Consider the following 142,786-nt stretch of genomic DNA (forward strand, 5'->3'; position numbering starts at 1 on the left):
AGAAGGCTTCTGAAAGGACACCTCTCAGGCTCTTTTTAGCCTCACCAGCAACCTTCCTGTTTCTACCAAAAATAAACACAGCAAGGCTTTTCTTCTCCAGCACTTCAGCCGCCCCTGGCTTTGTCACTAGTTGTGTGACAGGATGTCCCACATCACCACAAAGCCCCACATCACCATGGCACGAGACAGGCTGAGATCACCTCAGGCATCTCATGTGGGGGAAATGGCTGGGCCCTCTCCGGCCCACAGTACCTCATCCTCTCCTCCCCATGGATCAAGCGTGGCCAGGAAGGCTGGGTGTAGGGCCAGCACCAGCATGTCCACCCTCTGCAGGCTAACAGGGAGGATCCTATCACATCGCTTTGGCCTTCTTGTTTAGCAGTGGTGCCTTACGCCTCTGAAGGTGCCAGGGCAAAACTTCTGAAACCTCCATAATTGCAGGGGACAATGGCACAGGCCCCCAGGGACTTCACCACATCCAGGCCACCGGTCTTTAGGGGGAGCAAACTGATCATTCCCATCATAAAAACATTGTAGGCTCACATCTCATCTAGATTTGGTGCCTGCACAGTCCCTTCTGTGCTCCTTCTCCATGCGTAGCAATCTGGTCAGAGACTCTGAGGCACAGATCTGTAAGGAGAGAGGGTCTATCAAGCATGGCATGGTGGTGGCCTGCTTCTGTACAGGGAGTGGAGACTCAACTTGCAGCTAACAGCCCAAGAGCTGCTGAAGCCCTTTGTTCAGACCCATAGTATTACCTGAAAGCCCATGGCAGGTCCTCTTTGACAGTCCTGCATTTGTGCATGGGGCAGGACCCTCTGAGAGAAGGGTCTCCCAAGCCCAACCGGCTGCCGAATAAGCACGTTCAGAAATGCTGCTGGTTACCCATCCCCACAGCTGTCTTGTCAGTCAAAAAATTCAGTCTTGGCATGAGGATGACCTCATTGCAAGTGTGATCTACCAAGACCAGGGAAGAAAGGGCCTTGTGCCAACAAATACAGTCCAAAACTACGCAAGCAGAACACCAGCATTTTTAAAAATATCTCTGGGTCCCTATACATCCCACTTCTCCTGGCTTCCTTTCCAGCCTGCTTCTCAGTGCGAAGAAGGACTCAGTTGCTAGCTTGGGCTTGGGATGTGGTGAGACGTTTCTGTGGTCAGAGGGTGGAGTTCCCTTGCTTTCTTTTTTTCCCCTGAAATGCTCTGGCTGTTGGTCAGTGCCTCTTCAAAGAAACTGTCACTATTCCTCTCCACCCCCTGCCTCTTTTTCCCTCACTAGAAAGGTAAATTAAGGAGCTCAGGGACAGCAGGAGCCTGCAGCAAACCTGTGCTTTCCACCAACCCTCTCATTATGGCAAGGTGGGGCCAGCACACAAGCCAGCAGGGCAGCCAAGCCAAACATATCCCTTCAAAGGGCTTCCTTCATACGTACAACTTTGGGACTCCCATTTTGTGGTGCTTAGAGCAAGTATGGCTTTGTTTTTTCCTGTGCCACTACCTGTCCTTTTTGCCTTCAGAGTTGTCTCCTGCTGCCAGACAACAAATTTGGAGGGACTGGAATGAGAATGTGGGAAACACCGGGATGCCCCAGAACAGCAATGTAATGAAGTGGCTGTTGGCAGCTTGGCAGTATCATTTGTCAGTCATCATTTCTTCCTCTGAAATCGGTTGTTCTCTATTCTGTTCTGAATATAATGGAAAAGTTATCTCCCTTCAATGATATACACCCCTCTATGTGAATGATTCTCCCTTCAGCGTCCTCCTCTCGCATTCACTTTCTTTAAGTGAAAGATGCAGGTGTAAAAATCAGTTACAACTTAAAGTAATAATGATGACAGTTTTGTAGTGAAGGACTGGCATGTGACTGTGCACTGGATTTTTCTCAGGCCACGCATTCTATTCACAATTGGTTAATGTGTCTCAAAACACAACTAGCCAAACATTCCCTTCAATGTCCACAGTCAATCCAGAGATGAGAGGAAGAAACTGCAGAAGACTTGCCAGATAGCATAAGATAATAAAGAACCTAAGGAAACTGCAATCTTCTCTGGGACAGTCCACAAATTGAAAAAGAAGCTAGATTTGCAGAATCGGTAATTCACTGCAAAGTTATTCACTGTGCTATTGGAATCAAATAAAGGGAGGGAGAAGCTCCCAGAACATGCTAAGGTAATAGAAGTTATGATGTTATTGGCACATGAGAAATACACTTCCTAGGAAGGATGACAAAGAGGATCTGGCTCTTTAGTGGCATTTTTCAGAAGCAGAGCAAGAAGGAAGAAGCTAGAAGAAAAATAGAAGCAGTTTTTATCCACAGCCCATAGATCCTGGGGCCCCAGAGCTGAGCTGTCACTTCTTATTTTTATATCCTACTCCCTGTGTGTGTTTTACCATGATGTTTTCTTTTCTCCTATTTCATATTTTCAGCAATTGCTATTGTTCTGCAGCCTACACACTGGCTCTGGGAACCCAAGGACGGCATGAAAAGCTGAAGTACAGGAAGCATTGTACCCGGAAAGGGCAGAGCAAAAGGGCTGATAGGGGTGACATAGACTCCAAGGTCTTCTGGAAATGCGGCGCCTAACCGTGTCTGGTGCAAGTGCTGTGCTCAGATGCACTTCAAAGCTTAGGTAGCAAGTTTAAAAAAATTTATAACCCTCACATATTGAGTGCCTGTGGTTTCACAAGACTGTAGTAAGTGGTGCTAGACTATAGTGAAGAGGGAAGAGTCGTTTTGTTTTTTAATTTTTTTTTGAAGGCTCCTGAATACAAAGTGTTGAGCTTTTCCACTGCTGTTCACTCCTACTCTGGCCATAAAGAGACAGGGATACCAGTAAGCATAAGCAACTGTATTACCTATTGCAAAGATTAACTTGAAAAGAGGAGATGATCAAGGTCACATTCACCTGTGGGTACCCCAGACAGCTTAAGAAGAAGGCAACAGTAAATTGGAATGAATTGTGGTGTCTTGGAAAAGTGTCCGTAAAGTTTCCATGAGAATGACATGTGATAAAGTCTGCTCAAGATGGTGTGATATAAAAATATCAGGTAGCAAAATGTGATGATTGGAGCAATCTATTTTAATTGTGTTTCAGATTTGTAGTTATTTCCAAAACCCAATAATAATTACCAGAAAACAAAACAAAACAAAACTAAAAAGGTTGCTTCCTGTCAGCTGGTAATTAAAGCATCCTGATTTGAAACTAAATATAACCTTTCCACTAAATTTAGTAACTTTTTGCTAGTCAGAGCTCTGTGCACATGCAAATAGAACAATCTAATCACTCCCATTTATTCAGATCCATAATTTGCATTTAGTTATGTTAGAAAATAGTGAATGGCTTTGCTTATTTACATGATAATTATTTTTTTACTTTTGATTTGTGTCAGTCTATCTCTGGTTGAGAGTAGGGATTCAGTTAATGAGCAGAAAACCAGTGTTTTAATTCTGCTTTTTACTAGATAATGAAGCTGTACGGGAAGTGTGCAGGATATGCAAGACAAGTTGATCAAAACTGATTAAGTAACAAAAAGACATGTTATTCATAGGTAGTGAATTCAGTGGTTTATTTTTGGTCAGTATGTCCCACAAGATTTTAGAGCTAGAATAATTTTAAGAAAGTCTTCTCTAGAACTTCCAGAAGAGTCTACAAATTAAAGGGAAAGGAATTTTTACGACTTCAGCAAACTTCTCTCAGACATTGCACTGATGCCTCAATTCAGTGGTGAGAGATTAGGCCTTAAAAAATACCAAAATTTCACATTCATTTTTCAAACATCTTCACTTTCTGAAAGGAATATTCACTTCATTTAAAGTCCAAAAGCACAGCTGAAAGAAAAGTGAGGCAGCTATGATTCCTCCCTAGCAGCCCCCCCATTGCTCCTACTCCATTTCACATCCAAACTATGGTTCCTGCAAGACGCTCCTCCTGGAGCAGAGTCCACCATACAGCCACTCAATGCAGGGCCAATTGCCAGTGGCCCCTCAGATAATTAGTTTCATCTCAGCAGGCCTCTTCTTGCCATCCTTGAGCTTCTCAGAATGTCATTACTTCATCTTCTTCCCCCGATCCTCCTGGCTGGTAAGTTTTTCAGCTTCCCATCCAGTTGGAGTTCAGAAGTTCCTCCACCTGGCCTTCCTGCCACAGAAAGTCATGAGAAGTAGCGTGAAATCTTCTTGATTTCAACCAATTCCTCTCTGGCTTGCTTGTAGGTAAGGGGCTGCAGCACTATCTTAGAGAAGTCCGAATTGGGAAGTGGCTGTAGGCCAATCCCTCTCGCATCTCCTAAGCAACCACTAAAATAGACGAACAGTCTTTTCATAGTGGCATTATGATAAAGTGATTTGGCAAAATGAGAATATAATTTCCTGTTGACTATTAAGGCTCCACAAATGATCTTTAGTCATCGAGCACAGTGGATCTGTGTTCTGCAATAAATAGCAAGTATGAAATAAACTGCTTTATTGCTGCAGCTTGAACTGAGAGGATCCCAGATTTCTCGACCAGACTGTGTGTACCAAATAAGGAGCTGCTATAGAGACAGGCCTTTGTTTTTTAGCTCGCCGTCCAAAATCTTCCAAGCTTGTTAAGTCTGAGCCTTCAAAATTTCCCCGTGCACTAATGAAGACTGTAGCTTTTTTGATTCTGGTTTCACTGGAAAGTGGAAGTTGTTGCAAGGAGTCCCAGGACTCCAGGAGCTGGTACTTTAACACAATTGCTATGTTTGAAAACAAAATTGCCAACCAGAAAACTCAACACATATAAAATTTCATTTCCCTCTGAAAAGGGCATCCCCAAATGATGCCTTCAGTCAATTTTACTAGTGATGTTTGAGTTATTCAAGTGGTCTGCAATACTATGAAGTGCAGCAGTGCCAGATCTTGCTTACTTCATCCTGTAGACCCTATCTGCTAAGGATCTGTTTAAATGTAGCCTTTCCTTGCCACATTAGTTCCTCCCTCTTACCTGACTTGCTGCTATAATGCTTGAATTGCTTTCTTTCCATTTCCTTTCCACTCACAGTTTCTGCCTTAGACTACTGACCTACAATACGTGTTAATTGGTGCTGGGCGCCCGTAGTGTTAAAATATTATTACCTACTTATTTTCTCCCCCAGCTGCATTTTTCCTGCCAGCATGCGTTCTCCTAGGCAGCTCTTAGCGCTGGTTCCATTTTCAACTTGCAAATACTTGGCATGATTGCAAGAAAGATGCTACATAACTAGAACTCATACCACTGGATTTGTCCCAGTGTCACTTCAATTTTCCAGAGAAGAGTACATACATGGTGACCAGTGGAGTGAAAGCACAACACTCTGGCACTGGGGACACATGTGCTCCCTCTGTCCCTCTTTTCAGGCAGGAGCACCAGATGCTTGTGTGGTTTGGGCAGATACCTTTTCAGCTGATCACTCCCTTGCCCTAAATTTTGCTCCGATACTCAGCAACTTTCTTCCCCTTCTGGAAATGTTGATTCTTGCTGGCATCTATTTTTTGCAAGCTCTGACCTCTCTGAGGCTTTATGGGCCTAAAGGAAAACCCAAACCGCATCCAGCTGAAGGATGTTCCTGGAATTTCCCTCTGGGATACACATCCATTTCTGGTGTGAGAGGATTTGGCTTAGGAGGACAAAAGAAGCAACAAAATTGGAACCTACAATAATGGAACAAAATCCACTTTGGATGGATATCTGCCATTTCCAAGCTCTCATCATTTACGCTGCTGAGGACCAGGCAGACCCCTTGTCTTCTTAAAGAAATCTCTGCTCATTCTCTTTTCTCCCTGCCTGGGTATTTTTTCTTTCTGTTCCTCCCCATGCTCCCCCCCCTGTTTTTCCTTTGGCTCCACTTGCTCAAAGCGAGCTGGAGGAATCTTAGCATGGTTCTTGCTCTGCTTACCAGTGGGGCTGGGGCTGCTTTTTCCCTCACCACCCCATGCTAAGGTTGCAGAAAATGATAGCCAAGCCCCACAAGAGCACAGAAAAGAAAGACGGGGTGGTGAGTGAGAATGACATCTGACTGCACCTGTAACCCTATATGTACATGAGCAGCTTCTGCTACAATCAAGGCAGATAGCGAAGGCTTTCCAGGAACAACCTGCTGCTAAACCATGCACTGGCAGGAGTACAGGATTAGGGGTGAGGGAGAACAGAGAGCAGATCTTCCGTTGCCCCTTGCCACCTGGTTTTGTTCTCTCTTTGCCTTCACCCTCCCCGGCCTTCTAACACCTCTCAGAGATATGCTTGGGGCTGGACCATATCACAGAGCTCATAAGCCCGTGCTAGACCTTGGAGCTAGGGGACAATCGCTTCCCATTTCCCAGTACAGTATGTTACAAAGGGCCGCTGCAAAGCTTGGCCGCCTGACAGTTTCGTTTGCAAGAGTGCTGGCCCCTTTCCAAGCAATTCTTTCAGGTCTCATTGTTTGGTAGGAAACAAACAAGGGGAACAGCACTGGGTGGGCACGCTAGAAGAGGGTCTAAAAATAGCAGGGCAGCATTATGGAGCCAGGCTTCTTAGCCAAAGCTTGTTCTAGAGATAACAAAGCCCCTCTGCTCTTCTGCAGAAAATACAGCAGTCTTGCCACAGCTGCCCCAGTTACATGGGAGATGGCTCCCCAGATGTCCTGGACATAATGGCCTGCTACCGTGATGCTCAACTAGCCCTGAAAGTTGAAAGCAGTCGATTAAGCTCTGTAAGTAATTGCAAAGTACCCAAAGCATGTTATTGGTTCCAGCCTGAAGTCTTCTGAGCACTTTCTGCTGTAACTCACATCCAATATAACTTCAATGTGAGTCAGGAAATAATCCGAACCACAGATTTAGACAATGTGAGGTGTCAGAACTGCAGCAAGCCAAGCACGTTTGGCCTGTGATAGAAAGAAGGTAACTGTGCCATCTTTTTCTGGAGGTGTTGAGGTTCTGTAGGATTCAAGCAACACAACATTGCTGACAGCATGGCAGGTCTGGTGACATTTCCAACAGCAGAGAAAAAGAAAAACGCAAGTGGGCTAAAGAAGTTTAATAAAACCAGCACAGCCTGGCAGGTCACCCCAGAAAAAAACACGTGCTACAATGGCCAGTTAAGGAAATGTTAAAGGAGAGATGTGGCTTTCCTTAAGGAAGAATATGGGGAACTTTAACATTGTGTACATTCTGAGAGGAGGGCACTCAAATGTCAGGAGTCTCCCCACATAGCTGATTTCCCTGCTTAGTACCATCAGCATCGGAGAGCAAAACAGAAAGGCAAGTTGTTTTTCCACTTAACTTAGGCACATGCCTGACCATACAGAGGGATGTGGTGCAGGGCAGGAAGGGAAAGCCTGGAAGGGAGAGAGGATATGGTCAGCTTTGTGGAGAAGACAATAGGAGATCACTTGTGCAGACCCACCACTACGCTCCCTGCAGGGACTTAGCCCAGCACATAGAAACAAGAAACAATAACTGTGCCAGAGGCACTCACTGCAGGAACACCTGGCCTTGCTGGCCACAGCTGCTAGCACTCTGCCCATCACAGCTGACATCAGTCTTGCAGAGGTGTTTGCAGAGGGCACAGGTGGCTTTTGCAAACTTGTATTTCCTCTCTTCCCTCTTCCTGTCATCAAACCCTATTTTGCCTTGCTAGAGATGGAAGGAAGGGGTGAAGTAGCAGTCTGCCCTAGCTGGAGACCATCATCATAGGAACACTTCCCTGGTGTGCTAGACATTCAAAGACAAAAGAGGAATCATAGTTGAAAGCTTGTGCTGAAACAAGACGTAGCTCTTTCATGGAAAAGGTGTTTCTTGTATGTGATCAAGAGAAGACCCCAAAATAAAAGAAATCAGATTTTAAGTGATTTCTAAAAAAAGCACATAACAGGCTAGCTTTTATCCCTAAAATAATGAGCATCTCTTGAGCTATTTTTTTTTCCCAACAAATAAGATTATTATAAAATGGCCCTTTTTTTCCTAGGAAAAGTGATCAGAACAGATTATTGCTTGAGTGAACAACTTGATAAACCCATTTATTTCATCCCTTCTGGCCTAGCTCTTACAATAGGGACTATTTCTCAGTCCTTAGCCTAGCGTGGCCGTTAAAATAAAGGAACTGTAATGAACTGCTGTTTTTGTGGTTAACCCACAACTTCTTTCTCTCAGTGCAACCAGATTGGCAGACCTGTTAATAAGAGAGTGGGGATGCAGGCAGTGGAGAGGATGCTGGTGTCAGTGTTCTCTGAGTGGCTGTAGCTGCACTAACCAGAAGTTACATGTATTGGGACCTCTGTTGTGTACCAGCAGTGCTGTTGATTGTCTGAACTGAAAGGAGGAGAGACTAAAAGTTTATCTTTTAGTGGTATAGACCTCTAGTTCTACAGATTTCTCATTTCTGCTAGAATGGGGCCTATATGGTAAACACTGGTGAAATTCCTAGAACCAGTGAGATGCAAATGTGAAGGAAAAGATACTGAAAGTTGTCTACTTTCTTTTAGACTGTGGTATGTATAGCAGCTGGACACAGTGATTAAGCAAAGGATGTCCGAAGTGATAAACAGACCTTCAGGATTTTCTTCCTGTGTTAAGTTTTCTCAGCTCCTAGAGATGCTGGCTATGCTTGAGATCCTGGTTACCACCTGTGCTCACAGGCTAGTAGCACATGAGGAGTGATGGGATTACAGTTAAAGCATTTCCCACATTCATAAGTGTTGTCAATTGGCTTTTTGCTTTGCTATAGCCTTACACAGTAGCTTTAAGGAAGTTGTTTAGTTACTGTAGGCCTCTTTGGTTACCCAACTGGGGGAAAAAGGGAGGCCAAAAAATTCCAGTTTTGGTGGGAGTGCTTATTCCTATGATTTGCATTGAGGCAACGTCTTGAGGAATCACCTCTCTCCATGACATGCTGCCTTGCTTGTACTCAGCACAGGGCTGCCTCTTCCATGTTATCCAAAAACTGCTGGCAAGATGCTCATGTGAGGGAATATGTGAGTTTGGAATGGCTCCATGGAATGAGGTTTGTGGCCTTCCTGCCTCACTGAACAGGCCATCTCTTTTGGTAAGATGCTTGGAGAAGGCTCAGAGCACACCTCTGAGAAGGAAACCTTCACTAGCTGTGTGGCTGGTCTGGTAGAGTTTTTCTCTGAATGTTTTCTTTATAATACTTTTGCATATTATTGCACTATCAATGGAGTTTTGCACTGGGAAACATAAAGCCTTTCTGTAATGGTTTTTATATTGTTTAAATAAAGAACAATTAGAGTCCCCTGTCAAGAATTAGAGTTCCTCTGTGCTAGATACTGTACAAACACAGAATTAAGCAACCATAACTGTGTAGACAAGTTTATGGTCTGAGCAAGGGACTGAAAAAAGGCAATGAGAACTGAGAGAATGGGAGGAGCTAGGAATCAGAAGTGGTAGGTGCCCTGTGACAAGGGGAGCCCAAAAACTGTGCTCTGATGGACGCCCAAAGTAACAAAAGCCTCTACACCAGCCTTTAGGCTTCACAATGCGATGGGAGTAGGCAGGAAACAGGGACGGAGAGGGGCAGGGGAGGAAAGAGAGCATGCAGAGGGGTGGGGAGGGAGGTTGAACTGGCGTGTCAGGGTCTAACAATGACCCGTCTGTGTCAGGAAAACAGTCGTACTCAGCAGGGCTATTTTTAGGGCAACCCACCCCCTGGTCCTTCCATTCTCCCCCACCCCCAGCCGCCCTTTTGTGCTGTGCGGCGCCTGGAAGGTCAGTGGAGATTTCAAAGCCATGGGTAGGGAAGAGCTCCACACCATTAAGGAAACGTGGCTGGGAGGGGAGAGGTGGGTGCCCAGAAATAGCATGCGTGAGGCCTCCGCCGCAGGCCGGGCCTGGAGGAGGAGAAGCCTCATGGCCAAGGCTGCTCCCCAGGCTCTCTGGCTGCTTCTGGGATTATGATCACCCTACCTGTGCAGCTGAGGAGGAGCACATAGTCATGACCTATGCCATGTTAATTCATACACACTTGTGGGCTCGCAGGCTGAAGGGTGAGCACTCTGTTGGTGGGAAGGCAGCCTACTGGCCCACCTTCATGCCATCACGCAGTTTGTAAGGCAGTGGGCACTGGGATGTATTTGCTGCAGAGTGCTCGTTCCTGTGCGAGCTCCTGCTTGGCTTGGTGTTGTTTTTACTTGCAGACTCACTTTTTTTCCCCCCCTTTTTTTAAAGAGGGATAAAAATTCCCCAATTTTTTTGCCAGCTGCCTTAGCTTTGGACTCCTTTTTATCTTTCCATACATCTGGCCCAAGCTCTTTCCCTCTCTGGCTTTACCATGTTTTCATCTGAGAAAGCTTTACCAGGAGGGACAATGGATTACTTCTTAACCCCACTGCTCACCTCAGCTATTGCAGACTTCCCTGCCTCCCAGGCTACACAAATCCAGGCTTCTTATTTTTTTCTCTGTGGAGGAGAACATCGCCCCTTTCCCTCAGAAAAAAATCCCCTGGCTCAGCACTGATTTCAGGCTGTGATATGAAGCGCTTAGTTTGTAAAGCCTCCCTTGTTTGGTTCCCACTCACCTTGCCTGACCTCCTCCTCCTAGTCTGGGCTCCCCAGGCAATCCCTTCTGTCCTCATGCTGAACCTTGTCCTGCTGCAACACAAGCCACCCCCATGGCCCAGCCTCTTCTGGAGCTCCTTACATCATGGCATGACTCTTCTTTCACATTGCTCACCCCACAATGTTTTGGACTTGGAAGAAAATGGCATGGTGATTCCCAGTGGTGAAGCCGCTTTGGGTCTCAGCATCACGTGAGGTGTGAGTGGGAGGACATGCTTCCCACCCAAAGGGCAAGGAGGTGGGTTCCTTTTTCTACAGAAGACAGCCAGGCGAGACACCCAGCTCTGAGCGTCCTGTTGTCCGTCTGACCCGTTTGAAGCCTTGGCAGGCAGGCAGGATGTCCTGTGGCACGCGATGGGTTTGGCAGCACGCTGTTATGGGGAGGGATCCTGATGTGACATTGAGGTGCTGGGAGAATCCCAGGATAGATTCAAGGCATTTTGAAGTGTTGTGTGGGCATGGAGGGTTCCTGAGAACAGCTGGTGGAAAATGCTCAGGAACAGGAGGGTGGGAGCTGACAGACAAGATACCTTCTCTCCGATATCCTTCTGCAAATCATCTTTCCGTCAGCCAGCTATAAAACAGGGATAATGGTGATAATTACAATGATAAGCTGCACAATAGGATTTATAATTGCTCAAGGTCCTTCACTAGGGCTCGTGGTGTTTTTCCTCATATGCAATGTGATAATATTCAGCCCCTTTGAGGAAAAATTTTTTAAAAATTCACCACATAAAGGGACAGAAACTGAAAGGATTTTGGCAGCAGAAGGATTGCAGTGGAACTTGGTTTATCAGAGAAACTTTGTCAAAAGCTTGTCAGAAGGGGTGTGGGTCTGTGGGAGGGGGCCAGATTTGTGGGGGGTTGAGGCAGGAGGGAGTCCTTTGGCCTGCTTCCTGGCCAATTTCCTTCAAAAAAAAGCTTTTTGGCCTGATTATGACTGTTTTTTAGTGAAAAGCTGCAAGGTCCTGTTGTCATTTGTTCATTTTCCACCGAGACCCACAGAGTGTTCTGTGGCATGGAGCAAGAGAGGGCAGTGAAGCCCTTGGAGAGCAAAGCTTGCCTCCCTTTATGGAACATGGAGCCCATTGGCATCCCCAGCCCTGGAAGGAGCTCTGAGTTTCTGGGACAGAAAATACAGCGAAAGCATAAGGGTCTGTTCTCACGAGCAGAGACATGTGTAATGCAGAGAGGTGCTGGAGGGGTGCAGGAGCTGGTGCTGATGGAAGAGCCGTCCAGTTTTCCTTCTTGTCACTCCTGGGTGATTGCATTCCCTTGCCTCTGAATCTCTTCTTCAGCAAAGGGCAGCTTTCTCTGGGAGCTGACTGTACAGCACAGGAACAGCATCTGTTTCTGCTTGCTGAAAGCCAGGGAGGAGGGAGGAGGGACCTCACTGTCTTTCGTTTCCCAACTTTCTGCTCCTGTCTTATGCTTTGCCAGCCCCAGCCCATGCCCCTGGAGAGGATGGCATACCCTGAAGGGACAGAGCCACAGTGGAGGGATGCCTTGGGACGAAGGAACTGGCCAGCGGAGGCAGGAATCTCCTGGCCTCCCCTCTTGGCCCTTTTTGGGGCTGAGCCTTGGCAGCACAGGAAGCGCCCGACCGCGGGCTACAGCGGTGCCGAGGGAGCCGTGATTTCCTCCATCAGCCCGTTATCTGCCTATGGCCGGGGCAGGCTTTCCCTCTTCCTCCCCTGTCCTCCAGCCCCTCGCTGCCTTTCCTCAGCCTCTCGCACACAAACGCACTTTCCTGCCAAAAAAACGTCCTCTGCATCCCTCCACCTCCCCCATCCCGCTCCGCTCCTCCTCGGCGAACTTCCTTTCAGCATTTTTTTGAGCTGGATAATCCTAGGATTTGTCAAAGGGGGGAAAGGAGGGAGAGCGAGTGAGGGAGTCAGGACAGGAAGCTGGTTTCTCATTCCTCTCGCTGTCCGACGGCAGGAGGAGGGGAAGGGGGGGAGCCAGCGAGGAGCCTCGCACAGGCTCTTCCCCAGTCCCTTTCCATTAGTCCGCTGGAGCACCCACTCTCCTCCAAAAGCTGGGAGAAGGAAGACCAGAGCGGGACGCTTGCGTCTGGCGGCAGTGACAGCCTGGCTGACGAAACCCAGAAGGGTGACTGCAGAGCGTCCCAGGGCCGCGCTGAGAGATAGAAGTCCCCACTGCCACCACCGCCTGCCCTCATCTCGCCAGCTCAGATGCGGGCACCCATCCACCGGCCGCTTCCCCCCGATGCGAAGCTTTCCGGGCGTGAGCTATGATCGCTGCCAGGCAGCCTCCTTGCACCCTGACCTTCCCCAGCCACCGGAGCAGCCCAACATCTGGTGGGGATTAATGTTGATTTCTCTGTCCGGACGCCGTGTGGGACCCCCAATGCTACCTCCCAGGAGCGAGACGCGGGCGGTGGTCTGAGAAGAGCCAGCTTTTTGTCGGCCCGCACCAGGCCGGGGGGCGGGGGGGAAGGCAGGAGGGGGGCAAACCTCTTTTGGGACTAACCTCATGAAGAACAAGGGAGCCAAGCAGAAACTCAAGAGGAAGGGAGCCGCGAGCGCATTCGGCTGTGACCTGACGGAGCATCTGGAGAGTTCTGGGCAGGATGGTAAATGCCTCTTTATTCTTACTCTGGTTGCAGATGAGCCGAGTGTGAGTCCTGGCTTTTGAGTTTTAGTTTTCATCTTGCGGGACTGGAAACTGAACCTTTCCAAGGGTGAGGGTTAGGCAAACTGGATCTGTTTTATCTGTGGGAAGTGCAGTCACTGCCCAGGCACTCACAATGAATGAACAAGTGGAGGATTGCTTTGGTGACGCACCTTTGCATGGCCCTTGCATGAGAAGCGCGGTGTGTGGGGATGGGGCTGCGTCAGTGAGGGCACAGATGGCCCCATGCACATTGTGATGCTCTCTCCCTTAGCCTTGGAGAAGGGCAGCAGGCATTCAGGAGCTGGGCTTGGAGAGAATAGTGTTGCCTCCACTCAGACTCAGTATTCCTGAAGTCCATGAGACAAGAGCGCAGCAGGGCCTGGAGAGGGGCTGGGGATCTCCCATCTGCCCGTCCTTGGTTCCAGGTCCCGTATTGTCCTTTTCCCAGCGGACTGAGGCAGGACAGAGGCTCGAGGTGGTGCAGGGCTGGGTGTGAGGTGTGGGGGGCAGCTGAGCTAACATTTTCACTGCCCTGTCTGTTATCTTTCCCTCTTCTCCCCCTTCCCCTGACCACCGTGCTCCCAGATATGAAATCAAAACACGGTAGCTCAGATAAGAGGTAACTGTGATAAGATTAGAGGTCCCAAGCTGGAAGCAGTCAGTCTTGGTTGTGGGAGGATGTACAGCGATTTTTCCAAGAGAGGGTTGGAGGACAAGAGAAGACACAGAGAGTTTGACTTATGGAAAAAGGAAAGATAAATACACGCCTGTTCCCATCCCTGATGTTAGTGCTCTGTGCCAGTTGGAGTCAGTTAACTTTTACCGATGTCAGGCTGCTCCGAGCAGGAGAGCTTCCAGCAGCAATGTCAGCGCTGTGCGGGCAGGGCTGTACAATCAGGTCTTTCATTTGCTGATGGGCATGGCTGATGGAGTGCAGGGAGGAATGGCACTGGCAGCGGGATGGACTGTATAGCGGGAGTCCATTCCACGGCACTGGGAAGACAACAGAGCATATGTCACTGAGATAGAATGTTATATCCATGCATTTATTCAGGTATGGGGGAAAGCCAGTCATTCAATTTCATTGTGAGCCGACAGTAACAATTACCGTATCCTTTAACTTATATAGCTCTTAACGGCCACTGAATCGAAGCAGCCAGAATAACAGACTTAATGAACTGATATAGCTTTGGCAGCGCAAGATACAGCTAGATAAACTCCACTCGGTGCTTATTTGAGCTGCAGCAGTGGAGGGACAATTTACAGCTGTTTACAGGAACACTGAAAAACAGCACAGGGAAGGCAGGTACACGCAGTATATTCAGCTGGAGCATCAAGAGGGATTTTTAAGGGAGAGACATAATTACTGCAGCTGAAATTATGCCAGAACAGCAAAATGTATTACCAGAAATCCTGGAGTTCTTTAAAACAGTTTATTTGAGCACAAGAAAGAAGGGCATTGTCTCAAGTCTCATCTGTGGGATGGTTCACAGTGCCAACCTACTTCTCCCTCAGTGCTGAGGAGAACCGGGGAGGACGTGAAGTCCCTTTCCCTTTGTACAGCGCTGCTATTTGCTGAATAGCACATCCCGTGGCCCAGTGCTGTGGGATCCAGAAATGAAAGACTCAGTTGTTAGAAGTTTATTGAGGAGTAAGTTGTGTTGGATCAGTAGGAATGTGTCCAAGAGTGCCAAGGTGGCCTTTTGGGAAGAAGCAAACGTTCAGACGTCGTCATGAATTTGCAACCCGTACTTATGAAACAAAATCAGAAGAGCAACTGAGCATGAGACATAGCAGGTTTGGGGATAGTTCCATTGTCCTGCCTGTTCTCAGTGACAAGGCAGCACTCCTGCAGGCAGAGGCTTTGTCACAGATGCAAAGCACTGAGTTTCTCTCTGCTTGAGATAGCGCTGTGTGTTTAACCGGTGGAAGCAGGCTCTGCCCATTCCCTGCTTGGAAGCAGTGCCGATACCAGGCTGCTCATGGAAGCTGGCAGCACTGAGGAGGGGGAGAGTGTGTCATCTGTTCTCCAGGAAAGGGTTTGCAGTGGATCTTTGTGAGAGCAGGTTCTAGTGCAGGCAATTCAGTTTGGCTTTTTCCCTCGGGATTAATGGCCAGCTGTTACAGATAGGGGGTGCTCTGCGGAGGAAATGCACAGCGCGAGCTCCTACATGCTTGCGGTTGTTGAAGAGCGGCTTGAGCTTTCTGCTAGGACCTTAGTCCCTGTGTCCCTGCCAAATTCCAGTGGAGAGAATTCTGTTCTGCTTAAGGTATCAGCGTTTCCTCTCCTGTCATTTAACTGTTTAATAGCTGGCTGTGGTCCGCATCAGAGATGGCTGCTTTTGTGACGAGATCCTGCTGTCTCCCTGATCAGATGAGCCGAGGCCAAGGTAGTGAGCCTAGTAATGAGCTTTATGATAATAGAGTCAGAGCTGTGTCAGACTTACAAAGTATTTGAGAGCGGTGTAGATGTAGTAGATTTAGAAGGTACAGTGGGGTAGTTCAGGAGATTACAGACTGTTAGCCCTATGTTGATTCTTCAGACCCGACTCAGCTCAGTGATGCAGACAGATGTTGCTGTCTGGCGGCTGGTTTGAAGCTCGGCTGTGTTGAATTTACCACATTTCAAGTCAGTTCCTGTCACTGCCGCGTTTGACCCTACTTGGCCTTTTCCTGCCAGCGATCTAGACACAGAGAGCTGTTGTGCTCCTTATGGGGGCTGGCTGTTATCAGTGCTCCTAAGCATCTGCAGGCATGAGTCAGGCCACGGAAATCATGAGATGAAACAAAAACCGGTGCTGGACTCTTTAACTGCTTTCTGTTTTCTGAAACTTCAGTGCGCATCTGAGTTATGTTTTCAGGTCTTTCTGTTGGCAAGAGGGATAACCCTCTACTGAAACATTTTATCATGTCAGGCTTTGTTAAAGTGTTGTGCTGCTGCAATGGATCTAGCAAGTTATTAGCCCTCAGGTTAATATTAGAGCCTTATTTTGGCCTCCTGATAACCATCCTGGTGTCCAGTAGGGAAAAGCACATAGTGCTTGTGCTGAATTCAGTGGGAGACACGTATAGGGACTCCAGTTCCCGTAATGACAACTATTTTATGGTGATGGGTGGGCCAGCAGAGAAGAGGAGACACAAGGCTGTGCACAAACCATAACTGAGGTGAGACAATCTGATCTGCTTAAGAAAACAGTCAGAAACAATAGTCTTGCTGTTGGTCGTATCACAGAACGTTGTAAGAGGGGGCTGAAAAATTCGAAGCAGTTAAAATGAGAGGAACTAAGAAAAATTGAGTTTAATATTCCCAGAACTTCTAATGTGGAAGACTCAGACCGGGTTATAAGGTACTCAGTCAGGTACAACTTCCATTCTTTTTAAACAGCAACGACCACAGCATCTATAAAAATTGGATTGTGCTGGTAAAAGATGGTCTGTTCTTTTGCATAGGATTCACTACTGACTCAGATCGACCTTTGCTTCATTTGTGTAGAGCCAGGTAGGACTCAGAAAAAGGCTGAATCTTTCCCTTCCATCTTAGTACGATGGACAAGGGTAGGCTATCAGGACAGCAAAAGGCCAAACCTTAGACTAGGCACCTTATTCTCAGCCTGCGGGTCATCTTGGCATGCCCTAGTCTCCCCCTTCAGCCGTTAATTCTGGTGTCACTGTACCCCTCTGTGGTTTGCTGCACATCTGTTTCCTGCCTGATGTTGTCTGGTTGGGATGCAGTGAGCTCAGCTTTTCGCCTTAACCCCCTCCCACACTCCCCACAGCTCCCACAGTGGCACCCAAGCACTTTCTGTCTCTTTGCCCAGCACTGGTTATTGCCCTTGTTTGTTGTTTGCTGCAGAAATAGGGCCGCTTCATTGGAGGAGCTTTGAAACCACCAGCCCTCTCGTACTCTCCCTGCCATGGCAGAGCTTGTGTCCAGTCAGCATCATTCCCTGGAGGCACAGAGGAAAGGGAGCTGTGCTCTGCAAATGTAGCACAGGGAGAAATTATCAGCCTTTGCAGAGACTGCTCCTGCCTTGTCACAGCTGCATTTGAATGAAAGAGTAAGAAAAGTTTTCATTTAGAGCTCATGGTCTCATAAAAATGTAGTAGTTCTGTCTGGCACTAGTTCCCCGAACAAAATTCTAACAGCTTTTGAGAACCGCAGTAGGTCAAGACTTTACTAGAGGATTGGTAAGAGTTTCTGAGGGGAAAGTGTAACAATAATTCAATGGTAATAGTTTTGTCCAAGGAAAGGTGGCCCTGGGTGCTCCCTGACTGGTTTGGGACAGGCTTGCCTGGTTTTGATGCCGTGTATTTCATGGTGAAGCTGCCTTGTCTGAGCTCAGACAGATGAGAGCTGCCATTTGGGAAGAAAGTTTGCTTTGAGGACAGGCTGCCTTTGGAGCCAGCCCTTAAACCTGCTGCCCAGATGTGGAGCAACTTTTCTGGGTCACGGGGCTTTCCTTCCTCACATGTGCAGCTGCATGTGTCTGGGATAGGAGCAAGCAGGACTGAGCATGGGTGTGTGCAAAAACCCGTAGCACATGTCAGTGTGTAGCAACTGGTGTGTGCTTCTGCCTAACGTTGTTGAACATCAAAGATTTACCCCATGTCACAGCATGAATTTCTGGGCTCCAAAGTGGAATTAGATGCTGCAGAATTACGTTGCCAGAAAAGATGCATTTGTGTCTGCTTACTTTATTTCTTTTCAAGCTGCTCTTGTGTTGGCATATTGAAGTGAATGCATGCCCTTGCTTTTGATTAGGTGCTTTTGGTTAGTGATGCATGCAGAAAAGCCTGGGAAAACTGCTGAAGAATCATTAATGGCGACATGAAGGAAAAAGACAAGGCCATTATTTTAAAGTCTCCTTGGTAAAATGAAAACGCCACATGCTCGTTTAATCTGCTGCAGAAGAATGAAGAGCTGCCTTCATCCCGCTCTCGAAATTAGAAACTGTGGCACTGGGGAGTTCTGTCTCAAGGACTGATCTGAAAAGAAACCTTTCTCTCTTTGTGCAGACAGGTTGCTCTCAATCCAGATCAGTTCCCTGACCCACATCGTTCTGGGGCTGTGCAAACGCTTGTCACCTGGCATGGGAAGAAGCAGCAGGGGCTGGAAGGAGAAGGGGACAAGCAAAGTCTTTTTGGGTTGGCTGGAAAGGCATCGGACGTGCTGCTGCAGTCTGCTCTGCATTTCCCACTGCTGATGGAGCAAGCAGCCCCATGACTTGTGCTCTGTGGTGTCTGCTCCAGGCTGGGAATGTGTCGTCTGCATGTGAAGGCTGCATCCCCTCATCTTTGTGATGGGAGCTGGAAGGACAGCCTGGCTTTGAAATTAGGGGCAAAAGAAAGGGACGAGCACATGAATTGGAGTTTGGCTAGGGCCACCATTCCAGGGTGCGAGGCATGTGTAGAGGACAGAGAGGTGAGACACTGTGCTGCCAAAATGGAGAGTGCAGGGGGAAAACTGTTAATAACAGAGTTTGCTTTTCTCCACCCACTCTTACAAGCGGAGCATCATGTTATGGGTCCCAGACATCAGCCTCTATGGCAACAAAGTGAGAGCAGCAAGACATTGGGAACAACGGGAGCAGGAGCCATCTGTCTGCTTCTGCTGCTCCACTGTTCCTCCTTGCTTTGGACGATGTTTGTGTTACTTCCACAATCTGTTTCTGGTTCCTGAGAGCTGGAGATTTGTGTACCCATGGCACGGTGTTGCTGCAGTTAGGCATTCATATCGAGCTCAGCTCCTTGCTCTCTATTGACTTTTCGTTGTTAGCTCTGTGGTTAGCAGAGAGCTCTTCCATGCTGCTTCCTGCTTTCCCTTTCCCTCAGCAAGCACTGCAGGAGACACATGTGTCATCTACATGCGCTGAGCCCGGCTTTGACCCGGCCTTCTCCCCCATGCTTGGTGAACAGCGTGAATCACATGTCTTCCCCTCAGATCCTAGATGAGAAAATGTATTTTGATTCAGCAGATGTTTTCTCTTTGTTGGTGACAGCTGATTTCATCTGGATGTGGGGCAGCAGGGATAGGGACCTCAGTGCCTGTGATCTGACAGCTCACAGTGGCTCAAGCAAATACCCGTGGTGGATGAAACGCTGGCACTGCACGAGGTGGATGTACAACATGGCTGGTGTAGGTGTGAGAACAAGTGGTCTGAATGATCTCAGTGCTCAGTTCTAAAGTTTCAGTGTGGGCCTGGTTCTGCTTTGGAGAGCCTGTTGCACCCATAACTCAGATTTTGCATATATGACACAGTTTTACAGCAGAAGCATTTGCTGGCAGTCAGAGCTGTGCCAAAGACATATGATTCAGTGTTTCTCCTTTAATGGTATCAGGGGAAATGAAAACAGCCCTGTCACCAGCAGCATATCCATCCTGCTGGGTGTGGGGTGAGGTGGCTCTCACATTGGCCACCCATGTCACTTCTTAGACCGCATCTCCAATCTGCGTCGGATGTGGTTTCCCTACGTGTGAAGTACAAATGGAGGATGACTAAAGGAGAGAACTACCGGTGTCTGCCTCCAGTCTTGAACCACCACCAGGGGCTGGGGGCACTTGGGGTTTTGACACAGCAACCTGTGTGCGGATGTGGTGCTCAGGGACGTGGCTTAGTGGTGGGCTTGGTAGTGTTGGGTTGATGGTTGGACCTGATGATCTTAAGGGTCTTTACCATATTATTCTAGGTACCTAGTACAAGATCAAAGTTGCTGACTGGCTCCACTGATAGTTGTTTTAAGGGCAACTTTCCATCCACTCCCAGAGCCTCAAGCCCCAATTACCCATTGTTAATATGCCAGAACCTTCAGCTTCTCTGCTGATAACTTCAGTGGATGTGTTTTGCATTGTCAACAAAAAAAAAAATCTGCAGCATGTTTACAATGGACACAGACAGAACAGAGCAACATAAATTGAATTTACTCTGGAATTAAATAATGTGGGGCAACTGTGCTGACTGTATTATTAACTTTCATATGTAATTCAATAATGTAACCCTCTGTTTTCTATATTTATCTGAAGCCACAAGCAGACTTTCTGGCATTCTGCACCAGTGTGACAGTAGATATGCAAGTGCCTACCATGGGCTTGAGACCTTGTTGTCACACGTGTAGCCCTTGCATATAATGAAGTTAAAGACACTGATACTGAACTTTAGCCTCACTAAAGAGCCAAACCAATGCTATTATGGTGTGTGGGAATGAGCAATTCAGTCCTAACCCTACAGGCCTTTTGGCACACACCACTGAAGCAGATAGTGACGTCCACTTCTGCCTCGCCCTCTTGCCTTAAGCATGATGACAGCTGGATTGGATTCCCAGTTTTCATCCCAGTGGAGACTTCTCTTACTCTTAACAAAAGTGCACCAGAAGAGAAAAAGTAAAACACACACCTGTTGCATTTAGTTGCTGGTCCCCTGTTTGGGAATAGAAGCTTTGCCTAGGTTCAAAGCAGCCTGCCTCCATCCTGGTGCCAGCAGCTGTGACAGTCCCAGTTCCCAGAAATGCTGGGTTGGCTGGATGGCCAATTGGACTTAGGTAAACTTATGTGCATATGGAAAGCAGAAAATGTGACGGTGTCGCTGAGCGGGACTTGCTCCAGTAAGTCCTTGTCTTTCCTCTGCAGGAAGCCCAGGGCTGGACATAGTGCTCCAGACACAGCCTCACCAGTGCTGAGCAGAGGGGAAGGAGCACTTCCATCCACTTATTAATAATGCTTTTCATGATTTTTCTAATGTTCCTCATAATGTACACAGTTTCTGTCAGAAATTGGCCTTGGCCTCCCAACATAGGCTGAAAATTTCAGTGAATAATTAACACGCAATTGGGGCAGTGCTGACCGTCCTTTCTGCTCTGGTTAATGCTAAAAATGAATTACCTTTTCAGAAAGAACCTCTATTCTTTCATGCTTTCTGCAGACTCGCTGCTGGCCAGCTCGAGCAACTTAATGTATGTTTTATATAACAGGCTGATGTGCTGCATCTTATGAAAGCTATGCATGCCTTGGCTTAATAGAATGCCACAAACAATGCTGTGAGGTAGCACGCCATTCTCAGGTGCAGACCCATGGGGGCAGAAAGCTGGGGACTGGTGGCCTTACTTTTTCCTCTGCTAGTGGCTGTGTTATGTGCCCTGCTCCAGCGCAGGGACTGGGCAGGGCTGGGAACGTGTGTGTCCCCATGCAGGATGCTCAGCTGTGGCTGCTGCTCTCTGAAATATGCTCTGAGCAGCTGAGCTGGGTTCACGGCCATTTATCTCCTCCTCCTCTCTGCCCTCTTCTACACTCAAGGCTCAGCTAACTAAATGCCTTTGGAAATGCTATTATCTTCTGTGCTCTCTGGGGCCAGGAGCAGCTTGAAGATTTATCATCTGGAACAGGAGGCTTTGTTTAGTTCCGTAAAGCACAGAACAGTTAAAGAAAGAACAAAAACTAACCCCCAAAGAAAATGCAAACCTCTCTCTGCATCTCAAGTCCTTTCTCTGCTTTCTTCCACCTAGGATGGTGTGTGCATTTACTTTTGTAATGTGATTAAATACTGTCAGGTGGCAAAATGGTTAGAGGAGATGTACCTGCATCTCTAAAATAGGGAATGAGCATCCAAAGGGCCGGGAGACATTCCTGCTCTAACTCTGCTGTGCAACTTGTTTCCCACACATTACAGACAGGAGATTGGCTCGGGATCTCTGGCACAGCCTTCATTTAGAGAATATCACTGTGGTTTTCACCAGACACATCAGTGTCAGTGCTGCCTTTTTTACCTGAAAGGTGCTGAAGTGTTCACAAACTGTCCCTAAATGTGGGATGCAGGGCACAGAAGGTGAGATCCAGGCTAGAGCTCTGCAGTGCTCACTGCCTGTATTCCTCAATTAATCAAAAATGCTGATATAGCAAACCCAGAACACTAGAAGGAAAAGGACAGGTCTGCCATCCTGGATCTGAGTATTTCAGTTGGGATATTCTTGCTGCTGTAAGCGTCCTGCATTTGCCATCTCTAGCAGTCAGTGTGACTGTCTGTCCTGCTGCAGACAAGTGGCTTAGCAGCACAGCAGGGCCAACCGGCATGTGGAAAAACCCTTGCTCCATGTGCACCTCACGCTTGCTTTTCCATTCATCCCTGCAGTCATCCCTTGTGAGGCTCAGTGGTGTGATGGGAAGATGAGCCCTCCTTCTGGACCCCAGCACCACAGTTCATATGAAATAAATAAGCTGTCGGCAGGGCTGAATTGCTTTCTTTCCTTGTGCAAAATGAGAGAGGGGAACAGTTTCACCATTTTGCTCTTTTTATTCTCTCTACTTGCTATTGCGTTTGCCTCACCCTTGCTCTGGTCAGGTAGTCTCAGATCCACAAGAGACTAAATGAGAATGAGCTCTCCTGTGAGATTTATTGCACCTTCTGCTTATAATCAAGCCAGAAAAATAGAGCAGCAGCCTTCCTTACATAATCCTGTTCTCTCCCTTCCCATCCCATTCCAGCTGGAAACCAGAAGTGCAGCAAGGTAGAGGAAAGAAGCAAAGAAAAGATAAAACAAATGGCCCGGATCCTCTGAAGAGATCGTGAAGTTGGCTTGGGCTGACAACTCCAGGTCACAGAGAGGGCATGGGGGATTCTCCCCTGTTGCTAGCACTTTTGGTTCCCCTTCCTTAACTCTTTAGTTTTTGTTTTTTCACCTTCCATTCAAATACGGTCATTGCCAGGCTGGCAGTATGCACACGTTGCCAAAGACAATATATCAAGGGTCTGTGCCTAAGGCAGGCTTAAGAGCAGTAAATGGGAAGGGATGGTTTTGATCTATTGACTCCATTATTCTTCCTTCCTGGCTCGATTGCGAGTGTCAGTCACACGCTGCTGCCTGAGGTCTGCTATGCAAAGCCACAAAAGGGCTCTGAGCCAGGAAATTCAGTTCCAGATCCCAGCAAAGCGTGGATCTGGGGTCCCACCTTGGGCTTGGAGGAACCTGGAGGGGGTCCTTCTGTGGCCTCGGCCCCAGATCAGCCCGGCACAGGGACCTGGGCACTGCTATCAAACCTGCTTCAGAGCCGGAGAAGTGTAACAAATACAAAGCAGGGGTAGGACTTCTAATTAGTCCATATTTCTAGCCTGCTAAAATACCCATCTGTCACTCCACTTCAATAATGGGATTTGAGAAGATTAACTGGATACTGCTTAGGCTCCTAAACATGACAGCTAAATAAGTGTGCTGCTATTCAGCCTCAAGCCGTGCTCACAGCAATTATAGCCTGAGCAGGTTCACATCTGATTAGTGCTTGCATGGGAGTCACCCAAGAAGGTCTGCTGCAGGCAGGGGGTGGTGATTCAGGAGATGGCAAGCTTAGTCTCACTCAGCATCTTCTATGGAAAAGTTGCCATTTGGGCACAGAGTAAAACAAGGGTACCAGTCCTTTGCTTTTGAAAAACTTCCAGTTTATCTTTTTTTTTTTTTCAAGGGGATAGGGACCTTTTCACACACGTACATACTGTACTGCCTCCTTCCTTTTCCAAAAGCAATTTCAGTTGGAGCCATGGTTTGTTTTGACTCAGTGTCCCACACTGTCACGTAGTGGGGCTCTGCCCAGTTCAACGGCTGCTGCCTCCCAGCCCAGAGGTGGGTGGAGTAAATCTTGTTTTTGCAGTTTGTGAAATATTTCAGGATATAAAGCGCTCATTAAATGATTGATGTTAGCTCTCAGCCACTGAAGACAGACCTGAGCTGCAGCTCTGTAGCTTTAGAGGCTCAGCCCTGCCCTAGCAATGGTTCACTACAGGGATTTCTCATGTGCCTCTTATGACAGATGTGAACTCACTGCAGGATGGTGCAAGGACCTAGCAGGTGGACAATGGGTGACAGCAAGGGTTTTCTTTATAAAATTCTGTACCTGTGATGGAAATTTAAGTGAGCATAGGTTAAAAAAAAAACAGCCTAAACAACAGGGAAAAGAGTTATGTGTATTTGCTTCAGAAAAATGGGAAAATATAGGGAAAATGCATTCCTTCCACTTGCTAAAGAATGTTTGCAGAATATGAAAAGATTTTGCGTATTTATGATTCTGTGGACAGCGCAGACACACTTGACCAACCCATATTGCTTCAAAGATACTCTAACTTTTTAGGGCCTGTGGTGACACACATCCCTTCTGTCCATCATGGGGGTGACAGCCACCCCAACGCTCTCCTTCCTGGAGAGCAGGCTGCATGCTAATGAGCCTGTCCAGCCTGCAGCCTGACAGAGCCGTGATTCAGTGGCCGAACAATGTCTGACTGTCCCATTCCAGCAGCATGGGGACAATCCTCAGCATGTGGGCTCTGCATGGATGAAAGCTGAGTTCCCAGGTCAGAGCTGGAACTGCATCGAGCAAGGGAGGAGGCGGAACTCCACTGGTGACATGCCACAGGCTGTGTGCTCCTGCCACTGCTCAAGGCAGTGAGGAACACCATGGTGGCATCACATGCCTAGAGATGAGGGCTGCTGGTGCTTCCTTCTGAGCTAGAGGCAGGCCTCTGCCCCAATAAGGGATGTTTTAGCTTTGAGCAGAGCATGACGTTTACCAACTTCTTCAGCAAGGAAATGGAGAAACAATCCAGCATCTATCTGAGCTAGCAGAATGGATTACCTAAACTGGAATTTGGCCAGGATGCTGTCTTTATTTCTGCTAATGTTGCAAAAAAGTATTGCTACAAAAACTTTCTGCAAGACTGCAACCTTCCTTTTATAGCCACTGATTTAGAAAGGAGACTATGCTTATAGCACAGCTTCCTCTGCATGCTGTGGGACATGGTTCCTTACTGGCTTGTGGAATGGACTGTTCCTACTAGTCACTGGCAGCAATTTTAATTGATTCTGGTTTGGAGATCAGGCCCAGCCTTAGGCTGTTGATAGAAGGTAATGATGATGCATCCAAAGAAACAGCTGGGAGGGGAGGAGTGTGGCAAAGAAATGAAAAATAGACCAGAAGGAATGACTGTGGAGAGGGAGTAAGGGCAAAGATGGAATGGAGAAAGCATGCGAGGAAATCCCAATATGCTTGAGCTGGAGAAGGGCAAGGTTGGAAAGACCAGCCTGGGAGCAAAACTGACCATATGGAGACTGCCAGTGAACAGGATAAGAGAGAGGACCGTAAGTGGGTGCAAAATGCAAAATTTTGGCATCTTTTCAATGGGGGAAGACCAGATGAAGAGAGGCTGTGCTGAGGCACAGACAGCTGGGAATAGTGTTCAGCACCAGCCACGGTCAGTGAAGGAAGATGCTCACAGAACCAACGGTTCTTATCCCAAACTCCTCTTCCAGATTCTTATGCAAGACTGATCCAGTAAGAGAGGTGAGGGAATTATGTCTGGCTCCTTTCAACCCCTGAAACTAGCTTGGTTTTGGAAAGTAGAGATGCCACTGAGTTACTGCATTGCCAGTGATTCGGTTTTTCATCAGCTCACTGCATTTTTTCATTCTCCCTTTGGTGCCTAATTGATTTTAAAATGAGCTTCATTCTCTGAACGGTTCCAGAGTTTATGGGCGTGAGCAACAGCAGCTTTGTCTCGCTTGAATAAGCTTGCAATACTTAATGTTTCAACATGCTCATGCTAGGGGCATGCAGTACATCAGCTTCCTTCGTTTTGGAAGCCTGTGCCATGGCGCTATGAATCAAAACTTCTCCAGTTTTACAGTCTTCAGCAAGCTCCTGCTTTTAGATTGCACAGCCTTGTACCAACATCAGGTCTTGGCCTGACGCCTCAGCCGAGAGCTGCAAAGGCAGAGAGCTGGCTGACTCCTACGGCAGCACCGTAGCTATTAAAATGTAAGGAAGTTTGATTAAGCATGATCTCAATGCCTTTTTCCTGCAACACCCCTTCTTGTGTTCACAGCGTGTTTGTTAGTGTCTCAAAGCCCTTAGTACAGCAAGATCCAGCAGTCAGAAAGACAAAGAAACACTGCTCAGAAAAGCAACTCCTTGGCATTTGCCTTTGAAGAAACATAGAGCATGAAAGGATTTTTTCTTGCTTCCTCTTGCCTCGCTTCCCCCAAACTTTGTTATTCCCAGCAACGACTGCCTTTATTTATTTGCCTCTTCCCCAACCACTGGACAGACCGGGGCTTTGGTGGGGAGTGGTCCAGCCCTGCTGCTAGAGAGGGCGAAACAATGGGGCTTTAAGCGGGGTTTCTCTGGGTTCCCAACACAGAACAGTTGCCTCTTTCATGAAGCGCCTGTGGGATGAGCTCGGGATTGCTACACCCAAAGCGTTTCCATGCTGCAGCGGCTCTCCGCAATGAAATGCTGCTGAGAACACAGCAGTGCCCCAAGCTACTGGGGTGTCCAGTGTGAGAGCCTCTGTCTTCCAAGCCTGGGCTGTGTTTGTTGTCCACATGCAGTCTGGGAACAGCTCAAGTCTGGAAAGTGTTTAAGAAAGCGTCTAACTTTTAAAAGAGAAATGAAAGAGAAAAAAAAAAAGAAGAAGAAAATGTCGGGGTAATAAAATGGAATCCAATGACTTGATGCCGTGTGGCGAAACTGTTTGTAATAATTTCCTTTAAATTCCTTTTATATAGAAAGAATTAATTACGAAATCGTGAAGCAGGAAGCAGTCATCCTGCCAGCCAGTGACATGTACGGAGAGATCAGAGCAATGCGAGAGAGATGCAGAACAGCAGGAGACTTGCAAAAACCTTTTTTAGCTCTCTCTTCTTCTTCCTCTTTTTGTTTAGTGTACACATCCATGTTGCACTAACATTTCTTGCCCAAAAGGAGCTGCGGGAATCTCCTGCTGTTCCTTGACTCTCCCAGGGCAGCACTGAACCTTCCTGCCATGATGCGTCTCATCTGTCTGGGCTTCCTGATGGATTTTGCAGTCCCCAGATGTTTGGATACCCGATTCATCTCAAAGCAGGCTGTGAAACATTAAGTATTTTTAAATACCCAGCTTTATAATTGCTTTGTTTAACTTTGCAGCATTCTGAACTCATATAAGGCAATAATAATCATCACCGCTCTTTTCTTTCAAAGGATTTTGCCGTTGCCACTTCTAAACTTCTGTGCACACGGCGGCTTTTGCCTTTGCACTAGCAAGGTTATAACATTCCTGTTGGCCAGAATCATGTTTTTCCAGTTCTCATTTTCAAAGCTTCCAGACAGGAGTGCTCAGGCTATTGAGTAAAAAAGGATTGGGGTTACCCAAGTGCTACTAGATCCAAAGTACGGGCTCTTGAGATCAATTTGCCTGAAATCTGGGGTGTTGGGCTGCAAGGTTTTTATTTGAGTCTGTCTCTAGCTTGGCTCCAAAGGAAGGCAGAGTGAACACTACTGGCCAGGAGCCTACAGAAGCAAAAAATTAGAGGCTTTAAAATGTCACTAGCTGAGCACATAATGGATATTCTTTGGATTTTATGATTAGCTGTTGTGTTTAGTTAGCCAATGCTGCCTTCCTGATGCAATTTATAAAGTAGTCTCAGGTCATGGCCAGGCAAGCCAGGTTCAGAAGTTGCCTGGATTTGCTTGGGAATCACTGTCTTTTGCAACATTTCCTTTGTGTGTTGGATTTTTTTTTTTCTTTTTTTTGTGAGCAGGACAAGCTTGCTGATACATACCTGTGACTTCCATGTACTTTGCCAACTCCCTTTCCATCCTGAGTCCAAGACATCATCCACCTAAATGTTTGCCTGCATACCGTAAAACCAAGGGGACAGTTATAAACCAGGCTGTGCTGTTAAACTATGGCAATGTGCCCAGCATTTCACATCAAGGGGAGTGTGTTATGTGATTCATACAACCATCTCATGCTTTCCCCAGAGCCATCCTAAATCCTGGGATGTCCTGAATACAGTGTGTGTGTCTAACTCTTCATGGGACTGAGGGCCCTCTGTGCCTGGAGGACCAAGGCATTGGTCTGTACCCCACAATACCTACGTCTGCACTTCTTACATCTGCACTGATGTGTCTCCATGCAGCCTCCTCCTTTCTCTGCCTGGGTGGGCTAGAGGCACAGCTGGCCTGACTGATGTTCCCTAAGGGCTCAGCTGTCCTCTGATGTAAAGCTATGGAGTATAAAGGAATGTGCAAGGCTATGTGGCAAAGCTGGATGGTACAGGGCTGTGCAAGCCAAGGGGCTCAGCTAGGAGCATGATGCTTGGCTGCATGTTGTCCCATGGACCCTCCCTGGCATGTGGCTCTCGATACCCAGCGTGTCCTTTCAAGTGCTCCAACGCTTGGAATCTCTACACTAGAACACTGGGATTAGAAGGGATTCAGGTGCTGGCAGAGAAAGTGTCTTTCATCTTGTTCCTGTGGCTCTGAAAAGTTTTTTCCCCAGCACCTTGCAGTGCTTTAACAGTGTGCCTCCATTTCAGTATGCTGCCTTTTAGCACTGAGTTCCTCCAGAATCACAGGCTGCATGGCACCAGGCCAGCTCCTGACCTCAGTGACACCAGTATAAATCTAGGATGCTGCAGCCAACCCGCGTGGAAGTGCTTCAAATCTGCATATACAGCAAGTGTTCCCAGTTGTAAAGGGGTCATGATTTTGGTTGGCAAAACAGCAAAACAAAAGCGATGGCTACGTGACTTGGATACGTGTGAATCTGTCCTGTGACAAAGTGCTTTGGTGACACCCACACTTTTCTCATTATCACCAGAATGGGGCACTAAATAGCTCCAGGAAAGTCCAAGAGTTGCACCAGAACAAACCCAGCAGGAATCAGAAAAAGAATGAAATTTTAGGTGGGTTTGCGAACAGCAGGTAACACTGTTGTTATTTACTGATGTTGGCATTGAAGATGGTGGTATTGTCATCTCCCAGAGAAGTAGATTGTGTTGGCCTGAATCTCCTGTGGCACAGAGTGCTGAGAAAGCATTGGTGAGATTGGATACGTATCAGAGGAGTGCTCAAGTGGAAAGCCTTAAGGACAGTGCCTGGATGGGACGTTCTGGACACCTGGAGATGAGGTATTGTCTGTTTTGAGAGTGCCTGACCACAGAATGACTTCAAATGAAGCCAAACTACAGACAAGTCTGATCTTTTTTGAGGCTTACTGCAAAATTCGACTTTGACCAGGGCTCTTCTCTACTGTAATCGGAGAAAATGAATTGGTTATAAACAGTGGGAAAAAAGCAACATCGTGGTGGAAGAAGGTCCAATGAACCTAGGTGAGATGCAGAGTAGAGAGCACAAAGAGCCCAAACTTGTTCCTAAACACAACCACGTATATAACATGATAGGTACCAACCAGGGAAGTGTAGCAAAGCTTTGAATCTTCTGTCTTCAGACAGAAGCCAAACATGTTTTGTCAGAAAGATAGAGAGCTCAAAGCTGGTATTTTGCAGCACATTGGCAGGCAAAGCAGAGAGAGCAGCACAAATGTCCAGAAGTCCCATGAAGATCCTCTGTGATAGAGATAGTTCACATGGGCAGGGGAGTGATGCTGAGGCAGTGAAGGTTAAACGTGGATCCTATGATGGGGCAGAGAACTATGGCCTGGGTTTGGTAGCCGACTCACAGAATATCTTTGCTCTCATCTCTCCCATGAGCTGCCCTGCGATGCTGTGACAGCAGACACGTTTTGTGGGTACTCCTTATGGCTGGGCTCTTCATGGGCTGTCCCTTAGCTTTGTATGGAATGACATGAGCCAGGATGGCCGGCAGCGCTGTCTGCCTGTGTCCCACTCTGGAGTGGCCCCAGGGGCCTCAAGGCAAACCAGGGAATATCTGGAGGAGCGAGTGTCCATCCCCACACCCGAGGAGAGACACGAGCTCTCAGCACGGGTCTCTGGCCTCCCGGCATTGCCAGCTGCAGGCCGAGAACAAAGTCTGTATGTCCCGTAGCGAGCCAGGGCAGCTGGAGGTGGATTTGTTTTCTGTTGATTTCATGGCAGCGTTGCTGCTTCAGGGCACTGCCATGGTGTGAGGAACAACAACATCCCAGAGGAGGCACCCAGCGAATTGCTGTCTGCTCCACGGCTACCCAGTGCGCATGCCTGGCATGGGAAGCGGTCAGACCACCCTGGTGGCATCAACAGAACTGTCATGTTTGCTGACATTTCAAGGGAATGCAGAAGGGAACAAAAGCTGGGAACAGATGCCTTTGATCCAGTTTAGAACTGCAGCTGGAAGATACGGGGCTGAATCGGAAATGTCGGACCCAAATCCCTTTTTGCAGGGGAAGTGTTATAAACCTCAGTTCAGATCCCAAAGGTGGGGCTTGAGTTTGTTCTCCAAGGGAAAAAGCCTACGCAGAAAAGTGGGTGCCCTGTGAAACAAAGATCAGAGGTACATAAAGGAAACCATCAGTCAGTTAGGAGAAGAGCACAGGAAAAGCGAGCAGTTTGGGATTACTGATCTGTGAACAGACAGGACATCACATCTTCTCCAGTGAATTCAACCTCCCTTACCACCCTCCACCAGCCTCCATTCCCTGAAATGATCAGAAGTAATACAGTTTCTCCCCAGATGGCCTCTGGGTAGCTTCTTGCCATTATTGTGGTATTTAGTTATGAGAGAACCATTCAAGAGGAAAAAAGAAGAGAACTGGAAAGGAGACCAAGCCACAAGGCTTGGATCCCATTCCAGCATTCCCAGCACAGGGATACTGCTGTCTGGTCTTTTGGTACAAGACTAACTTTTATAGCAACCAACCTAAAACAACAATTCAATAACCTGCTTGGCACTCTCTGACCCAAATCTCCTGCTGTGGTTTAAGTCTGTGCCTTCAGATTTTGGCTGAAGGTTTGGGTAAGGAGGGTCCCTCTGATTTGACAGGAGCCTGGGAAGAGTTGAGCCTCTCCCAGAAAAACACATCTGTGTGAGGTTTTCAGCTTGACCTTTGGGGTCAGTGGTTCTGATAAGTCAGTTGCAACCTGTGTGTGCTTTGCCAGCTTCTGAACTTTCAGAGGTGAGTTCCTATTTACTCAGAATTTGGATGCAAGAAATCTGGCTGTGGTTCAGTTTCAGCGCGGATGTCAAAGCTGCAAGCTCTATCCTTAGCTCTTCCACTAACTCACTGCATGACCCCAGGCTGCCGGCTCATTTCTGTTTCTCATTTTTTGCACCTATGGGATGAGAATGATATTTCTCCTGTGTGAATTTGTGGCTCCTTGCCGAGGGGTTGGATTTTTGCTGATGGAAGCGAAGCGCGTTCTGTAAGGCCATGCTGGGGTTTTATCCTCACAATGGGGGACGTGAGATACAAATAAGATTTCAAGTGTGGGTTTGTTGTAACCTTAGGGCTGAAAAGCAAACCCTAGGACACTTGCCTTCTTTTTCTCATCTTACTGACAGGAAGCACACACAATAGTCTGGACTTTGGCTTGCAAAGAACGATGCTGCCATCCTCATCAGTGCGCAGAGAGCAGCAGATGCCAGCCAGCCTCTGCGGATATCACTTGATATCCATCCATTAGGGCTGGCTCCTGTTTTGCACTGCATTCCACTCCACCACTGAGAGATTACCTTCATCCCTAAAATCAGAATAAAAACACAGAAACTCCCCATAAATAAAGGTTGTCCTAAAGGCGATAGTACATGGGAAATAATGATGTTGAAGCACTTCACCTTCTGAAAACAACATATTTAGATGGATCTTTGGTTGAAAAATTGAACCAAATCCCTGCATTCCTGTGAAACATTTTGATTCTGTGAAATACAGTCTTTCCCACTGGAAAATCATTCTGCTGGAAGATTTTCAAGTAGCCTTTCTTCCTGCGTGCTTCAGTATCCAATTCAAACTCCAGCTGCTGGCTGTGGTCGTCTCTTCTTGTAGCAAGTGCTGGCACTCTACATTTTCCTTTACAATTACCACAGTGTGCTCTTCCAGAAGATCTTGCTGTGGCTTAGGAAGCATTACCTGATAACAACACGGGAAGGACAGTGGGATTATTTTGTCTTTGCTGCAGAGGCCCATGCAGGACCATTCCCTTCAGAGCATCTCCTGCCTGATGCTGAGTATCCAAGCAGCGTAGCTCACGCCCCTTCCCTGGAGGAGGCAATTCTGCAGCATGATCCTATGTCTCACGCCTAGGCTGTTTTTCCTACCGCTCAACCTACAGTTACCCTCATAATTTCATTCCGTCACTCCCAGTTACAGCCCCTTGATCATCCAGAATGGGCCCTTTCCCTCCGTGGTGTTTATACCCTCTGCAGACTGCTATTGCGCGTTCACTTCTCTCCTCCTAATTCAGGCCAGCTGTGCCTATTTACCACCGTCACTTTGTTCTTCCCTGCGAGTCAGTCCCTGTAGATCATTAGTTTCTGTTCCTTTTCTCTTCCTCCTTCCCATATGCAATGTGGTATCCTGTTTTCCTTGTAACTGTAGCCATGCACAGGGCTAAAAGATTCAAGGATTTTTCCATTAATAATCCCCACACCCTTTTCCTGGTCGGTACATTGCTTAAGAGTGATTGAGGTAATTCATTCACGAACGGCAAGCCGTACCGAGAGAGAACATGAAGGGAAAATGTGAGCTTGCTGGGATCCTGGGCTGTGCTCCTTCCTCTGAGCAAGACTTTGCTCAGGGTGCAGACTTGGAAGCAGAACCCAGTCCTGCAGCATGCTTGATGTCCTCAGTGCTCGTGGGGTTGATCTCCACTGGGGTTTAGCTGCATGGGACTGGGCTCCAAGTGTCCAGCATCTACTGCCCTGGCCAGCTTCTGCCACAAGAATGTAGGTGGGTTTTTTGCTTTTGCATCTTGCCCTTTCACCAACGGATTTTGCAACTGCACCTTGAGTAAGAAGCCCCAATTCGCTCTCTTGCAACTCTGCTGGCTCTGCCAGGCTTGGGGTCTGTTGCATAAAGCTGGAGTCATTTTGTCAGCCTCTGTGGCAATTTACATTCAGTGGCTGGAAGAGTAACCCTTTATTTAGTTTCTACACAAGAAGGTGGCCAGGGAACAAATATGAAAGGAAGGAAAAAAACAAGTTATACCAGTTAATTTTATTGAGATATACATCAAACTTCCCCAGAGGACCAGGACTTAAAGGGTCTGGTCCTGCCTTGGTTATTGCAAAGCACTGGGACCCCACAGTAAACCCTCTCCTCACTTTTGGCAGTACTTTTAGGTGCAGTGTAGAAAATGCAGGGGGACCTATTTCCCTGGTCATTCCCTAGCTAAGGGAAACTTCAGTTTGCAGAGGAATGTGTCCTAATGCAAGCCAGCTCCTCGCCCAATGCCGGAGGCTGTGGCAGCCGCGCAGCTGAAACGCTCCGGAGGGCAGGAAATGCCATTGCGAGGGCTGGCTCTGCTATGTGCCCGCGCTGCGGTGAAGCCTGCAAACAGGCGTTTCCAGGCTGCTTCTTGCATAGTGCAGAGCCTCCTAGCAGCCTGGGTGTGTTCATAGCCTGAGTTGGTTGCGATTGGTGCAGTGTGTGCTTCAGAGCCCCGGCCCATCAGCCCTGCTGTGCTAAAGGTGGTGTAAATGCACACACGGGCTCTTCTGCACCTGCATTCTTGCCTGTGCGTGCCACAGTGCTCAGATGGCAGGTTCAGCACGCTCAGCCACTCCTTGTCATCTCAGCAACCTTGTCCTTCGTAACGTCCCGGTGGGATCTGGGGAAAGCCCATTAGCTTCTCCTGGTGGAATAAAGGCAAACTTTGAATGCCGTGGTCCAGCAGAGATCCAAAAAGGTGTTGGGTCATGCTCTTCCTCACCTGCTGGGACATGCAATGGCAGTGTGCCAAGCTGAAGGGCTTCAGCCTGGTGTAAGCCATGTTCTGCAATCACCATCAGCTTCTCTACTGTTGATGAAACAGTGCTGGCAGCAGCAGAGGTTCCTCCATTTGAAAGAATAAAAAGGAAAGCAATGGTCTAGCGTAAAGGTCTTGGCATCTCCTGCAGCTTATGACAGTGCTGCTGGAGCATGGAGGCTGTGGCTATAGCTTTTTCTTTCTGTGAGCCTGTGTTCCTTAGCAGTGGGAAATCGGCAGCTGTAATTAGTCTCTGATGTTCTCTGCTAATACGTGATTTCTCCGGTACTCACAAATACCGGCATAGCTGAGACATAGTTCTATTGCTTTGACCTCTTCTCCCCCTCCTCCACGTGGAGGTGGGCTCCAGATATGTCCTGATGTCAAACATCCCCCTCTGCTCCTCCTCGTTACATCCCTACTTTTGTTTTTATTCTCAGCCTCAGTGGAGGAAAATGGCTCCTGCTGGTCCTGGTGGAAAAGGATACATGTGCGGGCAGGAAGGCCATTTGCTCTGGGAGGAAGAGGGGCCTGACATCAACAGGAAGCACGTCCAGGCAAGAGAGACCTTGAAAACAATGTCAGCCTGGGGTCCAGGGCTCAGTGGCAGGAAATGAAGGCACGCTGGTGTTTGCAGTGCAGAGGAAATGATAAGCACTACCTGGTCTGACTTGGAGCAGAGATAGTGTGGCAAAAAAAAAGAAAAAAAAGGAAAAAAAGAAAAAGGTTGTTTTTCTTCACACTGGTTTAGAGCCTATCCTTTGCCAAATGGAAAACAAAATAAAGAGCAAAATATGGAATGTATCAGGAATCCGTTGGGGGGCTTGGGAACTGAGGAGAGCAGTTGTGAAGTGATGAGATTTACTGCTTTGGTAACAGCTGGATATTGCCTTTTTTTTTTTCCATTGTTAGCACTGAAAATGACCCTCAGCTCGATAACTGTTGCCATGCCTATTTATTGAGAGATGGAGGGAGGGGGAGGCTATATCCCAAGTGGAAATAAGGTTTTTTTTTTGTGAGGAAGGAAAGTCATGGGGACAGCTCTTCCCCCAGAAGGGCCTATAGCCCTATCAGATGGGGGAATAGAAAGTCTTTTCTGGGGAATGAGAAGACAGCATTATGCTGGAAGAGTTAATTCAGCTTGATTTCTTTCCCCTTCTTATTAGGAGCTGTAAAAGCCACACCATGCCTCCTTTCATCATTTTTCCTCTGACAGCACCAGTTTCTGGTTCTGAAACCCTCACCTCTTTGCCCTGCAGCTCAGCTTTGGAGAAACCATGCCTCGTGGTTGGGCTGTGTCTCAGCAGTGCTGACTCCTGGAGTGGAGATAGCCACAAAGAGCATGGCAGGAATACTTTTCTTCTAAACCAGCCTGCCCAGCATCAGCCTCTGGAAGGCTTGGAGGCTGTGTGACTCCATCTGCAAATGATACTCTGCCTCCTGTGCTGCCCTTGATGAATCTTGTGGAGGTCAAAGAGGGAGAGCTGCCCTCTTGCAACACAAGATCTGCCCCAAGGCTGGCAGATGGTGCGATGCTGTTTTCTCGGCTGCCTCTGCTAGAAGCCCTGAAGGTGCAGCATCACATCCAGATGTTGGGGCCAGGCTGCTTAGCAGCTTCCCTTAGGGCTCTTTACTCTCTATGACGGATAGAAAGGAAAATATGATCCCTGAGATTAAGGCTGTAAGGTACACCTTGGAGGGTTGCGGCTTCCAGAGGTGAAAAGGTATAGCCAAAATGTCTCCTTTCCCATGGGCTACTCTTCTTAACTAAGCTGCTGAGTGAAACCAACCCACTGGGACATCCCAATGCAGAAATACATGGATGCTTGAGGAATTAATCCCCAAACAAACAGCTTTCCTTGTCTGAGAGCAAGTACTTAACTCGGAAAGTTCTTCAGTATATAGGAACAATATGCAGGGCAAGGCACTAGCTAAATGAACTTTGTCTGTGGCAGTGGCTTACTCTCTGGCTAGCTGAGCAAGCTGCAACAAACAAGGGAACCAGCCCATCGTGAGGCATCTCCCAGACCTATGACATCAGCCTAGCAAGGCTTTTGTGGCTTTTGACTTGGTAAACATCATCTGTAGGCCTTTGGATTTCAATTGAGAACTGATTAAAGCTTTCTAAGAAGAATTTCCTGGCAATATGTAGGAAATCTCTCTCACATACATGTACGTGCATACATGAATCAATTCGTATGTATATGTAAAAAAACCAAACATATATATATATACATATATGTATGCACACACCCATACATTTACACCTACGTGTTGATATATATGTAGATAGACGTGTATTTATATACATAGGTACATGTGTTTGACCAATTGTTTTTTCTGGCAGAACTTTCTGCATTCTGCTTGGACACAGAGTCCAAGCCCACTGGCTGTGGCACTTGTGTGCCTTGGGCAGCATTACTTACTTAGGATGGATAGAACAGCATATCATTTCACCAGACAAACATCAGTGATTCAAATCACTCACAGCTTAATCCTCTTGAAATAAGGGCTAACTTGTCTTCATTCTCCTCTGAGCAGAGCTGGGAGGAGCATTTATGGGTGGCCTCCAACTGCCAGCAGCAATCTCTACTCTCCATTCTGTGTTGAACGTCACACCATCATTTTATGTTCATGAAAAGCTGCTGAAAATGCTCCTGTCAGTCCTACATTTAGTTTGCTAGGATTTGAATGCCACTGTAAGAAGTAAGAGAGAGTTGGATGTAGAGTTTTTTTCCTCTTGTGGAAAATGCAGCTGAATTCAATGAGATTTTTGTATGAGTGAGGTTCCTTGGGTCAGGCCCAGCCAGCCTTGCAGTGAAAACACTCAGTCTAAATATATGCTTCTGCAACTGTGCAAAGATGGAATGAATTTCATAATGCTTGGCTTTAAACTCTAATGTCTGATTATTGCTAGTGTCTTCACACGTTTGTTTTCAATCACACTGACATCATAAAGCTTTATTTACTTTTTTGGAAAGTCTGTTTTCATTTGCCTTTCACTTCTCATTGGCAACCTTTAAGGGTTTGTTATTTAGGCTCCTCATCTGTCTGTGATATATAATGATTCTCAACAATGTCCCCTGCTCTTTGCCCTAAGTTGTTGACTATCTGTAAAACAGCCCATTTGGAGTAACCACTAGAAATTGCTGTATCCAATCTTCAGCAGTAGAGCCCTAGAGGCAAGATCAGTGAGGAGCCTGAGTGAAAGAACATTGCTGCATAATCTAGTGTCAGTCTGCATCAGTCCATCAGTGTGACAGAGGGCAAAATAAGAAGGAAAGAAAATGATAGAACTGTATATAAATACGTGATGTGAGATTCAGCCATGCAGGTTTTCATCCAGATGAAAGCTTGGTCCAGGACCTGCTTCTCAGTGACTTTTCACCTTGCTATGAAACAAGGACCTGGGCTCTCAGAGGGTTGACTGGTCCCTAGTCTTCTTTTAAAACACCCAAGCTCATTGGCAGTGCCATTCTGCATTAGCTGACACCCCTGGATGTGTGCTTTAAGGCTGGGGAATGGCTGTCATGTATGCATGCAACCGACTCACTGTGCAGAAAGCTTGAAAAGGGAACCACAAGCGTTGATGGACCTCCAGCCTACCCTTGAGTGCTCAAAGTGATGGTAGTGATTTGCTGGGAATGAACAGCAGGGAGAATTGCAGATTGCCTGGCACAATAAAATCTAACTCAGAAAGGACTAAGGAGCGAGCTAACACCGAGAGCCAGGCGTGGAGTGTATGAACTGGAGCTGATCCCCTTGGATTCTCGAGGTTCTGGGTCCTAAGTATCTTTTGTAAGAATTCCCAAGCATCAGTTGAATTGTTTCTATGCTCTTCACAGCCAAGAAATAGTTATAATAGCATACAATTGCTCCTAGCATCATTTTGGTGCTGTAAGAAGCTGAGCAAGCCAGCATCAGCTTGCAGACTCAAGTAGAATGTGGATACTGTGGACTGTTTATTATCTGACTTGCTGCTGAAGCCCTTCTAAATGAAAGCATACAGGTTAAAAGCTGTTGAGAGGAGGAGAAAACTTACGAAATCCATATATTTTCTTCTTTTTGTTACCAGCAATAAAGTGGATTAGCATTGCTTACATAGATGTCTGTGCTTGAGAGTGGAGAAAAGAGCAAAAATAGGATACAGTGTGACAGCTGCAGTCCATAAACTTGTTTATTGATTTGAATGAAAGGCAGTGTGCACTCAAGAGAATGGAGCCTTGAGCACTGTCTGTCCATTCTTTTTGGCATTCTTTTCTTGAAAGCCGCTTCTCCTGGCTCCCCTGAGCTGCAGCATCAATATTGCCCCGCTTGCTCCTGCATCCTCTCAGCCTCTGACACAGCCTTATAATTTGATGTTGTGTTCAGTATGCGTCGTCAGAATTGAGGTTAATGGCAGACACTCTGCCTCACAGCCTGCTCATTCTCATGGTACCAGAATTAAGTACTGTGGTTACCTGTGTTGAACAAAACTGCGTACAATACCAACCCTCACGTGCTGTTAGAATGTGAACTGTAGCTGAGACCGTGCACAGCTCACTGACCTATGCTGAAAAAGCTAAGCCACAAAGCTATAAAAGTTAGGAGTGGAGATATCCTGTTTGGTTATCTGGTCTTTTTTTTTTTGCAGGAAACCCACAGCAGGATGTTTCCCTAACAAAACTATTCTCGTATTTAGTACAGTCTCTTCTCAAAAGTGCCTGCATGACAGAATTTGCCAGCTATGTCAAGATATGAGCTGCATTTCAGAGGGGTATGGCGACTGCTGGGGTTGAGAGTCAGGACTGAATGTTTGCTTACACAGTGCTTTCTCTGAGGTTTTCCTTGGTGGAAATGCCAGGTTTGCTGTGGGCTCTTTCATTTCTGTCTGGAGCATCCTGGTTGTCAGGTCTGCTTTGGAAAATCAGGTGTTCCTACATACGTTATCTTTATATCTTATTTAGATATGTGAGATGTAAGCTAGGTATAATACCAATGGGAAAAAGCCTTGCCAGTGGTGCTGCTGACTTCACTCAAAATCATACTGGGCCTAAAGGCTACATCGAAGAGCATTTGCTTGAAATCCACCTGCCCCAGTCCAAGCAGTGCTTAGTGTTCCCATGTCCCACTCTGGCCTTGGAGGTGCCTGGCTCATAGCATCTGACAGATCCATGTTTTATATGTTTGAGCCCATTCAAGATGGTGCTGTCATTGCAAGGAGTTGTGCTGACCTTCATGACGTTGCAGAGATATTTCCCACAGAAACAGAGGGAAAAAAAATACAAAGAGTGTGACTTAAACAGTGATTCAGTAGTGTTGTCCATCCAGACAGGGCAACCTCAGCGCCAGCTATCCATCCTTTTTTAACAGTGTTTATGGCAGCGAGTGGGGAAAAGAGAAGGAAAGCTCCATCAGGATAATTTGTTTTTTAAGCTTGTTTGGTGTTGTTTAGCGACCTCACTCCGTTCAAACACTGGTGTGTATGTGTGTGCTCAGGGTGGTTCTGGTAGCTCAGTGCTCCCAGCCAAACTAAATGCTGGCAGTTGATGATGAGACCATTTTATTTTTTCTCCTTTTGTAAAATGAATTTATTGCTGGGGAAAAGTATGTACAGACAACCCAGAAAGTGAAGTTGTCTGTTTGTCCTGGTAGGCAGAGCACAGTTTCACCATCCCCAGCTCTGCCAATGTACCCTACCTCTGGGCAGAGGAGGTCCTCTGCAGGGATTCCAGGCAGCACTGTCCCTTCCATCCCTGACTGTGGCTGACCAGGGGACTGTGGAATGCAGAGGAGATGATGCCTGCAGGCAAGGCAGGATTCTTTCCTAGCTTCCATGGGTTGGGACTGTGAACTGGGAGGCAGTCTGGAATCCTGGCTGCTTTGGTGAAACAGGGCTTGAGTGAGCCATGGAGAGGAAAGCATGGTTTGACTTCTGGAATCTGCTTCTCAGCCAACCTTGTGCCTAGTAGAAGTCGGAGGAAATCAGCAAAACAGAAATTAAAACAAAATAAATCTAGTGAATCAGCATTTAAGCTCGTGATTTAAAATAGGAATCACCAGGAAATGAAGAAAAATGTCGCATTTCAGATACTAACTCTCAAGCTTGTTGCCATTTATACAGTGCTGTTCCTTTCCTATGATTAAGTGGCCAAGTTAGTGTATCGGTGTGTTCTAAAATGTGTACTGTTTTGTTATGTTTGTGTGCACAAAGAAACATCTCTTGCTTTGTAAAGACTGAAACACTTCCTTTCTAGAGGGAAACACCTCCTAGTTCAGTAATTTAAATCGAAACAAGAGACTGTTTATATCTTTATAATCTCATGAATTGACAGGATGTGATAGGAAGCGCGCATTATTGTCAAGAGCAATGGACGAAAACTTGAAAAAAAATAATGAAAAATACTTAAATGCTTAAAAAAATACAAAACTGAAATGGTGACGTACAAATGCCAACAACTTTTTTATGGCACAGGATTCGTTCTTTGGGGAAATTTTTGAAAAAGATAAATACTGTTTCTTGCAACTCAAACAACAAAAGTTGATCTTTCAAGTGAAATGAAATGTCTGCGTTTATTCCTCTAGTTCCTTGAACTAAAATTAAAATAAAATTAAACTCCCTCCATGTAGCATAAACAAAGCAGTAAGGAGAATCTGAATAGCTGTAACTAATTTTTATCCATGGCAGGAGACTTCTGAGAGAATAACAAAAGGAGAAAAGAAAAAAATGAAGCCTGCTGCTATTCAGTCCAGTTTGGTACAGTGTGCTCTGGACAAGATGACCCAGTCCAGGTTAGCTAAGTATAAGCACAATCTCTTTGGATGGCATCCACACTGACGAGTTTGTGTGGCTAACTTGACAACCTCCTCCCTAGGGTCCGTCTGTGCTGCATGAAGACCAAGAGTTTCTTCTAGAAGGCACCACTGAAGAGCACAGGCAGCTGTTTGCATCTCCTGCTGGATTAGTATCTTTCTTGCTTTTTGCTGGCTTTGTAAGATGGAGTAACTCCCTCTCTCCTAGTGTCCCTCTTAGGGCTGATAGGTGAGTTAACTGAGTACCTGCTGAAAGGTCTTGCTGGTTTTGATCCTAAAAGATCAGCCCTATGACAGATGAAGCCTTTGTCAGACTGAGTGCTACACCATGGCTTGGAAGAGACAGGAGAAGAGAGGGAACTCTCCTTCCATGCTAGGTGAGAGGCTCAGTGCACATCGCTTGTGCTGGAAGCTTATGGGGACAGGAGAGGGAGAAGTAACACCTGGCTCGGTAGGAGTGGCAGACAAGTAATGCAGCTGGCATGAGCTGCAGTCATGGAAAAGACCCTGTTGAAGATAAGTGTCTGTGTATGCTAAGCTTGGAGGTGATACCTAGTGAGAGTGGAACGAGTTACTGTGACTGCCCTTCTGGTTTATTTTTGTCTAGGGGAAGAGAAGTATTGTCTTTTGTGTGCAGTATGTTTATAACTCAATTTCCCTTCTGACTGATGCTTTGCTCCACACTCTCCTCTCCTCTTCCATCTGGTTTCTATTGTAGTTTTAAAAGAGGACAGTTTGGCTGTCTGGCAGAACAAGCGGGGTCTATGTGACACCAGCTGCCTCTTCCAACTTCTAAGCTTCCAGCACAGTTTTAATTATAGAAGCGTCAAGATTGGAGACCATCCCCCCTCCCTTTCAGTGCCTGCATGCACACACAGCTCCTGATACAAATCCCCATCCCCATCTGATCTTCCTTCAGGAGACACCCACAGCTCTGGGACTGTGTCCCTCTGCACCCATGGTTGCTTTGTGATCATCAGTAGCCAGATCCAAAATGATCCAAACATCTCAAAGATGGCTGGAAGTATGAGGGACAGCCACTCTGACCCCTTATCCCTGAAGTGCACTAAAGACCCAGCTTTGTAGGAGATCAGAGCTGCTTAGGAATTTCAGAGCTGCAGGTTCTGCTCAAAGAAAACACTTACTGTGTTCCAGTTTCATACAAGTGCTGCATTTAGGGACTTGCTTTGCAGGAATCTGATGCAGCTCTTTCACCTCCAAGGATCTGAGGTCAAAGTCTGTAATTTCTGGTTGCAAGTGAAATATGCCGTATGTGGGATTTTATTGACATCACGAAACCGCCACACATTTTGGCATAACTAGCTGTTTCTCTTCCTAACAGTCAAAGACCTGGTATGGCAGGAAGTCATGTACATGATGAGTGAAGGGCACTGGCAGAAATACGTGAGAAGTCCAGGGCTGGAAAAGCAGGGCAGATTGCAGGGCTAGAGATATTGGCAGAGGTTGGTGCACACTGTCCACCTGGAGTCTCTAAGGTTATCTCTACTGGGGAGTCTTCACTCACTTTCAAAAATGATCTGAGTTTTATATATTTGCTGCAGATTATTCTCCTTAGGCCCGTTTTTATCTTACTGGTCCTTAACAGATGGGGCGGGCCTTCTCTGGTCTGTGTATAAGAGGTTTGCTTATGTGCCTGAGGCCTTCTGACCTAATTTATCTCAAAGAAACTTAAACCTCAGCAAAAAAATTGTGATTTAATAGGTCTCACTTGTGAGAGGTTAAATTAGACATAACAGACACCAGTGTATGCATTTTTATTCCGCATGCTTGTTCTTAACACTGGGGTTTTAAAAAGTGTCTAACAAAGGACACTTGGTATGGACTATATTCGTATGGCAGCTAGATACCATGATACAACGTTTATCTACATGAAAGGCTGTTTAATTTTCTAACAGACCTTGTCACATAGCTTTCCACCTCAAGCAGGATTTCTGTACAATTAAGTCTTTTTTATCCAGATAGCACGGAGCGGTTCATCCATTCTTCCACCCCAATGGATCTGAAGGGAACAGGATCAGCCTAGCTTTCATTTTACTGCTTACTTCACATTTGTTCCCTCCAAAGAGACCCCAGCCAAGAAGGCAATCTTAATATGCCACGTACACATAACTTCTGCCACAAAGACAGTACAGACTAACCAGACAAAAATGAAGAAGAAGCCTGATGTCATTTGCCTTTCCTTCTCTTTTTTTCTAGCATGCTCATCATCATATGATATGAGTTCTCTGTTATGATTACAGATAACCAAGACTCATTCTGGGATAGGAAGGTCCTCTTTTTTGATGTGTCACTTGGGCTTTTCTTGGCAAGACATTTAGGAAATTTCATACTTTTGCTTTGCTCTGTATCCTTCCACATCACCCATTTCTCTTAAGAGTTGGGTGCTAGAGGCACTGCCAAGAATGTTTTCCATGTTCCTTTGGGAAGGCACTGGTGTGAAAAAGTCCATACCTGCCTGCTGAAAAGCTTTTCAAAAAAACAAAACAAAACGAAAACCAAAACAAACAAACAAAAACACCCAGTCAAAATTCTCTTTTGCTCTGAAGAGACTTCTTTGGCCTCTTTTGAGAGATCTGGGATCTCTCTTGAGAGAATTAGCCTGTTTGGATCATTCAGATTTCTGAGTAATCACTGGCACTTTGTTTATCCCTCCATTTGGGTTGGCCACACTAAGGGACACACAAGAAGGACCTCTTTGTCTCCCTCAGTGAGAGCCAAGAGGCAGAATGGTAGCACTTCCCTGACTCTGGGCTCAGCAATAGTGTGCCACTGAGGTAGGCCCCGACCTGGGAGCCCTCCTCAGCAGGGCCTGCAGCCTGGTCTGCATGGTAGAGCAACCCCACGCTTCTGAGAAACCATGGGCTAGCTCTGGCCTCAGCGGCACCTCGGAGAAAAACAACAATATGCCAGCTCTTTGTTTTTCAGGCTGTCCTTGTGGTGCTGTGTTTGGATCCTGTGTGATGAAGCGTGTGCTAATATGTCATTACGGTCCTGAACTTGAGCAAGAAAGATCAGGAAAGGTCCAGCCAGAGGCATTATCTCTGTGGTGTCACAAAGATGCAGTAATTGCTATGCCTGGTTTTCCAGTAAAACATGTGGCTGAGCCTGTTTTCTTCCATGCTTTCTGAATGCGCCGTGCAGCAGAGTCAGCATTACAGCAAGGAACTTCAACTTTTGCATTTACTGGCTTCTGTGCTTATGGCTGTGTGAAACGTTGCATTAAATACACAGTAGTTTCTAGCACCTAATAAGGAAGGACTCTCTTACTGTTATTGTTATAGCTGGGGTTGTTATAGTACTGGGGACAGGGAGGCTTGGTCTGACCAAGAGAACGGGGGGTTCCTGTGCCTATATAATGGGAAAAAATAAACACAAGCTTTGGATCCAGGTCTGGATGTAAATGTTGTGCCTCAGATTCCTCTCAGCTTGAAGGCTGTTAAGTCCTTGGCTGGTTATGTTGATGGAGTACTTTTGAAGCCAATGTCAGATTTTGCCAGTGTGCAGATCTAGTCAATATTTGAACTTTATACCCCCTCTGTGGGAGTTTATGAGCACTAAACCATGGGTATGTAGGCTTATATGGAAGTGTGAATGCTTCTCTGAGTTTTATCCAAGCCAATCAGTCCTTTTGGCTTGATTCAGCAAGGCTGGAGCTCTATCCTGGGGAGGGGGGATGTTCCTGGGATCTCATGCTTTACCTCATGCTTTCAATTAGAGTGAAATTGCCTCTTTTTCTGGAAAGAAAAAAAAAAAAAGAGAGAGAAAAAAAGAGAAGCCCTACCTTTCTTCCCACAGTGTTTCTATGACTTCAGGCTCAATAATTGCCTCATGACAGCATGACATGGCAGAAGCACTGCATATCCTCACTCCACAAATTAGCCACGGATATTTTGTGGGGTTTATTTTTCATTTGCCCTCTATTTCTTCTGTTATTGGACCCTTCTCTGAGTCTGCTGTGAGCCTCTGCTAGTGTTTGATGGAACTGTCTCCTCTGTGGTAACTTATGGAAGTTCTCGGTGTGTATTCACTTGGGATCACAGAATAATAAGGGTTGGAATGGACCTCTGAAGATCATCTAGTCCAACTTCCTGCTGAAGCACGTAACCTACAACAGAAAAACATCCAGGCAGGTTTTTAATATCTTCAGAGAAGAAGATTCCACAACTTCTCTGGGCAGCTTGTTCCAGTGCTCTGTTACCCTCAAAGAAGTTTTTTCTCAAGTTCAGATGGAACTTCTTGTGTTCCAGTTTGTGCCTGTTGCCCCTCATCCTGCTGCTGGGCACCACTGAGAAGAGCCTGGCCTCATCTTCTTGACATGCACTCTTTAGATATTTGTAAGTGTTGATAAGATCTCCTCTCAGTCTCGCCTTCTTTTCCTCTCCCAGTCCCCTATGTGCTGAAGAGCTGTGCGGAGTTCATTGAGACTCATGGCATCGTGGATGGGATCTACCGCCTGTCAGGAGTGACATCCAACATTCAAAAGCTGAGGTAAGGTCAACTGGTCTGAATGACGGAGGGATTCGGTGACATTGCTCTGCATCTTTGTGTTGCTAGTCCCTCGGGCACATACTGGGGTCAACAGAGCTCTGCACTGATGCAGAAGGGAAATGGGGTCCAAAGCATTTCAGGGGTATAATCCAGGACAAAGAAAAAAGCCTTCCTTTGCATCTGCTAATGGGAAAGGCCTGGAGGGTGTCAGCACAAATGCTGAGTTGTTCTCTCTCACTTTAAAACAAAGCAATCTCTTTATATCAGATTGGGGGCCCCTCATGGAACTGTGCTAGGGAAACCACAGACTAGTTGAAATCTTGGGGCCTGGTCCCAGAAGCCAATCTCGTCCAGGCCGTGAATAATAGAGAAATCTTTGCTTTTCAGTTTGTTTCCTCCTCTAGCTGTGAAAGAGTATGTAGAGTGGAGTTTTGGTGTGGTACAGCTCTTATTCATCTACACTGCTGCCTCCATGTTGTTTCAGACAAGAGTTTGTTTCTGACCAATGCCCGGACCTGACACGGGAAGTTTACCTCCAGGACATCCACTGTGTGGGGTCACTCTGCAAGCTGTACTTCAGGGAGCTGCCCAACCCTCTGCTCACTTATGAGCTCTACAAGAAATTCACGGTGAGACCCCTTGCTGCCCTCATTCCTAAACAGCAGCATGGACATGCCGCAGGTTCCCCTGTGACAGCTGTTTGGGTTTCAACTCCAGTGTCCTGGTTTCTGGTGTGTGCATCTGTATAAACATTTCTCAGTGCTCTTCCCTTTTCATATTGTGCTGTCTCTCTTTCTCTGTCCTTGTTTCTTTCCCCCATTGCATGCTTATTTTTCTCATTTTCTCTGTAGTTTCCTTTCACTCATTTTTTTTCCACTGCATTTCTTCCCTGGTGTTACTCTTTCTCCCCACTGTGCATCTCCTCCCAGAACTCCTAATTCTTTTTATTTTCCTCATTACTGTCCATCACTGGAAGCCTCTTGGGTCACCTGGGGCTTGTGATCATAATTACTAGGAAGTGATTTCCTCTTCCCTGTCCCTCCCACAGTCCTTGACACCTGAACAAATGGATTACTCAACCCACATGTAATGTACCAACTTTTCTGCATCTGTAGCATTTCCTCAGAGTTTGTCAGAGAGCAAATGATAACACACATTATGCCAGCTATGACATATCAAATCTGTCATGCGCATGTTGTAAATACAAACAGCAGAAGAAAGTGGCAGCTGGCCAAACAGAAATCTCCAACCTTGTTTAAAGGGATTGTAATTCAAAGAGTGGTAAGTCAAACAGCCATAGATTATACATGGATACAGTAGGAGCAGACTGCAGGGAGCTGAAAAATTAGACCATGAAACCTGAATTTTTAAGAGAGTTGGCTAATTTTGATGACAGACTATATTTTATTAACAGGTGGCACAGCAGGCTATACTTGCCATTAAGGTTGCCTGGTTCTTACTCTTCTAAATCCATTTTCAGTTGTTTGTGACACCAACAAATTTAAATTCAGTCATTCAGGCTGAAATCATCTGCACTAGAGTTGTGAATTTTCAGCTAAAAGCATTCACCATCTTCTTCAAACAACTGCTACGAGGGGATGGGAAGGATTGTTTTTTCAGTGTTAAAAACATCCGTCCTTTGTTAAGAATTTCTGTCATCCTACTCTTTCCTATTTGCTGGGTGGTGGAAGGGACAGACACTGCCAAAAACATCGGATGTTGCAGAGAAGACATTTTGTAGACAAAATCATGTCTAAGCAACCTTAGCTTCAAGTGCTGCTATCTGCATTTCCTCCACCCTGAGTCAAAGCACTTGCAAACAGCATTGCACAGGAGGCACCGAGAGAGACCCACAGGGTCCACACAAGAAAATATTCTTTGAAGACTCCTTGTGCAAAAGGGCTTTCTGTAGGTCAGGGGAGTCAGGTAGATGCCAGGGGCTATAACTGAGCTGAGGAACATGAATTTGCTAGCCTTGCTATGCTGTTTGACAGACAATAGTTCTAGGTGTCCCGCTATTTGGATGCCAGTTTTTAAGTAAGACTTGGCTGTGTTTTGAGGTGGTGTACAGTAAAAACCTAAGTCATAGCTCTGAGCAGATCCAAAAATCTGTTCTATACTCAGGGTATAGAGATCCTTAGTATATAAAAGACAAGCTCTCCGAAATGGAGACAGTGAGGATGAATAGGACCTTGAAAATACAGAGTATTACTCACTCATTCATAGTAACTGATGAGCCTCATTCTTGCTGGAGATATTTGGCTAGTGTCTTTCTGGCTATCATTACTGATTTATGAAAGAAAAGTGCAATGAAGGAAACATGAAGATTTAGATGGAAACTTTTTTAGGAAAGAATGTTTGCTGAAAAACACAGTTTTGAGCTGATGACTTGCAGATTTTGGTTAGATACATTTGGTAAATAGTTTTACTCAAAAACAAAAGGGAAAACACTTCTGTAACTATCCAAATGTTTTTTTTACAAATACTTTCTAAAGGAAATGTTTCAACATTAAATCAACACATCCAACTCTTAAATAAAACATATTTCAGAAAAGGGTTAAACAGCCTCAAATTTAAATGAATTTTTCTTTCACTTTGATTGAGTATGATGCTTGGTCAGCTTTGAACAATTGTTAGTTAAAATCTCATGCCAGCTCCCCAAAATGCTATCACTTTGAATTGACCTAAAAGTGATTTTTTTAAACTCTGGCTTTTTAGTTTGTCCTCTCCACCGCAAGATCCATTATTCACATAATTCTACTCAGCACAGATTTATAATGGGTAACCCAGCTGACAGGAAACACAGTCAGATACAGGGAGGAAAGAAATAAAAAAGACCAAATCCCCAAGGAGAAGAAAAACCGCTATCGGAGTGTGCATGTGCGTGGGCTGTCTGAACAGGGAACGATGGCAGCTGTGCCTAAGCAGAAGAACGCTGGTAGGAGTAAAGGATGCATGCTAATCCCAGCCTGTCTGACTCACTTGGAGCTGCCTCTGAGATGGGATAGGCTCCACTTTGAGTCACCGGAGTGATTCAGACATTTACAGCTAAGGAAAGTCAAATTCTTAATGACTAGAGAGGGTTTGGCCTTTTGGTCATCATTCATAGATGTAGCATGACATGATAACAGTCATGACCTCAGTGGCTATCAGTCTTTGCAGAACAGTGCCCTGTCACACTCATTAGTTTGCCATCTAGTATTATGGTGATAGGTACTTGTATTATGGGATAGATAAGTTGACTCTGCTCAGCTTGTTCCAACCTGAGCACAGACTGATGATCCCTCATGACAAATCAGCTGTAGGAAGCCAAACCTACCTTTCCTCACTGATCTCTATTCCACTGGTTAATCAGGGCTTGTGAACTGTGTATTCTAGAAAAACCACTGGATTAACAAAAAAATCCAAGATTTTTAGTTGTTTCAGATACCTTCTGCCATCCTCAGAGTGCTTGAAAGATGAAAATATAGAGGACATGTATTAATGCCATGATTAATGGGAATATAATAAATGGAATTATTGGTTCTTCCTTGAATTCTGTGTTCCGCTGTTCTAATCTTGAGCTTGGAGAGGGCCTTGGATTTCAAAGGCAGAACAATTATGGGTCAGAAATGTGGCTTGGAAGTCTGAATGGGTCATGAACTCAGAAAGTCTGATATTCACTTGCTATCTAAGCATTAAGTCTTTGAGACCTGGAAGTTAAATGTAGGGATGAAAATCAGCACAGGGGAAAAAATACTGTATAGAATCTAGTTGAAAAATAATGTTTTAGATGCACCACTTAACGTTCATATTCCTCAAAACCTTGTGTGAAGATCATGAGAGTGCTTGTAGTTAGGATTTCTGGGGTGATAGTAATACGTTATTTTTCTTCCTTCTTTTCTTACTTGTTGAAGTGAAAGGGCTGCCCCTAAACATCCTGATGAGTCTCATGCCTCAGACAGGGTATTTCACTTAGTTCTTCTTCCATTCCAAGGCACTGTATCATCAGAAAAACAATAAAAACAGTAGGAAAGTTAGCATCACTTTCTCAAATTTCAGAATAGTCTTGTTTCCTGCTGATAGTTGGAAATGAAGCTTATAGCCAGCTCTTTTCAGTTCAGAAGGGCTTGTCCTTTGCAGTTCAGATATTTTGCAATTGCAGGTGACCTGGCACACTGCTGCCATGGATCTCTCTCCTAGGCAGGGATCTGATTCATGCCACGTACATGTGCAGCTGCCTGTGGGGACATGGCAGGTCATGGAAGAGTTGCGCTAGTGATGGCAGCATGGTGACACAACCCATCTGTGACACTGAAAGGCTTGATTCCTGGCCTCCAGAAATATTGATGTTTGGACATTTGTGTGAGTGTGGGCTGGTGACAAGGATGAGTAATTGGCCAACTGCTGTAGTCAGGGTTAAATTCTAGTGCAAGGAATTAAACTAAACTATCTTTAATTTAGGGAAAAGAAGTGCATCCACATCTCATGTATACCAAGCTAGCGAGTACACTCGTTTTTCTTTGCCATGACACCAGTGAGAAAACCAGAGCTACAGGGTATAGATCTCAATTCAAAGTCTTAGGGAGTAAAACATATTCCAGTTCATCTCTGACCTCGAAACTAGAAAGATTTGACTTGGTTGTACATAAGAGGTGGTCTGCAGGGAAAGAAACGGTGACCTGAATAGGGATAGCAGCACGGTTAGTTAGCATGAATGTTTTTGTGGCAAGGACAAGAAGATACTATTAGGCAGTTGTGCCTAATAATTTCAGGTTCATGTTGTTAAGGCAAAACTTCTGCTGGCAGCATGGCTCCCAGAATCTTTCTTTGAACTCAATCCAAACCCCAGTGGCAGCAGGGTAGGCAAGGGGTTCCCAGACAGTCATGCATTGTTTGAAGTTGCTGGTGATTTGCCCTCCCAAAGCACAAAAACTGAAAAGTAGTAGCTGAACACATGGATACCAATGCAATAAACTCCTAGGAATGCAGACAAAAGATTATCATGGCTCTTCAGGCTCTTGTTCGATAGACACTTGATCAAGACCAAGTTGTATAACCTTCATTCTTACTCATCTAGTCTAACCTTGAGTGTAAGAATTCATTAACCTACCTGGACTGTGATTTTACTTCTCTCATCATAAAAGATGCAAACTCACACAAACTCCTTCTAGCTATCTTCATATGTCAGATGAAAAATTGCTTATTTTCATGAATATAGAACATGCATATCCAAGCTGTTTTCATAACACGGGATTTGAAAGACCTATTATATTTCAACACAGTTTTGGGTAAGAGGGATTCACTATTTTTCATTTTTCATTATTTTCACTTCTCTCTTTCCCTTCATTTCTATTTCACCCATCAATGCACAAATTTAAAAAAGTAAAAAAAGAGACAAGAAACATAATTCCTAATTGAAGGTCTCAGTTTTCAAATCCCTCCTCTCCTCAAAACATTGACCATCCTGTCCCAAGGTGTGGGGAAGGCATACCAAGACATGAAATAACAGCACAGCAAATCTCTGCTGTGCTGGGAACACAAAGCAGCATCTTCTACCAATAGCTCTGCAAGGTAACAAGAGAGTATTCCCTCAGAGACAGGCTGTCTCATGTGATACTCCTTATCCCTCTTCCTTTTCCCCTGAGCACACTGACAGGGTAGGCTATTTCCTTTTATCTCCACAGGAAGCAGTATCACGCTTCCCCGAGGATGAGCAGTTGGCACGGATACAAAATGTCATCCAGGAGCTACCACCATCACATTACAGGTGGGAACATGTCCACCAGGGCTCTGAGGAATGGGATGGTGGCCCTCAGCATTAGGGAATATTGCTTGAAACAGAAACAGAGTTAATTTCCAGAAGCTAATTCCCAAAAGCTGACTCACTATTTCCAAATCTGACACCAATTAATCTGGCATTTAAATGCCATCAAAGAAGTTGTTACTAAACAGACTCTCTCTGTCTCAGTCGATCCTCCTCTTTCGTGGGTACAACCACAATGGCACTCTTGGACAGGGTCCTGGGTGGGGTGAGAAGCAGATAATCTGCTGGAGGTACTTGAGCATGAGATAAGCCATCAGCCTTGGCAGGATCTTGCTCTTTCTCCCATCCAGATGCCATATTTCTTGCACTCGTTATACTGAAGATTGTTTGGTTCGTGTTCCATCCTTGGCCATCTCAGAGCAAGGTTGTTCAGGCATTCACTGCTGCCCCATGCAAACCCTGGTTCTGTAAATCTTGTTCTATGGTGCCTGTGGGTCATTGCAAACACTGCCCTCTGTGAGGAAGGAACAACCCTGAGGTGAGCACTGAGTCTGAGGCCTGCTGTCCTGGTAGACAAGTATTGGTCACCTGAGTTGAAGGGAGAGGGCACAGTTGGCCACACAGTACTAGCAGCTTAGAGGTGATATTACCATGGGTGCACTGAGGGATCTAACGCTTTTTTCTCTATTTGTGTGAAACCACTGTAGAACACTGGAATACCTGATCAAGCACCTGACTCACCTGGCCTCCTACAGCAGCATGACCAACATGCACACCAGAAACCTGGCCTTGGTGTGGGCTCCCAATCTCCTCAGGTATGGTAGAATCCTCTCAGCCAGAGCACCATGTTAAACACCAGCAAGTGTGCCTGGAAACCCATCCACTGGGAGAAATGCAAAAGCAGGAAAAAAACAGAACAACTAAAGGGAACACCAGAGCAAAACAAGTAGCTTTTATAAAGAGAAAGAGTTCTTTCAGGTTGAATAATCTGAGGTTTTACTGCCAGCATCCAAGGAAAGTTGTGGTTTAGCTTTTTTTTTTTTTCTTTCAAAAATAAAGCTGTTATTTGTAAGCTGAGTACATTGATTTAAAAACGAGGAGTTAGCTCATCACTGTGGAACGGAAATGACATTTCCGATGGTTCCAGTACTTCTGCAGTGGTGAGGTGTGAGACATCAGTGCTTGGAAGAGAGGGAGACAGGGCGACAATATCACAGGCCTGTGTCCAGCACTGCTTGAGTATAAGTGAAATAAGCTTGGTAGACATAAATGGCAGCTAGCAGTGTATTGCAAGACCACCAGATGTTTGCTTTGCCTGATTCTGCTGGAAAGAGGCCCAGATAAGATGCAGTCAGATGTTTGGCTGACATGTTGTAGAGCTGAGCAGAACAAGAAAATGTATTACCTGAAAAATTTATATTGAAATATTTTATATCTTGGTGAAGTTGCCTTCCCCTTTCATGCCATACTCATGTGTTCAGAGGAAGGAGCTATGCAGGGTGAGTCCAGGACTTCTGCAGGGCAGGCAGGAGGGACATTGCCAAGACAGTTACAGGCAAATCACAAAAAATACAGAGCAGCTTCTGAAAAGGAATCAGATGTTGACTCCACTGAACATCAAAAAGTGGGAACATCACAACTGAGATGTTTTCATTCCAGCATCTGTCTTTGTCAAAAACCTGAAGACTGTTTCCTCCTGCAATCTATTTTAAGTGCAAGTCTCAAGAAGGATAAGAAAGAGGCAAGCAATGCAACTGCAGTCTCCTTACATGGTTATCCTATTGGCAATGCCCCAAGCTATTATCTAACACACCAGTCATTAACTTTACAAAGGATCCATTGCCCAGTGATTATTTCTTCAGCAACACTTTGGCATGCCAAGATAAGGAATGTTTCTTTGCTGAGAGCAAGAAAGAGTGTGAGAGTGCAGGGGGCAGTGAAGAGCCTACTGGGACACACAGCAGAGTGTTGTCAAAACTGGCATGAGCAAGCTTCTGAGAGATTTCACTCAAACCTTCCTTGGAGAGATGATGGAAGCATTGCATAGGGGTCTGGAAGCAGTGCTTGAAGGCTCCTGTGTTGTCTTTCAGACTCATTTTTGAAAGTGCTAAAGGAGAACCAAAGATGGGGGAAAGAGGGCAATTTGAAAATCAGAGTTTTATCTACTACTGAAAGGGAAAAAGGGAAAATAACATGGGCAGGAAAGAATACAATAGAAGTGAGAGGGAAAACAGAAAAGAATTTTGAAAAGAGTGAAAAGGCAGAGAGAAGAGAAGGGCCTGGTGAGGAAAGGAAAGATGCAGCAAGAGCAAGCAAAATCTCCTTGTTCCAAGTCTTGCAGGCAGAAAGCCAATCCCTCCTTACCAGAGGCTGCACGTGGTAATGCTGGCTACTAGTATACCTCTTTCTCTGTGCAGATCAAAGGAGATAGAGGCTGTTGGCTGCAATGGGGATGCAGCTTTCCTGGAAGTGAGAGTCCAGCAGTTGGTGATTGAATTCATCCTGAATCACGTGGATCAGATCTTCAGCAACAACAGAAAAGCCAGCTCTGCTGAGAGCATTGGTAACCACCTCCCTGAACCATCCCACATATCACTTGCCCTGTTCTCAAGCTCTAACTGTATCTACTTACACTAGTATTTCAAAATCATCAATGCTTACCATGCTCACACACTCTTCTGAACAAACCTTGATCCCAGTTCCTCACTAACCTAGTCCTCCTCATCCCCATTTCCAATGTTTCATTTTTAGACACTAGTCTCTTTCAGTGTGCTCCCAGATTGCCCCATGGCTCATATTTTGCACGATCCCACTTGGCTTAACCTTTTCTCCAAAAGGAAGAATGACTAGCTTCTTAATCTGGGCCCAGGTTTTCTCTCTGAGACCACAAGCCACACTTTCAGTAATGCGGAAGGCAGGGAACGGGGGACTGCGTCCTTACTGCAGCCAGCAGTATAGCAAAACACCAATTAGCGAATTCTAAGGCTTCTGGTTGTACTGCAGGTTCACTCCATAGCCATGAAATGCATTAGGAAGGAGTAGTAGTGCTGGGTTTCAGAACAGCCCCCTTACCTGGAACAAGGCAGGGAGAAAGATGTGGAGGTAAGGGAGAATTAGTCACCAGGCCTGGACTGGGGACTCAACTACTCCAAAATCTGGGGAGGGAGGAGAGAGGTGAACACGTGTAGCCTGGTACTTCTCAGGGACGCTTCTTTCTCACCAAAGTATCTACAGCAGGGGCAGCAAGCTTGTGTAACACAGCCTTTGATTGGCAGGCGTGGCCCCTGCTGGTAATGCACCCAGACAAATAAGGTTTCTGGGGAGATGGAAGGCTTATCTGACAAAAGCCTCTCTCTCCACACGTGCCTCTCCTTTCCCCTCTCCAGAGGAGCTGTCCCAGTGAAATAAAGACATGAAGCTCTTGCTCTCATCTCTTCTCGCCCCACAGCTGGGATGTACTTTCTTGCTTTACAGAGAACGCACCAGTTGTGAAAAATCTGACTCAGCCCTCCACCTCCCTGCCGATGAAGCTGGTGAGCCTGGAAGAAGCGCAGGCTCGGAGTCTGTCAGCCTCGCACCCTGCCCGGAAGGAGAGGAGGGAGAACAGCCTGCCTGAGATTGTCCCTGTAATGGGGTCCCTCTTCCACACAGTTGTTGACCTCCCTGACAGCAAGTAAGTGCTAAGAGAGATGTAAAGTGCAAACAAAAAGAGCAGGTTCCCCAGCATGGTTAGGAATGAAGCTTCTCTTAGTGTGACAGCACCACACCTGCACACATGAATGGACAGCCACTATTGAGAGAAAACTGCATACCCTTCTCAAGAGGCAGAGTTGAGAAGCTCCACTAGTCCACCTCCCTCAACGAGGGCAGAACCTCCTGCAGGAGGAATTAATTGTCTTCGCATCCTCGTGTGAGCATAAGGTTTGGCTAAATGTGGGCTGGGCATGTAGCAGGTCAGGACACTGCTCTGCTAGGAGTTCCACCTGCTGGTGGCTGGTTCACAGCACGCTGGGTGGCACTGACGTGCATAGCTTCATTCTTCTCTGCGTTCCTCTGCATTCATGGCCAAGCAACAAGGAAAAATTGCTCTTCTAGACCTAGGAGATATATACACAGTGGCATCTATACTGAGAAGAGTCCCATTTCAGCTGACACTGCTGCAGTTGTTGGCACTGGTGCCCAGCCTAATTATTTATCTATTGGTCTATCTATCTGTTGATATATGACTACTCAGCTGCCTGGTTCTGAGAGATTATAGCCTCTGCAGCAGGAGACTCATTAATCTACTGACCCATAAAGCACCGTAGCAAAAATATTTCTTCACACTTGATATATTAAAGGAAAAATGAGCCATCTAACAGAATACTGGCAAGAGGATAACCAATTTAAGACAAAAGGGTGTATTGCCCCTTTACAGCATGTTTTCTTTTCTCACTTGAAGAGAACAGTCCTATCAATAAGATGTTAATTGTCTTTGTAGGACTGATTTGTGCTCTTCTAAGCATTGTTCTGAAAGTAAAGCAGAACAATGGAGGTAGAAAACCCATTTTGGAGAGCAAGTCAGAGAGGTAAAATGATTCTTGCTCTTGAAGATTGAAGGAGGAGTCAGAATAGGTGTATGAAGGAACTAAGAGCCTCATGCAATAATATTCACAGAAGAAAACTGGCTTCAGGAGCAGCAGCTTCTTTCATTTTAAATCTGGGATTTCCAAGGAGACACAGGGAACTGGCAATTCCACTTCATCTGACATTTACAAGAAATTGATTTAATTCCCTTAAGCTTTCACATTTCAGTTATTACATTATACTAGCATATGATCAACACTTATGATTAAATTCAGATTGGCTTGACAAGCATTAATAGCCATTTGTATTATGGGATCCTTTTATTTTTGCAAATCCATAAAAGCTATAACTCACAAGGACTTTAAAGGATATCTCTGTGGACCACAGAATAGTACATGTTCCGTCAGTTCTCTCTGGAATTTATCTTGCATTCTGTCATTAAAACCTGTCTAAAAAGACAATTTTTCTTTACTGTGTTGCAAGATACTTTTAGCTTCGGAAACCTCTTCTTTCTGGAGACAGGCATGGTTCATCACTCAGTCAATCACAATTGCTGTAGCATGATGCCAGAGCCAGCTCTGTGAAGAGCTGGCTCAGTTGTCTTTCCATCCATGACACAGTTAAATCAGCAATACAGAGAAATCACACACAGAAAAGGGAGAATTCTTTGTGTAGCTATCTATGCTTCGCATACACTGAATTAAAAGAGGTGAGAAGAAAAGAGGGGCAGCATTGAGTAGAGAGAGCTCAGAGGCTTTTACGGGATACTAGAAAGATAAAAGTCTCTGCGGTTAGGTAATTTCCTGAGCCCATTTTTTTTTTCCAGGAGAAAATTATCTACCAAGTCCAAGAAATGGAAGTCGATATTTAACTTGGGCCGTTCTGGCTCAGAATCAAAGTCTAAACTGAGTCGAAATGGGAGTGTCTTTGTAAGGGCACAGAAGCTATCTGGTAAGAGCACAGTTTTCAGTTCACTCTTTCTCTCCATTGCTTCTCTTGTGGCACTGATAGCAAGAGGAAACTTGTATCCATGTGACACTAATGCCATTAGGCTTGAGTCTAATGGAGTCATGTTTTTTCCCTTGTTTCATGGACATCTTATTTACATGTGATGGCAAGAAGCACCCTTAAGGATGATATGCCTGGCAGCTACAGCAAATATTCCATCTTGGTATGTGATAAACAGGCTCCCATTGCCCAGCTGTCAAGCCTAGGGGCTAGGAAGTGCTATGCAGTATACTGGGTTGGATTAGCTCACTCCAACCCAGCCAAACCCTTACATTCCTTACACAGCACTGGTGAATATTTGTCCTTCCAGGCTGTCCTTCCACCAAAAGTCACTAAATAACCAACTGTGTTCAGTGCCTTCATGAAAAACAAGGAGTTTATATGCCTCCTGTCTCTCAGCACTTTGAGTGAATGGATTACTTTTAAAGCAATGGCAAGGGAGAAGATGTCTTTCCTCCTGGCTGTAATCCCAAATTCTAACCCCTCCTGAGCTTCAATATCTTAAGAGCTGTGCTTTCTAGAAAATTACCCGGGAGTATAAATTCTAAGCATTCAGAAATGATGACTCAAATTCTAAAAATCATGAAGATAACTTTAATAATTATTTTTAAAAGAAACCATAGTCTATTTTTACCTAATTTTATAAAGAAATGTTTTGAGCACATGTATCCTATTTATTTATTTATTTATTTTAACTATCCTCAAAATTGGGAATTTACTTATTATAAGGAATATGAAGGTGTGATTTTTTACATAATCTCATGACTCCAGGAGCTGGTGTTTGTAGGAACACGACCCAACACTGCAAGACTTATAACAGTTAATATTGATAACATTACCTACCACCATGTGTAAAAGAGTCTAGATCAAATACAAATGTGAAGCCAAATTCTGGATCCAACTCTTTTTGTATCCCTGCCCTCCCCCTGTGTTTTGCATGTACAGATGGCCTCACATAGGGTGCCCATCGCAGACCTCAAAATAGCTCTCCATCCTATTTTGATCATGGGATCACTTTCTCACTTTGATAAGAAATACTCTGTCCCAAAATAGTGCTAGTTCAAGGATGCCCAGGAATGTTGGGAGCCCAGTGATTTTGGGGGCCGAGCCTTTTTGCAAGCACAGTATGACAGGAGGCTGTACATTTTCACGAGCAGTTGCACAAATATGCTGAAGCATGCAGAGATGTAGGCACAGCAGTAGTACAATAAAGCAGTGCTTTAGTGCTGCCATGTTGTATTTTCATGCACTCTCTGCTTACAGCATAATGTGGGGGAAACAAATGAACTTTGTTGAAACTCAGCACATGCTTTCCCACACTTTCTGTCTATGCACAAGTCACATAAAATGTGAGCTCTGCAGCTTAAGTTCTGTTCCTCTGGGAATGCAGTGCCAATGCTCAAGACATCATGGCATATGAATGAGAAAGGTAGCCAGGATTCCAGACGAATGGGAAAGGTAGCTGGAGTTTCTCCTGTGCTCATGTGAAAGTCAGTCCCAGAAGCCTTAATTAAATAAACAAAAGAAGTCCAATGAGCCTGCTCACTTTCTCCCTTACCTACTTTGTGCACCATTGTAAATAGCAAAGTTTGCTCCCAGACGTTTTCCAGAGCCCCATGGATTCTTTTTGGGTTGCCAGAAACTTGCTGTTTGCGCCAGTTGCTTTCCCCTCCATCTCCCCTTTCAGAGCAGTAATAGTCACACGTCTCTAAAACCTCTCAGGAACAGACATGTAGAGCATTTGGTGACAAATGGCAGATAATTTCTGGACGAATACATCCAGTGAGGATGACCAGGGAATAAATTCCTTATTGCTCTCATGAATTTCCTTCAGTGCCTGCTGGAGGCTGGGTGTGCTCATGCCAGCAAGGATCTGTGGGTGGAACACAAAAATAACTGAACATTTACTATAAGGAATGAGAAGTGGGAAGGCATTTATGCCAGTTTAGTGAGCTTTTTAGCCCACACAAGCAATAGCCTGGTGTCACTGGGGAGGGCAACGGTGCATGATGGCTTTGGGGATGTCAAACTGCTACACAGTGGAGGTGGTGTTGACTGGCTGGATTAAGTATAGCTCTCCACATGTCTGGCAGGTGCAAGGCTGTTGTTAGCACTAGCAGATCCCCAGCTGTGTGGACAAGTGTTGTGGGTAGTAAGCTGCATGGTGTACATGCAGAGGGGGAATGCTTGGAAATGGAAAAAAACTTTGATGTCTGTCTGGCATGTCCGTCTATATGCAGCCTTTTTGTTCTTTATGGGCTGAAGCCTGCAAAGCCGTGGGATCTGAAGCCTGTTTCTAAAACTCATTTTCCACAGAAAAAGCAACAATTCGTCCTGCGAAGAGCATGGACTCACTTTGTTCCCTGCCTGTGGAAGGTGAGACATCAATACCCTATGCTGTAAGGATGGATGGTTGCACCTCTGCACTCTCAGCTCTCTCTCCATGCCTGCATGTGATCTGTGTCTTTCCTTATGTCACTGTGCTGCGTATCCTTGTGTGCTCATGCTGCTGACAAATGTCCTCACCCTCCTCTGCATGCGTTTTTAACCCTCAACTGTGCATGCATCTGACAGTTATCGTTGTACCTAGTTATGTCTTCATTAGAAGTGAGATTGCTTTCATTTTGTTCTTGGTTGGTTTGGTGGGCAGAAAGTTCCCATTTATAAGGAAAAATATAAAGAAATGAAAAATACTTGTAATAAACCAATGGAGTCCCAAGCTATGATCTCTGCGGGCAATGCATGCTAGCTGTAGAGTTGGCTGCATTTTATTGGAAGGTGCCTCTAATAAAAATCCTAAAAGATTTCCAGAGGAGGGCACCCTATTCAGTCCTGTCTGCTCAGTGTGAAGGAGGCCACAGGGCTGGAACCTGGAAGTTGTTCAGTGCCCCTCATCCCTCATCCTTCATCCCTCTCACCTCTCTGGGGAAATGTGGATGCTCATGAAGGGCAGAACCCATTCCTGGAGGGATGAAGGAGGGCTCCTAGCAGAGGAAAACTGATGCTGGTTATTTGCTTCTCACTGACTGCCTCATATCCTCCTCTAGGGGAGGATGACAAGAGCAGATTCAAGCGGACAGTGACTACTGGAGGGTTTTTTGTCCCGGTGATGAAAATTCGGACAGGAGGCACAGGCAGCTCATATGACCTCAGCAAGGAGAATGAGTGGGAGCGGGAAGGATCTGCCATGGGAGCCAAAGGAAACTCAGAGCTGAGTGGGGAGAAAGCTCCCTGCCGGACATCGCAAGTGAAGTGCCCCCCTGAGCAGCTGAAAGTCTTCCGGGCAGCGGAAGATGCTGAAAATGAGCAGACTTCCCCCAAAGGTGGCCGCATGTTCTACACCTCTGAAACAGCCTCCAAATCAGGCTTTCCCAGCAGTCTCTTTCCCTTGGAGGCCTCCCCTCGTCACCAGAGGAAAGCACTGAACATCTCGGAGCCCTTCGCTGTCTCTGTCCCCCTCCGGGTGTCTGCAGTCATCAGCACCAACAGCACACCGTGCCGCATACCCACCCGGGACAAGCCTTCCCTCTCCAGCCTGGAGGAACTGTCTTCCCTGGTGCCCGAGAGCCCCAGCCCCTCTACACTGGAAGTTGGGGGCCACATGAAGATGGAGCAGGCCACAGAGAGGAAGGAGAAGCCACCTGGGCCTCTCCTGCCAACGGCAGCATCCAGAGGTAAAAGTGTGTTGGAGTAGTGGAGCTAAAGCTTGGCTGTGGTGGCATTCAACCTGTTCTCATGGCAGAGAAGAAACTAAGCTGTGCCAGGGCAGGCATTGGCAGTCACAGATTGGGTTGGCCCCTGCTGAAGTACCGGGGCTGGGGAGGTGGGTGTCCTCACAGCTTCATCCTGTTCTGCCTGAAGGGATCTCTTCAGCTCTGTTTGTTCTCCTTGGGTCACAAGAGCACCACTTCGTTTCACGCACATGCTTTTGGCCACAAGTACTAACAAAGTTCATTTGTGTTTCTGATCCAGGTTCTCTCCCTGAGGAGCTGGTAGTAGCCAGAAAACCTGAGACCTTAGAAACTGCACAGCCAGCAGCAGAAAATCAGGAGACGTTACATCGGGAGAGCAGCAGCACAAGCAGCCTCCAGCAGTCCTCAGAGCATAGTCCTACTGTGGAACAAGCACCAGCCTCAGAGGTTCATGTGGGGCTGTTCCCTGCAGATAAGACAGAGCAAGAGCGGCTCGAGACGAAGGCCATCTCCCCAGAAGGTGGTTGTGGCCAGCAGGAGATCCAGAAGGCTAAGCCAGAGGAAGGGTCACGCTTAAAGGATGCGGTAAGGAAGAAGTCATGAGAAAAAAATTTGGGAAACAATGTCATGGTGGTGATTGGGAAGCTGTTCATAGTTTCACCGTGTGTCCATAGTCGTGAAAACTTGGTCAATGATCTAGGCTAAGCAGAGTCAAGAGTTGACCTTGCACTGATTTCACTTCTGTCCATTTAAGCACTTGGTGATTTATCTTTGTGCAGCTACCTACTGTCTGCTCTTTGTTTTCTCTTCCTGTAACTATGACTGCAGTCGGTACAATCTGTCAGCTGTGAGACTCTCCAGATGTGAGACTGTCCAGGTGTCTGATACTTTTGACCCAAGGTCTCTGAACTCCTATTTTTGCTGTTCTATTTTATTGTCCTGTACAGCTTGAAAATTTCTTCTTTTATTCCATTTTCTGGACACACTTTTTTCCCCCCTGCTTCCTCTGTATTTCTACCAGACCTTTTTCACCAGGTTTCTTACAGTGGTACTCATCTCAGGACATCTATTTAAAGATCTGTTGGCATATATTCTTAAACAGGTTATATATTCCAGTGTGATTTGGGAATGCAGAACCTTTGGCAAGGCTAAGTGAGGACTGAATGGGAAGAACTGAGAAATAGGCTGAGATATTCCAGTTCTTCATTCACCTCACTTTTCCAGAGCATCTTCCCAGGACTCGTTCTGGCCGCATCTCAGATCTTCTCCATAAACTTCCTTGTTTGTAAATGTATTTCCTTCACTGGATTGGTTACTGTATGTGCGTGTGTTTGTTTCTATAACCATGAGCATGCTTGTCCAGGAGGCTGTCTTTTCTAAGAGACTGTATGAGAAAAATTGAGGGGTATTTGCAGTAAGTTGTGAACTCCCAGGTCATGGCATTTCTTCTGTTTTTCAGACTGAGGAGGATCCTGCAAATGCCCTTGTAGAACCACTGTGGCCAGAGATACAGCATGAACTGAAAATAATCGAACCTGAAGAAGAACTCTTGCTCTTGCCAGCAGCTGTCCCCAAGACAGTTCCAATTTCTGAATCCTCTTCTTCAGTACAAACAAATAATTTTTCCTCTGGTCTAGAGCAATGTTTGACCCTGTCTGAGCAGAAATCTGCAGGCAGAACCCCACAGACCACAACTCAGATGCCTTTATTTGGTGCCACCAACATAGAACGACCAGACAGCCACGAAAACTGCCAGACTGATGTGGCTGCACAGCAGAGCTGTCCTTCAGCTCTACCCAAACTGGGAACTCCTCTGACTAGCATAGCTGTTCCAAAGAACCAACACCCAGTGGTGGAAGACACTATGAGTGAATGTGTCACTCCTCCCCTGGAATGGAATTTTTGTAGTCAACCAGAAGTCAATGAGCTTCCTCCAGGAGATGAATTTTCTCTTTCCAAAGGAGCACATTCAGAATCAGAGAAAGGAAAAGATAGCACCTGCCAGCTGCAGAAGGAAAGTGATGATCATACCAGAGTTCAGACTCAGAGTGAGATGCCTGAGATAGTGACTGCTGACACATTCTCCTCCAAGGCACCGAACGGAGCTGGCATCCAGGAGCTAAAGGAGGGCAGTGTTGTCAGCAGAACTCATGATGCTGGTGACCAGGATGATGAGGAAAACTGGACAGATAATGTGCAGAGCTTAGAACTTGTGGAGCCATGGGAGGATCACCAGTGGGTCACAAGCCCACTCCACTCTCCAACCTTTAAGGACATTCAGGAGAAGACGATACCGGAGTTTCAGCCACAAGATCAGAGATCAGAGGCAGGCCTTTCTCTTAGACCACGATTCAGTCGCAGCCTCTCCCTGGATAGTAAAGATACAGTGATGAGTTTGTGGACTATCCCATTCTCTTTCATAGATGCCCCTGAACAGCAGCAGCCTTGCAGTGACATTTTGCCAGTGGCTCACGAGCTGCCCAAAACACAGCCCATCTCCCCGTCTAGTCTGGGCAAAGCTAAGCAAGATGAGAATAGTATGAGTCTTGCAGAAGAACCCCTGAAAACTGATGAGTTGAGATATCCCATCAGCAGGGAGGAAACGCCAGCTAAGCAAGAAGAACCCTCCAGAATCCCTCTTCCAGAGCCAGAGGGAAAAAAAATGGATGTGAGCAAAGAAAACCCTTGGAGCTCAAAGCTTGAGACATCTTTACCATACCAAAATGCCCCAGACAGTTCTTTACAGGCAAAGATCATGAAGGAGGAGTCATCCAGGTCTCGGGACATTGCCCTGGCAGAAGACACTGTTACCAAAGCGTTGTGGTCTGCCACTGAGTCACTTCTGAGTAATAAAGACGAAGAAACACCTCGTAAAGTGAAAACTAGGCCGTCATCCCTCAACTTGGATTCACTCCTTCCAGCTCCAGATTTCTTAACATTTGAGAGCCTGGCCATGCCTTCTGCCACTGGGAACTTCCTGTATGGGCAGAAGGAAGTGAAAAGCAGTGATTCTGTCCCATCTCTGTCAACTACTTGCCCTGCTGTGGGTAAAGGTGTTTCCTGGCACTCTCCTTTCAGTGCCCACATAGATCTAGATTTGGATTACCTGGCAGTGGCCCATGCCACCACTGGCCGTCGTAACTCTGCCCCTGTCAGTGTGTCAGCAGTCAGGACCTCCTTCATGATTAAGATGTGCCAGGCAAGAGCAGTGCCTGTGATACCACCCAAGATTCAATACACCCAGATCCCCCAGCCCTTGCAGGCTCAAAATTCTGCTCCACAAGTGGAGAAGAAAGAAGCAGAAGCCAAGCAGGCTGGCAGGCAGACTCAACGAGTGGCATGGGGCCACCTGGAGCCCTCCAAGAGCCCACAGACAGAAAAGAAAACCAAAGCGGAGAAAGAAAACAGTGACCCAGCTCAAAAGGACTCAATGTGCCCCTGGCACAGCAGCCTTGGCTCTCCACTGGAGTCATCTCAGTCTAGCCATAACCCTAGCATGGATGCCCCTGTTCTGCGCCGAAAGCGCACTTCCGAGGGGGAGACAGGTGGAGACAACCCACAGTCTTCAAAGATGGAGAGGCCATCAGGGTTCTCCAAGCCTTCCTATAGATCTAGGCCTGGGAGGCCCCAGAGTCTGATTCTTTTCAGTCCCCCTTTCCCCATTATGGACCACCCCTCGTCTTCAGCAGACTCCAGGGTGTTGTTATCACCCATAAGAAGCCCTACTCAGACCTCCTCTTCGAGTCCCATTTGCGGTGATCTGTCTGAAACTTCGCGGACAACACCTGAGGGAGTGACGATGCGGAACAAAATGACCATCCCCAAGAATGGCCAGAGACTAGAGACTTCTACCAGCTGCTTTTACCAGCCACAGAGGCGCTCTGTGATTCTGGATGGACGAAGTGGGAGGCAAATTGAATAGTAACTGCTTCCCTTGCTCCTTTTCCATGGTGGATGGGATGGGAGTGTCTACACCAAGACCAACTCTGTTGCCATTTTGCTGTTGTTATTACTACATTGTGCAACAAGGACCCAATCTTTTACCATTTCCTGCTAGGTATCTTGCTATGGAGGGTCAGTCTTTTGTCTTGCTTTTCCTTCCCTTTCTTATCCCTTTCTAGTCCCTCACTGTCTGCTTTTTTTTGTAAGCAAGTCCCAAGGAATATTCTTTTTGTCTAACAAGCCCTGTGGAAGCGTTATCCTCTCGACAGAAAGCAAAGGAAAAATAAATCTTGGAATAACTACAAAATGGGGCTGGGGAGGGACAGTGTTCTAAAGCACTGCAGCTCAGGATGCAGATAAGGTGAGGAGGTAAGTTAAAATGTTTGGAACCTCTTTCTGTCTTTTCCCTACAGCCAGTCAGTGACCATGCCTATCTATGCCTGCTGTATTCCTTCGACAGTGTAAGTCAGTACTGTAGGAAACTGAGAGTAGCTGAAGAGGAAGGTAAAGCTGGTATAAGCAAGACACAAAAGGTGTGAGACACCCAAGGACGTTCCAGTAGCAAACACACAGCCCAAAGGTGCTGCCTCCAACACTTCTCTTGCATCAAAAACGTGCTCTTTCTAGCATGTGCAAGGTGTGGAATGAAAGCTGAACAGGAAACGCCTAGTTGTCCATTGAATTTTCCAAGTCATGATTATGAGATTTGTTGTACTCAGCCACACCTTCCTTTGATAGGCTAGATTTGTGTGACTGGGGAGTGAGTGTCCAGCCATAGAGACTTCTCAGACTGGTATCAATGGAAGTGAAAATATGGTCATAATGGAGGCCAGTGTCAATTATTTTTGCCATTGCTTAAAGCCAGATGACAGCTCTGCAAATATCTCCAGCTTTGCTACACACAGCAGAGGAAAGCAAGAGGATCTTCTGATCTGCATGTCCTTGGGCTATTGCCCTCTTGCATCCTGACTGACATAATCCTTGACCCTTGGTCTTTCGTTGCCACTGTGTGGCATGTCCCCAGGTGCTTCCTCCTTCAAACTCTCTGTCCTTAGGATTTTACACTGTTTTTATGAGAGCACGGCTGGTTTTCACCTCCCTGCTCCTCAATGCTTTCAAATTGATTGAGGGTATGGTAAGGAGGATGATTTGTGGGACTGCAGAACAGATCACGAACAATATCCTGAGAGGTGGAAGTGAATTAAGCTCTCTCCTGAAGGGCCGTTATCATTACAGGCAAATACATGTTCATATAAGCAATAGCTGCCATGGGAATAGAATTAAAGCTTCCTTTATAAAGCCTCTAAGTTAACTGCAGGCTCATCTGTTGCCTGGTACGTGATAATGGGCAATTGCAAAGCCAGGTACAGTCGGTGCTGTCTCTGCAATTTAAATGCCACTAGTGGCCTCGGAGGAGATGGGATCACAGGCGTTGCTGCCAGCACTGAGATTGTCCTTGTATTGGTGCTTACAGGGACCATCATTCATGTAGAAATCTGAGTTTGTAGATCCTCCATTGTGTATTATGGTCTATAGTCTGAGCGGTATCTGAACATCTGGTAGGAAGTACTATTAGCCACTACAATGAGTATCAGTCAGAATATCCCAGTGGATGTATGATTAGCGCTTTTTTCCTAAAATACTGGCATTTAAAAATTGTTAGCGAACTCAGCCCATGAGATCTTGGTCTGTCCTGAATGTGTCGCTTAATTAGTGTCATTGTGGCTGAAGGGGCCAAAGTCTGTACCGTGCTTTGTCTGCACACTTTGATTGCTAAAGGAGAGAGATGCCAGGGTGCTTTTGAGAAGCTTTCGCATACAGATGCAGAGAATACATCTTCAGCAGAATTTTATCTTGCCAGATATAAAGGGAGTGTGAAAAAACAAGAGGGCTTTTCCCTGTCACAAGTTGCTGTATTTGATCCTCCCCATTGCACTCCTCACTTGTGTATTATGCAATATGAAAAGAAACAGAGCAGAGAACTAAGTCTGTGCTGCCGGTTTTGTCGAGGAAGAATATTAATTCAGACAAGATCCTGGACTTCTTGTTTGGGTCCATGTTGTCTCAGATGTCAGCCTATGCTTTATGTGGGCAAGCTGTGGATGGCAGGTCCAGTATATGCAGCTTCATAATGATCATATTATCTTCCTCCTAGACCATAAAATGCCTGTGCTGCCTGCCATTAAAACCAGGGGACTGCCAGTCCTCCATGTTCCTCATAGTACAGCTCTGTGTTGCATTTACGTGCACCCAAGTGCCTTTCTTACTGCCTTATGGGAAAACTTTTGACGACCATGGCCGGTTAACGGCAAATGACTTGGGAAGGTGTGATACGATGTATTGTGGTAAGGTCTTCCAGAAAGTAAAAGTAATGGAAATGGTGCCCAGATTTTTTGGCGTCAACAAAATAGTTTACTTTGGGCAGGGATTTATATTCTCTCAGTTCCTAGAAGTTTTGACTGCCAAGGCATCTGGAATGGAGCCAGCCAAACTCATAAAATAATGTGTCAAAAGAGAAAGAAAGTGTGATGAAACCTTGGCACCTTAAAACCATTCTTTCTTTTCCTTCTTGATCTTGTATAAGCTGATCTATGAACAAGAAAAGAGATCTGGCAATTTGTATATAATACACTTTTAACAGTGTTCCAGTAAGTAATAGTACTTCTGGCATAATTAGGGAAGTTTCTGCATGAGAAAATTACTGGAAAATTATATGTAATATTAAAGATCAGCCTCACATGAAATCTGTATCCAGATTGTACTTTTAAAAGGTGTTTCAGAACTTGAGCTCAGATTCAGGTCCTGGGTTTTAACTAAGCACAGATTCTGTAATGAGATCTCCATTTTGTAGCTAATTACAGTTTACTCTGTTAACAATTTCAATTCCAGCCTTCAGCTGATGTATCAAACTTCCAAGATCCTAGCCAAGGGGGTGTAACACAATCACACAACGATAGCTTTATGGTCGTAAGTGGGCTTGTATCAAGAGCTGAGATAAACCCCCTTCAGATCCTACGGAGCTGGGAGCACTAGTTTTGTTGCACAGGTGTCACCATCCACAGCTCTAGGCTCAACTTCTGCAGAGTTTCCAACACTTGCAAGTGGGTCCGTGTTGATACTACAGTTGCAGTCAGCTTCAAGACCAGGGCTTGGTAGTTGGACAGAGCCAAAAAACGGAAGCCATCACCCAATGAGTAATGCTGACTGTAGTTGGATCTTCCTGAGAGCCCACATTACTGAGCCATTCCTGAGATCATCCCTAGGGTCAGACCTGATATCATCTTCACATTAGGGCCATTAGGTTGTCCTCTGCAACCCTGCAGTATCAGATTGAACCTGAGACTGGAAGCTCTTCTGAAGTTCAGGGTTTTGCAGTTGTACACTGTGGGTACCAAATTCCTATCTTCCATCATGACTCTTTAAACATGAGGTTTCAAGGAAAGTTTTTTTTTTTTTTTTAATTGTTTCTTGGTTTTGTTTGCTTGGTTTTCTGTGAAGCATTGAGAGGAATAGAACTGTGTAATGGGTGGTGGGCCTGGCCCCATATTTGAAGTTTTGTGTGGGAGCTATGTTGGTTGATTGTTCTCAGCACTGTGGAAAGGACCTTCCTAAGAAGACTGTCATGTCATCTGCAGATTTGCAAGGATTACTTCAGAGGCTCAGGAACATTTAATTTCCCTGAGACTGTGAAGAGTTTGAAGACCTCTCACCAAGTCTGCAGATGGGCAGGTTTGAGTCATGGTGTGATATCACAAAGCCTTTGTGGACTTCTGCTAGTGGGAGATGAGAGGTGGCTAAATTTCACTTATTCTTCCCGTGTAGACAGGGGTTTTGCTCAGCTTCAGGAGTGTAGCTGAGCATGAAATAGTTGAGTGAGCAAAGGTGGGAATTGCCTGATGGAAAAGAGGGTCATGGATAGTGTTAGTCCATGTGGGAGCTGCCTTATTTGAGCAAGGCTAAGCAGAAATGAGTACTCTATTTTACTTATAAACCATATTCCCCTGGGGCTGCCCATCCTATGCTATCACTTCTGAAAGACCGAGGCACTTCTTTTTTCACCTTTAGAGCTTCAGAGGAACCTAGATCTGCATTAGAGGGCATTCATAAAGCCCTGCGACATTTTCCCTCACCCAGAGTTCAAAAGGTGCAATCAAAGTCTTTTTTCTTTCTTTATGAATTCTGAAATGCCTGTAGTGGTGAATATTGTGTTAAATTTATATATATATATATAAAAGAACATTCTATATAAATATATTAAAAAGGAAATGTAATTAAAATGAAGGAATTGTCTAAAGAGAATCCTACACATCTGTGAAACTTGGGCTGATGCATGGAACTGTTTTGTGCAACTTTTCTAGCACTGAAAGCATGAGATCAACTGGCTTTCTTTTGGCTTTCCTTAGAGAAGCTAATTAATTCTGGCTAATCTGTGGTGGGTAGAAGATCTGAATCTGCCTTCCTCAGCGGGATCGTATCCTGGGAGAGGAGGGTTGAAATCAGGGGAGACCAGAGTGCAAAGACTGCCTCAGCTTTCAACCACAAGCTTCTACCCAGTCCTTGAAAACATACCCAATCTACCAGGGCACATATTCCCTTTTGGGCATGCCCAGGTTTTGCAGTTGTACCTTTTGCTTCTCTCCATCTCTAAAAAATAAAATAAGATCTCCAGGGGTGGGGGAGAAGCTGCAGCTGATCCCAATTCTGTTTAGCTTATGCTTGCTCCTAATCATACAAAGACTTGGTGGTAACTAGTTGTGCTCCAAGAAAGGAATGGAAAGCTTGTCACCAAGTTCAACTGGAGATGGAGTGGGACTTTGACAGGCTTGGAAGGAAAGGATGGTAGGAAGCAAAACGCTTCCTAGGGGCTCCATGCAGCAGCCCAGACCTTGGATATTGCTCTTGCAGGCACTGGTCTCCTTCGAAACACTATTTGCTTCCAGGTCAAGGGAAGGATTGGAAATCAGACACTGTGAAAAGGACTGTCCTCATCCCACTGGCTCTGGTTTTTGATTATTTCTCCTGCTAGCCCTGATGGATTGTATTTTTGTTAAGCTTTGTTCTCTGTGTGGACTTGTCTGCCTTTGTGCCTTATTGCTTAAAAAAAAAAAGAGAAAAAAGGAAACATCCACAAAAAAAGATGTTTTGCCAGGTCTCAGCCATGAGATTAAACTGGAGTTTTTATAAAAACAGAGCTGTGCCCTAGTGATGTTTTGAAATATTTTATATCTCCTAGGTTTGGTTTATGAATGCAGTGCTAATGTGTTTGCCTTCCTCTGAGATGGGGTTTGAACCCTTCTCTTATTGTGTGAGTGGCCAGGGCACTGAGCTGTGTTTTTCTTGGTCTGACTGGGGGGTGAATGTTAAGGCCCTGATGATGCATTTTGCTGACTGGGGGCTATGAGGGCTGCAGCTGTTCTGCAGCTCTGAAAATGAAGTGAGGCCTTGGAGACTTCTGTAGAATTAACTTATCTGAAAAGCTTTGAAATTTCCAAGTGTTAAATTCATCTTTTTTTTCCTAGTATTTCGGGCTGATACTTCAGTGATGCACAATCATGACGTCTTGTTATTACAGCTTGTGCAGAATTCCGCTGTCTGCAGTAACGTAGAGCCACAGAGAATAGGGGGACAGAAATACTGTAGAATGCCAGCACTTACAGAGTCAACAAGAGAAGCTGAACAAGAAAAGTTACCATGAAGCCTTTGATGCATCACAGATGCACTTCTGTCAATTTGTAAAGGATAAGCAAGAACTTCACAAAATTATTAAGTTTCCTGATTCTCTGGATTCTTGCAGCATCCTCATCGATTCAGTCTCAGCTCTAGTGTGGAGGTGAATATTATTAGTATGTGTACATAATTCTACCCTAGGGGAAAAAATAAGACAGCAACAAAACAGACAGGAGTTCTTGTGGCTGTAGTGTCAGTGGGCATAGCTGCAGTTTAGCCTGCACTGTGTTCCCCCCCAAATAACAGGAGAATCGTTAGGTTTAATGAAATACATTTTTTTCCTATCAGCAGCTGAACTCAGGACTTGACTCCCTTTCCTACCAATTTCATGACTTCAGTTTCCCTTTAGGAAAATGCCTGGGTTGTGCTTCCTGCTTTCCATGGTAACTAGCACACAAAATGGAACAGAAAACCATGTCTGCTGAACTCTGCAATTGTTGTTGCCTCCAGCCAATTATTAGTGCTATATGAGAAACAGTATTTGTGTATTCATTGTGCCACAAAGCCTAGCAATGACTTGGCAATAAGACAGGAGGAGAATCTCAAACTGCCCCCAGCATTGCTGTTATCAAAATCAAGCAAAAGAGGCACTATAGACCTAGCTGTGCCCCAGTCAGCGCTGTGCCCCACGTGAGTGTGCCTGAACACGCGAAGTGCCTGAACACAGTTTCAGCCAATTCCTTTTGCCTGCTTTCCCATCACTATGGGTCTGAAAGTCTGAGTCAGGACAAATATCTGCACTGGCTGCATTAGAAACACTGTCCGGAACATCTTAGATACTTTCAGAGGAGTCAAAACCAAGATGAAGCAAGTTCCCATACTGATTGTTAACCGGGAGACAAGCTAACCCAGCACCAAAGAGAGCTGTATACTTGTGTCTCATGCACCCTGCTGTGGGAAGCCGGACATGCCACTCCAGTATCCCACTGGTTGGAGCTTGAGGTCAGCTGGCAGCAAAGGGAAGGCAGGCAGCGAGGGAAGGAAATTTATCCCAGTGGGGGAAACTTAGGTCAAGCTGGCACAAGGCAGCAACAAGAACATGACGATAATGCCCAGGATGGAGAAAGGCGGTGAGATCTTGGAGTACATTTTCTTTCTGAGTAGGATCAGTTCGTCAAAAAACACGTCTCATGTGTTTCAGAGTTAAGGGTTAAAAATGAACAGGAGCCACGAAGCTCACACCTGGCCAGGTGCTGATGCCCCCAGAGGTTTGGTAGAACGTGAGTGTTAAAATAAGAGCATTTGGGTCCTTCCATAAGAAAAAAAAGGGTAGCTGCTTTTGCATGTCATGTTTGCAAACTGCAGAGTGAGATAAGTCATATTTTGCATACCTAGTAAATTCACAGGAATTATGTCCTGTACTTTGGGTCCAGATACTTCTTACAACTGGACCTGTTTTCTCACATCTGCTGCAGGGAGCACATATCTCTCTAGCGTTCAAATCCCTTATCTGAAAAGACCAGGAAATATTTGAATTCAGGGAGAGGAAATGACTTCAAAGAAAGCTCAGTAGCTGCTTAATAAACCACAAGGAACAGGAACATGAGAACAACCAGAGCTGGGGAAAGGAGAGTAACACACATGATAATTATTAAAGAGAGAAAGTTTCCAGAAAAGTAAAACCTGAAAAGGAAAAAAAAAAATAACCATAAGCCATAAGATAGGGTTGAACCAGTCTGGAAAATATCAGAAAGTCAGAAAGTGTTTTTTCTTGGTCTTTTATAGACACTGAGGGACATGTGTTAGTGGGCATAGTGGGGGTGGGTTGATGGTTGCTCTTGGCCATCTTAGAGGACTTTTCTAACCTCAATGAGTTTATGATTCTATTATTCTAGGTGACTTCTTTCCCTCCTCCTTTGTAAGAATGAGTTTAGATTAGAAGAAACAAGTGCTCACAAACTGTAGTTGTTTTACCTTCTACTGACTTGGTGCCATCCACAGTACCCCGTGGTGTGCATTGCCTGAAAAATAGAGAGAGATGGAAGGTTTTCATGCTGCACTCGCATTTGATAAGAGCTCCAAGCAGACAGAGCAGCTCACTGCCCATCACTTGGCTCTCTTGCAGAGTTTATCTCCATTAGTGCACGTGCAAGAACTGCTGATGACCTTGCCTGTGCTGGAATTTCACCTTGCGTGCAAGCTCACATACTCAGAAACACCCTCACCTTTTTTTCTGCCGAGGATAAACCCTCAGCAGTCATCCTAAGCTGCTCAGGCAGCGGTCTCTCCTAAAGATGGATTCCACAGATCTCAGGGAGAATTCCTGCAGGAGGTTCCCAGCATACCACACGTTGCACAGGCTTTCCCCAGTTGCTGGAGAGAGCAGGGCTGCCAAGGGGTAGAAGAAGGAGGCTTCATTTATGAGTTTGTTTTAGGTCACGCTTGGTCCCAGTAAGCATTTTTTTGGCACAAGTCCCTCTTGTAAGGAATGCAAAAAATGAAGATGGCAGGACAGTGAGCAGGGTGGGAAATAAATCATCTGAGTCAGAGGATACCGAATGCCACCAACAGCCTGGTGCAGGTTGATGCACTGAGCTGGCAGCTAGACGCAAGCACACAGGGCACTGCGAGCTGAAGAGAAATAGGGCCCGAGAGAGGGCATGCGAAGAGCTTTCATGCAGGTGAAGGACAAGTGAGGGGAAAGGAGGAGTGGAGTAGGAGAGCCTGCTGGAGAAATGGGAACAAAGGCAGGCCTGTGGAGCTCCGTGGCCTGAAGGGATGAAGACCTTCAGCAATGCTGGCTACACTCATTCAATAATTAGAGAGAGTTTTGGGTTTTTTGTGTGCGTGTATCGGAGGTGGGTAGCCAAGATTTGAGACACTTGCTGGCTTAGAGGTCAAGCTGCTCAGTCAAGTGTGAGCAAAGGATATTTCTGAGTGAGACTCGTTTTTCAGAACTGGAATATTGCAGTAAATTAATAATCTAAAAATACAGCTGGGAACTGTGGGAGAATTTAAACATGGATTTTTGCCAGGAGAGAACTGTGAATATTCGCACCTACAGAGAAAAAATACACAGAGCAAATCTGCAAACAAACCACACAACTTCCAGCTGGTGGACTTTTTTTCTTCATGTTTTAGTCCAGAAGTTTTCACATATCTCCACACATTGCCTGCTCCGATGACCAGATTTGTCCACAACCTCCAGCAGAAATCCAAACAGCTGAGAATGAGCAGGATTTCTTTACAAGCCCCAGCCAACACACAAACCTGTTCACCACCATTCCTATCATGGGCTCCATCCCTTCCTCACCCTCCCCTGGCATCCCAGGTAGGGAACTTGTAGAGATTGGGATCAGCCTTCAGAAGCTGAAAAAACAGAAAAAGTTGTGCAGGATCTTTCAAAATCCTGCTCAGCATCTTTCTTCTCCCACCTTAGTTTGGGCAGCCAAAGCTGGGTTTTTCTGGTTGAACTGTAGCATGCTTGGCACTTCTGCATAGATCCACCATTGCAGAGACCACTGGTTCATTACAACTTCTATTTTTTTCTTTGTAAACTCTAAATCATAATCTGCCAACTGAGCTAAAGGCCCAAAAAGTAAAAGGTAAACTCGACGAACCCAAACCCAAACTGGCTTAAACTGCCATTTGTGCCATAGGTCAGTAGTATCATTTTCAGCTGGTTGGAGCAGTTAATATTTCAGAGCTGTATTCAAAGTAGTCTCAGTTTCTCTTCTCCTATAAAATCTTGAGATATTTTCTCTATTTTGAGAGCTGTGCTATAAACACAGCACATTTATATGTTGCAAGAATAAAGAGACTTCTAGGTCTGAAGCAAAAGACCAGAAGAGGAAATAATATTTGAAATTACCTGCCACTGTGGACTTAAAAGTTTTCTGTATCTCCAGCCACATCCATATGCAGAAATCTCTAGCATGTTCCATACCTGAACATGCTGCTTATTTCCAGAGCTACTTGGCCTGCAGGAATACCTCAAGCAGGAGATCTGTAGGCAAGTGAGCAGCTCTCCACAAAGCTGCTATGTCTGAGAAGGTTTTGGAGGGATTTGCCCAAGGAAGGACAGAGGCAGTGTGCTGTCCCTCCTCCCCCATTCCTCTTCTCTCTGCTGTTGCAGTAGGTAGGGATTTGCAGTTCACAAGAAGGAGCATTCAAGCAAGTCTTTGCTAGTACCGCTTAAATAAATCTTTGGATTTATTTAGATCTAGGTGCTGTTGCAGCTGGCGGTTACATACACACAAACAAACAAATAAGCAGACAAGACATTTATAAAACAAACCCAAATCACCGACACACCTGGTGCCTGTGGTCTATCCATGTCCTCAAGTCTCACAAAAAAGGGCTGAAGACTGAAGGCTTACGGAAATGGCTGAGAGTCCAGACTCTCAAAGACAGTCACCACCTCACTGAAACAGTGACCCTTCCACACAGCCTTCCCTCTGACGAGGCTGATCCATGGGGATTCTCCTTTTTGAACACACAGACATAAAGAAAACCCCTCTGCGCTTCGGGCATCCGATTCTCCTTCAAGCTATTTGCCCTCTCTGTCTCCTCCAGTGCTCCAGTGAGGGGCCACTGACCTGCACACCTTCTTTGCACCAGGGCACTGCACACTCAAACCTTCTTCACAGCCCTGGGTGTCCCAGATACATACCTTCATTTCCCCTTCCCAAACACAGAATCACGAGCAAGAGTAAAAATTTTTACTTCCACTTGTTTTTAATGATCATTTTGGCAAATATACAAAAACAAGGAATGACAGTAGCCGGTAAACTGCCACGATCTGAGACAGTACGCCTTAAAACGCTGTACCCCAGAGGATGTTTACACGAACACGTAACTGAAGCATTCACTTGGAAAGACACCAGATCAGCCTGTGGCCCGAAGTAAACCACCACTATTGAACTGACTGGATTTGGTTTGGAGAGCACCCTGTTTGCATTTTTCACAAGACTGTTGCCATTTTTTGCTGCCTGTCCTGCTGGATCTGGGGACGTGAGATGGGGAGTGCACAGGGGACACGAGCATCCACGTAGGCGGCGGGGTGATCGAGGGGTGTGGGACAGCCCCTCTGCCACAAAGCCAGCTGGAGCAGAGGACCCTTTGTATTCTGCACATATTCTAATGAAATCTTGTGTGAAGCACGTGTAGATTTTGATGGAGTTGCTTGTGGAATTTTTCATGGTCTGGCACTTCTGAAGGTAGAGAAGAAGCAGGAGTTTCGTAGGGACAGGAGGTAGGCTTGAACACAGGCAGCACATTGCAGAGGAGTGAGCTAGCCTTTCAATGAGCTTGGCTAGCAGCAGACTTTTCATCTGTGATATGTCTTTGCTGCTGACACACTTAAACTCTTAGAAAATCTTCCTTACTCTAAGGCAAGGAGTGACGGAGACCAGGAACAGAAGTTGAAAGATAAAATATATTAGAGAGTTCTGCAGTCATCTCCCTTTCTGAATCTGCCTTTATTGGTCACAGGAGGTTACAGCTTTACTCAGGCAGTTCCTACCAGAACCTATAGCATTGTGATTTCCATTCGGCCTAATTTTAGAGAGGGACTTTTCTGGAGCAGTCATATATGAACATTTTCCCCTCTGATCCCATCACGGAACAAATCAGATCATGTCTTATCTTAGCTCCAAGGATTTCTCACGCAGCAAGAGAAGGGCTGTGCTTCAGCCAGGAGACATTTAGACATAAGAAGGAGGGGCAAAGAAGGGGCAAGAAGAGTGTGACATCGGTATGTCATGCTTTCTGAGGGGCTAAAGCAATATGGGAGAGGTAGTGGGAAAACTTCAGGTCCTCAACAGCACAAGGAGAATGGAGCAGGAGATGAGTGAATGCAGTTTCACAGAGTGCTTCAGGACAAGGCTGAGGATGTTGAGTCTTCAGTTTGCAATTCTGCTCCAGTAGAACATGGTTCCGAGGAGGACGCAGAACTGAAAAGACAAGACTACTGAGTTTCTCTTCTCCTCATTCCTCCCCCACACCTCTCCCCCCAGTCCCATGTAATCCTACTGATAGGAGAGAGCAACAGAAATTCTTGATAAGCAAAGTTCATTCAGGAACAGGGAGCTTAAAGCTTTTTTATCTGCACGGGAACTTCACAGTGAAGAAAGAAGATGTGTGCAGACATAACTCTTTGACTGGATCACTCAGCTCACTGGGGATTATCTGTCACAAAACTGCTGAACCCTAAGTATTTGAAACACTTCTGCAAAGTCTTCGAACTAGAAATGGAATTATCTGTCATGATTACAGTTTAGATGGTCCAATACCCTCCAAAAACAAGAATCTGCAAGCTGTTTGCTATGCTGTGTTACTGAGATTGCAGCAGGACACAGCATGCCAGAAGGCCATCTAGCTCTTTGAGCGTGGAAGCCAGGGATGGTGGAAAAATTTTGTATGCAGCCCCGTTAGTGGAGCAGGCTACAAGCTCATTGGTGGTAAAGAAATGTCATCTGCAGATACTTTTCAGACCTGTCATCCCCCTCCACCCAAGTGGGTGTGGAATAGTAAGGAAAGAGAAGAGGAGATAAAAACAAATAGTAAGTACTCACAGTCCAGCAGAGGATGGCAAAACCAAACCAGGCAACACCCCAGGCTTGCCTATTCAATGGCCCAGAAATAGCATCGTAACAACCCTGTAAGGCAACCATGCATGAATCAGCATGAGCTTTGAGCTTCTGTTGCTCAGTTACAAGGTCATCCACCTCCAAGAGAGAGTAAAGAGGCATGATCCTCTCCTACTGTAATTTGAGTAATTCAAAAGGACAGGCCAGAACTACAGTAATTACTGACAACTTGCAGATAACCTGCATGTTTCTAGCTCCAAATACAAAGCAGACCCATCTTAAACACTTAAAGGACAATCTTCTGTGCTATCCACCAGCCGAACACAAGGACAGTCAACACAGAGCTGGACTCCAGAATCCAAAAGCTGTAGGCAAGTTTGGAAACCTGAACATCTTCTAGAAATGCTCGTTAGTGGAGAACTTCATGCTCATCCAGCAATCTGTCTGAACAGGAAAAGCTGGTTAACTGTAAAGCAATCACAGCAAGTGATGTGTTCGGAAAATGGATCTCACCATAGGAAACAATTCTCAGAGATGCCCTGCTATTCATTTCCTGGGGCACAGTGCCAGAGGACAGCCTCTTCCTCTCTTGCCATCTGTTCTCCATTACTTTTGACAGCTGCCTAGAGGAGGAGAACTGCTGTCTTGCTCACTCATGTATGCACTCATCTTTGGGCAGCGTTTGATTTAGCTGGTGATCACCTGCATGTATGAGTTGCTGCTTCGTATGGGTAGCATTTGAAGAGTTTTCTTCCAATTCTTATGTTGAATACTGTGTTAAGTTTTGGTCTACTCACTACGAGAAAGACAGTGAGGCACTGAAGCATGTCCAGAGAAGAGCAACAAAGCTGTGAGGAGTCGGGAGCACAAATCCTATGGGGAGCAGCTGAGGGAGCTGGGATTTTTCAGTCTGGAGAAGAGGAGGCTCAGGGGAGACCTTATCGCTCTCTACAACTACCTCAAAGGAGGTTGTGGTGAGCTGGGGGTCGGCCTCTACTCCCGAGTAACAGAGATAGGACGAGAGGGAATGGTTTTAAGTTGTGCCAGGGGAGGTTCAGGCTGGATATTAGGAAACATTTTTTCTCATAAAGAGTGGTGAGGCACTGGCACAAGCTGCCCAGGGAGGTGGTGGAGTCCCCATCCCTGGAGGTGTTCAAGAGCCATGTAGATGTGGCGACTTGGCTTAGTGGGCATGGTGGTGATAGGTTGGCAGTTGGACTTGATGATCTCAGAGGTCTTTTCCAACCTTAACGATTCTGTGATTATTACTAATACTCAGTCAGAAAAGCTTTTATCACAATCTGTGCTGTGTTTTACTTGGTAAGGAACCTACAAGCACTGGTTCTCCTTCAGAAAGGTTTTGGACACCTGTAGCTTACAGTAGAGGAGGAAGGCTATTCCCTATTTCCTTCCTATCCAGCAAGGTACTTTTGACCAACACATGTTAAATGGAAAAAACAGAGAAAATCTTACGTTGCTGTTATAGAAGCCGGGGACTCCAAGCTTGCAGCCATCAAGATTGATGGGCTCGCCTCGGGTGTCCATGACACAGCAGTTGTGTGGCCAAGGGTAGTCAGCATCGTTGTGTGTCATGCGAAAAGCAGATGTGTACTCCTGCCAGTCCGAGGGCCCATGCACCCCGCAGCACTGGTTCTGTGGAGTGAGAGAAGGAAACAGTCTTCATGGGCCAAGGTCACAGCTCTGCACAAGGCTGGCCTCTACACATGGTAGGCATTAACCACAGATTTATGGGAGAGATTTTTGAAGTGCTTGCCTTTGTCAGTCTGCCATCTGATAAACAAGCAAAATGGGGAGCGTGTCAGGACTTTGTCTAAGGTTCAAGGCAGATGCTATCCTTTTTATTACTGAGTGGCTCCGAGGAGGATTTGAAATTCCAGAGCTGCAGAGCGTTTAGTAATTAGTGATAGTGTTCAATGTTATTATTACCTGGAGCATGAGATTATTCCATGTCTTTGTGACCCTTTCGGTCATCCATTTGTCATTGTTATTGTCCGTCTCTGACTTCAAATACCTCTCCAGCATTTGCTTCAGGAAGAGGTTTGGAGTAAGCTGCAGGAGAAAACAAATAAACAAAAATACAAACAAAAAAACAACTGAAAAGAATGAAGGAACTATGTAAATAAGTGGCGATGTAAAGCAAATATGTGGGTGGGTTTGCTTGCTTCAGTATGCAGCTAGAGAACAGGAATGCTGTTCCCCCCACCACTCCCAGTTTTACACTGAGGAGTCTAAAGAGCAAGATTTAAGGGGCAGGAGCAACAAAGACACAGAGCGTGACTCTTAAGCTGGTCCTTCCAGATGTCAGATTAAAGGAGGTGTGCAGAAGCTGTGGGTTACATTTGATGTTGCTTGGAGCTGAGGTGCCTCAGGTCATTTTCCCCACCAATACCTGCAATAACCCATGTCATCTTTCCCTCACCCATAACACTGCCTGTTGTGATGCTGAAGATTTGTATGAGAGATTAATCAGCCTGTTGCTGCAAGACTAAACACTTTTATTTCCTTAGCTGCAAGGCTATAAACAGTTTGGAGTGTCAAAAATAACAAAACTCTGTTCAAAAGAACAAAGATAATTCCTTCATTAGAATGAATGTTGGAGACTTTCCTTGTGGGGTCTTACTCTAACTTATCAGTAGTCCTCTGAGCTGATGTTGTACCACCACACAGGCCATTTACTCCACTAAACAGGAAGCATCATTTCATAGAACTGCAACATATTCCAGTGCAGTTGCATGAAGACATGAGAAAAGTCATACTCACAAAGTCTTGGTGTGTTGCTGCTGTGATGCAAGAAGCCATTTCAAATACGTAAGTGATCAGCATCAGGATAATATACTGTTGGAGATAGAGAGTAGAGTTAGCTATTGGAGAAAAAATTAAGCAGTTTATTCCCATTCTGTATTTTTAAAGTTTAAGCCCCACACCCTCTTCAAGCCAAAAGAAACTGAGCTGCACCAGTGTCCCCAGTTACTGTTCTGTTCCTCTGAACATTCATGTAGTCCTTCTCTGTGCTCATTTCAGTTTGCAATCTGCTTTCCTGAAGGTGTGTGACCAGAATTGTACTCCATCTCACAGACATGATATCATCATAAACTTGTTGAATGGCATTAATGCTGCCCTATCTTTATGGAAGATACTTTGCCTGATATGCCCAAGATTAACATCAGCCATTTTCTTTGCTGCGTCTCACTGGCAAATTATTCTTCTGTTTGCAAGCTAGAAGCTTCTCAACAAGAATCTAGTCAATCCTAGCAGGAGGGACTGCACTTTAGGGAAAGAGAAGGTGCAATTTAATGTGTTGTTCAGATCCTCCTGACTTTTCATTGTCAGATTGCTTCAGCACTCATGCTTTGAAAGGAAAGAACCTTCAAGAAAATTGATCCTCAAGAGCACCACTCACAGTTTGTTTCACTGCTTCTCTTCCCTTCTCAGCACAACCCTTTTCAGCCTTTTCCACATTCCCTTTGCAATTCTCATGCCTCCATTTCTCCTCCCACACTTCAAAATGTTTTTCCCAGCTTCTGCCCTGTACCACAGCCTTGGGTTTCAGTCAAGACATCAACATTCAGAGTTAAAGAAATTCTCTTCCATCACTCATTGCTGATGAATTCCCTGGCACAAGAGGTCATATCTCTGAGTGTCTCCTCTAAAACAGATACCCTGCCACCCTACATTAAGCCAAGATAGAGCTGACTGCAGAGTTTTCAACTCTACCCTCCCTTAATGCAAGCACCAATTAAGTTTCACTACTGTCAACCTAAAGGACTAAGTAAGAAATTGTAGAGGTTTGTTTACATCTTAACATTGTTCTTGGCTTATTCAAAGCTATCTATTCTCATCCCTGTAATTTCTGTTTGCTTGCTGATGCGTAATGTCAGCTGCACCCATAGTTGGTATATTCACACGTACTAATGCCTTGTAAAGAAGTCATTTCTTATCAGCTCCTAAACTAAATGGTACATGACAGCTGAAAGGCAGTAAGAAGAAACTAGAATCTAAACCACATCCCAGCTGCATCTGATTGCACAAGTGCTTCTGCAGTGCTTCAGGGCCAGGTCAGGGTCAGGACACTTGGTTTAAACCTTCATTGTGGTTATCGCTATTAATTCCGCTACCCTAGTTTGGGAGATATCACCTTGTGGGAGAACACAGCCAGAGAGAAGAAGAACCTTTGGCTTCTCTTTGCTAATAAAAGCTGTCTTTGCTCAGTTGGTAAATACCAAGACAAGCAGGGAAAATAAGCCAACATTTTTTAAGCTTGGCAGGAATCAGTGGGCAAACTTTGCTATACTTACCACGAGTAGCAAAGTCTTGTTGGACTTCATGACTCCAATGATGCCAAGGATAGACAGAGCAAGGAGTGCAAAGCCAACAAAGATGCCAATCCATGCCGCAGCATAGATGTCATCATTTTCTGTGGCTTCCAGCAGAGGGTAGAGACCGTGGGGATCCGACACGAAGAAGATGCATTCTGCTGTCAGGGCAATACCGCACATCTGAGAAGCACAAATTAGGGAAAACTATTAAGTTGAGATTCCCCAAGGAAATAACACAGACCTGAATAGAAGACTGCGTTCGTTTTATTCAGCCTCCTGCCAAGCAGGAGCTCCTCAACTCCTCCTCTGCCCAACTCTGAAACCTCTTGTATTATTCCTTAATGCAAGAACTGCAAGCAAAACTCACCCAGCCTGGACCTCAAAGATCAGGCCTAGAACTTGAGGATGTTAAGAAAAAATTAACACAAACTTTCCTGTCACTATATGGAAGGAGTTGGCTGGAAAGGTGTTGGTCAGCAGCAAGGGCTGTTCCTCTAGAGTCATGTTGGTCTTGTGGATCAAACCCTGCCATCCCCACCCAACTGACCTGCCAGCACAGCTCTCCTTTATCCCTCCTCTCATGCTGCACTTCTCTGTTTATTGGTGGTCTTCACATGTGAAGAGGGATTTCATGGCTACTGTATACTGTACAGTATGTACTGTACATCATAAGGATGCTGCCACCCATACATGTCCCACTTCACTTACCCCAATGACCACATTCCCCAGGATTAATAGACCCTGACAGATGCGTATGCCATTGTCAGTTTTTGCCATCTTTAGATCTTCATGCAAACTGGAAAAAATCAAAGACAGTCATCAATTAGACCGGTACAATAGGCTTCATTTAGAAACAGAAATTACCCATGAGGAGAGGATAGACAGAACCCATCTGTCTGTACTCCTCCCACTCCTTGCTTCATGGTAGTTTTAAAGGAAAAACCTCCTCAGGCATGAAGTTGATAACTCAAATGCTCCCTGATAGTTGAGCTACACGAGAGCGGGATGACTGTCCACAGGCTGTGGCTTCAGCTCTCTTTTGGGTTGTTTTTTCAGTGACACACCAGTACCCATGCAGACCTCCAGCACAAGCACAGCTCATGGTGACACATTTCCATCTGGCTAGAAACAATGGCTACTGGGATGAACACCAAATGAGTTTAGTGTCCTCATCTCACTTCTCCTTCAAAGAAGCCAGCTTTTTTTCCAGGGCATGTCATCCATCCTATTGGCCATTCCCTTTTGGCCAGCACTAGCATGGAACCAAACATAACCACAGAGATGCAGCAGCATCCCACACACATAACTATGGGACAGGGCTTGCCATCTCCTTACTACGGGTATTTCCCTCTGCCCCCATGCTGAGAACTGAAGCTGGGGTCCCCATTCCCAGTCAGGTGTGAGGAACAGAGCTGCTCAGGCTGCAGCTGGCTCATGGGAGATGGGCCAAGCAGCATTTCGACCAAATTCCTGAGAGCCAGGCCCAGGCAATTCCTGCAGGCTGGGCCCAGGCACTCTGCATTGAATTCAGCCCCCTCCAGAGAGAGCGGCATAAAGGCATTACTCTGAGGTGTGAGACCTTGTGGAGAAATGAGCCCAGATTCCAGAGCCATTGAAGCCCTTCTTTCAAAGGGACAGAGCGTGTGTGTATATGGCAAGGAAGAGTAACTCCAATACTGAGACAGATCCACGTGTTGTGCCATTAAGAAAATACAAGCAATGAAAGAAAGGCTGAAGTGGGCCCAACTTGAGCTGGCAAAAGGCAAAGTAGCTTGACTCTCCTGCTGGAGTACCTGCACTTGGGACCCCTCTTCCTGGGTCTACCAACTCTGAGATTCTTCAAAGAAACTTTTGAAAAAGTAGAGCAGACCAAACTGCTAAAGAACCATGAGAAGTTTCTTGAGGAGCAGAGCACTGTGGGACCTCTCCAATAGGGCCACCTCCAGCCTCTCAGTAGCTGTCTTTTGGGGCTGGGAGGGCAGAGGAAAAAAAAAACAAAACAGTGACAGAGGAAAAGCCAGAATTTCCTGCCATCATTTCTGTAGCAGTTTGAGTTTTTGGCATGGAGAGATCTCTGGTGCTTCACCACTACGCAAGCAGCAGCAGAACACATAGGTATTTTTCCAGGATAGCACGAGTGGCCATTATTTCCCAGATTAGCCATTTTTACTCCCAGCCAGGTGGTTGGAGGCTGGCCCAATACATCTAAAGCTACATGACTCTGTACTTGAATGTGAATGGCAGGTACATGAAGTCAACCTGAAGTTGCCAAACTTGCCCTACTTATTACTAGCCAGTATGTCCAGGAGTCACACACGCTGCCTTGCTGGTCAGAATCATAGAATCGCAGAATCATTAAGGTTGGAAGGACCACTAAGACGATGAAGTCCAATTATCAACCCATCACCATCATGCACATTAACCATGCCCCTCAGTGCCACATGTACATGATTCTTGAATACCTCCAGGGACAGTGACCACTACCTCCTTGGGCAGCCTGTGCCAGTGCCTCACCAATACTCAAATCTGGGCTTGGGCAAAGCTTGGCCACAGGTACTACAGACCCTGACAAACCTGAGACAAGCACTTGTCCTCCACACATCTGAAAGCAGTAGATGCTACAGCCTAAATCCTTGCTCACACTCCAGAGATTTTAGAAAAGCCTTTAGTTATTGCTGGCTAAGGCTCATCACAAGTCAGGGGGCAGTCCAAAAAGCAAGGATATCTTCCTGATTTGAACATAGGTACATGAATTCTATCATATGAAAAACTGGGTCTACTCCAGCTGCCATGCAGAGAGCTGGGTTGTGTGTCATGGGGCACCATTATAGATCATACCACCTGTGATTAACAAAGCCACAATCCTTTCCTTAGCATTACAGAAACTTCTTTCTCCTACCTTTCTCTCCTATGGACACTCCTGCAGTGTAACAACAGCACTCAGACCAAAAGGATGCCAGATCTGGCTTGCTCTTGGCTGCTCAAGGAGACAACTCAGCCATTTTATTTTTGATAATTAATGTGAAGACTCTTGCACATGGACTCCCCACTCAGCCCACATGCTTCCCACAATTTGGATTTCTTCCCCTTTCTTGTAAGCAGGACCTGGCTTGCTCTTGCATCTCCTTGGGCAGGTATTACTGCAGGCACGCCAGCCCAAGAAAGAGGGCTTGATCTGAAAGCCTCTGTGGGCCTGGTCACATAAAACAATGCATAGAGAATAGGAAGTAGAAAAAGGACAGAAGAGCCTTTATCATGGACCTAAAAATGAACGATGCCATGGCAATCCCTTTTCTATTCCCTTCTCCATTTAGAAGGACCAGTATCAACATAAGGGTGCAGGGCTGGGGAGGAGCTCCAAGGCCATCACAACAGCTGGATCTGATGAGAGCTTAGAGCCAGCCCTCCAACACGCCCCAGGAAAGAAGCCGCAGGAGATCTGTGGCTTCCCACCCCCTTATGCTTCAGAGGTAAGCTGCATTAAGCCAAAGCACTTGGGGCAGGTGCATGAATACCGAGGCACAAAACCAACCTCTGGGTTTGCCTCTCACACAGGCATGACTCATAGCCACCCACCTGGGGTGACACAGGGAAGCAGTCCCTGCTCCCAGAGAGACAGGAGCCAGCAGCTCATGCCTGAGGACAGAAATAATTTTGGAAGTAGGGAAGCCTTCTGCGTGGGCTGGTTAAGGTTAGTTTTACAGCCCAAACAGTTTCCTGGAGCTGCAGGCAGATGTTACTTCCATGGCCTGAGAGCTTTCTCAACCTGTCCTCCCTTCCTCCATTCACAGTGGCTCACAACAGGTCTGTGGGAGCCAAAAAGCAAGCTTCTTTCTGCAAAGACTGGCTCCTGCCCCTGAGCTGTAGGTGACCAACCCTATAGAGCATCACTGCTGGCACGAGTGCCTTGATTCAGGGAGGATTCAGTCTTTGGTGCATCCCAACCCCCATTGGCCTGGTTGAACTTTTGAAGCCTCTGCATCCTATTTTTACAGGTTGAAACAGGATTTCAATAGCCTTACAGATAAATGTCCCTTGCTTTAGTCTGGTCTTACTCCATTTGTAGACAAAAAGGCCTATGAGTAAAAATTGGCTTGGCGTTGCCTCATGCAGAAACAGGCCCTGTTCTGATTGCCTTGTGTCTTGTTCCAGCTGTGGTGGAGTCACAAAACTGCAGCCAAGGGATGTCCAAAAACACACCTGTGAGCATCACTGGCTTCTACAAAGTGCCAGCACTCACTCCAGCATTTGTGAAGCATGAGGTACTGCCTTCCCTGCCACCAGATGTATGCCGTCTCCCTCCTTGGAGATACCCAAAAGCTATCTGGACATGGTTCTGAGCAGCCTGCTTTGGGTGGAGGTGGCATTCAGAGATCCCTTCCAACCTCAACCATGCTGTGATCAACTCTGCACTGCATATCCCTCTCCCCAAGGCCTGGGGTGGCCCTCACCGCCACTGCCCTGCTGTCAGTGGGTGGCCAGAGGGAGGACATCTTACCCTCACCACAGGCAGCAATTGGGGTGTTCAAGCTGTTGCCCACCATCATCAGCACAGTGGTAGAGGGGCTGGGAGAGAGTGGTACATCACGAGGAGGGATGACTGGGCTCAGCAGAGCTGTGCCTCACCCCCTGCACCCACCCCGTGTTTCAGCATGCCTGCGCACAGCGTGGCATTCTTCTCCCCTGGTGTAAAGAAGCACAGACAAGGGGCCCATTTGTGCAGTTCCCCCATGGGCTCTGCAGCCTCCTGACACTTCAGTGGAAAGTCTCGGAGCCATCTGAGCGCAGCCAAACAAACCCAGCCTTTCAGCAGCTGAAACCTTGGCCTTGCCCGGGGGCTCTGCCCTGCCCTTCACCCTGTCCAGCCACCGCTCCTCCTACCCCTCGGGTTCTCCAGGCCCCAAGGGACAAACTGTCTCTACAAGCATGAGCAGTGACAGGTTGCCAAGGGAGGGAATTTGGCAAGGTGGAGCTGCTGGCTGTACTAGTGCCATGAGACAGGATGCCCTGGGCAAGGCACAAACCCCGAACACAGACCCCCTTCACAACCCCAAACCACGATGAGCTTCCATGCAGCAAGGCTTGAGTAAACAAAATTCATTGTTATTGTTGTTAATGCAATTAAATGTCTTATCAGTGAATTCTTGGACCCTGCTGCATACAGGCGGATGTTTGCGGGTGTTGGTTGGCCATCTATTTATCCTGAGGCAAATACCTCCAGCGCACACACGCTCCTCTGCCACCACCCCACCTGCCAGAAGCACGCAGTCACCCCGGGCAAAGAACAGTGTGGTCGCCTGGATCCAACCACACTGAGAAAGGGAAGAGCCAGCTGGTCGTTTTACACCACCAGGGGAGAATTGTAAAGCAAAAACAAAGCTCAGCATCAAGCAGGGGTCAGAGACTAATTAAGTTTCCTTTTAAGAGAGATTGCTATGAAATGAAGCCTCTGCGAACGGAGAGGCGGCTGGTAAATCATCAGGCATAATTACCTCAGATATAGAGCTGGGAGGTAGTTTTTTCCTCTCTCCCTCATTAGTTCAGCAGAGCCAAAACAAGAGATATTTTTCCTGGCCTTTCCTATTTTCATAAGTGAGGGGGATTTGTCTTTCTTGGTGGGGATTTTTTTTTGACACTCAAATCTGTTGGCAACAGACCTAATTCTCCCATTCCCTCCTCCCCAGTCTTTAGGAGAAAAAAATATATGAAACAAATTAAAACAGCCTATAGAAGGCAGAGCCTGCAGTGGAAGGAAGAAAGCAATCCTTAACAATCTTCGGCAGTTAACCTTACCCAGGTAGCAGCCTCACTCATATTAAACACAGCCCAGAGACTCAAATAGAAATCGTTTAACATAAAAACCTCTTTTTCTTGTCCCAGAGGCTTTTTGCTCCTCTTTCTGAAGAGGAAGACAGTGACCAAAGCCAGGTACTCACCCTTCCCTGCTGGTGATGCAGAAAACCAGACCCACCCGTCCGGCTGGTGAATTCCCCAAGAAGCCCCTTTTCCCCTCCTCGGCTGGTCTTTAAGGAGCCTGGGTTGCTGGAGGAGAGTGCTGTGTGATTGGTAGGGTGCCCATCACATGAGGGACAGTTTTTTTTTCTAGCCAAACCTGTTCCCCAGTTCTTGTGGGACCAGAGGGTGTCTCTGTGATTCTTAGATTGTATCGGAATGTTGTTGTGCCAAAAACAGAAAGCTTAAAGAATTTCACTCCTTGTACTCTCAAAAAGGTGGACAAGTGACTCACCCGTATGAGATACTTGAGCTTTAAAGAGGATAGGCAAATTTGAAGGGTGTAAATCTAAATATTAGCATTGCTGAACTGGTGTTTGAACAGAGTATAAAAAGAATGCATGGATGAGAAAAGAGAGAAATTAATGTTAGTGTTTCCATTTAATTGTGTTGCATGGGAAAAACTTGAGAAATACAGTAGTTTGGGTTGGAACCACTGTGATGTTCTTTAGCTTGGGATTTTTTTTAGAAACAAAAGCACAGGTGTTGGCTACTATGAAAGACACAGTGGATAACTAGAAAAGTGGAGCAACTGTTGGATTGCCTTGGGTCCAACGTTTTTTTAACTCATTCATTCTTATGAAGAGTGAGTAAAATCAAGGACATACATATGTTCTTATTGGCCTATGATGAACTGGGATGGAGGCTGAGAAGCAGCAGAAAAGGCACTTCTCTCAACTTCCTCACACATTCCAGTCCAAGCGTGCCAAAAATAATCACTCCCATTACTGAAGCCTTGAGCTACAGCTACTTATGCTTGGTGTTCTTCATCTGTGATGCAAAACCCAACAAACTACTAGTGAGCTTGGGATGGGTGATGGAAACATCATGTTTTTAGAGTCCTTCATGAGTCAAAAACAAACATCAAGACGTACTCACACTTTGTAGCCATTCTTGGAAATGTCTTGTGGGAAATTAGTGAGAACTGCAATAGCTCCAATGTTTTACAGGTCCCTGTGGTACCTGGGGACAACCAAAGAGGTCCTGCCAAAGAGAGATCCAGGATGGATACCTCCCATGAGATTTCACCCTGAGGAACAGACCGTGTTTTTGGCATTTCCATCACAGTAAGGCATCCCAGTGGTTAGCAAAAGAAGATCCAGCTGTTGCAGCCAGCCCAATCTGGTAGACGGGGACAAGAAATGTGCTGGCTTGGACACTTAAGAGTAGAGATGCAGATTTGCCTAGACCTAAATAACTTGGAGCCAGTTGCTCATTATTTGTGCTTCCAACAACACACACAAAAGCCCAGCTTGGTTCGGCACTCCTGGGGGACCGTGCATTTCACACTAATGGTGGGTTTCTGTTTGTGGGTTTTTGTGGTGTAGGTGTTTTTTTTTTTTAATTGTATTTTGTCAGACGCAAGCTATGAAATTGCATGCATATGTGTGCACAGCAGAGGGTCAGAGTGAGACTTGGCCTGAGCATGGAGTGTGTTGGAGCTGACAAACCATGCAGTGGGAGCCCAAGATACCCTGTGGGGTGCCTGCAGCTGCTTCAGCCTCCTCTGTAGATGTACATCTGTGCTGGCAACTTTAGATGAGAACATGCCAACACATTTGTGCAGCTAGATCCATAAATTTGTGAAAATTGTTGTATTTGCAAACTCTACACCCTCATGAATTTTCCCCATCTCACAAAGCATTGGCATGTATAAAACCACAAGTGCATGTGGTTTCCACACACAAATCCACACAGAGATCCACATATGTGCACACCTCTGTTGGCTGTAGATTAGAAGCAGAGTGCTGGGCTGAGTGTGAAGACACTGCAGCTGGGGGTTTCACTTGGCAGGACAGATGGAGGTGGAAAATGACATTCCTTGGGAGAATTATCACTATGACCATGTGCATATGGAAACAGGGCAATGTGAGAATGTGCCTGACACCAAGTGTGCCTCCGTTTTTCAGATTTGGCATGGGAGGGATGCTGGAGAATGCCTGAAGAAAGAACAAAGCTTCTGATAAATGCTGAAGAGATGCTGCGGGCCATTCCAATGGGCTGACCTTGCTCCTAACCCCTAATACCATTTCATCTTCCTGTATTTTTTAAAGTTACGAAGAGTTACTTCTCTTCATAACATGCAAGTAATGATTTAGGACTAAGAGAGTGTGAGGAGGGAGCGATTGGGAAGGGAGAGAGCACACTGCAAGAACAAGGAAGTAATGGCCGAACCATCAAGGTACCAGGAGTCACTCCTGTGCCTGCCTCATGCCATCATCATGAAGAAAGAACTTTGTGCAGCAATGCGCTGCAGAGGTGCGGCCTGTGGGCTGGTGGGCTGCTGCCTTTCCCTGCAGAGCCCCATGTCCCTGCTGCAGTGACCTCCCACCCAGAGTACCACCATCAGCAGCCCTATCCTTGCTCTGTGTCACCTGGATTTGCTCTCGCATTCCCAGGAGGGCTGTGAACAGCTGCTTCCCATTTTGCACTCCAACCTTCTTTCCTCTGCCAGCCCCGGGGGTTGAGGCTCGCTGGGGCCACCCGAACCCTTCTCATGTTGTGGCTGGGTGCCAGGTTCTCCCCGAAGGAGCAGGGAATTCCTCCTGCTGCCTCGGTGTGGGAGGGGTGAGTCTGCAGGGGACAGATGTCCTCCAGCCCTTCAGGTCTGCAGGTGGCCTCCTGCCTTCGCATCCCCATCGGGCCGTGGCTTTTGCTTCAGCTGTTTCCCCCTTTCTGCAAGGTTTTGCCCTTTTTCTGACACTTCTTTTACCCTTCAGCCTCAAGAGAGAGGGATAATTCAGGGGTTTGGGGGATAAATAAGTGAGCACCACCTACGGAGATCAGGGGAGAGCAACTCTGTCCCAGAAAATGTTTACCAAACAGTGCTGAGTGTGGGGAGACAAATGACATACCACCAGCAACAACCCTGGGCTAATTATAGTGGGACAGGATAAACCACCGGGCTTCTGGGCTGGCCACTCCATCCAAGCCTGAAAACATACAGAGTGAAAAGCAGAACTGTATGTATATATTTAGTGTAACATGGAATGCAGTAAGTAATTTCTTTCTAAAACCTCAGCTACCTTAGTTAAGAGCGCTACAGAAAAGCCAGATACAGACATCTTTGTGATGCTGGTAATCCCAGTATTTTGCATTTGGCAGTGCACAATCCACACATGAATATGGTATTGCGCTCCTCATTCCTAAGAAGAACGGTATAAAACACACTCTTGATGTTTGGCGTTTCTTAATATTTATTTTTGTGAAGGTGGGAGTTACACCTTATTTTTCTAATTTTATATGGTAGAGTTTTATTCATGAGCTCATTTTTTAAGATACATGGTTTATTTCAGTGTTGTGAGGACTTGCAATTTTTGTTGATTGCATGGAGTCCAAGTTACTGGAATCATGTGATGGTTGCATGAAAATCTGTACTTTCAGCTTTTCAAAAGATCTCTTCTCCTTCTGACAAGTGAGCAAGCCAAAAGGCCAAGCAAGTTGGATGAAGCTGCTCAGTCTGGGAAAGAACTGAGTTCAGGCTGGGAGCTGCTTCCCCAGGGAATTTTGGATTACAGCTGATATCTGCTCCTCAGTGGTCTTGGCTCAAATGCTTACAGAAATGGTGGTTATTTATAAAGGCTAATCTCTGCTGGTTGCTACTACTATTGGAAAAGAAAGTCCTCAGGGTGCCTTCCTGCACACCTTGCGGGAGATTTGGGCTCTGAATCTCTCCTGAGGAAGCCTCCTTTACACTGTTCACTGTGAAGGAAACCGCTAGGAGAGCCTTATCACGGGCTTGAAGGTAATTTCTGCAAAGGAAAAGCAAGACAAAAATATCTACATCTTAGATCTGCTCCCCTCACCTAGGTCTTTCAGGCACTTAGAGGTCCCTTTTTGGTACATGCAGAGATAAAACAAGCATGGAGGAGCCTGGGGAAGCTCTGAGGTCAGGCCCTGCCCTGGGCCCATCCCATCAGCCACTTTCTGCTGGTGTGGCAGGAGAGCCAAGCCCTGCCAGAGCAGCGTTCCCCAGCCAACACCCTTGATGATGTAAAAGAGTAAGTAAATGGGATGTGAATCTCCAGAATGTCATCTTCAGCCTCCTGTGGAGGGTCTGCCTGTCTGATCTTGGTCTTTCATGCTGAGCATTTATCCATGCTGCAGGGAAACAGCAGTGGATATGACTCCGCTCTCCTGCTGGCATGAGGGATGACCTGGGTGGGCTGTGGTCCTTAGAAGCACGGTGGCTGTGAAGCACAAATAAATCATCAGAGGAAGTTATGGACCCTCTTGGCTTTAAAAATCATAAAAGAGGAAAAGAACGAGTACTGTAGATCTGGCCCAAATGGGAAGCCTTGGAAAGTATACAGCACACTACTGCTATCCTGGGGGCTCACAAACAGTGGCAGGGAGTACTTCTCATCCTACAGCAACATCATCTCTAACCTCTCAGCTCACATGCTGAAGGGCAGCACAGGATTTATAAGGGAGCCAGCTCTCTTTAGTCTGCTAGATTGAAAGGCTGAGCAGTCTACAGGGAGTAGAGTTTTATGAAGTGTAATCTCCCCTTTCCTTGCTGATCTCATTGCATTCCCACAGATAAAGTCTACCTCTTTCCTGTAGGGGACCACTGCTTTATCATCTCCTTCAGCATTAATACTCCCTCTCCTCCCCAGATACCATCTACCTTTTCTCTCAGGTGGTCCAGCTGATGGATATGAAACTCAAAGCAAATGTTTTACTTCACTTCACTTTGAAGATTGCTGTTTTTATTGCAGACCCGAAGAAGGATTTGTGTGCACTTAGCTGCTTTTTGCAACTTTGCTAGTTGATCTGATAAAAGCTATTATTCCTGCCTTCAAGCACTGTCCAATCTGAGTCTCAAGAAGAGTTTAAGGGTGTTTGAATGGATAGTTTTCCCCATGATGGTTAGAATAGGGAAAAATGGCAAAGAGAGAAGAGACTCTAGGGCAGGCCTAGCTCACTTCAAACAGGAGCCTGGCAAGAAGGACAGAAATCCTCAGGACAGAGGATTACCTGGGATCTTGCAAAATTTAGAGCAGGAGAAAAGACTTCAGAACACAGGAGTTTCCTGATTATGCTTTAGATATATGCTATAGATATATTTAGATTATGCTTTAGATAGCTCCTTCAAAGGGCTGGCAATGTCCAGGGAAAATCTCCTAGAAAGTGCCTCCATCTTGCTCTTGATTGTGAATTTGTAGGTGATGCTAATGTTGATATATGTACTAGCATGTGGTCCCAGATCCTGAATGACCTTGGCACTGTGATTGACTTTTGATTCTGGTGTTTCAATTGTATTTCGTCTAACAGACTGAGAACAAGCTGTTCTGTCTGGGCCTGATGACTGCACTGCTGTTGCTGATGATTAAAAATATCTCCTCCAAAATCCCTTGTCTGTCAGCAGTAGAAAGAACTCTTATTTGGAGATCTTTACTGCTTGTTTGCATGGGGCCAATGAAATTTCTTCACATGAATTGTTCCAGCTCATTACTGAAAGGTGTGTGGGATATTTCATTTCTCTCAAATCCATCCTATTTGCCTCCTCTGCATTGGCTGCTTCTGACTTGGGAGGCTGTAATGCGCTGGCAGCGGAGCACTGCCATCTACATATGGTTGCCTGTCACTGTCCAGTTCCCAACATGCTTCCTGTAAGCCATGTGCTGCAAGCCTCTGTCTATCTGATTTTTCTCAGCACCTCCACCATCCACCTTGCTGTAAGGCTGGAGCACCCAAGAGGAAGAGGGAGGACTGTCAAGTCAAGTTGCATTGCAGCTCAACAGTAGGAACATGGGAGATTAGCAGAGCGATGTTGGGTGGTGCAGTGCTTGGGAGCTCTGGGCTGGAAATAAATAGCGCATGTGACTTGGGTGAGCTTATAGTGCTCTCAGGCACTTGCCTGGGCAAGGGTGTGGTTGACATCTGATTGCTTTGACAGAACTGTAGGTACTGTCCTAAACACTTCCTCTGAAACTATTTTAAGGTTTCAGTAACTAGCCAGAAACTTCCCTGAGAAGACTACAAGACTCAGACCCTGCCACAGAATCACAGAATCATAGAAACCTTAGAGTTGGAAGGGACCTTTAGAAGTCACCTAGTCCAAATCCCCTGCAATGGACAGGGACATTCATGGCTAGATCAGGCTGCTCAGAGCCCAGTCCAGCCTGACCTTGAATGTCTCCAGGGACGGGACATCCACCGCCTCTCTGGACAGCTTGTTCCACTGCCTCACCACTCTTACTGTAAAAGATTTTTTCCTTATATCCTACCTAAATCTACCCTCTTTTAGTTTGAAACCATTTCCCCTTGTCCTATCATCACAGACCCTGCCTTTCTACTACACAGAATAACAGAGCTCTTGTGCCCTGATGAAAGCTTCCTTAAACATACGCCAGCTCTGCTCTGCACTCTTGTCCATGAAGACAATTTCCCATGGTGTTTTGTTGACTCACTCCCTCAAGAGCTGGAAGTTAGCTTTCCTAAAATTTAGCATCCTAATTTTACGCTTTGACTATCTCATATCCCTCGGGAGTGTGAACTCTACCATAGCATGATTGCTACAGCCCAGGCAGCCATAGGCATTCGACTTGCTCATGACTATTCTTTCGGGACAGCTCTTCACATTCTATTCCTTTCCTGATGTAGACGGCAATGCTCCTGCCCCTTTCCTTGCCTGTCCCTTCTGAACAGCTTGTAGCTGTCGACAGCCACATGCACACGGAATTTGACCCAATCAACCCACTACCCAACTAACCACAACTTGGGTTTTAGTTTCAGATGGGAGATGGATGGAGGTGTACTCTGGGTCATCAAGCCCCTTTTTAATGGACTTTTTCTCCCCCGCTTGTAGCTACTGCCGGCCGTACCTCGAATTAGTCACCCTACCTCCGAGGGACTCTAGAGAAGGCTCGGCCGGTCTGTGCTGCCCTCTCATGGACACACGTCGGAAAGGTTAAATTTCATCCGATTTATTTCAACCGACCACTCTTGCAACAGCTGTCAACACATAATTTCTGAAAAGCCAGAAACATTTGTGAACAACTTATAAGAGGCTCTGAAATGTAACTATGAAAATTAAGTCCATTTACAGTTGTGTTGGACTCCTCCCAGCTCTTACGTTTCTAAAAAGCTCTGTTTTTCATTTGACATTTGACATAGACATCTAATAGGGAAAAAGAGAGGGAGCTGTTACTCTAGAGAACAGGAAGAGTTTCTCCCATATGCACTTCCATCCACCCTGTCGAACATATGTTGGCATCTTGGCATCATAACATTGTCAAGGAGTCTCTCAAGTGGGCTCAGTTGTGCTGCTACAGATTCAAACAATAAGCAGAGTTGCTACGTGATGACACAGGACCAAAAGCTGTGTTCCCTGGTGGACAGAGTTCTCATTGCTTTCAATGCTATGGAGTCTCAGCAAACTGTTGACACTTCCTTTCCCTGGATCTCCTTGCAAAGAGACAGGATATTATGCTAGACCCAAGGGGATACTTAAACAATGGCTGGATAGGATAGGCATCTTTCTGCTCTTCATAGGGACTCCTGCTACATTGTTTATGGTGTTTATACAACTTTGAGTCAGTTTTAAAAATCAGTGAATCAGAGGATCACCCACTCACTTGCATTTTAACATAGCCTTCTCCTTAATTTTTACTCACCTGTTCAAACACTGGTGGCTCCTCAAGGTGGGAACAATTTTTCTTCAATGGCTGGTATGACTTGTTTTCCCCATTAACAAACAATTGTGCTGTTCCATATGTCTTTATTCATCTCTACTTCCTGTTTGATAGTAGAAGGTAAGCTGAGAGAAGGGAAGCAGGAAGGACAGAGGTCACCTCTTGTTCTTACAAACTCCCTAACCCTCAATTGGATCTCAGCTCTTAACTCTTAAGAAGATTTTCTAAGTATTGGACCAGGTGATTCCAAATAAGATATTTCCCATAAAGGCTTGTCAATTTATAGTGAAGTTTTCACAAGCAAGAGTAAGTTGGTTGTTGCACTCCCTTAGCTACATTATCTACATTTTCACTCTCACAAACTGTACTACAACTGTACTTACAACTGTACTTTGTAAGTCTGGCTCTTTGCAGACCTGTGTTTCTCCATCTCTTGCCACTCTAATCACTGGCAATGAACAAAAGGTTAATTTTGGTCTCAGAGTAGGTAACAACACACACACAAAGAAAAGCAAGTGAGCCCCTCTTATAGTGTTTGTTCCTTCCCTGGTATTACTTCATTGCAGTTAATGAAATTACACCAGCAGTTCCTCCCATATTCTGCACTGGGAATCATAGAATGGCTTGGGTTGGAGGGGACCTTAAAGATCATCTAGTTCCAAACCCTGTGCCGTGGGCAGGGAAGACAGAAAAGCTCACCCTAGACTCCATATGCCACAGTGATACCCTTCTTAATGCCTAAAGGCAGCTAGTTCTGTGGTAAAGAAGGTTGATATCTTCCCACCCAAGAAAGGAGCTGCATGGGGAGTTGGGATAATGGCCTCAAGGGAAGAAGGAAGAGCCACTCTGTCCATTTGCACCTGGCATTCTAAAACAAAGTTCTGCAGTGTCTGCATTCTCTGGTCTTGAATTACGTGTATAGAAACCTCCTGGGATTGTTTTGCCTAAGTTTTACTGCTCTGGAGTGACATTCCAGCTCACCACCTTTCCCCAGGAGAGAATAAGTGGCTCTTCATCCAACCCATGTCACCTCAACAAGTCAAATTCTCCCTTTTCATTTGTGCACGTTGAGATATGGCCCAAAACTTTCGATGAAGTTGCTACGTTAATGCTGCCCATGAAGGTAGTTCCAAAAAGTCAATGCAGCCATGAATATTGAAGTCTGACTTTAACAGAATGTTTCTTCTTTTTCTTTTGCATTTCTTCTGGCTGTAAGAATAGTCAGGAGAAACTTTCCCTTGAATACAACCTGAAGGCATTTCAGACAGGGTTAGGTCCATTTGCCCTGGTGTATTTCCTTTCTAAACTCTCCCAAATTCTCTGGTCTTCAGCTTGAGTTCTCCCCTAATCCAAACTCTTTATCAGACTTCACGCAGAGGTTAATTTCTTCCATTTTAGACATGCAGGCTTGGAATAGTTGCTGCTGCGTACTTTAAGTTTCACATGATTGTGAAACTTCAAAATCAGTGGCATTAAACTAACTTAAAATTGGTGTTACGTAGCTATGATTCATATCCAGTGAGTCACAACCAAATGTCTCAAGCTATCTGTAAGTGGCAGACCATTGAAGAGCTACCCTTCCTGTGCACTCCAACTAAGAAGCAGAACAGAGACCGTGTGAACTTTTCAAAGGATTTTTAATCAGTGGTTACAAGATTTTTATTGTCTTTTTTTTTTTTTTAACTTGGTTAGAGGCAGTATACTGGCAACTTTACTACTGCCTGGGTGCATCAGTTGATTTAAGTTCCATACAGAGATGGCAAAAAATGAATCTGGCATTTTGATCCGTGACACATATTTCAAGGTGTGTACAATTTCTTTCCAGCCGGCTCCGCCAAATCCTGCTTCTGGAGGAGTATAGGATACACCTCAGAAATGGTCTGAGCTTTACAAGACAGTGCTATTTGTCATCTGAAATGGACATCATGCTTCTGCGTCAGCTCATGGATGAACAACAAATCTCATCTGTGAAAACACTGTGCTTTCTAGGTGCCCAGATCAAACTACAGAAACTACACCCTTGGGAACAACAAACTCTTTCTAGCCTCCCCACCTCCCACTCCACAGTGTATTCCTATCCATTAACAAAACAAAGCAATGCACAGGTGTGGATGAAAAAAATTTGAAACACTCTTTTAGAAAGAATGCATGTCAGTGCACAGACATCTCCCTTATGGAGGGGGGTAAACAAACAGAAAGTGTTAGTCACGTTGCTTAGCACACTACTGGAGGGCATTCAAATCTACAGTGACTAGCATGACACAGGGACTTATATGGAATAGTTTCGGTTACACACAATGAACTGTTAATTCTGTCAGAGCACCCAAGGCAAGAAATTTAATGACAGTTTATTGTCATGTTGATAAATGTCCACTTATGAAGAAGAAACATGGATCCAATGGCTTGGGAAAGAAATCATGGAAAAAAGACAGTCACTCTGAAATTAAGACCACAGTAAATGCTTCCATCTTAAATCCAACTTTTCTCCTTTTCTTCACAGCAGAAAAGCCTTCACACACACAAACATCAGTGATGCATTAGTGCCTTAATGTGAGGTAGAATTTTTCTAGAGCTGAGGTTTGTTTTTCAGCAAAACTTCGAAGCAAATCAAAAAGGACCATGGTGTTGTATTAGCCTAAACACAACAATCTGCACACCTTCTGAAGAATGTTTTTGTTTTCAAAACTGAAGTTCCTAGCCTGAGTTTCTTAAAAAAAACCTATATATATATATTTATTAATACTATATATATACAGTTCAAAATACAATCCAGTTATCTACAAGGCTTGAGGAAAAGAAAGGAACATTTCTCCTCAGATGCTTCACGAAGTTCCCCAAGATTTTCTATTAAAGCCCTTACTTGGGGTTGGTGTATTGCTCCCAAGCCTACTCTTTCCACATTTTCTTGCCATCCATGCAAGCCAATTGCAGGCCCACAGAGCTGCCCTGAGCGCAGCCACATACACTGCTACACAACTGCTGCCACAACTGCTGCTCCTCAAAGGAGAGGAAGCTTAATCCTTAGGATGGAGAGACAGCCGCTCTCTTATTTGCACCGGAGAGAACTTCTTGCTACCATGTACTGACTTTGTTTGCACAAGATAAGGAAAATTTAGGCCCTGAGATTGCTGAGGAACACTGTGTAGGGCCTTTTTTGCAAAACTTCCATTACCTGTAGGAAGACTACTTTCCAGCTCTCAATTTACCTGAAGGAGAAATTATGGATCTTTCCTTGCAATACTCACTTAAAACTGATACGAAGCTGAGGGCATACACCTATTGTATGATAATATATCACAACTCACAAGGTTTCCATAAGTAAAACAGAACAATAAAATACAATATACAAATGGTAGAAACATAGGGATTTCACATCTAAGGCTGTCCCCAAAAGTACCTTAATACCATTTTACAACAAAATTCAAAGGCATGACAACACCTTCATCTCTTGGAAAATGTGCTGATAAGTGACAATAGAGATCAAAAGGCCCCAGCCAGTACGTTCATGTAAAGTTGCTGTCTTCCACTCATTTCCTGTTTCACGGAGATACATTATTAGCACTTCTCTTACATTCACAGTGAGTGAATGTACAGGGCCATCTAGAAAATCTTGATCAAAAATATATAAGGCTGAAAAACAATCACCGTTTCATTAAGGGTCCAATTCTTCTGGTTGCTGAAGATAAGTAGGGCTTTCAAGAGCATCTCAGTGCCTCAGGGGGACCTAGACACCTGAGTCTACATCACATCTCTTATAAAACCTATGAAGATCTATCTGGATCTTTAGCTACCTTTAGGCTTGAAAACCTGTCAGCTTTGTGAATGACAGAGGTGCTTACCTGCCTTTAACTTGGAAACACAGGAGTTAGGACTTTTTTTTTTGAGATTTTTTAACCTGGAAAAATGAGAGTTAACTCATCTTTTTTGAGAGCCTTTGATTGAAAGGCAACTCGTCCTCAAACACAGCATCTGTATGCCAAATACTTGCCTCAGTTATTTCCCAGTGTTTTGGGCCCAAGCTCTGCTGTGGTGTATCGCACAACCTAATCATCAGACTTTTAGCTATGAAGAGATAGATAAGTTTCTGTGGCGCTCCCTTCATAGCCAAAGACAGACTTTTGGGAACATGCTACCATCCATCATGAAATTAGAACGCTTGCCTAAAAAAGAGAAGTCTGTAGTGACAAAAGACTTTCTGGCACCTATTGCACATACACATGAAATAATGGCAAAATAACTGTATGTGCTATTGCACATTTTCAGTGATCTTCAGGCAAGGGGCAAGAAAGACAAACGTCCTTTAAAGGGTGAAAAACAACACTTGGAAAATACAAATGAGCATTGCAAGTGTTCTGAGAATTAAAAGCAGTTCAAGTGATGTATTTGCAAAGTGTCATTCTTAACTCTGAATTTGCTGTACTACCAGTGCATGGTTTTGGTTGGTTTAGTTTTATTCACCTTTCACTTTCCTGATTGGCAATATCCTTTGAAGCCACAGAGCTGTTTATCAAAATACGTGCTACACTTGCAATGATACAAGCAGGACAACATCAAAAAGCAGAGTGATCTGAAACTAACAGGTTAAGGGGGAGACAGCCACATGTGTGGAAACAAGAGAGACATCTCCATGTGTCAGGGGAGCTTTGGGGGCAGCAGAAAAGCCACAGACCCAGCCTCTCTGAGTGTGGATTTCAAACTATTAGATGGACATTGGTGTTATTGTATAGTTTGAGACAGCACGCTCCCAATGCAGCATGAAAAAGAAAGGACTGTGAGTTGTCCAGGTTTACTGTTTAATTCTACTGTGTATTGTTTCTCTGCACAGAAAAGCAGAGACTAGAGGTGGCCTAAATGTGGAATTTGTGCATTTGCATGTACAGAACAGACAAGAGTTCAGCAGGCCAGCCTTTTCAGGACATGCCACATATGCATGTAAGTCCATGCACTCTTTCAGGTTTGAGTTTGCACATCCAAAGTGATGCTTGGTTGCAGGATTTAAACAAAAAGGGAAATACAAGCGTACAGAACAGAAAAATCAGGAAACAGAGATACCAGCAGACTTCTTCAAAGGTACTTCCACTGGTTGTAAAAGCATGATGCTGGAAAGGCCCTGTGCAATACCACAACAGCAAGGTCAGTAGAAGCCTGAAGGAGTGCTCAGGACCTCTCCCAGAAACTCCTCTGTATCTTTGTGCTCTTCCGATACTCCTTCCATTTCTGCCTGCCTGGCATTTATCATAGACTGCACCTGGGAAAAAGGGAAAGAAGAAAAGGAAGAGGGTAATTTGGGGACGTATTTCTCTGCCACTGTTGCCAAGAACCAACCTTTCCACTTCTCTGCAGGTTCTGCCTACATTCTTTACAGGATGAACCCAGCGGCAAATCACAAAAGCGGCGCTTCTCCTTACTGACAAGACGGCAGTGAAGGAAAGGACCCTCTCTCTACCTGCTCTTCTTTCTGATGTCCTTTCTGCAAGGAGCTCAACACACTTGTAACTCTAACTTCTAATTCACTCCCAAACTATCACTTTCTTGACAGACTGAATTTCCTGTTTTAAACTCCTCCACAATCAGCAGAGACCACTCTTTTGAACTGGGGTACCTTGCAGGAGAAGCGTTCCCTCCTGTATGGGACAGAGGGAGTTAGATAAGGGTAACAACAGACAGAGATGAGCCCTACCTCTGTCCCCAAGGTTCCCTCATCTCTCAGGTAGTGATCTTCCAGGGCTCATCACCCCATTCTCCCCTCAACACCATGCTATTCCACACACCCATCCTCTTGTATCTTTCAACTCTCTCCCTTTAGAGCACAAGCGGGCCCTTGCACCCTGGGCACCCTGCTCCTGCCCTGTCCTTCTCTTCCTCCCAGCTGATTAGGCACACAATGAGAGAAAGGGTCATGAGTTCCCCATGTTTCCAGTGTGCTCAGCAAAGTTGGCTTTCTGCTATGCTTTCTGTAACAGGCAGTCCCTACTGAGCAACACAAAGACACCATACCTGCAGCAACATGAACTGCAAGGGGTCTTCAGGTTTCTCGTACAACAGTTTCATTGTGATCTCCTGAAACAGAGACAGACAAAAGGATAGAAATACTGATCCTTAGGATGATGAGAAGCTGCACTTTCTGCTCCATCACAAGCTGAATTTTAAAAAGCAATCATCTCCTTCAGTCCCTGGAGATGATCAAGTGTCCCTTTCTACTGCTTCTCCTAAGTTTATGCTGAAGAAAGCTTGGGACAAAGAAGGATCCAGAGGAAGGGACTATTTGGTCCAAGCTAACTTTAAGCACAGTTTCTCAAGCAAACCTCTACAGTAAGAAGGGAAAGAAAAAATTCACCTGAAATATCTGCAGAATATTATGTTTCTCCACATAGTTAACAGAGGCTTCAAAAGGGTCTTCATACACCGTTGGCTGCTCTGATATTTCACAAGCTTCCTCTGTTGGTTTAACTACAGCTGCTGATGATTCATTCAGAGACATTTTACTCCAAGACTGTGAGGATTCAGACATGGATATTTTGACTTTGAAACCAAGCTGTTCATCCACAGGTGATCTAATCTCAGATGAGTTTCCCCTAGGTATGGGAAATTGGCCTTCAGAACCTAGCGAGTTTTCAACAACCAGATGGTCTGCAGGCTTTGGCAACTCCATGACAGATGATTGGCCTACAGATGTTGGTGTTTCCCTCACAGATAAGTCCTTCAGTGCTAGTGGAGATTCAGCTATAGGTGGTGGTATAGCACGTGGTGGTATAGCATCTGGCAGTATGCTAGATTTCTTCACTTCAGTTTCTGAATGGTCACTGAGATCTTTTTAGAATATTTAACAAAAAAAGAGAGAATGTTTTAAATGTAGAACCACAGAATCATAGAGTCATTAAGGTTGGAAAAGAGCACTAAGATAATCTAGTCCAACTGTCAACCCATGCCTGTGACCATGTCCCTCAGTGCCACATCTTCATGTTTCTTGAACGCCTCCAGAGACAGTGACACCACCACCTCCCTGGGCAGCCTGTGCCAATGCCTCACCACTCTTTCTGAGAAGACATTTTTCTTAATATCCAACAGGAACCTCCCCTGGTTCAACTTGAGGCCATTCCCTCTCCATCTATCACTGTTAGAAGAGGCTGACCTCCACCTCACCACAACCTCTTTTCAGGTGATTGTACAGAGCAATAAGGTCTCCCTTGAGCTTCCTCTTCTCCAGACTAAGCAATCCCAGTTCCCTCAGCTGCTCCCCACAAGACTTTTGCTCCAGACCCTCCACAGCTTTGTTGCCCTTCTTTGGACACACTGCAGGGCTACACTGAGGGCTTGCAGACCAGATACATCACATTACTGCATCCTTCTGTAATTATGCCCATCTTAGAGCAAGTGTTAGGACTCTGGGAGCACCAAAAGGCTTTAATTTCTGTGACTGGTCTCACTTTCTGCCACGAGCCCAGAAACACCATTTAAACTCGGCCTCAAGCCTTCACCGTGCTGTAGGACTGCCTGTGCCCGGTGCATGCCTACTGACTGCTTCTCCTGGGGGGGTCATCCAGCAGCTGGCCGGGTACTGCGCCCTGTCCGTGCTCCACATCCCCGCTCACGGTCTGTGACTGAGCTCAGGCGGCGTGAAATCACACCGACACCACGACAGGGGCGGACTGGGGCCAGGAGGGCGGATGGGGTCATGGGATCCCATGGGATCGCGTGCGGTCGAGTCGCGGTGCCTGCCGCCGGAGAGGCGGAAGGGATTGCTCCCGCGGCCAGGCGCGTGCCAGGGAGAGAGGTCTCTGGCCCCCGGCCTTCCCGCTGCCGCCGCCCGTGCTCACCAGCCCCCGGCTCTCCATTGCCTCTTGCACTGCTCACCGCAGGCGGGAGAGATGGAAGACGCCGGGAGGTTGCCGAGGGAACCGCTGCCGTCAGGCCTCGCCCCTTTTTCTCGGTAGGTGGTACCGCGCGGCCATCTTAGGTTAGGGCGGGAGCGCTGGGAAGGGGGAGGAGGGGGTGTAGTTGTGGTTGTATTTGTGGTGTTCGTTGTGGTCTTTGTTGTAGCCGTGATCCTGTGTCGATCTGCCTGGGGGTAGGAACGTCCTACAGAGGGATCTGGAAAGGCTGGGTCGCTGGGCTGAGGCTAATGAGATGAAGTTCTACAAGACCAAGTGCAGGGTCCTGCACTTTGGCCACAACAACCCCATGAGTCGCTACAGGCTTGGGGCAGCATAGCTAGAAAGCTGTGCAGCGGAATTGTATCTGGGGGTGTTAGTTGACAGCAGGCTGAACATGAGCCAACAGTGTGCTCAGGAGACCAAGAAGGCCAGCTGGTATCAGAAATAATGCAGGGAGGTGATCCCTGTACTCTGAGTCCCTCTGTTCTCAACCCTGCTGAGGCTGCACCTCAAGTACTGTGTTCAGTTTTGGGCCCCTCGCTACGAGAAAGATATTGAGGCCATGGAGCGTGTTCAGAGAAGGGCAGTGGAGCTGGTGAGGGATCTGGAGCACAAGTCTGATGGGGAGTGGCGGAGGGAGGTGGGATTGCTCAGCCTGGAGAAGAGGAGGCCTGGGAGATATCTCTCTCTACAGTGTGAGAGGAGGTGGTGAGGTGGGGGTCAGCCTCTTCTAGCAGTGATAGGATGAGAGGGAATGGCCTCAAGTTGAACCAGGGGTGGTTCCTGTTGGATATTAAGAAAAATGTCTTCTCAGAAAGAGTGGTGAGGTGTTGGCACAGGCTGCCCATGGAGGTGGTGATGTCACTGTCCCTGGAGGTGTTCAAGAAACATGAAGATGTGGCACTGAGGGACATGGTTAGTGGGCACGGTAAAGATGATTTGGTGGTTGAACTAGATGATCTTAGAAGTCTTTTCCAGCCTAAGTGATTCTATGATTCTAATCTTGGTGCTGATCTTGGTCATGGTGCTGGTCCTAGTCTTGGTGTTGGCTTAAATGCAGGCAGAGAGTGTGGGCTTCAGGTACCCACCGGGCCTGCATGGCCACTGCTGGTGTGAGAGTCCTCTGCCTGTAATGGCTGCTCCCACCCCTGCTCTGTCTCCAGCACTGCTTGTCAGCAGCCACCCAGCCCTCCTCAGAGATCTTGCCACATAGGGCTGCCAGCCCTATGCACTGTGAAAGCAGGCATCTCTAATCTGAGAGTGGGGACATGGAGGGAGTTCTGTGTAGCTCTGCTTGCTGCAGACCAAGCAACCATTTTGTTTTACAGGGAGCTTCGTGACGTCACTGCAAGTTCAGTGCCATTAGCTTTCTCCTTTTGATGAAACGGGCCCTGACTTGTGGCCTTTCTGGTTTACTAAGTTCTATTAAAGGAAGCAACAAAGTACATGATATCTAATTTGTCTTGCTGGCCATACTGGTAAGTATCCCAGTAGTGAGGAGGCCTGGAGGAGAAGAGCATGCCATAGCAGAGATGATGACCTACACAGAGGGTCAAGCGGAAAGGACATGGTGGGTAGCTTGTAAAGAGAAGAGAGAAAGCAAGAGGGTAGTGGAACAGTCAGAGAAAGGTTCATGTGCACTCAAGTGAGAGGTACTTTTCCCTCTTCGTTTTACACAAATCTTGGCAATATACTGTGTGATGAACTCAGAAAAAGCAAATAAACAAATTGCCAGTTTTCCCTAAAGAGGGGATGAAAGGGAAAAAAGATTAAAGCAGTGCTGAGTTACCACAGTAACTAGCTTCTGAAATACTTTGGTTCATGCTCCAGTGTGACAAGAGCTGGATTTGAAGCATGAGTGGTTGAAAGTGTCATTGGCCTTAAGTAGGGAAGAGTGAGACGGGAATGCAGGACTTCAAAACCTGGTCTAAACTAACAGATAGCTCTTATATTCACTTTGAGTCTATCTTTCAGTTTAAGCTCTTGACCTTTTACAAGAACTAGCTTCCCCACTGCTCCCATACTAGGTTCATAACACTGTCTGGTGGGCTGACCGCTAAGATCCTCCTGCACTGATGTGCTGCTGTCAAGTCATTACTCAGCTTCTTTGAGCTTCTCTTGCCTCTCTCACTTGCCCTTGTGACTGCTATAGTCCCAGACATCATGTGGCTGCTGTTTTTGGATATGAGTTCTTCTGTGTGTGTATTCACTTGGAAAGATCTTGAAAGATGCTGGATGAAACTGTGGACAGGTCTTAAGCAGTTGTTTGCATGGACTGTCAGTGAGATTTCAGGATGTGACTTCTTCAACATCCGCTGATTGTCCTGTACTCACATGGGGAGAGAGAGTATTGTATACTTCCCAGTGTTAGGGTCTGTCAGTTTTGATTTGTGGACTCTGACAGGTTTCCTGCAGGAGATGCGGACCAATGGCACGTGTCTAGGGACACTAGTTTGTCTTGTACACCCCTTAGAAATACTGTTTGTTGTTGTTGTTCTGCAGCAATCTGTTTAAACTCATGTTTGAACTCATGTTTGTAACCCTTCTAGCTGTGAAGAGGTTTTGCTCAACGAAATCTTGCTGCCTGTCAGTCCAAGAAAACAAAGTCCAGAAACATGTGAGTTAGCTCTTCCCTGCTCTGCAGCTAGGTATTGGTGCATGGCTGTAGTGTTCACAGAGCTGGCGTATCAAGGGTCTGAAAGGAGAGTTGTAAGCTGTTGTATCTGTGTCATACTTAAAGAGGGCAGTGTTTGCCGCAGTAACTGCAGTTGCAGGTTTAGCTGAAGTAGGCATCTGCTTTCAGCTGTGTGCTGAGCACCCCAGTGCTGTTTTCTCCACAGCATGATTCCCTGCATTCCCTGCATTCTCCCATGGGTTTCTCCTCTCCATCCTTTACTGGACAGGACTGCACAGTTCTCAGCATCCTGCTGGCTTCAAATAGAGTCCTGCTGTGGGCAAATCTCGAGCCCCATGTTTTCCTTTCATCCACGTCTCATTGATAAACAGCAGAACTCTGCATTTCCAACCTCACTGTCTGCTGCAGGAATCTGGCTGCTGGGGCTGGAAAGCTTGGATTTACTACAAGGAAGTAAGATGAATGACTCCATTAAATAAACATCGCTGTTTTGTTCATTCTTGCAAAAGAAGAGATTACAAAAAAAAAACAAAACAAAAAAAACCCACAACAAAACAGAAGATGCATTTTAAATACATGAAAAATTCTGAACAAAATAAAGCTTTAAATATAATGCTCATGTAACATAAATCACAGACTTTTTTCTATCCAGGCACATGGAAAGCAAAGCTGTATTATTATATCATTATTTATATGGCACCATATGCTAAGTCTGGAACTTAAAGACTTTCAAATAAATAAGAAAACACCAGCTGCAGATCAGCAATACGCTCCTTTATTGGGAGTCACTGTGTAACTGTGGCTATCATTCCTGCTGTTAAGTTAAAACTTAAATAAATTGTCACAGAAATAAGATAGCCATTAGAGATTCAGTGTCTGTCTCCTGGGGACACTTTTTCTAACAGCTGTAACAAAGATCTGCTGCTGGTTTTGTCCTATATCTGTAGTAACTCATTGCATTTGTCCCTGCAGTATCACAGAGTTGTTCAGCAGAGATGGTTGAGCTGTTCACTATAAATAACATTGGTTAACAATGCAGTCCCTTTTGGGTTAATAAATTATGGTCTAACCACTCCTGAGAGTCTTTGATTCGTTTCCTGCAAGTCTGCAGTGAAGAGTTGGAACAAATCACTTTCCACAGTCTCTTCACTTTGAATATTTCTACTTCCTTTATTGAGCTGTAAATATATGTATATGAGCCAAACCTTGAAAATGTCCATCCTAAACTCCCGTCGCTTTATCTACTACTTGAAAATCATAATGGGATGCACAAGACGAAGCACATCAGAAAATGACGTGTCTTTCCTTGGACACAGAAGGCCCTGCTCAGCGCCAGGCTGTGGGATCTGTCCTCTCCGGGGTTCAAGAGCTGTTTTCTCACAGAGGCCATGGCCTCGTGGTTTCCCATATCCTGTGGCTCCGAGGCTCTCTGACTTGTGGTTTTGCACTGTTGCAGCCAGACATAGTTAAAGCTTTCCTGAGGTCTGCAGAGTGAAGGGCAGCATCGTGGCATGGAGAAGCGATGAAGGAAAGCAGGCTGCAAAGAGGGATAAGGTGGTGGCTGGGGTCTCTACCCATCCACACACTGATCTGTGACTGTGGGCGGGTTGTGGTCTTGTCCTGTGCATCAGTAATTGCTCAGCCCTCTGTCCAGAAGGTTGAGAAATCAAGTTCATTACAGACTGTGGGGAGAGCGGTTTTAAGTGCCACAGACCCATACGGAGAAAGCCAGTTCCCAGATGAAGTGGAAGGGGCTGGGATGTGAGAGGAAGAGAGGCAGGCAGGGTTTGCTGACTTACACCAGCAGCCCTTCATGGGAACCGGTTTCTAAAGCAATGCTGTGAGGGAGAACGCACAAGTGTCCATTTTCGTACAGAGGATCTGATTGTGTATGTGCAGCGACCAACGCAGAGTGCTCTGCAAATCCTCTAGTTGGGGCTGTGCCTGCATTTCCCAGCAGAGAGCAGCAGAGCCTCATAGCTTCTTGAAGGGGCTCCGAGAGCATCCTCCAAGACTTTTTGTACTACTTGCTTCCTCAAAACACAACAGTAAACCTTCATTGAGCTTGCAGGCACGTCAGACCTATCCAGAGCATTGGTGTGAACAAACAGAAAACACATGCTAGCAGTCCCATAAATTTGGTGCTTTCGTGAAAATCTGGGTGTTCACAGACGCTAGAGGAGCCTTTCTTCAGAGGATGCTCTCTAGATTATATTTGTATCCAGAGCCAAAAGCGGATACCTCAAGTATATCACGAAAGTAGACAAATACTCGTAGGAGGTTAAGCAAATCCCTTTTACAGCTGAGCAGCATAGACTAGGTAACCCCTCGAGGTCTCCTTCAACCCCATCTTTGGCAGCACAGGAAAGAAATGTGTTTGTAGGTTCAGTGTTTTGAAATATTTTTTTGGAAACCTGTTTAGCATACTTTAGCCTTTTCCATTAAAAATGAAGTTTCAGCTGTCTCCTCCTTGTTCCCTCCTCACTTTATAAAGTTATCACAAATGTTATTGGCAGTAAAAATGGATGAAAAATATGAGATGCTTCTTCTTTGCCAAGGTGTCAAAACTAATTAATCTGTGTCTAATTTAGAGAACATTCTCTAGAAAAAATACAGACTTTGTCCCCCTCTTTGGAAACTCACCTTCTGTTCTCTAAGGAGTTTAAAGAAACCGATTTGAGGATTGTAGTGGAAGTTCATCAGTGATATTAACTGGAACAGGTTCTGTCATCCCCCGATTGCCCCATTTCCAACTTCTGAAGTGTAAAGCTATCACAGTTTTATAGTTTCCCATGGAGAATAGTCATAGACCTTCTAGGATGCCGGGCTCTTATAAGGGAGAAAGCCTTAGATTTTTCTTGCCCTTGCCTGGCACCAGAGGGAGTGGATATTTTGTTCTGACTCGTGTCTACAGTGAACCCTTATCCCACCCTCTTCACATCAGCTTTGAAATCCCTGCAGGAAGGGAGAATCCAGGCTTGATGTTCACCTAAGGGTGTGATACTTGTGGAGGATGCTGAGGATAAGGATAGCAGTAGGATAGAGGGAAGGCACAGGTTTGCCTGCAAATGCTACCTTATTCCTGTGCTGTGACCTCATATTTCGCCTTGGGACAGGGAGCCACAGTGAACAGGCAAATGTATCATGCAGTGACAGCAAGACCCTGGGTAATGCTCTTGAAAAGTCTGTGAGTAGCTTTCTGAGCCCCTCTGTGCCTTGTGTTCAGTGTCCCCTCCTTCCTCTGCCCAGCCTACTCCCCTACCCCCTCTCATTTGGCCTGTATGCAAAACTAATTTAAAATGTGAGACAAACCACCTCAGCCCCAGGGCCGCTGAGCTGGTCTCCACAGCCTTCCACCACTCACCCCAGGTGGAATCTGTCCTTCTTTATGGATGCAAATGATGCTCTGTCTCTGAATCGTAGCTATACATGGGAAAGGTGCAATTAGCTTCTGCAAGGAGATGGGCCCGTCTGCCTTGCCTTGTTTAACAGAGGCTTTAATTAAAGACCCCCTGATGCTAGAAAGCCACATTAATTATTCATCTGAAAACATTTACATAGAGTCCCCCGTTTCCCTTCTTCAATAAATTATCAACTTCACGTCTCCATAATTCATCGAAATGACTAAAAATACATTGTCTCAGCCTCCATCACCTCCCTCCTCGCTCTGGCTTTGTCTGTTCCAACTGTGATGGCTTCACTGTCTTAATGTGAAGTTCTCCTACAGCTCTTAAGTAAAAACAGGGGATGGAAGAAAAGGGGGAGAGGGAGGGGGAAAGATTTGTTTCCTCACAGGAGTCATGGAGATGGCAGTAATTTTTCTCATTTTCTTTCCTACACAACTGGCATGATACTGAGGTTTGAAGAAGCCCATTTGACTATTTCTAATGAGGAAAGATCCACTGAGGAAGGAGAGAAGGTGTTTCTAGGGGCAGTTTCTGTGCTCAGCTGCAGATAATCCAGTGTGGCCCAGAGCTCAACAGTTAACCTCCATGGATCCCTCCATACCTGACCTGTAGTCCAGACCAACAGTCCTCTATCACCCCTAGAGAGGGATCATGCTTTACTAATTATGAGCCATTCAGATGTAGCTGTTGTAAAGTGGAAAACAGCAGGGAAACGTAAGCAGAGGGAGAAGTTCTGCAGTAATTCACAACAAAGATGTAACTGTAGAACAACTGAGGGAAAAATCACTGCAAATAGTTTTCTTCAACACATTTCACTTTGTGATAAAGTGAACTGTCACACAAGAGAGGAAAAAAAACAGTCCTCTGAGGGCTTGTTTACATGGAGAGTTAAGACAAATTAGTGTGAGGTGTGAGTTAATGCACTGAAGTCGAAGTGCATTAAACCCCTGTGTGAGTGCTCTAATACAGAAGGAAAACAGCCTCAATTCACTGTGGTGACAATTAAACAAAGTAAAGCAAGGTCACTTTATTCCCGAATGTCCACACAGGGCTTAATGTGTTTTAATTCATATGCATTCATGAAACATCTTCGGTTAATTTACCTTAACTTTCGTGAATGCAAGGCTTGGATAAGTGTATGCTCCACCTGACTCTGAACAGCTCCTGTTCTCTGCAGAAACAGGAGCGGTCTGGTGCCTACAGAAATGAGATCCAATGTGCTTTCTTGGGAACTGGGGGAGTTGGTGGCTAGAAAGGGCTGACCTAAGATGGTGGCTGTGTAGACTAGAGCATGTGTACAATCTGGGGTGAAGACTGAAAATAATTCTGAGCTGCTGACACGTATCCTAAATGTTAGTCTCCTGATTTCTGTTTTGCTTCCTCTTCCTGGCCCTTGTTGCTGGGCTATCATGACCCAACAGTGAATAACGGTGACAAAACCCTAGTGGGTCATGAGAATGTGCCCAAATCTTGACACGTCTTGTGTGAAGGACTGCTAATGTTGGCTTATCTCACCTGTTAACGATGTGCTTTAACACAGACTTTATTTTTGGTCAGGCTAGTAACTAGCTGAACTAGTTGATATAAGAGGTCCCAACTGAGATGAGCGGTGCTACATTCTCCTTTGACTACATCTATACAAATACAGTAGACACAGATACATGACAAATTCCCTGGTTGTCATACGGTGGACAGCAGGGTCTCTGAGCTATACAGAGACCTACTGTGTAGGTAACTTAACACTACCTATCCTTGGCACTGGAGTTTGGAGAGAGGTCTCCACAAACCTGCCCAAGGAGTAAAAGAGCAGAGTTCTGTACTGCTGTCTCAATCCAGCCCTGGAGTGTATGTATATTTGTGCTGTGTCTCACTGACCTGCTCAGGAATAATAAACTGGTAACCATCAGCCACATTTTACGCCCGCACCTGCTCCAGGGATTAAAGACCAAAGGCAGGAAGGGTGAAGCAGAACCTTCCACTGGTGGTAAAGCCCTTTGTAATGTGCTAAAGGATTTCATAAGCCCTTAAGGTTCTGTATTGGTAAGAGAGAAATTTTATTCAAAGAAAAACATGAATATATTCTCCATTATTTGATGACCTTATATACTGCTTTCTTGAAGCTGAGAGACTAGAGACTTTCTGTACACGTTTCCTGGAAGATGATCCACTGAGGTCTTTAAATAGGAAGATGCTAGCTCTGATTCAAACTGCTCCTCATAAATTGCTGGTGGCTTGGAGGGCATAGGAGTGAAGTACAGCAATGTTCCACACTTCACCAAAGATGCATTCAAGAAAGATGATGAATAACAATTTAAGAGGAACAAAACAGTTCTTCCTGTAGAATTAAAGTAATGGGAATGAATACATGCAAGAAAATGTAAAATACACAAATTTAAATACACAGGAGCAGTACTGGTGGCATAGAGAACGGAAGGAGAAGTAGTATTGGCAGCAGGAGGAAATACTAGCTTTTCAGAGGCTGTCATTCAGAAACAGGTCACTTTTTGGAAGATCTCATTGGCTTCCTCCATGAACGGCATGGAATAGTATGCTCTAGTTTGTTAGCTCCAGTCCAGCCCTTGAATTAGGCACAGGTTTTAACTTGGTGTGCTGTTAGCTCTGGGAGTGACATCTTCCCAGTGACCATTTCCTTGGAGACTGGAGGTACCGTTTCATAGAATCTGCTGGAAAAGGAACACCAATAGAGGTCATTCTGATACCAGGTATACCTTTGGAGGATGGTAGGTAGCAGTGAACTCAAAGCTTGCTAGCATTCAAAAGGAGTCAGATACTAAGTATTAAATTTACCGAGATATAAATGTCATCTATTGCTTACCAATTAAATTATATTTCAGACTATGTTATTAAGGGATCTGAATTAACATATTTCTGGATATATGTCAAACACATCTTTGCAGGCATTAGGAAAAAGCTCCTGTCCTTCTCTTCCGTCTAAGCAAATTGGATTAAAATTGTCTGCAGTGAAGTTTTTTTAGCACTTTATAGAGTCTATGGAGAGCCCTTAAAAATTGCACGGGCTATGGCTTCCATCCAGATGTATTTAAGTATCAGTTGTCAGATACTCCACTCGCAGTCCAGTCTTTACTGTTTAATTTGTATTGAACTTAATATGCTTCAAAGTAATCATTTTTGCCATGTCTCTTGTGAGATAGGAGAATAATTGGCTTAAACAGCAGAAAGATTCAGTTAGACATCGAGAAGCCTTTACTAATGGTACAGTAATACTGCATAGGAGTAAATGGCTTGGGGCCTTCTGCCTCTAGAGGATTTTGGATGAACATGTCAAAATGATGTTGTCTTCTCCCGGAAGGAGAGCATAGATTGTTCTTTGAGGTTTCTTACAGCTTTATTTTCCATGATTCTGCATATGCCCACAAAGTTTTCTTGCCAAAAGTGGCAATAGCAGCATTTTCATTGCCACTGCACTGTCATTGAAAATGCTACCTCATCGTCAGTTCTGCAAAGGAAGAACAGGCTGAAATAACAGGATGCCAATGAGAGCATCCTTTCCTTCCAAGCTGGCAGAAGCAAGCCATTTTGGAAGGTGGTCCCATAACGCATACTCCAGCATCCTTGGTTGAGCCAAATAGTCTTCGCAGCTTGTCAAACTGGAGAAGTGTTACCACTGTAATTAGAGACATTAAAGCAATCAAAATGAGCATACAAGCATAATTAAGGCGCTATTGGTTTATGTCCCCTGCAGGCATTCTTTTAGAACAAATGACTTTTTGGTTTAATTTAAGCCTCTTCCAAAACATTACTAAAACAAAGGAGGAAAGGAATTTTTATTCATACATTCAATAGTAAAACGACATCATTTTCAGTCTCATAACCTAGCTTACAAGGGTAACATTTTCCCACATAGACAAAAGCAGAGAGTATTGCTGCATAAAAAGGATGTAGCTTAAAAAGAATAAGTTGGATCTTGATTACAAGAACCAAACTGGAGCAAGAGAGACTTCACTGGCTCTGGATCAAGCTCTACATAAAAAAGGAATCAGCTCTGTGTGCCATTGTAGGACATGATGTTCTGAAAGTCCCTTCCCTCCCTCGGAAGGTAGGGTACACAGAATAATTAACAGGGTTGGAAGAGGGTTTTCCAGTCCGGATAGGAAGAGAAAAGAGGAGAGGAAAATGAGAAATATCAAGTGAGTGTTGGGGAGATGCGTCCCTTCTGCTCCTCTAAGACTGGAAGAGGTCCAGTCCTTCTCATAGAGCTTGCTAGGTTAAACCTCGGAGAAGCAGACATTTTACCTCCAGATAAGCTGGTGAGCTCATAGGTACTCGTAGTCTGCTGCTTTCATAGAGTGGTTTGAGTTGGAAGGGACTCTTACAGGCCATCTGGTCCAACTCCCTGCAGTGAATAAGGACACCTACATCTAGATCAGGTTGCTCAGAGCCCCATCCAGCCTGACCTTGAATTTCTCCAGGGATGGGGCATCCACCACCTTTCTGGGCAACCTGTTCCAGTGCGTTACGACCTTACTGAAAATTTTTTTTCTTAATTGTCCTGCTTCAAACTGGAGTTATTCCATGTAGGACTGATATATGGGAAATCCAACAGGATTTGCTGCTCCTTTTCTTCACTCCCTATTGCCCTTCCGGGTTTTTCCCTTTTGCCATTCTCATCTTTCCAGTAAAACAATCTATCCCCAGGTAGTTTTTCTGCGTAGCACTGGGTTTTGCTACATTCATGTCCAACTTAGATTATTTCTGACACAGTTGTGCAGGCATTCACAGCTTAACATAGTATCGCCAGTTAGGTTGCCTGGACACTTGTTTGCTCTGTAAGGTTGTTGGCCCTTTTTCAATGAACACCCAACGTCTCTTAACAGCCATACTTACTGAGTTTGAGCTATCAACAGAAAATAGTACCACCCTGCGTGCCTTGGGAAAGATGGGCTCAGCACTCTGCATACCCATGTGTGCTGGGGGTTTGGGTGACAAAGAAACACATTTGCCACTCATTAGAAAAGTGGGACTTCTTGGTTGTTCACTCTGCCGGATGAATACTTAAAATTGTGAGCCTTGTGACCAAGGTGCAGTTGGCACACATTGGGTTGGCAGAAAGTGGGATATACACACCCGAATGTGTACGTATCTTTTGACCTGGCTGCCTTCAGCTTGTAAAAAGACTGAATGAGAAACAGTAGATGAACTTCATTTGAGGTTGATGTTAATCACCCCACTGGTGGGAGGTTGGAGTGTCTGCTGAGTATTCCTAGTCGTCTGGGAAGAAGACTGAAATTTGACGATCTACACAGGGATTTGAGATTATGGAATGTTCTCAGAAACGTTTTCCTTAGAGGCAGTTTTCCATTTTTTTTGTTGTTCTGAGGGTCTTTGGCTTATCCTGGGATGAAGTACCATGCAAAACCTCAATCTGACTGATATAGTCCAGAAACATAGACAGCCAGCTAATGGAGCAACTGAGAGGATACAGCCACTTCCTTTGAGGACCTACTTTTCTAGCAAGTCTAATAAGCTGTCTCGTTAGCACTGTAGACTCACTGATCCACTCCAGACTCAGCTGTTTGCCCACCAACCAGGTGAATGTCAGCTCCATAGCTGCCATCTCACACCACTGGGACCCTGACTTTCCCAGTTGCTATGAACTACAAACCAAACTCATCAGACATGTTCCTTCATGCAGACAACAATGCAAGCCACAGGTTCCACTGGGTACAGCTGCAGCTTTCTGGTCCTGGCACTGTCTTCATGGTTGGAAAGTGCCACCAAGCAGCTGAATTTCTACAAGCTGGACAGCTGAGAAAATACGAGCAGTCTAAGCCATGGAGATAAATACCAGACATTCTGAGTTTTCACTGTAGTTCTTCATGCTAAAACTGAACCATGGTAATAGTTGATAGGAATAGCTTTCCTTCCCCAAACTGACTCTCTTATGCTAAGGCTTGCCCTGTTCTTGAGGATGTTGCTTCCTCAGTTGCTTGGCTTAAATCTGATGCAGTTCCTGGCTAGGGAAGGAAGTACAGGAGGACTCTTAAGGTGGGGTATGTCCTGAAGCACCTCTTCATAGAGTTGCAAATACCAGTCCTCCACCTTGCTGCTTCTGTTTTTCTTCCCTGTCCCTGTTGAGTGTTATCACAGCTGATGTGCCATCTGTACAGAACAGACTGCTGGCTCTTTCCCTCACCCCACACCCTCTGCACAGGCAAGGGGCTGGCAACTGGCTGCGACAGACGTGCAAAAGGACAAGGTGAACGTCACAGGCAGCACCAAGAAAATCCAGCCAAAACCCTTCTCCATATGGGGAAAGAGTGCTTTCAGCTGTTTGTCCTTCAGGGAAAGCCATCTCTGAAACTGCTGCTATCCTGGCTCTGATGCTAGGCAAACTCAGTCCCATCAGAGATGGTGAATATGGAGAAAGCAGCAGGTAACAGCATCACACTGGTACAAGGAATCTCGTGATGCTTTTATTCCCCATGATTATGCTCTTAACAGCTAAGCGGGGTGGAGAGTAACGAGCAAAGGTAGATGAGAAAAGGAAAACAGCTGAGACAAATGATGTTTAAATGTGATGGCTCATTAAACAAAAGCTCTCTGCTATGTTTCTTTCCTCCGTATAAACAAAAGGGACAATGGCCATAAGTAAGAGGCAACCTGCTGACAATGGGAAGGATTTATAGAAAGTAATGCACTTACTTTAGCAGATGCAGCACCAATGAGCAGAGATATTTTGCATCAAGTAACTCAAATGAGGACTTCTGCAATGCTTTTGCATGAGGCTGAGGGCTTTTTATTTTTTTCCATCCAAATCCTTGGGGCTTCCCACTGTATGAATATCAAGGAGCAGTCCTGTTTTTCCCACACATTTGAACCTCTGCTGTCTCCAGGAGATGTTTTGGAATGCCAAAGTAAGGGCAACATGAGCTGTAGATCTCACAATAATGCATTTGTGATCCTCTCTGTCCTGGCTTACTGATGCTTGCTTTTGAGGCTCTGAACTTGACCAGATCCTGGTGTGTCTTGTGAGCTGTAGGCCTTAAGAGACTTTGAGAAGTTATCCTATGCAACCTCCTTTCAAAAGACATGGGCTGCTTTACCATTGTCTGTCCTGTATAACCTGTTCTCAAAGCATCAAAGGCTCTGCACCTCTGTGCAGCTGTTCCAGTGTTTCATTGCTATTGCCCAGCTTGTCAGTGTATTGTCCTATCCAGCCAGGATAGGGAGGACAAACTGTTCCCTCCCACTTTGTTGAAGGCTTTGTATTGATTTTGGAACAGATTGCCTTTCAGCTTTCCAATGACACGAATGAAAATGTCTCCATAGTGTTCATCTGTCTTACAAGGCAAATGGCTACTCGGCATTTGAATAAATCACATCACTGGGTGTGATCTACCTGAAAAAGATAATGCCATCTATCATATTGAAGTTTCTATTGTGTTATTTATGAGAATACTACAGGCAATAAATGGTCATCAGACATAAAATTCCTGGTCTCCCAGGAATTTCCACCTGTAAGTTCTTGAGCTGGGAAGCTGGCCCAGCAATTCAGCAGGAAAGGAAGGAAGGGCCCTGGACCTCCTTGCCAACTCAGAATTTGTCAGAAATGAGAAAGAGCACATGATTACTTCTGATGTTGGGACATCTTGGATGGCAAGAGAAGAATATCCTGACTGCTCTTTTCTTTTTGACCGTGCTTTTCTGCCTGAGTACCCTAGTTTCATCAGAAATTACATTGCCCAGGACTAATTTAACTGCTTGGATGCTGTAGAAAGTATGCTGCTAGCTCTCTCCATAAGAAAAAAATCTTAGGAACAAACTCAGAAATAACAGATTTTAACAATCTATTCTTTGTCTTTTTTTTAAGAAACTAAACAGATTCTAGAATTCCCACTGAAATGAGAGTGTGCAGCAGCAGTGGTATAGGCCCTTTTGTCTCTTGCTTAGTGCACATGACTGTGCTGACATCGTAAACCACAGTAAAACAACTAACTCTGTTCTAATTGCTGCAACAGAAAGTCCTCTGTCTCCCAAGCATCATTTGATCCATGAGGGATTGAACTGACTTGAAAGCAGCTTTCATCAACACCCTCTCTGTTCCAAGTGAGGAGCTTGCACCACTGGAATTGCCTATTCACAAAGCTCATGGGAAGACAGCAAGCAAAATACAGCATCCATACGGAAAGTGCTTATTGGTTAAGAGGTGGCAACTCTGTGGACAGGAGAAATACTGCTGAGACAGTTAATTTGCAGTGGGGAGTTTAAACATCCAGTTCTTGCTCCTGTAACGCTGTATCTGATATTTAGTGGATGTCAGAATGTTGCAGTTGAGCAACACCTAGTTTTGTGCATACAAATCAATTATACGTTTGGTTGCCCTCAGACAGATTTTTGTTTAGAATTGCTGAAGCCCCATTGCCTGAATGACGTGAGCCAGAGAAATTAAAGTCTTGCTGATTATGATGTTACAAAGCAACCTGAGACTGCAAAACAGTAACCTACGTATTTGATATCCCTGAGTGTATCTGCGTGCTCACTCCTGAGCTGCAAACCTCACCTTGGTGTGTGCCCTGTCTGTCAATAACAGGGACCTCCTATAGAAAGAGGTTACCAAAGTGTAGTCTCTGTTTCTCTGGAAACATCAGCTAAGTATTTAAGAACAGTCCTTCCACTTCATTTCACACCAGGAGGATGGATAAATTATCTGGAAACCAAGTCATGAGCTGGAATCTCTTCTGAATGATGTATTCACAATATATTCAGTCCCAGAATGTTAAGTATGAGCTAAGTACATGCAAATATGGACTTCTCTTAAATCTTGCACCCACCTTGCTTATCTTATAAATGAGATCTCACAGTTTTACTGTGATGCATTTCCTAGATCTTCTTTAGTTCTTTCCAGATGGTCTATCTCCAGTTTCACATCTACCAATGACCATATTTTCTTCATGCAGCTGTTGAAAGCAGCAACCACTGTAACTGATCCAAAATATCTCCCCATGGACAGCTCCAGGGAGCTCCTGATGACAAACAGCATTTTGGTGCTCATTCATGTTCAGCTGACCAAGAGTGACCAGAACAAATGGAACCTGACTGTCTTCATAAATTTCCTCGAGTGCCTTGTGGGAAGCAGAACATGCTCTTGCCAACGACCTCTGAGACTGCAGTATAAAAATAACCAAGCTCATTTAAAAAGCAACAAGAAGGGAAGGATGCATTTTATGTCAATTCAGTCAAAAAGTCCTCAGAATTAGTTGCCTGAAGTGTTTGGGAAAGCTGACAGAGTATAATAGCACAGAGACTATTTTCTTGCTTCTCAGCAAACACAGCATTAATCGTCTGGGCTTAATATAGCCTTCCACATGCCAACTGGGTGCAAAATTATGGCTAGTATTAGAAAACCACTTACCATGTGGACAGGCTTAAAGTGCAATAAGCTGTGGGGTGTAGATGCAGATGGAGTATGCGTAAGGATGTACTGTGACCTTGAGAATTATATGCCGCGCCTTTGGAGATATAGTGCCTCTTTATTATGGACTGTGACAGAGATGGAGCCCTTCATAAGTAGTGGGGCATGGAAGGACTTGGATTTGGAGTCAGGCTTGAACTTTGGGATCTGAGTGTATCTAGAGATTTACTGGAATTTGTTGTGTATACCATTATATCTGTATGATTAATGCATAGATCAATATACATCAGGGTTGTTCCAAGGAAGGGAATCCACAGCTGTAGGTGTTTGCAACAGCGACACATACAGAAAAAACATGGAGCGGAAATATGGCTGAGTATCTCATCTGAGACTTTGTCTTAGCTTTTGAAGGATGCAGGGTATTACAAACAAGATCAAACCCTTTAACACCCTGAATTGTAACATCTGTACCACACAGCTTAGAGACTGTTGTTCCAATGTTACTACCTAGTAACGTGGGCTCAATCATTCAGTGCTTATGTAAAACTCTTTTTTTCTGTACATGAAATGCATCTCAAGCTTGTTATCTCTCCATAGATTTTTTTGAAAGTTATTAATGAACAATTTTGTCTAATGAGTTGGGTTTTGCAGCAAATTCCTTGTCATTCTTTCTGTAGTCGGGCCCCTTGGTTATGCAGAGATCTATCTCTGTGATCTCTGATGAGAGGATTAATTTTAAGAACACGGTGATAAATATACTGTTGGTAAAGTCTTTTGGACAAATGTGAATCTTTGCTAAAATTAGAATACATTCAGCCTAGCATTTCCATGGTTATCCAGATACTGACATACAATGACAGGCAGAAGACTGTGATTCACAAATCAGGATTTTCGATAATCAACCACCACCAGTATTTAAATAATTATGCCTGTACAGAATGTTATGACATGTCTATCCTTCCTACATATTTTGCCAGTTACTGAGACAGCTCCTTTTTATTACTGAAGAATACCTTTTCTCCATTAAAACATTACAACAATTGTGCAGATTTATGTGCAGATTTCTCTTATTACTGAGCCACATGGTGCTTTGGTGAAAGTGACAGGGCTAAACTTGTATGAATTAATGCTGAACCATAAGCACAGAAGATACTGTCTATGGTTCCTTGTCTGACTTTTGGAAGGATGGAAGGTTCGGCAGCAGAGCTGGAATTGAGAGAAGCAAATAAAAGGAAGGAGAAGTGAGAACATCCTGAGGGGACGATTCGAGTCTCAGCTCCCAGCTGGGAATTGGAACCTGAGTCATTTTCCTTGAGCATGGAAATGGTGCTTAGCAGGTCTTGGTGCTCGGTATCAGATTGAAGTGACAAAGCCTTGGCGGTGTTCCTCTGCACCCTACCGGATAAAGGTTGCCCACTATGCTCCTTCCACTGGAGGGTGCCATTCCCACCGCCTTCATCTTTTTTTCCTCCCCATGCCAGGAAAAGCTCCCTGGCTTTTCGGTGAGGGCAAATCACGGCAGATATATGTTCTCTTTTGAGACTCGCCCACTGTTTGGCTTAATTAATCCTGACATGTTGCTGTTGCTATTAAGGAAGAAATGTCAAGAGAAATTAGACCAGCTGGTAGCATGAGAATGGTGGAAGCCCGGACTGCACAGCATCTCACTTTCCTGCAAAAGTTTGGTTGTCCTTCCTGCAGAAGCAGCATGGGTCTGAAACGCTGTGACCTATGTCAGCTGGTCTTGGCGTAGTCTCCTTGCACAGAGACCCACTGAGGGGACAGTGAGGAGTCAGTCCCCAGACAAGCAGGCTGGGAATCTGGCCAGCAGCAATGGGCATGGCTAGGCTTTTGTGAGAGCCGGGACAGTCCTAGGGTACAGCATGACTTAGGATCCCTATTCTCTGAAATACAAAGGCTGCAGGAAACTCTGTGGCTTAGCTCAGCTCCTCAGGGAGGAGAGGAGCAGTGCTGAGTGTCTCCTTTATCTTCTCTTATTCTATCTATCAGCACCTTCAGCTGCTGTTTCTCGCTGCTTCCTTCACCTTTATATCTATTGACTGTAATGATTTTATACACCAATCAATTCTGCTGGATTTATCAGCAGCTTTCATGCTTTTTTTTTTTTTTAAAGCAAACAACCTTCATATTTTGATGTTCCATTAGACCATTGAATTTGAGCTCTTTTCTTTCTGCAGTGATCTGATTTTAAAAAATGAGAAGCTGGAGTAATAATACACAGTGCAGCTGCACAATATGGATGCACTGTAAATACATATTTCTCCCTATATGAACATCTCCTCCTCTGTGCTTTCCTGTGGGACTTGTAGCTTGTAAGTCTGCAGATGCCACAAGCCTGGAATAGAATTGCCTATATGGAGAACTGACTTTGACACTTAAAGATTGCCCAGAGATCAGCGTTGTTTTTTTCTGCTGTGCGTCTTGAGCATGCAAGCAAGTACAATTTCTCTTCTGCTTGATGCATTGGCAAAGAAGTCTCTTTGTTCTACCACAGACAGGCACTTACTTGCCAAAATGGTGTTACTCATGTTTCAGTGTTAAGAGCAAGACCTCGCCATGGCACGGCATATCTGTCTTGCAAAGCTCAGAAATATTTGGCTTTTAGTAAGTGGAAGGAATGTATTTCCTCTGTTTTGAACCCACAGGCAGCACATCCAATTGCAGGTGTCTGAGATTTCTGTCCTGCTGTCTGTGCTGGGCTTGGTGCAGGAGTGCTTCTCTGGGGCTCTGTGAGGGAGCAAACCATGAGTTGGGTTGTGTTCCAAGAAGCAGAGGAGAGACCAGAAACTCGAGGAGGAACAAGATGGGGAGGAAAAAGGTGGATGGTGTTGTGTGGGTTGTGCCACTCCACAGAGGACAAGGGGAACATCGTGATTCAGTGTCTCCTGGAAAAGGAGATGGGTGGTGGGGAGCCTTGCAGAGTTTGTAGTTGTGGGAGGGAGGGGGGTTGTTTTCGAACAGTCCTATCATGAAAACACCCCATCTCCCTTCTACCTGTGAGTCCCTGCCTGGGTGATTTACTGAAGTGGTAAGCTATGTATTGTCAAAGTTGTACGCAAAAGCATTGAAGCTTTTGTCAGGTTCGGGTGTCCTCAGTCCATATTCAGCACAAACCTATTAGCTGCATGCTTGCATCACAGATGGAAACAAACTACACTATACTGCACTTGTAAGAGAGAAGCTAGAATATATTTATTGCTGTAATATAATGTAGTGGTTTAACAGCAACTTAAGATTTGAGATGGCTAGATACATTTGATTGTTTACTACATAGAGGGCTGGATAAACACACTTGTGTAAGAGGCCCTCCCACTGAGTCACGAGGTTCAAAGTGGACCCCCTTGCTTTCTAAACTCCTTGAACTACAGAGGTAAGGAACCTAGGTGTGGCTGGATCCACTTCTAGTCCCAGACTTGGTCTATGATTTATTTCTAAGGGATTATATGTGCATAATCAATATAAGATATGTGATCTTAGCAAGGCTAACAAAGCCTAATACAAACAGTCACTTACCAAGGATCCACATCGGCAAGGTGTCTTGACATCAAGAAGTACGGGATCTCTGCACATGCGTAACGTCGGGGGGTGTCCCTACTCAAGAGGAGATCTTGTCATGCAGCCAGCTGCCATACAGGAGAGCTCGAAGGTGGCTCTTGGGCTGCTCAATATTTATGGGGTAAGATGATTGACTCATAGCCATAAGTTGCTTCTTTTTTTTTTTTGGCTCATGCTCAATTGGTCTTCAGCTGTTGAACAAGGTGTTATCCGTTTTTTTAGCCCCCAAGTTTGAGATTTGTGGTTGTTAACATGTCTTAGCAAGAGTGTTGTCAGTGCTTTTTCTCGTTGTCCACTGCGCAAGGCCTTGCCTGCAAAGACAGGTGAAAGGAGAGAGTTGAGGGAAGGAAAGTGGTAAGGGGGAGCAGGGGGAGCACACAGTCTCACACCTTGTAGTCCAGTGGAGTCACAAATCAGATGTATTTCAATGACTCAAACTGACCATGACTTAGAAACAAGCTATACTAGACTAGAGCTGCCAGTTCTAGCATTTTAATGCAAGCACACACAGAGCCCCTTGGTGCTTTTGAGCTAGGCTCCTCCTTGTGTATCAGATTAGTTTCTACCTGAGCAGGTGAGATGCAGAAATCCTTGGAGCTTGGGAGCCCTTCTACGTATAGTGGAAGCCCTTGTCCTTCCCTTCACTGCCATTGGGTTGTGCACAGCAGACCACTGCTGGAAGCATGGAGTGTGCTGCATTGGCAATCAAACAGGTTTTGATCTGGGGTTGATGCCAGTTGACTTCACCTCAAGCGTCCACAGGTGAGCAGAGGTTTCTGTACTAATAGGAAAGACAGCTGCTCCAACATGCTGCCACTTGTTGGGATTTACCAGCCCTGTCAGTCTGCCAGGGAAGCTGTAAATGTTTTGTTCCTCAGCGTGAGCTGTACAAAATCATTCAGGTTATCAACCAGTTTGTTGCCTTAAGCTAATCTGTTTGGTTTTGTGCATTTTTTTTTCCCCATGACTTGAGTTTGGGAAGGCTTCTGTGAACTTGTCTCCTAGAAATCCATTGGATCCCAATGTCCTTGCAAGAGGAGTGAGAGCAAGCTGAGGTACATCTGATTTTCCACTGTCAGGGCTGTCTGCAAGAAGGCATCTTTCCATAGCCTGAAACCATTCTCACTCACAGCCCTGCCCTGGATTAGTGAAAACAGAGCAATGTCCTTCCGCCTTGAGCACTGCCATGCCTGTTAAAAGTGGCTTAGAGCTGCTTTTTAATTTGTATTTTTCTTAGAGACTTAACTTGGATCATCACAAGCAATTTCCAATTCTATAGAGTTATAGCAAAGGAGAAGAGCCTTCCACTAAATGTAACACCAGGGCAGTTTTATGGTTGGACAAGCTCCAAGCAAAATGACTGGAAGCATGTGAATATTCACAGCCATTAAAGTCAAAATACAGTATGAATGGCCTAATAGCTTAAAACAGTGAATCCAGTAGTAAGAACTGCTATAAATGAATGTCCATGAGCAAAGAAAGACAAAGTTTATTTAAAAGCAATAGTACATTGTCTCTGGGTTATTCACTCAGATGCAGTTTCTTCTCATCTAGACTGAGCTAGCAATGGCTGGAATGGGGGAAGGCAAAGCAAAAGGTACAAAAAAAAAAAGCGATAGACAGCATTATTTCATGTTTCACTAATTGGTGCTGAACTACCACACGCCTTCGCAGAGGGTGAGAAGACATGATCTTTGTAAGATGGAGCACCCTCTGGCAGGAGCAGTAACAAGCAGAGATGCCCCTGTGACTTTCCACACTGATTCTGAAGGGTGCCCTGAGGCTGGTTTCTCACTGTTGTACTGCAAGATCTCCTAGAAGGAAGGAGAAGGACCCCACCATTCACTGTGAGACTACAAGGCTGTAGGAGTGGAAGGACTTGGCTGGGTCAGAAGGAAAGACTTACTGGTGGTTCTCCTGCCCTCATACCTGTGCTTTCAATTAAACCTCCAGGAGTTAGTTTTCATTAGTGTCTCAACAAATTATGCTAAGATTTCGGGACCAGTTCCTCTGGGCACTTCAGTAAACTTGGACTTTATTAGACATCTTCCAGAAACACCGTGGAGTCTTTGCACATTTACTTCAGTGTTATTAATTTACAAGAGTTACTTCAATTAGGAGAGTCTGTTAACTTGTAAAACTTTACTTATTTACACTGTTTCTTGGAGACGGATTTTCTCAAAGTGTGATGATGATATGCTTAGGCATTACAAATCCTCTTGCTACTTTTGTCAACAAACAGGTTGAGAGCATTAGTCAGAAAGATGCACGCTTCCTAGCAGTGGCTTTACCTTGGGCCCTCACTGCAGGACGCAGACCTGTAAAGCACCATCTTCCTCCCAAGTCTGGAGGAGCTCTGCACATGGACATAAGCCTTTCACAGGGCTTGGAAACCCCACTGGAAAGGCAGCAGCAAATCAGGGTGTTTCTCAAAAACTCCTTTATAGGTAAGAGGCGAGATTATGCTGTCTTAGCCTCAAAAGCGAAGTGCTCTCCCTAAACTGTTTCAGCTCAAGACAATTTTCTTGCACCATACACACCTCTACTGCATGAAGCTTCAGCAGGGCAAGAAACAGGTTTGGGACTCAGTGTGCTCCGAATCACTTTCCAGCTGAGTGAAAAATTACAGTTCAGATTAACCCTACAGTGAAAGGAAACACAAAGTGAGGTTGACTGGGTGCTTTGTGACCTCAAGGTTGACTGGATGACCTTGAGAAGTATCCAAAATACTCCCTGCTTGCCTAGGAACTTCTAAGTGATTTCAGCCTGAGCCAGTTATGCAACTCTATGTTATATGCATGGCAAATGTGGTAGGTAAATGTAGCTGATCTGGGAGGTGCTGGTATACCTCGGTGGTATGAGGAATTTGGCATGATTTCTGCTCTGCCTCAGCCAGGTGTGGTATTCATCCATGTGATGGCTGCAAGTGAGATTTAAGAAAGAGGAGTTTCTCTTTCCTGCAAGTTGCAGAGATTTTGCTCTGGGCACTTGGTGAACACTCATCTCCCAGACCTGCAGACACTTTATGATGTGTAAAATGCGTGGCTTGAATCCACCCAGCAGACTGGGCAAGTCCTGCTTCCATGGTGGATTCATGGAAGTGGTACTGGGGAAGGTGAACCCACATGCTAGCTGGTTTGGGCAAGAAAGCCACTGCCTCAGGTGGTGAGAAATGAGGATAACATCCGGCTGCCTGAGCAGACAAAGACACACGCAGGGTTTGGCATAGGTTGTATAGAAATGAATTTTTACTCCTTTTGATCCCATGTACAGTGTGTGCCTGTCTGGCCACTCAGACTTCTTTATGTGTTATTCACAGCATTATTCTGTGTATTGACAGCTGCCTTCTTTGAAAGCCCCAGGGAGGGGATAAATCTCTGACTTCCTATGAGGCAAATGTCAATAATGAAATCGGATTCAACAGGTTCCCCTTTCTCTAAGAGCTCCATGGTTTCACAAATATGTCACTAGCATGTTAGTAGCTTTTGCCACTTTAAAGGGGTTTGCTTCTTGAAGCAAATTGATTCCCCTTTAGAGTCAACATAAAAGCAAAGTTTTCCAGCCCTTCCCTGTAGCTGCTTGTTCTATAGGTGTCTGTGCAAATTCCAATCCATGTGTTAATGTGCATGCAAGGATGTTGCTAGGGAACTTGTGAGAGCTAAATGAGGAAATGCTGTTAATAGAGGCAGGCGACAGAGCCTCGAAAGTCTTCCTTTGCAGCTTTGCTGCTGGTTGCTGTTATATAAACAAGGCTGACAGTGAAACTGGGTTGAGTCGACTCTGGTGTCAATGGGCCTTCTTAAGTAGAAGCCAAAAAAGCCTTAGTTTGGTTCCCGTGGTAAGGTCCTGCTGTAGCTCCAGCCCAGGAAGGCTACCGAGCACCATCTGCTTTGGGGAGAGTTAGGCAAAACCTTTCGCTCTGGATTAGCTTGTGGGGACTCTGTTCTGCCTCTTTTCACTGTGTGTATTTGGCACTCACTGCTGGGTGATTGCAGACCTTTCTGAGCCCCACACTGGGGCAGCATTTCTCATACTGAAAATACTGAGCAGTGATTAGAGCAAAAAGGGAAGTGACTTTTCTGCCAGTGCTTTTGCACGTCTTAGTGTTCAGATCTGTAATGTAACCTTGAGCAAGAGATTTTTCTCCCTTCTCCTGTACTAGAGCCCAAGAGATGCAAAGTTAGCAGGGAGTGCTTACATCATATGTTTAGAAGAGGCCAAAAACTTTTAGCTCAGATTGCCTATAGATATGTTTCATACACCATCTTCCCATATTAAGTCTTCTTGTCTTCCCTTCCTAAAGACACATGATTTCTGTAACAAGGGTTGCTCACAATGGGTTATGGAGTGCAGAGCTTGCCCTCTTTTGAGGGAACATGAAGCTGTGTACATTATGTATTTCCCAACCACTGTGAAAATTAGGGCTGACAATCCTGGAATCCTGACTTATTGCCAATTGAATTTGTGACATTCTCCTACTTTGGCTTCTCTTCTACCTTCCTAAATAGATACTATTTCTCCTCATGTCATAGCTTGTTGCATTTCTTTTGTTAGAAACAGCAACAACAAAAAGTCAACTGAATTCCAGCTGAATAAGTTTCCTTTGGGAATAACCATTTGTTCTCTCTGCCAAGAGCAACCTGTTGGTGCTTGGTTTTGGTTGGAAAAGGAAAGTATTTTGTGTGCTGTGTGAATGAGAGCAAGCTGTGTGCTAGATAAGCTTTTTTTGGAATGAGTAGGGATGGAGTTGTTCCCCTTAAGTCCCGAAGTAAGCTCACGTATGCGGCTCATCCTAAAGGATCTTTGATAACTCTGTAGCCCATCACATACAAACTGCTGTTGCAAACAAACAAAAAACTGGAATATTTTACTGAACTTAAAATATTTATTGAAACAATTCTCTGCTCCCCTGCTCCCTAGTGTTCAGCTCCAAAGATTTTGTTTTGAATCTTAAATAAGGCTTTGCGTGCCCAAAAGATGGTCTGATTTTTCCATTTCTTAGCTGATCTGATAAAAAATAATTCCTTCCCCTACAAACTTTGTCTCATCTACAGCCTAAAGCCTTCACAACTGTGACAATAGTACCACTGTGAACACACTTGCCTCCATTTCAATGAATCCAACTGTGGAGAACTCAAAGGGAATTAGCTGTGCAACCATTTAAAATGACTCAAATGCATTTCTATGCACAAAAATGTCATAGCATTAAAATCATGAGTCTTTTCAGGACATGTGTCCCTTTAATGCAGCTGGGAATTGCCCTTCTGTAATAGCATGAACCTCTCATTTCTAACCCTTCATGACCATCAGGCATTAAAGATGAGAGAGTTTTTGTTGTACAGGGTTTTTGTGCCTAGAAAAGCACCACTAGCCCAAGGCTCAATCTGAATCTTGTCTGCCCTGAGTGGGGATGATTTGGGGAGAAATGCCTTTGAAACCAATGAGTTATTTGTAACACTAGAATACATCTCAGTGAAGAGGGATTAATGGATAGAGTAGAGCTGAGCTGGTGAAATATACATGATTAATTCAGTTTTGACAGGATTATATAATTTATAGCCTGGATAACACCTCCAATTAGGCATATCGCATTCTTTATTTGTACAGCTGTAAAGTTGAGGAATACTACACCTAAATGTCAGCTCCAGCATGCTTGATGCTGTACAATCAGAAATAAAGATACAATGTGAGAGATAGCACCTGAAACATATTGAGACTGTGTTGGAAAGCAGTGCTGCTCACCAGTGAAATACTGGACTTGTGAAACTTTTACACTTCATGAATTCCTGACCATTTCCCTAAATTCCCAGTTTCTGTATTCGTGGCTGTTCCCTCCCATCATGGAGGCCAGGTTTGATTCCAGGAACAAGTAAGAAGAGGAAGGCTTTTTAAGAGGGCATAAAAAGAAGTGCAAAGACAGATGTCTGGTGATGCTGTAGATGATGAGATTTTTGGGTACCGAGATCACCAGATGTTGATGTTTTGCTTGTGAGGCCCATGTGTGTTCCTGCCTTCTGGTGTGCTGACACTGCAACACAGGAGTGTGAATTTGCCTGTAAAGCAAGCCTCCTGTCTCAATCAGGAACAGGCCACTGTGCCTCATTGCAGTCATGGCCAAGGGGACAAGGAAAACCAGCTGGCTGGAGCTCCTGGCTCCTGTGAGGGCATTAGCTGCTCTTGCTGTATGTCCATATCTAGCAGCCCAATGAAGGCACCAAGGGAAAGTAGGCTTAATCTAAACTTCAGCCCATTTACACTCAACAAAATTGCTTTTAAGTGGATTTCAGCCCAAACTCAACATTGCTGTCACTGCACTGAAGACCTCGCTTGTTGTACTGGCGGGATATGCAAGGCTGCTGTGGGAGCTCCACTGTGCACCTCATGTCACGCCTCGGGGCTCCTGTTCGCTGCACAGTTTGTACTCTCTGTGTTAGTGATTTAGGAAGTATCGCTGCATAAATCATCATGCAGGGAAATAACTTCACATCTCTGCCAAGTGTCTGTTTTCCTGTAGTCTTCCCCAGTATTTCAGACTGGAATGGTAATGAGCAAAGAAGACCGCAGTGCTATATTTGTGTGGAAGTGAGATGCCAGCTCCTTAAGGATTCATTTATTGGGCTGCAGGCCAAGGCATATTCTGGCCCTTGGTTGCATGTTACTTGCTGCATTTACTTAATCCATTGCAGAAGGTTTGAAATTTTGACTTTAACATGATGAATGCATAATTGCACAGCCCTCTAGTTTTAGCAGCAATACATAACAAGGAATGAGGCTAACAACACAATCAAATAGTTGATAGCGTTGTTTTTCTGAGGAGGATGAGGGTCTGCTCTGTGGCTCTGGAATCCTTCTGGCAGAAGTAAGATAAGGACTATGCACCTGTCTCTTCATAACATCAAAGTGAAATTTATGATGCACTTCTGAAAAATCTGGTTTGCATCTGCTTGCTTTTGCCTTCCTAGAGAAAGCCAGCTGCCTTGCTCTCTTTCAGGAGAAGGATTCATCCTTGGAGATGACATCGCCTTGAAACCGTTATAGAACATAGTATCCCTGGTAACTGGAGTCGATGAAGAAGATATCTGTGGCATGTTAAACCAGGAGTTGAGTGAGTGGGGGAGGATACTTCAGAAAAAGCATATGCCACACTGAGAAAACTTTAGTTGGTTAGCAAGCCCTGTACCGGTATGAACTTGCTGTGATTCTCTATGGATTAAATCAGATTGAGATCAAGTACTATTTCAGTGCTGTAGAGGTTTTGATTCACTACCACATGCAAACAAGGAGAAGATGAGGGACTTGGGCTTCTTCAGCCTGGAGGAGAGAAGGGTCAGGGGACAAAACAGCCATCTGTCCTCGCATACATGGAGGTCATCAAGAAGGCAGAGACAGGCTCTTTACTGAAGATAATTAATGGCTGGAGCAGGTTGCCCGAAGAAGTTGTGAAGTCTCTGTCCTTGGGGTTTTGAAGAGCTGACTGGTCTAAGCCCTGAGCAGCCTTGTCTGAAATGAATGTTGACCCTGCTGAGACTGTTAATTTGCCAATTTTTCTTCTTCTTCCACTCAACTTAGTTGCCTTATAGGCAACACTCTTAATTCAAAGCTTTAAGGAAAAAAACTTTTAAATCCCTTCTCTATTGGAGAAGCACTAGGACTAGAATATCTCCACAAAAAAATGCAATGTCAATAAAAGCACTTTTTCTAAAAATTCAGTTAAAAAACTTGAATCTGATCTATGTAAAAGCTCGATTTTTAGACGTATTTGTACACAGTGAATGGTACTGGGAGCTGTAACTAGGACTTTTCAGAATTTTTTTCATATTCATATTCCAATTGCACCCCAAGGGGCCACTGGTAATAAGACCCCCCCATAGACCGGTCCAGTGCATGCCTTTGAAGAGCATACAGATGAAGAAAAAAGTGAATTTATTATTAAGGACTTAATTTAGCTAAATAGAGTTGAATCTGTGCTACCAATCTAAAAACTCCAATTGGTTTCCAGAAAGTCAGATCCTCCTTAGTTCTTCAGCTGTGTATGAAGGACTATGTGTTCCCTCAGAAGAACGCACATTCTCTGGCTGACCAGCACCCATTTGCTGCTACCTCCTGTCTTTTGAGAGCCCCCCATTTTCAAAAGGATAGCCTTGGTGGAGATCATGCATTCCCTGCTCCTGATGCAGCATAGGGAAATGCAGGCATGGTGTGATAACAGAGGCCTTGAAAGAAGGGACAGAGGATGCGGTGCAGAGGGAAGCAGGAATGGTGTGATAAGATAGAGGGTGCAGGATAACGCTGGGCACCCCAGCTCACTAGAAATGAGATGAAGAAATGTGGACCTCAGAGCTGGGCAAAAGCAGTCCTAGGGTTATCAAAAATAAAATAGAACAAATTGCAAAGTGTGTAAAACTCTCTAGGAGCAGTAAATTTGGATGCAGTGCAGACTTACAGACTGAGGAAGAAGAAGAAGGAGTAAGGTGTAAAACATTGCTAGAAAATGTATAAAGACATCTCCATATAGACCATAGGTGGAGGAGAAAGTACACATCAGCACCATCCTCCTCCCTACAAAGAGAAAGAAAGGGTGTTTTGACAGCAAAAGAGTGTAAAATACTTTCTGATGAATTAGCACTCAGATTTTTTTCAGGTAATAATATTCCTTCTTTACTTTTTTCTGCAAGAATGAGATCTGGGCAAATAATAATTCTTTGATTAGATTGTTAAGATTTCAATTATGCTGACAGTAAATTCTTGGATTTACATATATGGTCCATTTCCATATCGTCTATAATGAGATTTTGAATGCAGTGACAGCAGTCAGCAGCTGAAAGATAGCTATGAAAAAAAAAAAACACAACAAAACAGAAAAGAAAAGAAATAGTGACTGGAAGGGGTGATAACTTCCCTGGCCTCTGGTTTGTGCCCTCCAGCGTGAAACATGTTCTCCTGTCCTCCAGAAATGCAGTATCCCACTAGACCAAGCTCCTTTTGGGATGATGTGTTTTGGGAAAACCAGCAAGTGAGAGACAGTAGAGACAGCCACCAGCTGCAAGTCAGATGGCACTTAGGGAAGTATGTGAGATGCAGCTTTCCTCTGAGGGTGGAGGCAAGCAAACATTTAAATTACTGATTCTATTACTGAACTCAGGGCTCTGTGTGCTGTGTCTGTCCTTTTCCATCTTTATTTCCTTTTTCTCAGCGTGAGAGGGCCCCAGTTAAGATCCCCAAGACTTGCCTTCTACGTGCTGTGCTCGATTTGTGGGTATGCTCAATCTTTGCTGTGCTGCAGCCACAGCCCCAAAACTGAGAAATTCTTTTGCCAGTGTGACCCATTCTGTCCCAGAGCATTTTGCTGAGATAAGCAGAAAGGCAAGCCGTGTAGTAGGTTTTGTACTGCTGAGCGAGGCACCTCGCTGAGACCACTGCTCTCATTTCTCATACTGTACCCGCATTGTTGTCGAAAGCATTCATTTCCATTCACCTTTAGGAGTTTCATTTGCATAATCATTTTTCTTGCAAGGCTTCAGAATTGGCTGATCTGGACTCTCCACTTCAAAATATCTTAACTGTGCTTTTCAATATGCACACAATGCGGTGAGATAGAACAAAACAATCTTGTTGTGTTACCATAGAGACATGCAGGGTCCAAGAAGGGTTCCTGCTCAAAATCGGACTGTTAAAGGGACAAGAGGCTGTTAAAATTTGATGGAGGGTTTAATCCTTGACCGGGCATTGGTATAAATCAGCTCAGTCGGGATGAAATGAACTGGCAGTCCCCGTGGCTTGCTTCACAAGCAGCACTCTTCGGTCCAACTGGCCCAAAGGGGCTGTCGTCTCGGTAGTTTCAGCAAAAAAAGGAGATGGAGTAAGGGGGGAAAGGTCCAGGCAATTCACTTGAAAATGTTGAATCACTGTACGCTTTTCCTTCATTTCCCCCCTCCTTTTGATTTGAGTGCTAATTAAGAGATCTCCCTTTGCACTTAGGCAACCAAACTTTGCTTTTTAAGCATACATTTTTTAAGCACCGCTAAATGAGGTGCTGGGCTGACAGCTCCGCTCTGGAGACCCAAGTCCTGCGTTCCCAGTTGCAGGCATAATAGTGGGACCGTGGCTGCATTCCTGCACTGACCTGCAGAAACCGTGCTTTGGGCCAAGAGGACGCTGCACTCTGTGAAGCCTGACGAGTTTCCAGTGTTGGTGCTGTAGTTGCCAGCTATAATGATGGTTCTGTGCAATGGAGGGAGAAGAAAATGTCTTTCTATGTACATAAAGGGAAGCAAAAATTGGTTGGGAGTAGATTCAGCAAGAAAACCTTCTAGCAGTTAACACACTCTTTTCTTGGGACTCAGTGTCTGGGTGCTCTATCTGAGCATGAGAAGGGTGCTCACAAGCCTTGCTAACCAAGCCCTAGTCCAGTACGGGAAAGTGGTGCTCTATCCTATGGTAGCTAACTGTAATGGGCCCTGGAATCACAATCCCAAAACTGGCCTTCGAAAGAGCATTGATGCACATATTTTGTAATTCGCCTTCTGCCTTTATGAGGCTGTGGTGGGAGACTGGGAAAGGCAAACCTGCCTCTTGTTAGAACTGGAGCTTTAAGCTCTCCAAAAGCAGCCCTCGGTTCAGGCTCTTTGGAGACTCTGGCTCCAGGGTTTGCCCTAACCTCTGGCATTAATGGAGCCACCTGACCATGGCCTCATTATGCCATGGACGTGATAAGGTCTCTAAGAGAAGATGGTTCTTCTCTGTCTCTCTTTCCCTGAAACAAACCCTTTCTGATGCCAGCTGATGGGAATTATGCACACCCGGAACTGCGCAGGGAGCCATGGAACATTGTGCCAGAGCAGTATGCTCAGCAGAGCTAAATTTGCCCGCATCCAAGACACTTTAACTCCTCAGGACAAATACCACACAGCCTGTGGCTAACGCTAAGCAACGGCAGGCGATGCTGTCAATAATAGCCTGGAAATTTGCATTCCTGTCAGCAGTGATTTACAGGGTGATTCAGACTCCTTCCAGAACAGGTGAAAGGAAAGTCAGCTGGCATGGGCTCAGGACAGCTTCCCCACACCACAGCAAATGCCACTATGAGGAGAGGCTTCATGAATCCATTGTGGAGCACAGACATCTAGAGATGTTAGCTGGCAAGTTGTGTAGAAATGAAAGGTTATATTTTCATCGTACATTGTTTTATTTTTATGTTACTTCTAAAGAGAAGATTTCGTTTGTTCCCACCTTCCCTGGATTTTGGAGGGGTTGCCCTTGGGATGTGGTTGGCTTCCTGTGTTGGGGGATCGAGGCAGACGCAGAAGATCTTTAGCATTTGTCACATGGAAGCACTGAGGTGCATTCTCCCCAAAATTAACAGTGATTTTGATGTGACGGTGATAAGTGGCATCACATTTTATATGTGGAAAACCCCTTCAACCAGGGGAACTCTACCTAAATCAGCTTTTCAACCAATAGTGCATAACTCCTCATTGCTGCATGAGCCACCTATTTACCTATGGATATATATTCACTGTGGATACTAAATGGCTGGGCTGTCTTGTGCCTTGGTACAACAGCTATGTGTTGCTCAGCTGCAAAGTGGCATAGGCAACATCATACTCCCAAGCCAAGCAACCCTCCTGAACCAGGAGCAGCAGTGAGGGTGCTACAGGGATACCTGCAGCGCTCTGTGGGCTTGACAGACTGAGCTGTATGTCCTTAGGTTTTCCATATTTCCTCAGGTACCTCTGGCCTATCTAAATAACTTGTAAACGTAACTTCTAATCCAGTATGTTACTGATAAAGTTACCATGAGCAAACCTGGGGTGAAGAACAGTGGGCCATAAATTCACTGGCACAGACAGTTCAGCCTCTTGTTTCCCAGGGCTCTCTATTCATTTTTAGTCCCCATACAAGGACAAGCAAGTAAGGGACTGAAAATATGTTTTGTATAGTTACTAGTTGCCAGTGAACATCAAACAGTTAAGAACTGTAGGAAGCTGCAATATATTTTATTAGACCAGTGGATGCAATAAGAAAAAAAAAACACACAAAAGATGAGCTTTCGAGCATAGAAGCCCTTCTTCAGGTCAGTGTGCCCAGAAGCACATTACTGTTTTCCAGCTACGTCTGCTGGTCTAGTAAAAGTTACTGCTTCTCTATAGAAGTTATTGAGCCTCACATATCTTGAGACCATCACAACTACAGCAGCGCTGCTACTCAAAGAGATTCTCTGTCTAAGATACGCTTTGTATTACAACTACAGGAATATGTCCACATGAGTCCTAAACTTCAATGTATTTCTTCTCAGTTTTGCCATCCATTTATTTTCTGACACAGCTGCGTGTAATAAATTCTTTCAGCAGTTCTGGAAAAAAAAATGGAAGAGTGATTGATTTTAATTTTCTGAGCTTTATGGGGTATGCTACTTAGAAGACTTGTCATTACCACCATTTGCTGGTGTTTAGTGGAAGATTTAATTCACCTACTGTAATGATTTGGGGAAGTCTGTCGATGTACGATTTAGAAAGTTATTATGTAAATGGCAGCATTATGAAATGCTTTTATGAGGATGCAGAATCCACCATTTGCTAACAGGGGTTGCAGCGTGTCTGACAAGAGGCAATGGGCAGTCATTAACCACAGCAAGAGCAGCACATCCAAAGAAAAGATCTAGCTGAAGTCTTGGGGAGCAGTTTGTTCCAAACACATCTTTGTGGACTCGGTTTGAGGGAAAGGGACAAGAGGGAGACGAAGAACCTTAAAATATTGAATAACATGCTTTGGTTCTGTAGACACAGATTGAAATGCAGAGGGTCTCTGAGCAGGAAGCAAGGAGGGAGGAGAGGATGTTGTAGATTTTGTAGAGCTAAGTTTTTGTTTTAACTGTTTTTTTTTTTAATTGAAAAGATATGGAGATGGTTAATTGGGTGTGTCTCCAAAGGTCTGTCATATTTCTTTTCAGATAGGATTAAAACAGGTCAATCTGCAAACTCTATTTCCTCTGTCAAAAGGAGAAAACCAATTCCACAGTCTCTGAAGTTATTAATGATCAACTGAGTAAATTTTATCCATCTCTTTATATCTTGGAAGGACACTTCACTGAAGCTGATTTTGATCAATTTATAAGCAATGTCACCTTCAATAAATTCCTATCTGACAGTAGATAATCCAATAGCAAGCTGGGAGACAGCAAAGGTGATGTAAGAGTTGGCACCTAACAGTGCTCTTGAACCTAACTGCATCCCCACTGGATTTTTTTGAAGCCATGTTAGGAGAAAAGAATGAAAAAAAAAAGAAGGACCTTCCTGGAAAAAAAAGCCTTCTTTTCAAATTTGCTTCAGAATGTTTTTCCCCAAGACATGAGAATTGCATTACTTATCATAATTCTTTCAAAAGAAAAGGGAGCGGTTTCATTTGTCTCTTCATGTCCTTGCCCAGCCTAGCATGTAAAGCCCTGGCAAACATCTTGGCCATCCAGTGTAAGGATCCCGTGGGCTTGCGAGTGATGCAACGCAGCTGAACCTTCCAGTGGTCACCGGTCAGCATCTGGTGCTCGGGATATTGCAAACATACCTCCTCTATCCGCCTCCTCTATTCCATCAGTGCCACGGAGGAGGTCTACACTCATTGATGGGAAAACAGACCGATGGAACAGCAAATACATCTGCTCATAGCTCTAGCATCCAACCAGCTGAGTATGCTGCACTCACTAAATAAATGTTTGGCATAAGTCTAATACTTTGGAGAAGGCTGAAGGGCAGCTCAAGTAGAAATTCAGAGTTCCAGGAACAATTTTGCATCACCCATGTCCTTTCTGTACTATCTGCAAGCTATTTTTGGAAGTGGCTGCAAGGTGGAGAGGGGGCCAGGGTGAGAGGACTGGCTGGTGCATCTGAAGACTGCTATTCCCTGGGGCTGCTCCATCCTTCTGCAGCAGATTGTTCTTTCAGTTGCTGCAAGAAGCAGCTAAAGTCACTTGCTGTGTCACTGTGTTCTGCAGGTATGACTTAGTATCTGTTGTGGTGACCAGATCATGAAGGTGATTAAAATGCTCCCTATTCTTACCAGCTTGAGTCAGAAGGGAGTCATTTGGGTCCACTCTGGGCAGAAATGCTTTCTCTGACCACCAGGCTCTTGATTCACATTATGTTCACCCTTTAGGAAGCACATTAATTCAGCCACTGCACACTGTACAGAGCGAACTGCTCTTAGCTGTTTACCTGCCAGCTGATGCACGGCGGGGTACAAGGAACAGTCCAAGGCGAGCTGGGATGGCATTTGCCAAGTGCTAAAAAACATGCTTATTTCCATTAGATCGAGAGAGCTCCCAAGTCTTGGCAGATCAGGAAAGCAGTGCAGCACTCTGCGGGAGAATATGCACTTTTTCTCCTTTTTGCTTTGCATCTTCTCATTCCTTGATGTTATCTGAAGGAGTAAGAATAGTGGTTCAATGCACTGTGTGCGCTTCTCTTGTGCACTCCTTCCTTTGGGGAAGGAGATTATGTTTGGACGAGAAACCTTCATAGAATCAGACTGTAGCTAGAAGTACAGCCATAGCCCTGCTTTCCTACAGCGCTCAGTGAGAGGATCCATGAGGATGGGGGTCTCATGTTGCCACTGCTGACCAGTAAGAACAATGTATTCCTCTACTCTTTTTCTAGGTTAAAAATACAGAGGGTTATATGAAGGCAGAGCTTAGCCCATTCCAGTTAGATGGCAACTAGTTTCCCACTCTGCTTCCACAGCCACCAAATTCTCTTTTCCCTGTTACTTGAAGTCATTTCTGCTCTGCTGCTCCCAGGTGCTTTTGCTTGTCTTCTTCACTCCCAAGCGCATCTTCCCCTTTCTTGATCACAGGGTGGCCGTATAAAAGGTCAATTTGGCTTCTGAGTAGGAGGGCCAGCTGGACACAAGGTTGTTGCCAGCGCCTCAAGCTGGGAAGGAGATGTGGAGAAGCTGCAGGAAGGAAACCTTGGGTAGTGGAATGAAGCAGTTGTGTCCTGTGCTGAATTGCTGGCGGGTTTTCCTGTTTTCTCAATGCGAAATGAACGTGGTGAGACTCAGGCAGGGAGCTCGGCATGTGCAAGGTGAACTCTCTGCCTTGATCCTCTTTCCCAGACAGTGCCTAGAATGCTGGGTTTTGATTGTCTGGTTTTCCATGTAGCCTCAAGGACTGCAGTTAAGCTCATGACCCCGCGTGACACAACTTCTTGGTGGTTCTTGTGTTGTGCAGTGTTGCTGGGCCCCAACTCCAACAACTGCCTCATTCCTTTTGGAAATAGTGTGGATTCATTCTTAGGGGTTTTAAACGCTCGTGTCCTCCAGGCTCTTGCACACTGATGTCGAGGTGTCCCATACCTTTAAACAACAAGCCAGCAGCACTCACACCGGGCGCTGCAGCAGCGCCGGGTCCCGCACAGCCCATCCCAAACCATTCGCGGTGCTCTGCCTCTCTCCATCCCCGCAGCTGCTCCTGGAGAGGAGAAGCCCCGCACTGCAGCGCTGACCCGGAGGAGCCGCCGGGCCGCCACCGAGCGCCGGGCAGATGGCCGCGGGGCCCCGCAGCAGCCGCCGGCCGGGCGGGGCGAGCCGGAGGCAGAGCCGGGGGGCGGCGGGATGCCTGGCGGCGCGGCGCGGCTCGGCGCGGTGCGGGGGGTGAGAGCCGCAGCCCCGGCTGCGGGGGCGGCTCGGGGCCGCCAGGCTGCGCTCTCGGGCCGGCCGCGGCGCCTGGCGCTGTCCCCGGGCGGCCGGGGCTGGGGCACGGCGGAGCCCGGCCGCGAGCGGGCGGTCCCGGGACGGCGGCGGCGGCGGCTGCACCTGCGGCGGCGGGGGAAGGCAGGGCTCGACGCCCGCCGTGCCCGGAGGCGGGAGCCCGCGGCCCGCTGCTCCCCTCGGCCGGCCCGGCATGACGCTGCGGCGGCGCCCCGGAGGCGGCGGCGGGCGCTGGGTGCCGGCCGCTCTGGCCGCGCTCCTGGCCCTGCGAGGTGAGTGCGGGAGCGGCGGGGAGCCCGGCGGGGAGCGGCGGCAACTCGCAGGGAGCGCGGGGCGCGGGGAAGGGAGCGCCGCTGCCCCCGCCCGGGGATGCGGGGTCTCGGGGGGCCGGCGGGGAAGTTTTGGTGGCGGTCCCGCCGGTGATGCTCGGGAATGCGGCGGCGGGGAGCGCTCTGCGGGCTGGCTGCTCCGCTCCTCTCGCTGCCTCTCCTGCACCATCGCTTTTACTACCGTCGTTTAGTACTAGTGGGTTTTTCTTACGGTGCTGTGAAACTTGCTGTAAACTGTCTGGGCTTCACAGGCGCTCGGCTGGCAGGGCCTAGCCGGGCAGCAGGCTCACCTGGGTGCCAAACTCCGATCCGTCCCTCAGGCCCCGAGGCGGCAGGGAACTTTGCACGGAGATGCCGCCGGGCTGCCCGGGGAACCGAGTGCCCCGGGGCTCGGCGCCTCCCCGGCATCTGCTTCCTCAGCTCCGAGTGCCCAGCTGTAAGGATGTGGGGAGACCCAGCTCTCCCCATCCAACTCAGACCTTGCTCAGTGAGTTGTGCCAGGGTCCTCAGTGAGGAGAGGGGACAAATGGCATGTGAGATATGTCCCTCACGCAGCTCAGTACATTGCTGAGAGCACCCAGAGACGCTGCAGTAAGGGTGACAGGAGAACCTGCAAAGTGTGGAGCCTTCAGACTCATCTGTTGATGCCTTGTTTCAAGTAATGCCAAACTTCAAAGCAGGCCTACGCATTTATGTCTCGTGGAGGTCTACAAAGTCATTTTCTTAAGGTCTACTCAGGTCCAGTAAGTCACTTTGTGGAGGCCAGCCTGGCAGTGAGCAGAGCACAGCTTGGCCAGGCCAGCTGGGTGCTGCTGGCCCCCTCTGCAGCTGGAACAGCAGGCATCCTGCTGCAAGGGGCCCCGAGAGAGCGGGAGGACGGGAGGGAACGATGGGATCTCCCAAGAGAGCACTGGGGACATCTCAGCAAAGGCTGGGCAGGACTTCTGGCAGCCTGTGTTGGGATGGAGGTGACTGCTGGGGCTGCTGTGCCTGGCCCTGACAACCCTGCAGGGAGCATCGATCAGGCTGTGCCCCACTGGCCAGGCACAGCGAGAAGCCAGCCTGGTGGCCAGCAGGGTGGGCTTCTCACAAGTGCCTCAGTCCTGAAAGCATGCTGAGACCCACTCTCCGAAACCAGTTAGGAGTTGCATGCGTTAACTGGAAACTTCACCTGCTGACTTCAAATAGATGAATTATGGAAGAAAAAAGAGTTTATTCACCTTTAATTAAACTAAACAATCATGACTCTTTCACGCTTCATCCGCTCTCTTTCCTTTTTTGTACTTTCTTGGTTTTAAAAGCGTGTGTTCACTTTCAGGTCCTCAATATTGCATTTATTTATTTTTTTTTAACCGCAGACATGGCAAAGATTGAACTAAAAAGCTACTGTACCTCTGCAGTGACAAGCATATAAGTGATAAAGTGTTACTGTTGATGTTCTACCTCCGCAGGAACATCCAGTAGTAACCAGACCTGAGGGTGAAACTACAGGGGCATTTGATTATCTCTTTAGAAAAAAATATTGACTAAATATTTAATTTTCTCTTTTTTTGGCAGAGGGCATGTGGGGACAATGACAGTAGAAATAACTAAGCACAGAAACATACCTTTCATAAAGTAGTTATTTACGCCAGCATCGTGCTTTTTCTTGCAGTTTCTTTTAAGACTTGAAAATGACTTGAGCGAACCACCTGTGTCTCAAGATTGTTTTTAATTTTTCTCTAAGGAATAGTCTCCAGAAGATGGTGGTAGATGAAAATAACTATGGTACGCTGTCACTTCTGTGTTACACAACAGAAGTATGGTCGTATTTTTGGTTTTGGATTTGAAAATAAAATCCTGATAGGCATAAGCAACAGACATAGACTGTGCGAGCTCGAATAAAATTGGCAGAGATTCTTCTGAATAACATTTGTAGAAGATGAGTGTGTGTATTTTTGCTCTGAGCTGCAGACTGGTTAGGAAGAGCGATTTTCCGTTTTTGAGGCATTAGGTTGGTTTTAAGGATAGAGGAGAAGAATAGGGTAGGATCCTGTGCAAAGAGACACCCCAATCACAGGCAGAAGGCTTTGAAGTTGAAGTATCGGGAACTGCAAGAGTGTATCATCACAAGAAATACTTAACGCCAACAAGTGAAAAGTGGCTGCAAGGGAAGGTCTGCGGAGGTCGTTTTATTCTCACACAGTCAGACTTTGTAGTGAAACGTCAATCAAATATTATAGCCCCATTTGCTTATGTTGTTTTGTAATTTGTAAAACAGCGATGATTCTTTTCAACTGGAGCTAGATGACTGCCTTTGTTGGGCTTCTTATATTCATCTTCAGTGTTCCTGGGGCAGGGGCAGTGTCTTTGTTTTCCCTCTAAAGCATTATGAACATAATAACTTTTGTGAAAATAATACTTTTCAGGCTTCCCAGGGAAGTTTATGGAAAGATAGGAGGGAACTCTGTTTAGGGCTTTGAAACCAACCCTGCGACTGCAAATCAATCCCGCTCCATCACCAGAAATAGCCTACTGCACATTTTCTGATGTGTTAGAAATCACACATCGGGTACAGCTAAGCTGCAGAAACAACTTTTGATTTATTTTGTGCATGGTGTTTGGATCCTGTGACAAAGTATTGCAACAGGTGAGATGTCAGCATGTCATGGCACGTTGCAGCTGGATCTTGCAAGTTTGGGGATTGAGTGTATGAGCCTGGTAGCAATGCCACAACACAACATCTGCTCTGCAACTTCTCACACAGGCCAGTCTTTCTGGTCCCCATGTGAAGACCCCTTCCTGCACACTGGGTTTATCCCAGCTGAAGCTGTGTGTTGAAGTTCTGGCTTTGCAGCACCATTTTGTTAGCCCATATATTCTTCCCAACCCTATACCAGGTCTGCAGTCCCAGCAAGAGAGGACTGTGGCAGTGCCTTTCTTTTCCATGCTGATGCATTTTTGGAACAGATTGCCATTGGTGTCAAGCTGTGTGGTTTTGTGACATGTAGATAAATCATTTTGCTCACGACCTGACCTTGGTCCCCAGCGGCAGGCACAGATGCATTAACTACCTCTTGCATCTCTAATGCAGGCATCTTACCCTTATTTTGGAAACTATTATTAGATGGTATTTTTTGTTGCTTGTAGTGTTGTTGTTTTTTTTAATCTCTCTTTCTTCAGTATTGCCTAAAGTCCAATTTTCTTCTGTAAGATTCTGTTCTCTGAGGGATCTTGAAGTGTCTCAAGAATGGCTATCTTTAGCTGCTCACTGGTAATATGGGTATAGAAGGTATGGTATAAACAACTCATTAGGAAACTTTGAAATCTTCTATTCTGCCTCTATGGAGCAGATGAGTTTGTATTATGCTACCAGCAGCAGAGAAGGAGAAAGCAAGGCTCAGAGAGGCTTCATGACCCACTGAAGGTCAGAGGATGCTGGTAGTCCTCAGTACCTTGGTCCAAATGGTAACCACAGGAGAATGCTTATATTTATGCACCAGGTTAAGCCATACTGTAATGGCATTCTTCAGGGATGCTCACAACTACACTGGTGAGTCACCTATATTTAGCAGGATGCTACTATCATTGTGCTTTTTAAGTAAAGTGCTTTTAACACAGTTTATTTCAAGGGGAAGTGCATGCTCTGAAAATCTGTTCTTTGTAGTTTTCTCCTTGTCGAGCATTAATGCTACTTTCCCTTTGTGAATGTTCAGTGAGAAATTCAGCTCCTGGTTGTTTAACAGACAGTAGTGTAACAAAGACTATTCCCTTGTTAATACTACCTTGTGTTTGCACAGTCATTTATAAGCATTAACTAATTGAGAGACTCTGAATGTATTTTGTTAGCGCAGTCGGTTTGATTTATGGCTTGGAAAAGCTGAAGTGTGCAGAGATGAAGTTGTTTGCTTGCTGTCACGTAGGACATCTGCCCTGCTCTCCTTTAGAGAAGTCACAGTTACTGGGCACCTGATCGCATACCACCTCACTTTTCTCTCACAAATGTTTCTCATCTTAAGCATCAGAGAGAGAGAACACTTTTATTAATTATGCACGGCAAACTATTTCTCCCCATATTTGCTGTCAGCTCTTTGGTTTTGGAGGTCACTTGTGTCCATTCCAGCATCCGCTTTCACTTTTTTTGCTTTTGCTGCTTGAGCTGGGCTAAGGACAAATGATCTGCTTCGTCAGGATTGAGGGGTTAGGCTTCATTTTGGATAGAAATAGAAATTAAATGCTTTGACATTTCTGAAAGGAAATTTCTGAGAGGAATCTCATTTTAGGTCAACCAGCATTGTGCTTCTCTGTGGAACTGTACTGTTATGATACCAGAAAAAAAAAAAACCAAAACCCAACCCTAACCGAAAGGTATTTTGATGTGAAAAGTCAAGCTTTTTCATCTCAAAAAAGCTTGAGGTGGTTGCTTACATATTTCTGGCAATTCTTCCTGATTTTCTTTTGAAACACCATTTTGATTTTACAAAGCGTTGCAAGTGAGATAAGGTTTGGTTTAGTGGAAGTATCCGCAGTAAAAACTGAAGTTGTTCCTATTTTTTATTTCTTCAGCACATCTATAAACAGCAGTGCTAAAACCCAACTTGCAGCTTTTGGTGGTATCTGTGCACAATTCCTGCCCATTTTTTTAAAATTTCTTGGCACACACATGCAAAAACTACATGCACGTACCTGGCATTGCCTATGTCCTTCCCTTATCCGCTGCACTGCAGGACACTATTTGCACCAAAAAATCGCGATGCGAGTATGAGATAAGACAATTTTGTATTTAGGAAATGCAGCCCCCTTGCTGATCAGGGCCAGCAGGTGACACTCAGCCTCCTATTACTTGTGCATGCACTGAGCCACAACTCTCCTCCTGGCAGCACAGCAGCACTTGTGCCTCTGCATACCTGTGTGTAGTTACTTGCAAGACAAATTTCTGCATTAGAGAGATCTAATCACTTGTTTAGGGATAAAATCTTGTGCATTTGTTTTTTCTCATATCCCCACAAGCCAGCCCAGCTACAGGAACATGAATCAGATTGCATTTCACAAGCATCAGCAGGGAAAAGCTGATGTATGAACTCCACCGGGTTACATCCCGGCTTCGGTCTTCTTCAAAATGCAGAAGGCAGGAATGTAATTTCAGAGAGTGAACATTTCCAATCTGCGTGCATTTCTGCAGGCAGCTCACAGTGGCTCTGGGTTGGGTCACATCACTGGTCTGCAGAGCCATGCCAGCACTGGATGCTTCTAAGGGGAAGCAGAACCCCTGCAGTGAGCAGCTGGTGCCAGATGGGAATGAAACGCCCATCTCCCTTCCTGTTCTCCCTCCACAGGACCGCAGACCTGCGCCCTTGCCTGGAGCTGGGATAGCCCAGAGCTCAGTCCCGTGTCGGGCACAGGCTGTGGGTGGGCGATGGGGATCTAGCTCTTCCCCTGCCTGGCATCTATTAGCGGCCTCTGCCAGCAGTAAGTGGGTTGAGATGCACTCTCTGCATGCCCACTGGGGAGATTACTTCCTAATCCTTGTTAATTAGAAGTTGGC

The 142,786-nt window shown here is 45.5% G+C and overlaps 4 protein-coding genes across 7 annotated transcripts in view; 2 read left to right on the forward strand and 2 right to left on the reverse strand.

Moving 5' to 3' along the window:
* ARHGAP31 (Rho GTPase activating protein 31) lies at positions 12,138-69,293 on the forward strand. Its single transcript, XM_021398123.1, has 12 exons — positions 12,138-13,151; positions 45,046-45,148; positions 45,633-45,777; positions 50,815-50,897; positions 51,602-51,709; positions 53,312-53,457; positions 54,369-54,567; positions 56,287-56,411; positions 58,785-58,844; positions 59,516-60,142; positions 60,441-60,745; positions 61,620-69,293. The coding sequence occupies exons 1-12, from the start codon at positions 13,052-13,054 to the stop codon at positions 64,080-64,082; spliced, it is 4,464 nt and encodes a 1,487-aa protein (XP_021253798.1). The 5' UTR covers positions 12,138-13,051; the 3' UTR covers positions 64,083-69,293.
* UPK1B (uroplakin 1B) lies at positions 74,527-86,762 on the reverse strand. The gene is made up of 8 exons (XM_021384722.1): positions 86,633-86,762; positions 81,405-81,492; positions 80,676-80,876; positions 79,141-79,215; positions 78,307-78,429; positions 77,833-78,012; positions 76,345-76,428; positions 74,527-75,723 (listed from the first exon to the last, which is right to left on the reverse strand). Exons 2-8 carry the CDS (start codon positions 81,471-81,473, stop codon positions 75,673-75,675), a joined length of 783 nt encoding a protein of 260 aa, XP_021240397.1. The 5' UTR covers positions 81,474-81,492; positions 86,633-86,762; the 3' UTR covers positions 74,527-75,672.
* On the reverse strand, positions 96,676-102,754 carry C1H3orf30 (chromosome 1 C3orf30 homolog). 3 transcript variants are annotated; one of them, XR_002439210.1, is made up of 4 exons: positions 102,203-102,754; positions 100,686-101,158; positions 100,346-100,408; positions 96,676-99,596 (listed from the first exon to the last, which is right to left on the reverse strand). XR_002439210.1 is itself a non-coding variant. In XM_021398135.1 (4 exons), the coding sequence occupies exons 1-4, from the start codon at positions 102,181-102,183 to the stop codon at positions 99,483-99,485; spliced, it is 351 nt and encodes a 116-aa protein (XP_021253810.1). In that variant the 5' UTR covers positions 102,184-102,749; the 3' UTR covers positions 96,676-99,482. The 3 variants fall into 3 exon arrangements, 1 of the variants encoding a protein (XP_021253810.1); XR_002439209.1 differs by having other exon boundaries at positions 102,166-102,300; XM_021398135.1 differs by having other exon boundaries at positions 100,686-100,841; positions 102,166-102,749.
* IGSF11 (immunoglobulin superfamily member 11) overlaps positions 137,104-142,786 on the forward strand; it is a 91,394-nt gene continuing 85,711 nt past the window's right edge. The window contains exon 1 of one of the 2 annotated variants that reach the window (XM_021398174.1): positions 137,104-137,205. In XM_021398174.1, the coding sequence (XP_021253849.1) occupies positions 137,127-137,205 (79 nt within the window). In that variant the 5' untranslated portion in view covers positions 137,104-137,126. The remainder of the gene's footprint in view (positions 137,206-142,786) is intronic. The other variant, XM_021398155.1, reaches the window with a different exon arrangement.

This window comes from Numida meleagris, chromosome 1 (assembly GCF_002078875.1).
Source record: "Numida meleagris isolate 19003 breed g44 Domestic line chromosome 1, NumMel1.0, whole genome shotgun sequence".
NCBI lineage: Eukaryota > Metazoa > Chordata > Aves > Galliformes > Numididae > Numida > Numida meleagris.

Coding starts and splice junctions, on each gene's coding strand:
- ARHGAP31 (XM_021398123.1), top strand. CDS start 13,052: ATGAAGAACAAGGGAGCCAAGCAGAAACTCAAGAGGAAGGGAGCCGCG. Junction 51,710..53,311: donor TGGGCTCCCAATCTCCTCAG/GTATGGTAGAAT, acceptor TTCTCTGTGCAG/ATCAAAGGAGATAGAGGCTG. Junction 54,568..56,286: donor GTTGACCTCCCTGACAGCAA/GTAAGTGCTAAG, acceptor TTTTTTTTCCAG/GAGAAAATTATCTACCAAGT.
- UPK1B (XM_021384722.1), bottom strand. CDS start 81,473: ATGGCAAAAACTGACAATGGCATACGCATCTGTCAGGGTCTATTAATC. Junction 78,430..79,140: donor CAGCAACACACCAAGACTTT/GTGAGTATGACT, acceptor TTTCTCCTGCAG/CTTACTCCAAACCTCTTCCT. Junction 76,429..77,832: donor CCGGCTTCTATAACAGCAAC/GTAAGATTTTCT, acceptor GTTGCCTTACAG/GGTTGTTACGATGCTATTTC.
- C1H3orf30 (XM_021398135.1), bottom strand. Junction 100,409..100,685: donor ATATTCTGCAGATATTTCAG/GTGAATTTTTTC, acceptor TCTCTGTTTCAG/GAGATCACAATGAAACTGTT. Junction 99,597..100,345: donor TGCAGTTCATGTTGCTGCAG/GTATGGTGTCTT, acceptor CCTTTTTCCCAG/GTGCAGTCTATGATAAATGC.